This window comes from Rhyacophila brunnea, unplaced genomic scaffold (assembly GCF_057557595.1).
Source record: "Rhyacophila brunnea isolate RB1 unplaced genomic scaffold, BYU_Rbru_1.0 scaffold_1, whole genome shotgun sequence".
Classification (NCBI taxonomy): domain Eukaryota; kingdom Metazoa; phylum Arthropoda; class Insecta; order Trichoptera; family Rhyacophilidae; genus Rhyacophila; species Rhyacophila brunnea.
The window spans coordinates 41,626,882-41,736,379 of record NW_028232751.1 but is presented as its reverse complement, the minus strand read 5'-3'; the positions used below and the strand labels follow the sequence as shown (position 1 = coordinate 41,736,379).

General features: G+C 33.5%; 1 protein-coding gene across 4 annotated transcripts; it reads left to right on the top strand.

Annotated features, from left to right (window-relative positions):
* Positions 1-23,731: 23,731 nt before the first annotated feature.
* magu (SPARC related modular calcium binding-like protein magu) lies at positions 23,732-109,267 on the top strand. 4 transcript variants are annotated; one of them, XM_085944301.1, is made up of 11 exons: positions 23,732-24,462; positions 68,208-68,379; positions 81,406-81,459; positions 83,523-83,713; positions 94,100-94,214; positions 96,553-96,654; positions 99,551-99,678; positions 105,302-105,488; positions 106,422-106,518; positions 108,544-108,809; positions 109,053-109,267. In XM_085944301.1, the coding sequence occupies exons 1-11, from the start codon at positions 24,361-24,363 to the stop codon at positions 109,127-109,129; spliced, it is 1,491 nt and encodes a 496-aa protein (XP_085800427.1). In that variant the 5' UTR covers positions 23,732-24,360; the 3' UTR covers positions 109,130-109,267. The 4 variants fall into 4 exon arrangements, with proteins under 4 accessions (XP_085800427.1, XP_085800412.1, XP_085800421.1 ...); XM_085944286.1 differs by having other exon boundaries at positions 96,553-96,726; XM_085944295.1 differs by having other exon boundaries at positions 96,520-96,654.
* Positions 109,268-109,498: the final 231 nt, after the last annotated feature.

The following is a 109,498-nucleotide window of genomic DNA, read 5'->3' as shown; positions in this document are numbered from 1 at the left end:
GTTTTTTGGAAATAGACACCTCGTATATAACGATGACATATACTATGGAAAATTTACACATAATAATCCATAAAAGACCTTCCTTTTCATATATATTGTATATATATATATACTAAGCAACAAAATTTTATATTTTACCATGTGGTAATGCACATGTAACTCTCATTCTTATGCTATAAAATTAATTTAACATGAAATGTTTTGTTTATTAGTGTAGTGTGGTGTGTACTGGGTGATTATTTTACTGTGAAAATGTATCGAGCATAATATATTATACATAATACTGTTTTTTTTTCTTGCCGCACATTTGGTGCAAGGCAATTAATTCCTGGACATATCTCTTAGATACATACAATAATTAGAGTATTAAAGAAAATAATAGTTTTTATGTCTATTGCCATAATAATATCTATGGTGTCAATGTTAATATTTATAATTTGTTGTCTTTTATGATATCTAATTCTGTACCATAATTGTTGAATCTCAGAAAAAAAAATTGTTTCTGACATTTATTTATTATATTTTGGCAAAAAAAAATTTGTAACAGATGAACTTTTTTACCTATCCTATGTATTACTGAATTTTCTTTGTTCATCATTTTTGTTTTAAATTTACTAGATTTATTTTCCATTTGACTTGTGTTTTTATTTTTAGTTTTTAGCCGTCTTAGAAATACTAGACATAATGACTATCGGATCCCCGTATTTTATATCCTATATTCAATATTAATTAATGTCTATATACTTACCATTATATGTTATGTGTATTAATATCATGAACAGAAATTGCCATTTATATATGCATGTCCGAAATCTGATTTATGGATCGAATTTAATTCTGTTGACATTTTTCAACGTCAGACTAATAAATTAACTAAATAAATTAATAAATCAATGTCTAGGTAGATACCGTTCTATATATAATCATGGTTGTTAATTGCCGTCTATATATTTAGTCCGTATTATACAAGTCCCAAATTTTCATATCATTGTGTGAGGTCTGCGTAATAGAATTGCAATTCTCATAAGTATTGCAGATGAGCAAGGTGTCACCGCAACTCTAACAGATATACAATGATTTGGTTAAGTAGATGAACTCATTCTTCTTTTTTAGACTAGATTGTATTATTTTAAATTTTCTGTGACTGACTTACTGTGTATAATTTTACATTAATATTTACAAGTTTACTATTTCTCATAATGTAAGTATGTAACTGAAATGTTAAGGCCTGCTTGGAAGAAAAAAAAAATTAATGAACGTCAAAGCATTCCTTTTTCATAAATGGGTCTCATGCACGTATTATAAAATGCAGTTTATTTTATTTAAATGTTTATATTAAAGCATAATTTCTCTTTTACCCAAGCATAATACACTGAACTCCACATTTACAGGGTAGATACGTTCCACGCGATACCAAAAATGTGTAAAAAAAAGTATATACTAAAATATTTTGAAAAATCTAAGGTAACAAAAATTAATCACTATGTTTTAACACATTCTGGCCAAATTGGTCTCCAACATGCATTCAGTGTTGATAGCTTTGCACCGTGTTATTTCGAAATTGTGTAAAAAGGGAGTTCAGGGTATATTGTTTATTATCGGTAAATACTCAGTCAATATATCCAACTAAGATCAATAGCTGAGGAGAGGTTTTATAAAAGGGACACTATACACATTTTTATGGGGTACACAAAACTGGAATACAATATATTGTAATGGATAATGGACTTCCTGTAAATGGTATGCATCATCTAATTACGATAGGATAATGAAGACATTAATTGGTACGAGTGTCTACATGCCTCACCGACACTTCTTGATAAGGTGTTGTCTCCTTTTAAACGATTAATAATTATCAAAGTCATTTCCACTTTTAGACCGCTGATTGGAACAGGGTGGTGCACTTATTTCAATCATGTCCTCAGATTGTTCAGCCACAATATTCTCCTTCTGCCCGAGCCTCTTTTACCTTGAGTTCCGCTTGTATGATAAATTGCAGGAGAAGGTAGTTGTTATCAAACATCGTCTCTCTTGATCATTTTCTGAAATACCGCGTTGTTTTTTTTATCTTGTCCTTTCACAGTATTTTATGCATACGTATGTAAACCAAAGTATAAATTAAAAGATTATCCTGAGAAAGCATGATATTGTACTATGCCATGCAGAGATTTAAAATTCTGAAAAATATTTTCAAGCATCTTCATGCAATGTAACATAAATTCGAGTATAAATTAAAACAGAGTACTGGTAAATTTTTAGGATATAAAATCAATAATACAGTATACTGTGTATGAAATAAATTTGCAAAAAAAAATGTGTTCATAACTTATATCCACAATTTTAACCGATGCGGACAACGACAGGTTACCTTCGCCGCTTTTATAGAACTTCTCTTATACTGCTGTTTTTTTTACTAGATTATATTACGATAGGTTCATTCGCATTTTTGCTAATTGCACAGTTGAATATCATTTCTCCAGGTATATGGACCGCCCATCGAGGGTGTGGGATGTTATTTTTTTTAACTTGTGATTGGTTGGAAACCATTTGTTTAACCCTTTGTTGGGTGGAATAGAGAGTATGAAAGGGAGAACATATTGATTAGTAAACTTCACCCAGTCAACGGGATCAAACCTTGGATCCATGTATTGCTAGTGAAGCATGCACGTCTATGCTACAGTGGGTGGGTAATGATAAGATACACAATGTTATTGGTAGACTGGGGGACCAATTAATTAGTTTACTAATTGTTGTGTTGAATAGTGCCGAATAATAGGTATAAATGAGGAAGAACCCTAGCCTAAGAAAAGTTTATTTGTATGTCATTTTTTTTTTTCACTGATTTGATGTAACAAGTAATAATAAAATTTAAATTACCATTTTTGCTCGTAAGCTGAATGGACCTCTACCGAGTGGTTAGATTAAGACTTAATAAGGAATAGTTATTAACAATTTGCCCAACTCTTTAAGTTCTTCATCTAAGTCAAACACGTATTGAAAAAACAATATCATTTTGCCAGACGCAATATAAAACCTGCACCCAATGGTTTGGAAACAGGTACTCTTAAGACAACTCCACCGGCAGACATCATTTAAATGTTTTGTTTCGAGGTGGGAATGTCAATAGCCTGACATAGGCGGCTCTCGTGGTGCAGTGCGTAAGTCGCTGGCCTTCCACCCTAGAGTTCTGGGTTCGATTCCCGGTGAGGACACAATATCTATGTGTTTTTCTCAAAGCTTGGGTGTTTGTGATTGTTTAAATTTACTAGCAACCATATTGTAAAAGCAAGGACGTGATTATTAATAATTCTAAAAAAAAAATCACCTGACACCATAAAAAATATATAAACTTTTATCAATGCGTGTTGGCTAATCTAATATTTAATTTGAAAAAATCATTGAGCAATATTACATGTGTGTTTTATTCAATGTTGGAAATATACAGTCAAAAACGTTGACCTGTGGTTTAATGTCATGTATTATATTAGTTTTAGAAAATATAAAAAACTTTAAAAGAATAAATTAAAAAGTACTGTTTATTTGGTAGTGAGGTGCTGACAATGTACTAACACATGTCCTATCATTAAAAAAGTACTGCTCGTAATAAATTGCAATTTATGGCCAATATGGCAATTAATTCTACATAATTATTTATATATATTAAATTAAATGAGCATAATGAATACATAATGTGATTAGTAATATACTTAATGTATTCACGATTTCTATAAAGTCAATGTGCTATAATGTGACATAATTACTAAGCTTTCCATCAGTTGATTTATTTTCTATTGAGCAGGCCTGCGTATTTATTTATATTTAAAAATGTTGACTGATACAAAATTATCATAAAAGGTTTCATCCTTACTAATGTTGATGAAGTTATATTTTTTTGATTACCTGTCAATTTTTAATCCCCATAGAATTAAGTATAACTTATATTGTATATAAGTATATAATTTATATCATTAGTTATCTGCCTCTACTATAATTAATAGTAATTTGATATTTTGATAATTTTGTAAATGTACCTAAAATAAAATAATTTTAATATAAACCTATTAATATTATTATTAAATAGATCGTCAAACAAGTGTGTTCAGTATTACAGTATTTAATAGCCAGTGATGCTACTTATCCATTAACTAACTTACCACCAATAAAACTATTTGAACAACACATTTTTATCTTTAAATATATTATTATGAGATAATAGGGTACCACTACATTTTTTTATTTTTCACTATGTCGATAAAAAACAATAAAGAAATATACTTATCTGTCAAATGTGTTTTCTTTACATAATTTTATTTATTTTCCATATTAACCTATACATAGATGTCATTTTGAAAGAAAGAGAACCAAAGTCAAAATTTAATGAATAAAATCGCAAAATATTCTGTATTGAAAGAGAAGTATCAATATTTTTTCATCCCTACAGCTACATGACTCCTCCTTAAGCGTAGTCCAGACCAGTGTCTGCCAAACTGTGTGCCGCGAAGGATGAAGCCTCCAAACTGTTGATTAAAATTTTTTAATTTTAAATCGTGCCTATACATTTAAATTTTCTTCAATTTTAAATAAATTCAACATCTACATAATATTCAAATAAATATTTGTCACTTCACTTTATTTGTGTGAAAATATGGATTCTGATTTTAAGCGTTTACTGCTTCATACTGAAGTACATTGGCTCTCAAAAGGAAAAGTACTATCACGATTAAAGTACTATTAAAGAAAAAGGCGAGCAGACAATTTCTTTCTTCGATGCTGAGAATATGGGTTATGATTTTCTTCACGAGGACCATTAGTGGCTGGAAGTAACATTTCTTAATGATCTTTTTGAGAAATTAATCATTTTAATTTTAAGTCTGCAAGGAGCAAATGAAAATATTAGAATTACAGGAAAATCAAAATCTTTCAGTGACAAATTTGACCTGTGGGTCAGAACTCAGCTTGATTGCTTCTCCCACGTGTAGATGCATAGATAAATAAATTAAAAATTTTGAAGTGCAGAGGACATTAGAACTTCTTTCTGCATAATTCTCCAAATATTTTCAATCATTTGATTATCAAATAATGTACCAGTGCGTCATCAGTCCATTCGCAAGATTTGACGGTACACACCTGACACTAATAGAGGAGGAAATTTTAATAGATCTAAAAAATGACCCTGTGCACAAAGCTATATTTTCTGAGCTTAGAGTTGTTGGCATTTTGAATATCGCTTTGTCCTCGATTGGCTAGAACAATTAAATCTCCGTTATCGTTTGGATTGTCGTATCTTTGCGAATTTGGTTTTTCAGCGCTCATGGAAATAAAATAAAAAAAACGAGAGTGGTTACAGATGTAAGATGAGGAGTTACGCGTTTGTTTATCTAATTTAGAACCGCGTTTTGGCAGAATTCTTTCTAAAAATCAATTGCATCCTTCTCACTAATAAAATTGTTACCTACACTATGATTTCCTTTATTCATATTAATAAGGTACATTTTCCTTTTTGAGGCATTTTTATTTGGTGTGCCGTGGAACAAATCCCATTCACCAGTGTGCCGTGAAGTAAAAAAGTTTGGCATTATACTTTTGCACAAAAACAAATTATACAATTATTTGTAAACTTTTGGTGCAATATAATAATATGCATATGCACAAACATTTGTTCGAAACTCAACATAATATATTATGCAATTATTAATGTAGTCATGTGCGAATTTGAGTGCTTTAGTGGAAACAACATTCCTGATAGCAGATGATAGAGCAAAGATCGCCTTGATGGTGGCCAACCTCCATTAGGAGCTGACACGTTAAGAAGAAGAACTCAAAACAACATTCCACGAGACCATGTGTGTAATTAAAATGAAACACTAAAATTTTCCACACAAGTCTTTTTGTCAGTCCACATTCCATTTGTGGCAAAATACAAAAGACATGGGCATTTCTATAAAGACATTTTTTTATAGGTGTTTGAAAAATGTAAATATCAAACACACTTACATTAGCAAAATATTCCCGTTCAGGCAAAAGTCACCAACCCTGAAAATGGCAGTTTTGAGTTGAGTATGTCACACGAAGCGTAAAATTATGTTCTTTAAGATGCAAAAGTCACCACGGTATATTAGTTAGTAAAATGTTGCTTAAATCCGAATTATTTGTTTTCCACTAAATGACTTTCGATAAAATCTTAACAAGCAAAAGTCATTATAGGTGAATAGACATTATTGACTCTAAAAAAATAAATCCTTCGTTATAAATATACAAGCAAAAGTCACTATAATATGGATGGTGAGTTTTACTGATTTGTCATTTGAAAACTTCTAACACTTGTCTGAAATATGCAAAAATAACCAAACAGGAATAGTTTACCTTAGCTTGTTATAATAAGATCGCTTTGGTCAGATTATTAACAAGCAAAAGTCACCAAACCATAATTGAGCTACCTTACCTCCTTCAAAACCTTTTAGATATTTTAATTAGCATCAAAAATTAAAAGTACCTTAAAGAAATTATTAAGAACACATGAGAAAATAATGTAATGTAGATAAAACCTTAAAAACATTTAAATCTGATTTTTCCTGCATTTTCAAACTTTCAAATTGCGATATCTCAAAACTATGTTTTTAGGGTTGGTGACTTTTGCCTGAACGGTGACGAATGTCAAAGCAGTGAAAATACATTGTAGGTTGCATTTATTTTTCAACATTGTGACAACAAAGTTTCATGCGGACATCAGCAGAATAAGTCATTAATCATATTTAGCATTCGTGTTGGAAATGTTGGACTTTATAAATTATATTTTTTATTAGAACGTTCCAACAATCATGTCTTGGCTTTTAATAAGTCAGACTAAGCATATTTTTAAAATAGTGGTTATTATAGTAAATTTTTTTTTGTATTCCTAATTAGTGCATTGACCATGACGTCCCGTGGTGATAGGCAGGTCATGCGTTGCATAGGAGCAGCACATTATAAAAGGCGAGGAATGAAGGAATGGCTGCAACTTTTGCTCTACATGCAAGTAAGCTTCTAGGTTTCATCATGCGACAAGCTAAACCATAAAATACTTAATATTATGTCAGATGGTGTTGGTTGGTTTTTTTAAATTCATTAACTCCTGCCTAACCAAACAATAATCAATAAAAAATATTATTCTTTCTATTAAATTATGTATGGTTTATTGGCATAATTTTGGATAATTTATAGATAAATGGATATTTTTTGACTATTATCTGCTGTGGCTTGGATTAGGGAGGGTTTAATTGAATTTTAAAAACTATCACACTACGCATTGTAGTCTTAGTTTAATTAAAACAATTACGTTTGACTGGAAAACTTTAGTATGCACTATTGTCGGATCCTAACAGCGTACCTCCACCCTTCGCCACCGGTGCGTCGTATTCTTGATTATGGATCTATTATCTGAATTCCTTATGAAGTTTCTTACAAGGTCATTTTAGAGCGCGTCTAGAAGAAATTTCTTCAATCTGTTTATTTTATACATACTACTATTTTTCTTTTGATAATTCGTCAAACAATTATTTACTGATTGCCTGTCACAAGGCATGCTCTCTTTTCACTCTCTTAACTCTTGTAGGTCACTTCTCTGCTCTTGAGACATTTTTACCTGCTATCTCGAAGATTCCAATCATGGCATCGTAAAGAGTCTAAATTTATATGCGCCTGTCAATTACTTACGTGGTCCATTACTTATTCTGGGTCGGACTGTTTCCTCGAGTCAAGCCTACCAGGCAACATTAGCGAGGGGTGCAAGACTAGTTAATGCGCTCCCCAAAGACATAGAGGCCATACATGGACTGAAACCGTATGCGGTAAGATCCGTGTGCCATACTAAACTTACGATTTTTGTTCATGAAAATATATTTTCACTAAATTTGTAAGTGTAAGTGTTTGGTATAAACGGATACGATCAGATGCTTATAATATACCTTGTGTAAATATATTTCCATGACCAGAAAAGATAAGCTTAGTATAACACACGGTTCGAAACCGCATACGGTTTCAGTCCATGGATGGCCTAATAGACATTTTCAGTGATGTGTTGTGTATTTTGTTTTTGAATTTTTTTTTTACATTTAAAATATCTTTATTGTTTCTTCTCTTGTGAGGGTAATATTCCATATGTCCACATTTTTTTTTTTTTAAATAAATAAGATTTTGAGAGCAGTGGCGGTTTTCAATGAAGCAGATGAGCCCCATTAAAAAGTATCAATGTCTTGTTAAAAAATAATTGAAGTATAAAAAATCCCGATAACATAACTATTGTTGTATTGTAATGGCAGTTTATTGGACAGGCAAACTTTTCACAAGGGTGCCTCCAAACCTGTCAGAACCACAAGCCTTTATCTACCTAAAGCCAAAACTGTTTGGGAATAGGTTTTGTCGAAATTTTATAATTCTCTGTAGATGGTGCACATTAAACTTTGTTAGTCATACGTATTTGTTTTTACTGAACTAAGACTAGGTACAATTATTGACAGATTGTGTTGGTTAGTTTTTAAACTTCAATTAAAAATTAAACCCTGCCTAAACCAAACCATAATAGTTTTGGTATACTTTGGGCGATACGATAAAATTGTGCTCACTTTTTTATTCATAGGTACTTATTTGTTTTCGTTGGATATTACACATATTGTTAGTTTTTTTTTTTAAATTTCATTAAGCCCTAAACTATACAGTTAAACATATTATTCTATCTATAAAATATCCAAAGTTATGTATGATTTAATTGCATAATTGTAGATATTTTAAAGATATACGAGTATTTTTTGACTACCTATTATCTATTATGGCTTGGTTTCGTAGGGTTTAATTGAATTTTAAAAACTAATCAACACCATCTGTAAATTGTAGTCTTATTTCAATGAAAACAAATACCTAAGTATGACTGAAAAATTTTAGTCTGCACTATTTATGGCGGATCTTAACAGCCTAGATCCACCCTTCGCCACTGGTAGGTAGGTAGTATATGAATGGATTTTATGATTTAATTTTATTCAAGAGCGCAAATGCGGCCCTGAGTAGGTATGTAGGTATTTGCAAACTGCATCATCTATGTAGGTACTACATTAATAAAATGCGTTAACAAAAAAGGAATCTGCACCGGTCTCCGACAAAACTACCATAAACAACGACTTTGAATCCAGAACTCTGGTACAACAGTTATTTTAATTTCGGTCATCACTCACCTACCCAAAAATAATGCAGGTACGTATTACTTTGTGATTGTTATAACTGGGAATGCTCCGATACCTGGTATTTCTTCCCCCGTCCCCTGTGCACTCTCCCCTGACCAAATTCGCCCAGGTTTACCTGACTATACATGCCACGCTGTCTGGCAGTGAAGTCGCCTACAAATTAGTGATGGGAAGGGCAAAGAGTCACTTAAGAGATGACTCATTGGTCAATGACATAGAAACATTCTAGTGACAGTCAAAGTTTCATGCAACCGGTACTAAAATTTATTAATTAATATGCATACGCGGTGTAAATCGTCAACAACCGAAGTCCACATAACAATATGGTCTAAATAAATATATTATCATAAATATGTGCATATTATTTATGTATGATTTCACATAATGTGTTATGATCTATATTCTTCGAAAAGCCGCCAAGATCATATGAAAAAACTCTATGATAATGACAGAAACCAATTAATAAAATTTATACAGATGAATGCAAAGGTGTCCAATTTTATTTGGCTCATATTATGACGTATGTATTGCAATAAAGGACTGAGCAGTGAGTTTAGAGCAATAAGTTTGATGAGCCACATGTTAAAAGTTGTATTAAAAATCATCCATAATAGGATTTTTCGAAAATGCGAAGAAGACATGGATGACACACAATTTGGCTTCAGAAGTGGTTTGAGCACTCGCGAAGCACTTTTCAGCTTGAATGTTCTAGTCACTAGTGCAAAGATGCCTAGATGAACCTCAAGAAAACAAAACTATTACTAGTATCAAAAATAGCGACACCAGACACCAATACAAATTGTGTCATTAACAGCGAACCAATCGAACGTGTGACCCATTATATTTAGGAACATGGGTCACTCAATGGGACCAGTCTCAAGAAATAAAAACTAGAATTGAGATCGCAAGGAGTGCCTTTCTCAAAATGAGACGCCTCCTTATCAATCGAGACCTTAACCTAGGTCTGAGACTGCGTAATGGTACGTTGTTATGTTCTCTCAATTCTTTTCTATGGTATGGAAGTATGGACGCTAAACCAAGAGATGTCACGGAGACTTGAAGCTGTATAGACGAGGCTATTGAAGTGGCTGTATAGACGTATCCTCAAAATTCCTTGGACTGACCGGGTTGCAAATGTTGAAGTTCTCAATCGAATGGGGAAGGACCGAGAAATTCTACGTAGTATCAAAACCAGGAAAGGAAACTACAGTACCTCGGCCACATTATGAGAGGACAAAGTACAGTATTCCCCAACTTATTATTCAAGGAAGTGTAGCAGAGGACGGCGCCGCATTTCGTGGCTTAAAAAACTCCGTGATTGGTACGAGTGCAGCTCCACTGAACTGTTCCGGGTAGCAGACGACAAATCTAAAATCGCCTTGATGGTGGCCGACCTCCGCTAGGGGATGGCACAATAAGAAGAAGATAATGTTTTAATTCGAAAATACTGTGACAAAAAGAAACTAACTTTAAAATCCGCTTGAAACACAAGAATGTTTTTACCAGAAATATTGAATTGTGTTCTTTCTGAACCTATAAAATGTATATGCATTTATAGCAACTGGTTTTATTTTCAAATCATTGTATGATAAATCATATTATTGATGATCGATAGTAAATGAAGAAATGAGAAAAAATAATATAGTTACTCAATGCATACCTACGTCTATTGATCTAGCATCGGAGCATAACGCAAGCAGAAGCACACTTCCCGAAGTACATCGTCATAACTGGTATACCCCGCCAAGTGAGACTCGCGGCGCGTAGATCGCTTTTGTAGCACGACTGCAGAGCGATGGAGGGACGCCAAAATTGGCCTAACAGTAGAATTTTGATTAAAAAAAATGATTTATCATTCGTGAAAAAATAATCATTATTTTGTTATACCTATGTGTAATCCAAAGACGACGAAGAAACCCCTCCTTCTGCTTCTATAGAGACATTCTTCCATGATCAGATATTAATGAGAAATTGACGTTATATGCCATGAAACATGGGCATATTATGGTATTGGGTTATTGTAATAGAGCTTGGGAATAATTAATTATTGTTACCGTGAATTCATTGTGAAGACTGTAACCATAATTAATTCATACTGACTTGTATACCTTCACTTCTATTACTTTATGTAATATTACTAACATAATAGACATATCATGGAGAATTTGAGAAGATTTAAAGGAACAAGTCGGTTTACAGGAAGCCAGGCGGGAACCACGCTAATTTTCATAGCCGTAAAATAGAGAATTCAAGAATGAAAACCTAACCTAACCTAACAAATAAAATAATCCAGTGTATCGACTATTTTCAAAATTTGTTTGCCGCTGGCTTTCTGTAAACCGACAAGAACCGATTTAAATATGTATATAAATAACGAATGGATTCTTTCAGAAACATAGAAGTGATATTGATTACAATAAAATGAGTGTTGAAGAAGAGAATTCGATTGAAGTTATGAATTCAATATGGATCAATGAATTTGAATCGCGAGAAACGTTTGATTCAGTCGGCCGTGAACGTTATGCTGTACAGCAAAAGCGGTATAAACCACTGTTCCCTTTGCACACGTGTTCTTCGACTCTTGTTTTTTTCTTGTCCTTGCTTTATTTCCTTTTAAGGCAGCCTGTAACATCGCCAACGAACTTGCGATATCTAGTACCTAGATATCCAAACAAAGAACTATTATCCAAATACCAGCTGGCCACAAATATATTGTTTTGTCATGTCTTCCATTGACTTATTTATTAGGTATATCTAATTCTATGGAGATTCGTGATAAACGTTTCGACTCTTATTGATACAATGAACAATGCTATATAACTTTTATATAATGAGGTCCCAAGGGTCATGATGTTCGGAAGACCCACTGTCACTGCCCTACCTCTCTTTTCAGATCTCTCAAAAGATGAAAGCACAGCCGGTAGTCACAGTCGCAATAAAAACAGTATGAATAAACATTTATAATATATATATAATTCGGTGACGTGCATTGAACACCGGAGGAGTTACCAGCAAGTTAAGCTGTGTACGCATCTCTTGAATTGAAGCCAAGAGAAGATCTAGTCGACCAAACCTGAGATGACCACACTGCGCCACGAGGAGTTTAAGAATACTCGGCCAAAGCAGCTGGAAAGCATCAGATGGGAACGTTGTTAGAGGAGGTAACGTTTTACTGTAATATTTTTAATATTAGTTTTAGAATATTGCTGCTGGCTTCTGGGGCATTTTGTAATATTTCCATCCCCTCTTTAATTTTCCTCCCTCACTTGCCTAGTCACTGAGGATTATAATCCCGTGATTTAGAGATAGTATTTCTAATCCCGATAACGGTATCCCCGGATTGGCGAAATATTAAATATTTCCCAATTTTATTTTTAGTGCTTTTTTTAACGTTACCTACCTTACTTATTTCACTTATTGACGTGGTGATTTAATGTGATTTAATTAGCAACTAAAAATCGTGAACTATTCCGCATTCAGGGGAGGATTTAACGGTACCTATTATTAGTGAGCGTTGAAGTAGGATCCCTGCGATGACAAGCCCCCCCCCACCCGAACCGAGTAAAAATAAACGTTCCATAAATATTTTAATATTTTAAATATTTTTTTTTAAACTAAAAAAAAGGCTCACATAATTCCGTATAGTCAGAAATTCCCAGATATACTTTTTATTAGGTACCTAGTTAGAAGTGTGTTGAATTAAAAAATAACTTAGTTGTGACATTATTTTATTTTTACCTTATTTGATTTTTACCTTATTTGATTTCATAAAATTACACACTAGTCAGTAGGTATACAAATAATCGATGTATTTTTATTAAACTTTGTTTGATTAGAATCAGCTTTTTTTCAATTTAAATCTCATGTTGTGAACGTCCTGAATTTTGATTTGTTATGTCCACTTAATAAATAAATAATATGGTGTACCTACCTTAAGGAAATCACGATACCCACTTAAAAGTTGTTTTTTTTTACAATGACGATGACTCCTAAAATCATGCCTCAACTCGTTATCCAAGATTGGATATTATTTTTCCGACTTTATTAAAAAACATATTATGTTTACATAGTCAAAATAATAACTATACGTAGAACATAGCTTAAATTTAAATAAACACTATGTAGTAATGATCCCAAATGGCATTTTAAAATAGTACCTATATACAATAATTAACAAGTATGTGTAAGTCTTTAATTAAACAATAATTATTGTAATGCATTATTTTATGTAAGTATATTGTATTGTATACTACACGTAAACGTCGTAAACATAGATGCATTGGAGATTTGAGGTTAATGCAGTTAAAGGAATTGCGGCTTTTAGCAGTGACGTCTCGAGGCAAAGTGCCGCCCATAGGCCGAATTAGAATCCCACGCCCTTCTATTTTTAGTCTCAAATTACAGGTTACATGTAAATTGTACGTAAAACATTTCCCCGTGGCACAGTTTGCCGTGAGCTTTCTTATCGGAAAGATATGATTATTGGCATTTCATTCCAAAAAAATGCCTAACTCTTGTCAAATTTGGGATCACAGAGATTATAAATATAATTTTTTATCGTTAATATTTCACTATATAATGTTAACATCAAGTTTACTAGTGGTTTTATAAATGCGTTTAAAAATAATAAATCTAAAAAATCTTAACACCACTGCACATGGATGTACTGAAATATGACTATATTCTAAAACAATAAATCGAGAGGTTTAAAAGAATACTATTTTATGTAATAAAATACTTTATGCAGTCATCAAATGTTTAAAATAAATATAAAGGATAACAGGGCATCAAAATATATAAATAAATTATCTACAATGTTTAAGGAATGTCCAGGCTTATGCTTTTAAAATACCATAAAATCTCCATTTTGACCTACGTGGCGCATGTGGGCCGTTAAGGCTATACCTCAGTTGAGGCACGGTCTAAAAAGATCGTGGCTAGGCGATGCGCGGATTGCGGATCGCGGGTGCAAATGACGCATGCCGAACGAAATATAATTTGTCATATAAATCCAATATGCGTCCATTTAATGTTCTGTTTTTTTCCAGACATATTCTGCAGGCACCAAACTGGAAGACTCCAACCTTCGCACTGGATTAGACAGTTCCTCACCGGCCATGGCAACTTCGCCGCCAGACTCCACGAGTTTAGCTTGATAGTAGATGGGCCGGGTTGTACCTGCGGGCATGACCACCAAGATGTTGAACACATCCTCTGGGATTACCCGCTTATGGAACTCGAACGAGCGGAGTTGTTTGCCAGGGTCCGTCCTCACACGGGCCCAATTGGTCATGGAGATCTGATAGCAACCGAGGCCAACTTCGCGGCATTCGAAAAATTTGCAGCGTCGTATGGGGAGCGGGATAGTCCCGACTTTTCTGTAGACTCACCCATTTCAATTCGTGACACTCAGTATGCGGGTACACAAAGCGCTTAACGTCAGCGGACAGCAGAGCCAGTCCAAAAAACAAAAAAAAATCTTTCTTAACTTTCTTCTTTAAGCACTACGGTGCATGGTTGCAGCATCAGTCCGTGCGGCTCCGTCTCGGGACGGAATGAGCACTTAAAATCACTTCTTTCAGACACGTTTAAAGCGTCATAGAAAGCGGCCGTGCATATCCACGGCTGTGCATATATGACGGTTGGTGGTGGGCACTTTAACGTATGTTCTATTAGTACAAATAATAATTTATTCATTGACATGTTTTCTTTTTCAAGTAAATGGGTAACGTTTTTAGTTATCTTTACACGATCTAAGAATTAATACCCCCGTTGCCAACACGAAACAAATTGACGTGTTCCCAGCTCGACGTTCTCTCTCCGAATGCCAGCGAGTCCAAAATTTCGTCGCGCCTATAGTTGAAAATTATTTGCCGTTTCACTGATGTATCGTCTTAATATACGACCATAATATATTTCCGATAGGTACAACGGTACAACATTTCTCGGTGAAGTGTGATACGGCGAACTGTATAGATACAAGTTTCCGGACACGCAAATTACATGCAAATTTGTTAGGTAGATAACTATCTTTTTTTTACTACCCAATTATATTTGGCTACCCTAAAGAGAGAAAACGCAGCCAAAATCTTGAAAAATTGACATACACATTAGATTAGAGAATTTCCACTAAAACAGCGGTGGTATTATAGGTACATAAAGTTCCAAATCACTGACAGGTTATATATTTTTATTTACATATTTTAAAACTATGATGTCGGTACTTTCTAATGAAGTGACCGCATCGTATGCTTTATGGAAAACCGCCATTGATTTAAAAAAAAATGTAATGATCACATTCGGTCTTCCATTCGCCGCCCTTTATAATGTCACAATGTGCAGACGTCACTTGCTTTTAGGGGGGTGGAGAGGATTAAAATTAAGTACTTAAGTAAAAGATATTTCGATGAAAATAGAAAGTGAGGGAAGAAAGGATGTTAAATACAACTCCGAGTATTCTTTAGTAAGTACTTATTTTCCATAATAATATACGACAAGATCCATTTGGAACTTGAACTGATGCATTTTCATGACAAAGCCATGAGACGAAACCTGCAAACAATTTGCCCATCGTAATTTTATCATAGCATACGTTTACCGGTGCCTAAAATAATTCCAATAATTATTGGTAATACAATATTAACGCGTTATAATAAACTTAAATACTTATCACTCTTATCACTATAATACTAACACCGAACAATAATATAGCAAGGTAGGTAATTATTTTAAAAACTACCATCATGATCGTTGAACATTGTTTTATGTTTTTTTATTCTCTCTCCGCTACACTAGTCATACGTCCATGGACCCCACATCCTGAAGTAGGCCCCCAGGCTAGTATGTTTGGCGGGCCCCCTACCTATCGCTAAGGGTAAAGGCAGTGTGACGCACTGCAGTAGTGTTTTCCACATGGCGTACGTGGTAAAATTAAAGTGTATTTGTAGCGATTTTTTGTAGTTTTAATATGTACCTATATCCATTTGAATTATGTAGTTGTCGAGTATCGGCACAGAGTAAAAAATAGCATCGTAAAACCATTTTTTTCAATTATTAATATCTTTGAAGCAAAATAGCGCCGCAGGCGACATTTTTACTATTATAGAAAATTTGTGATCTGTGTTTATCTCACTTATCTGGTCGACTCGTCATGCCGAGGCCCTTCCTGAGCCCGGACCCCCAGGCTAGAGCCCTGTCAGCCCCCCCTTTGTGGGGGCCATGCATACGTCTCTCTGAGACTCTAAGCCCTCTAAGGCAAGACAATACGACCTCCAAGGCGTAGTCTTTTTACAAGTATTGGAAGCTTAAAAATTTTGGCTCCACGCTATAGATTAAAAAATAGACTTTCAGGTGTTAAATTATTTAAGTTTTTGCTGGGGCCATATAATGTTGATTGAGCTGATGCACAAGTTTTCGAGAATTATTTCCATAAGTAAGGCTATACTTCAGCTGGGGGTCGGTCTTAAGATCTTATTAAGAAAACTATATAAATTATGATTATTTCGAACGATAGCTTTTTTTTTTTCATTATTCGAAATGATTCGAAATGTAACCAATCGATCTGAAATGCGACGATATAACTTTAACTGATACTGGACGTTACTGACAGTGAGGTGTCAAGATAATGCAGCCTTAATCACATTGAAAGTGAAGAATTTATTTAGGACCTGCTTCCGCCATGTGGATGTGGTGTATGTACTAGAATGTAGCCTTCGAAGAATAAAGAGTGTATTCAGCGGGTGAATGAATATCGTTATGCCCTGGGAAGAAGCAAGCCAACAGGCGGGCGTCCAAGATTCGTATCCATTCGTATTCGTCTCCATTTAGGCAACACAGTGGCAGTTTTAGGTGCGTGAGGGTTCGAGGATGTTTGGAAAAAAATCCTTACGCGATAAACCGTCATTAATCGTTCAAGAATTATGTTAACAGGATTCAAACTATACAATTTGGTTGACGTAGTGACCGCTTCATCTTCTTCGTGAGCATTGACCACAGATGAGGAAGCATTCGAAATATCAAGTTATAATCCAAACAGGCACGCACAGGGATCCGTTTCGAAAAAATATTCATAATAATTATTCATTACTGATTTTTAAGGTGGTACCTGGGGGCAGGGTTAAAAATTAACCAGTCCCACTTAGGTACTTCTATATTTACCTCACCTACTAGTTATAACTTTTTCTCAATTCAACCGCATAGCCCCGTACTTTTCCTAGTACATTTCTCATACCCAGACACTCGTTGAGTGTGGTTTTATTGCACTTAGCTTGCATGTACTTATAACTAATGGTGCTCACGTACAAGCTATTAATTGCAAACTGTCTACATGCGGTTATAGAATGCGCATTGTTTAACGGTCATAATAATAATTAGGATCGTTTGTGTCCGTTTGTGTCGTCCCCGCAGTTTTTGACACATGCCACATCAGAATATTAAAGCAAACATTGGATGTCCCAGATGATTATACCAATTATTCATTCATGATTGTCACGGGTCTTTAGTAGCCACAAGCAAACACAAATAATGGGGCCAACTCGTTGAGAAGGCATGTCCTTAGTCAGTTGGTCCTGACGAGAGGAATGAGAAGTAGCTAATATTCCAATCACCTAAATTATTTGTGAATTTGTATTTTTCTGTTCCTGAGGGTGTCCGGACCCCAAAACCCTCCCCCTACATATGTGCTCGCTTGATTCCAGTACATCTTTATGAATTAGTTTATAATAATATATCTCGACAACTGCTGGACAAATGCCGTCATACAGTTGTATCCAAGGGGCATTAAGCATCCACACTAAACCGGATGAACGAACTCATTATGTTCGATGGATGTACGGGTTACATGTAAATTGTACGTATAACATTTCACCATGGCACAGTTCGCCGTGAGCTTTCTTATCGGAAAGAGATGACTGTATACTATACGGTCTTCAATTTTATTAGATTCAATATGAAAATTAATTAATTCAATTTTCATAGCTTTATTTTCGCAAAATTCATGAATTCAACAATGAAAACCTAATAATCCAGTATATCGGCTATTTTCAAAATTTGTTTGCTGCTGGCTTCCTGTAAAGTGTAAACCGACAAGAACCGTGTTTTATTTAGACATGAATTTTATGTCAGCACTATACGACCCAAATAGGTTGAACGGTCTTTAATATACGGCCATGTATTTCTGATACAACATTTCACGGTGAAGTGTGATACGGCGAACTGCATACGTACAAGTTTCCGGATACGGGATGTACGTGGCAGCGAAGAACTAAGGACCGAGATGAGTGGAGGGAGCTAGGGGAAAATTTTATTTCATCCAGCAATGGATTGACCCCGGCTGATGATGGTGATGATGATGAATATACATACTAATATTATATTAGAATAGTTTCCAACCTTTGATGTGCTTTCGAAGGGGACCCCCGTTCGTTTTGAGGAAAATACGATTGATTGGACAATGGCAAGCCTATGTTGATTGTTTACATGTGGTGGTTGTTTGTAAGGCAGTGTTAAGCTATTGGGTATACAGACAGGGGTCTCGGATAGACAGAATGTCTGGCAGCCTCAACGTTATTGTCGACCATTTTTTTTTTTACAATCAAGATGTACCTACACAATGCTAGAGTCACGTCGAGTGAATCCTTGGATTTGTGTTGCCGCCTGAATAGGGTCAAACAGGGATTGTCAAAGATCGTGTCCGGAAAATTATGCATATGCACTTGGCCGTATCACAATTCACCGTGAGCTACTGTATCGGAAATATATGACCGAGATCAAATTAATATTTAAATAAAATACGTAATAAACACCACCGAATACTAGTGAGAAATATAAGAAAATATGTAGGTAAGTAAATTAGTATTTTTATTCTGTTAGGTGCTAGTAAGTATAAATTCGTATCTGTCAAATAGCTGATAATGATGACAGCGCTATTTTCAAATATTTGATACCAGTCAATATCAAATTAATGGTCTTATTGAAATTAATAAAATTGGAACATCAATGTCAGCAATGGTCCACGAATAACGCGCCATCTTTGATTTCAGTGTTATGCGACAATCTGTTTTATCTACGACAGCTCACGGTGAATTTTGATACAATTTACATATTCCTAACCGTCAAATATAATTATTCAACATTAAATAATTTTAAATGTTTACAATGGTTTGAGTCAGCACCAAATAAAATAACCGTACCACAGAATAGATTAAAAAGATAGAAATGTGAAAGCCAGTCGCCATGGACCAAGTTGTGGAAGTCTTTTTAAATTTACGACTTCAATATGGTCAGGCCATAAAACCCAAGAAACACAGATCAAGCCAACATGCTCTCAAATATTACCAATATGGAATGCGTGTTTCGTTTATGTGATAAACTTTAATGCAACAACAGACGTAACTATTGAAAATAACATAATATCCTCATAATATCTCCCCATAGTCGAGAATTAAACCTTGTTATAACCTCACCCAGAAAACAACCCATTTCCCAATATTTTTGTGTTCCCTGAATTTACCCTATTATCTATTAAATTAAGCTAAAATATTGGGCAGCCAAGTCCGGAGCATAAAACGATCTATAACGAGGTAACTTTTAGTATGCCATTTGCACTAACTGGCACAGGCAGGGCGAATGAAATTATCCGTTTTGAAAAAAAAAGATTAGTGTGTTGATTCTCGAATTAGCTTAAAGTCGCTAGCAAATTATTTAATATTATAGAAACACTTCAACATAAAATGAGAGGGTCGCAAAAGCTAACGGTACACGAGGGCAGGAAGAGTTGGACGAGGCCTTCTTCAGCAGAGGAACAACACCTACAGGTGCAGGAACAATTCAGAAACATACGCAGGTATTTAATATACATACTTGGTTGGTAGGTACACAGCTGAACTAACTGAAATCCATCCAGCCAATGTGCTTTACCGATTAAGCAATCTGTACCCTACGTAATCACACCAATAATAATTAACTGACAACTCTGTATCTGAAGTGTTACCTTAGTTTTTATATTGAATACGTGTATTAATTAAGGCGCTAAGTACCAACATAATAAAAACTGACATTTTTATAGAAAAATGTTCTACATACCAACGCCAATCACTTCAACTATAGTCTAAGTGCCTCAAGCAAGTCAAAAAAATACAGCAAAATAATTAAACCTGTCGACGTTGTAAGTCCGTTGGCGTGTTTTATTTATAATGGTGTAAGTATCACTGCAGTGGTCAACGGCATTCAATATGAAATAGCTGACTATGGTGTGTTGACACTTGCGAGTTCTTAATACCTAAAATTATAGAAGCTGCGTGATTGCTTCACACTGTAAAACTACATTTTTCAAAAGGTCTGCTTTATGAAATTTTACTGCAATGACTCGGTATTTTGTAACTACAGGCAATACTACTTTTTGGTACTTAGAGCCTTATTTAATACACGTATTCAATTATTATCTCTTTATTTATTTATTAATACAAGTGAATATCATTTGATCTAATTTTATGCGAAGTAAACGGGCAAAGAGGCGTAGCAGTGAAGTAACAAGTGCAAAGTTATAAAGCGTATACTCTGCTTATGTAACCATATTTTGTAAGTTTGAATTTGTGTAAGTATGTATTAACAAAACTATATTCAATAACGAATGCTACATTCATAAATCATGTGAATTATACACATAGTAGAAAAATAATGTAATTAAAATATTGATTTTATACATTTTTTTGTCTTATTGCAATAATTATTAATACAATCGGAATTTCAAATGTAATCGGCCGTGCATTTATAAAATTAATTTATTGTATTTGAAATTTCAAACCAAAAAAATGCTGTTTAGATCGATATTTAAAAATTAAGTCATTTTTGTGAAACGTCAAAAATTATGTATCTTCACGAAAGAGTATTAATATTTTTTGTAGTTTAATGGTAGCTAGTAGAGGTGGGAAAACTGGTCGATTTTGAAGACTAAGTATACTTACTACCAGTATTAAAAAATACTCAGTATCAAAACTTGTTCCAAAATACTTACTAGTATTTGGAATACTATATAGAGCAGTTGGCGTGCGTATGCGACATAAGTCTCATACTAAACTGGAACTAAAACTTAACTACATATTAGTATTTTATGTTTGACGTTTTTTAAAATAGGTATAAAAATATTAAAACTATGAATTAGTCAAAAATCTAAACGGTAAAAAATTTAAAACTTAATGAACTAAATTTTAATAATAAATAAAACCATAAAAATAATGTAATGATAACGTAAGCTGTGTACCAAATATGTGACAAATTCATATATTTTTTTTGTAAGTTTATCTTTGACTTAAAAAAATGTTTTTAATGTTTTCAGATACATATTTATTAAATAATACAGTTGAAATTATAAATTATCAAAAATAATTCTCAAGTTGCAAGCTTCGTATTTTTCCGCTAGGTTCTCTGTTGGCATATAGGACCCCCCTTAAGGTAATACTTTGATTTTAAAACACAAAATCCTACTACCAAAATTAACGCAATATATGAAACATTTCAGAAATGTAAAAATCTTCTAGTTACTTTCATCGCGATTAAGTGAGACACACATGACTCAATTGGTAAAGCACATTGGCGCAATACCATCGGACGCGGTTTCGTGTCTCGCTGGGCGTCATTTTTTTCATCAACAGATTTTTTTCTTATGCACTTTTCTTTAAATTATGCACTTATGTTCAATGAAGAATGTTACATTCTGAAATCTTGTGCATTATTCGTTGAACGAGAAAAATGTTTTATTTTATTATATTTTTATTATTAATTTTATTTAGGTTGATGATACCTGTCTTACTTACTTGAGTTCCCATAATTATAAGAAATGCGCTTTGCCATAAGTAGGTAGGTAGGGAGTGTTGACTTGGGCGCGATTTGTTGCTAAATCGCTTGGTGCAACAGCTCAAAAACTGTTTTTATAACAATATGACACGACTGTCATATTAACAAAATTATAATACTTATTTAATTTAATTTTAATTATGTTATACGATAGTTTGTAGTTGCATTTTAATTTTCAAATAATTTGTTGTCGTATTAGTCTATATCACCATTAAAAAATATAATCTCGTAAAACTGTTTTAGAATCCGCCCAGTAGGTAACTTTTTTTTGCAATAAGGACCCTGGATTTAATTCTACGAAAATAGCACCTGCCAAGGATTCCAAGAATTTTACCAAAGTATAGTATTAACTCTGTCAAGAATAATAAAAATTTTATATTGCCATTACTATATCCAATCCATATAAAACATTATAACGTATATAGACAGCATATTAAAAATCATAACACCCTACTAACTTACAATATAATACTCTTTAATATATATTTTGACAATGCTATTTAGATTTACTCCATCACTGGGTTCAACTAATTACTAAACATTAGTCGAAATTGAGAAGATAAAGCTTAACTTTCTATCTATACCAATGTCAAATCAATACAATTTTATTTTAAATATTCACATGATTTTGTCAACATTGTACCTATGTCTCTATGCCCAGTTTACATTGAATAACTAAATATTATAATACAACGATTTGTTTTTATACATATAATGTTTTTATGTGACCTACAATAGACAATTAAATATAATATCGATAACATTTTTTTTCTTATACGTAAAATAGTAAAACAAATAAAAATTTAATAGAAATTAAAAATTGTTCCTATTATTGTAGAACATCTTTTTTGTTTGGATGAGTATCAGTAACATTTTTGAAGGTTATTTACTTCTTTTACAGGGATATTAGGACCAGTAATTTTATACAATAACATTCACGTAACTATCTAGTTAGTACGGGGTATGTACTTTTAATACTAACCATATAGGTACGTAAAGATAATGATCGTTAGATCTTGGAAGGCAGTTTTTTAAAAATATAATCTTAAATATTTTTTTTATTAAACGAATTGGGCCAAGCTAGGATACATATAGATTGTCTTATTATTTTATTTAATTATCCAATTTCAGTCACAGTCACAAAGACAAGCATCTAGATATTGTATTAATATGAATAAATATGTAATTATATTTTGAATACAAAATTGTCTCTCACCGAACTGTTAGAATATACCTATATCAACTATACTGTTGCACTTTATATTAGCGAATAATGATGGGTGAGTAAAAGTCACACGGTTTCTGTTCAATAAATTCATGTATTCAAGAAGTAGGCACCTAGTCAACAGAGGAAATGTCGAATAATCAATCCTCGTACGATATACGACTAAGAGTTTGAGAAGAAATTTTATAGTGACCTGAATAATATACTTATAATAAAAAAAATAATAGAATAAATAATACAAAATCATTGTCCCTAATTCCGGATTGAAGTATGTATGTAGCATACAAAACTATGCAATGTGTCAATGTGAGATTGTGATAAATTAACTTTTGCGAATCACATTGTTAGTTAGTGAGTTGTGGCAATTGTAGTTGCGTTGTGCTACGACCAGGCAGTCATGTGAAACTGTGGTCAGATCACCGATCAGTGATCACCACACTTCACTCTTCAGTGTAAAGCTCTCGCGTGCGGTGGACAGAGCGTGCCCCCTCTGCCCACAGCTCGGCTTGTGTATCATTTCCATACAGCAACAGCAGATTAAACCAGTCGGCCGCATAACACGTCACACCTTTGAATCGCCACACTTTAACACCCAATTATTCTCAATTATACCATAGAAGAAAAAACTCCTCTCCGTTACATCCATATGATTTAATCTCAATAAAAAATATATATTAATCGTACTCACAAACGGCGGGTAAAAAAACAACCGTTCTACACTAATATTATATACCCATTAAACCAAATAGCTTCAATTGAATAGCCGCTTAACTGTTTTCGTTTAAATAATAGTGATTTACGTGTTATAAATAGTTTAATAACAATAATAACAAACTACGGCGCGTTAACTAAACTTTATCAGAATAACATGTGGTTAACTAAATAACATATTTACTTAATAAAACGGATTCAAATTAACATTGTTTTGATTAATAATAATAATAATATGCAATTTTTGAAAAATAAAATAATGTGATTGAGTGATTACACTGTCTCTAAGACGTCATGACAATTATTGTTAAAACAATAGATTAAAAAAATATATAAGATAAAAATATAACAACAAAAAAAATGATGGGGAAGGAGATGGGGGTTCTGGTGAACATTGTTTTGCTACCAATTTTGTTGATATATTGTTTTCCCGGAGAAGTTATGGCAATTCCAGGCGCACAGGTTTGGATAATTCACATTTAATTTTGTATTATTTTATATTTTTCATATGTACATGGTTTTTTTAATAATATAACAATTAATGATTTCACCCCAGGGATTCCTAGATTATTATTTCTAAATACGCATTCTGGAGTCACGGGATTAGCGAATGCGTGAAATATTTAAATAATATTACCTATTTTGAATAATAATATCATTGTGCTAATGAAAAACGACTTTTGTCTTCGTTATTGAAAAATAATGTATGCCTACGCATATTGGAAATTAATTACTACACCAGTTAATTATGATGATATTATTCCTATTAAAATGACAAAGAGGAAAATATCTGTACGATTATAAACAATCAAAACAATTGTATGTATTACAATTAAAACGTTACACCACTAAAGTACGGAGAAGAGAAGTTTTCCGTTAATAATTTATAATATATTATGTTTTCTACATTAAAGTGCGGCCACACCGAAAACAAGTCGCGCGACAACTCGTTAAATTTTACGATAAGCATGATAATTATCGTAAAATTTCTTAAGCAATTATGATAATTATCGTAAAATTTAACGAGTTGTCGCGCGACTTGTTGCCGGTGTGGACCAGGCATTAGGTGATAATTTTTTGAGTAACCAACATTTTTTTAAATAAGTACGTACCTACTCTTATTCGCACAGGTTATTTGCAATTAAAATAGTGTGAAAGCGAATCCCAAATTTCCAGCATTATCAATTCTGCGATTCGGGATTCCATGATTGCAAATCCTGATTACAATAATATTATATTGAAATATTCTATTCAAATTCTAGCATCACAATCTTACTAGTACCTAGTAATTTCTTCAATTAATCATCTTGGAAACTACTCTGCCGTATTAAAACAACTTAACTCCAAATTAGATGAGAATTATCTCCTAAAGTCTCCTAATACTAACTAAATGATTCGCACATATAGTCAAAATATAGGTAGGTATACAAAATATTTACATAATATATGCGTAATTTTTTATATATAGATAGTTTAATATTTTAAATTAACTACGCCTATATCCAACACACTTTACTTTACTTTACTACAATAATATTATTATTGATTTGGGGATTTGCAGGTATCTACGCCTTATTATTACGTATATTAAGTATGCTCATATTTCGGGAAATACAATAATTGGTGGATTGAGATATTATAACAAAACAATTTTTATCAATTAAAATTAAACATAATAATATAACGTAATTCATAATATAAGGGTTGTATAACGATCATTGATCAGGACCGATGTGTCCGTCTCTAGACACTAGTCACTAGAACAATACCTACCAAATATAATTAATTATAGATTTAATACAAAATAATCTGTGAATAACTTCACTTAGGATCTAACATTGCTCACGGTTTATTTGCTCAGTATTTTCTATGAAGCATTAATTATAACTAGACATGTTAAATTAATTGGCTATCATTGTATTGTAATTTTTGCTAATATTTAACGAGGCTTCTCCTTGCAGTTGTTAGAATAATTAATAATAATATGTACGAGTATGTACTTAACAAGTTTTTACTACTACTTCAACATGTTTTTTTTTTTTTTTAATATGGACCGGTTTTGCCCATAAATAAGCATTGTCAGTTGAACGATGTCTATGTGTAGTAGGTATGTATTGCAATCCCGAACGAATGGTCTAACTATCCTAGAATTGCTATTTGTGCAATCTCGGTAACACGGGGTTAGACAGTACAATCAAATAAAATGTTGTGTCTGTATCCATGTAATATTGTAATGCATGGCCCCGACAAAGGGGGAGGATCGGAGCCAGGAGACGCCCGGCTTGGCTGGTCGACCAGATAAGTGGGATAAACACACATCACAAAATGACCCTTATAGTAAAAAGTCGCCTGCGGCGCTAATTTACATGAAATATTAATGTTGATTATCGTTTTAAAATATATAGTTATGTGATACAATTTTTGATGTGTCGATACTTGACAATTTAATAAATCAAGTGGATGTACCTATTGAAAAATACTAAAAATTGCTAATACACGAAATAATTTACCTTAAATTTTACACTATTTAAAAGAAATTACGTCAGACACACTTTGGAAAACGTTACTGTAGAGCGCACTGCATTTAATCTTAGTGATAGGTAGGGAGGCTTGCCAGGGATTCTGGTTTGGGGGGCTGCTTCAGGATGTAGGGGCCAAGCTGTAATATATATTATGCCCAGAGTCATAACGAAAAACGTACATAGGTACATAACATTATACATAATATACAATAATATTTAGTGGAATTTTATTCTTATTATCAGCCATTTACAATTAGGTACATATTTGACTATCCCTTAATTCCAAGAATATAAAGAGATATGCGTAAGTGTACCTATAGTATATTTTATATATTTTTTTTATTAATTACTACAAAACGATATATACGTTACGAAATTACAGAACTTTCAATATCGATACTTTGTTATCATGGGAGATCCAGGGATTGCAAACACTAATGGGAAATATTTATAATAATAATTATTGATAAAATCCACCAATAGGCCGCGAGCAGAGGTTTGAGAATCGATAATACAAATACACCAAAGGCGTAATAATTATTGTTACTTGCTAGTTATTTTCAAATTCACACGTTTCTTCCATATATTATAATAAATACGTCTTTGTTCTACAGCAGTGTTTCCCACACGTCAAACTCATGCGTAATATATAGTAGTCTCCCTGAAATGTATGACTTTTTGTAGAGGGAGGCTGGTCATGCGTTGCATATTGGGGGCACATTGAAATGGCGACGAGTCAAGGAACGAATACAAATATTTTTTTTAAGTAGAAGTGGCGGTTTTCCATGAAGTAAACAATGCAGATGCTTCATTATAAAGTATCTATCGACATCTTAGTTTAAAAAATAATCGAAGCATAAAAAATCCTGACAACATACATATTAGTGTACCCACTAAAATACCCATACTAATACATATTGTAATGGCTGTACATCGCACAGACAACATTTTCACAAGGGTGCCTCCAAACCTGTCAACGTATCTAAAACCACCCTTGTGTGAGACTAGGTTTCGTTGAAATGATCTTATTCTCAGATGATGATTATGTTAATTTAAAGGTATTTTTCGTAAATAAATAATATAATATTACGAATTTGCTGACAAATGAAAGAGGTCAGCATTCTGTGTCTGTTTAAGGGTGGCACTTTTAATAAGGATATCAGGTCATAGGTATAATGTGATATTCACTGTTCTTCATTAAAGTAGAAAGGTGAACGTCTAACAATCAACAATTATTTATCATTTTTGTATAAAAGTCTAATAACATATGGCTGTCCGGATTAAATCATTTCCTATATTATATCACCGAAAATCGCGTTTTTGCGCCAGCCAAATGTCATAAATTAACGATCTTGAAATACCAAGTTAATGAAAGAAATAGTGGGGTCCAAGACCACTTTTGAAACTAAAGATAGACGAATCAGAAAATAAATTGCATCCCTCATATTATGCATATTCAACCCCACTCAGCATCCGGTTTAGATGTGTGTTTAGTTTATATAATACTGGCTGTAACAGCAGCTCAAAAGATTTTAGTAAACTTAAAAATCGAATAAGTATAATATTTATTTTCGAATTTAGAAGGCTACGTTATCCCAAGGATAAAGCACATCTCCCTAAGAATGAGTCACGGGCGCGCCTGTTCCGTCTCATATCTTCGTTTCATTGTAATTTAAATTCAATGCCATTCTGTACCCACATTGCACAAGTTCGTCCTTAATTGATTCGAGCGAAGTTCAAGCTGATTGAAATAGTCCTAACAAACTATTAATATGTTAATTGGATGAGCTAATTCCAGATGAGCAAACGGCTTGTAATTTTTGTTTTATTTTACGATTTCATACCAATGGTGTCATTCTAATTTAACCATAATCAACACTTAACAGTCTAATTCTTGGAACTCATTCAGTTTATTTAGAATATAGCATTAGAATACGAATACAGCTTCGTGTATGTCTGTCAACATAATGATACCCTAGTTCTATAGGGAAACAATTCAAAATTTCAAGGTTTTGAGTTAATAATGCCATTCTATGTAGAAAGGTGGGTCATAGAATCGAATATCGCTTTCTGGGATTAATCATCAATATGAACGGGAATGTTTGGGTTGATTATTTGTTAAACTGTAAAATTGCATTGTGCATTGCTAAGTTCATTTGAACTAAACACATTTATTTAAAAAAACCAATCATTGACATAAAAATTCGTTAAATATTTTCAAATACCATTATCTTAGAACAGGGTGGTTTGACTTGTTTCACTCTAAAAGTGAGGTATCGAATTAATCCTAAGACAGGTCGGACATACAAGCTTGTCTCGACTGCAACACATCGAATTTGTCGATGTTATTTTGTTGCCATTCAAAAATACATGTAACATAATGTACAATGGCACACAGCGTGTATGCAACACTTTAGGATGAAAAAATATCCCCTATCGCATGTAACAAATTTCGTTCGGCACAGGGCGCATGCCCAATATCGCTTATGTTGCTACCCTAGCGGTCAGCCATTCTAATCCAGCTGTCAAAATCGCCACATCTACATGTAATTACTCGCACGAAAACATGGCAGATGAACATCAAAACATTCCTTTCGATGGACGCATTATGCATCGATATGTGCCTTATTAACAGACGAACCCAATATTCTCGCCTTCTTCTTACTTAGCCTTCCTATGTAACAATACATAATAATCGCTGTTTTGGTGTCAGGTGGCGATTTTGTGCCATGATGTTTTCCTATTAAAATTTTTGTTCTTGACGTTTCGGGTGCCACACGCGTCATTGTCTCATAGCGGCTATGTACACGGGAGAGAGTTGCAACACTTCTATCATTTTTGATTTCGATTGTATGTGCGAACAGCCTAATACCCAGCGCCGCAGAGCAAAACAGTGTTTTGGCATCATGCTTGCCAGTCCCTCTGTTATTATTTTTACTATGTTTCAATTGTGTGCGTCAATTAATATGATAGACATTATTTTTTTCGTTTTGTCTTGAAACTCTTAATCCTTACCGAGATATATGTAACGAGCAATTCGATCAAACCGGGTTAATTCCGTCACTGTATCTAATTCATTAACACGAGTAGGTCTCATCTCGTATATTTTAGCATCACTTTTTAAATTGTCGTTACCGGCTCATATACTAATAGTATTATTATCTGTCGGTTACTGAATATGCACCCCAAAACCGAAGTTACTAGGTTTGTAGTTGATGATTGCCATGCTTGTTTCGGGGAAAAATTATAATTGTGTATTTTTGCTTGAATTGTTACGTTTTGTGTTATGTGACCGCTCATTTAAAAACACCTATTCTCTGATATAACGAGTAACGCTTATAACGAGCAAATTCAGTCGGTCCCATCTTCCTCGTAATATCCAAGTTCGACTGTATATACAAGATGATATATCGAAGAATTAGAGCGAAATACATTTAAAAATACAAATATGTATACTTATTGTATACTTTTTATGAATTTTTCGATCTATAATAAATTCATTGCTGTTATATTATACAAAAAGATATTATTTTAAAGTCTTAATGGGATGGGTCACTGTCATGTTCAGAGTGCAATAAATAAAACGTTTCTGTAAAAATTAAATTCTTCGTACGTCAAAGGGTGCCTCAGCGATAGGTAGGTGGGCCCGCCAAAGATCCTGGCCTGGGGGCACGCTTCAGGATGTGGGACCCATGATAGAATCCATTTGTCAATGAACGATGATGAATTTGGATTGACTACTATTGAAATTGATTGTACTAATAGACAAGCACATTCATCGCATGAAAAAAAATACGTTATTTAAAAATGAATATAATATAAGTAGTAAAACCTTGTTTATTTTTATATACCTATATATTTTTTCAATTTTGTATTAGTACATTGTTGACTATTTAAAAAGGTGTGTGTATTATTTGATGAAATAAAGAGGGGGAGGCACCAGGATTAGATTTTTTAAAAAGGGAAGCGTAGTAACATAAAGTTTGGAAACCACTGCACTAAGGTATCAATTTTTAATAAAACGCAATTTTTCTCACGAATTTGTTTCACCGCCGAACAGATAATCGAAGGAGATTGTCATCCAGTGGCACTCAAGAAGAGATCTTTATTTAGGAACGTATTTTTTCGACTTATACAAGGTATAAAAGAGAACTCTGCCAGGGAGCATCAGTTGTTTATTCTCCCAAATGAACCAACCTGCTACTGGTAATGCCAATTGGGAAGGCGATAACTATGTTGAAAAAAATAATTACTTCAGGTCTTGATATATTCCACTTGCGTGAGGGTGGGTTTAGGTGGACTAGGGAAGATTTTATAAATTCTTAAAATAGGACCTAATTTCGGTGTACTTCTTTGAACTTCAATAGATGTATAAATGTATTTTCACTGTTTTTGTATATTTATATTATTTTCCTTTTTATCGCTCTAAAAAAATACATTACCTTTGGGAATGAAATCAATTTAGATGGGCCTTCATTAGACCCAAACTGATGATGATATTATACCGGATACCCACTGTATGTATTATCTTTGATTCGCAAGCCACTGATTGTTTAAAATAATAATAATACAAGGAGTGCTAAGGTGTTTTCTCTGAGATATCTTTAGCAAGGATCACTTGGGAATGCATGGGTCGTTACTGGCTGCATTCTTTTGCTTGAAATCCTGTTATCGGAAAATGCAATGTTTTATTTAATAAATACCTACCCACACCTGCTCGGGTCACGTCACGGGGGATAATTTATATCCTTTCGGTTTTGATGTGGCTCGCCGGCCCACCGGTTAAAATATTTATTAAGTTTCTTTTGCCAGCTTGCGGCGGGATTTTTTCCCGTCTGTCAGATGTGCATTAAATAAAACACTATAACTCAAACCGCTCTTTAGCCAAATTATATGGTTTTAGCAACCCAAAGCAATAAAGGCGAACATGGAGTTAATATTACTAACAATATAGTCAGGCCAGCCAACGATTAAGTTTAAATATTTCATTAATGGATCGATCTATTATATTCTCCAAAGAGATTGGACTCCTCCCAGTCTTCAATCTCTTTGATATTCTCCCTATCTTTCTCTCTCTCTCTCTTACGTAGTCTATGTCAAAGATTTCCAGAAAAAATATTTAATATATTAAATACATAATATGTCTTATATAACATTCTGAATTATAGCGTGAAGCGATTTGAAATGATTACGCTGATGGAGTACGGAACCATGATTTATAAAAAAGGACATGGAAGAATTGCACCGCAGGCGACTTCTTTTACTATACATATGTGAAACAGACAAATGAGATGAGTTGCCTTTTCTGCACATGTTGGACCATTTTTTAACGCCATTATTTGCGCACAAAGTTTTTTTTGTTACAAAATGTTTTATTTTATTATGCTATGAGACTGTCATGGAAAAATGTTTCGACTTTAATGCATTCTCATAGCTTGGATATTGTAATCTCCTAAATATAGGTGATATTTATATATTTCGATTTGCCGCCATGTTTGGCAGTGGACAGCGTATGTGGGTACTTATTGTATTTGTATTTAATATTAAGTTTTTCGGACTTTTGCCGCCCGAGAGTTTTGCACCTCCAACACCCCCGCTTGTCGCACCCCCGCCAATTCTATCTAAGGGACCGATTCATAGAAAGTCTACGCTCTGTAAAGCTAATCAATGGCGATACCTATACACAGATGACATTTATTACAAAAATAAGCAACATAGCAACGTCGCTTTCCGTGCTCAAAATTATTACCAATTTTCAAAATTAAGTTTCGTAAATTGATAAAATATATTATTTACAATGGAAAAAGTATAAAAAAATACACTGTGAGTTGATTATTGTATATTATGAATAAACGTTAATAATTTAATGGTTGCCATATCAGTGGTTAATTTAATAAATGCACGCTCCAGATGCAAGTGTCCCCAGTATTTGGACAATAATGAAAGTATTGTAACACTATTAGTAACGTTTCGTTTACAAACATTCGCTGGAAAGACTGTACAAATGTCCATGCACACACATACCCACACTCACCAATGCACGATTGATAATTTGATCGCATTTCGCACTAAGGAACCATCCCACACTTTGTGTCCTGTTCCAGTAAATCAGTTATTCCCAACCTTTTTTGTTTGGCGGAGCCCTGAGACATTCTATAAAATCTCACCGAACCTGACACACACTAAAATCCATGTGATAAATTACAAAATAGCCATGTTGAAGCGGTAGGCAGTGAGCTACCTAGGCCACTGCCTACTGCCACTCATTCTTATGTTAATCTCAAATGTTCACCACCTATACCTATACCGTGAGTATTGAATTATGTCTCAAACTGATACATACAATCTTTTTTGTTTCTGGTATCCACATGTATAATAGTATTGCAGTTAGTAATCGCAGACGATTTGCAATCAAAAATTACATAATTCGTATTCCATTCATAATTTGCAGCCATTTACCTTAAGCAACGGACGACCTGCCCGTCGACATAGAATGTCACTGCCATTATATCCCGTTTAAACGTGTATGGATGTACTGTGCACAGTAAGAAAATGTATGGGGAAACATGTATTATCCTGCAGTTGGCAAAATTACGTGCATAAATCAAACAAATTTGGAAGGTTCCGAATTCAACGCGGAAGTTAGATTATTTTCGATCTGCGCCTGCGCAGTAGAGCGATAGGGGCGAACATGCAGGTAAAAAATCGAACTACTCATTTTGAGGTTAACCGATTTTAAATACAACCTGTCAGACAGTAGTACTTACCTATAAAATGACAACCTCGCGTCTCGCTTACTATTGAGATTGGAGAGATAGTCAGCACTTTTATGTGTAAACAGTTATTGTCATGATAGTTCAAAAAAAGCACGATTGCCGACAGTAATTCCATGCACGTGTACAGGTGCTATTAGTGTTAGTAAACAATAATATTTATCAATGTTTAAAAAGTTTTTTATACGACACCTGAAATCCCCCTTTGTTGTCCCTTCTCAACTGTTACCACAAAAATTATATTGCCTAGAAAACTTTACATACTTCAATAATAAAACTTTCACAATAGGCTTGATTGCATAAATATAGGCCACGTTAAACCTTATTTTTAGTCGATTATCTGACAAAAAGATTTTTTTTGAACTCTCACGGAACCATGATTGGAAATCACTGCAATAGGTACAAGGTACATGTCTCATGTTAATAAGAAGAAAAACGACAATATAACAATCAATTAAAAAGGGTCTTTTGGTCTCAACATTTTGCTTTAGTGGGGTAATTACTTTATGCAGAGCACCGTCATATTGATACACGTCATGTAGTCGTAAACATTGCGTTTCCATAGGTACTTCTTATGAAAAATGTATTTTTTATTGAAAGTGAAAATGAAATACATTATACGCGACGAATTTAAAACGTGTAAGCTACTTGCTACATTGACACAGAAAAAAATCGCAATATTTCGAGGCATGTCACAAAATATATGTTTATTTTGAAAAATTGGATAAATAGACTTTGACGAATAAACATAATAGAAAAGAGGTCAAACTGATTTTCAGGCGTCATAACACCGTATTTTTATTTTTAATGCGTTTAAATATACGACAGCCCGATGGGTCCAACGGCTGGTTGAATCGACTTATACCTATATCTCTTCATTTTCCGTCGACATATTAATTATTATTATAATATCATGAAATTCCCGAAGGATGTGGTCAGCATCCTTACTGCCGTGGAGACAATATGTAATCCGACCTCAATATGTAAACGGGCAAACTTCATGAGATTTATAATGATTTTATGATTATTTGTTAGTATTTTATAAAACAAAAGCAATCAATTAATTTGGCTCAATGCACCATTTATTATTTTGGTAATCAAACTTCAAGAAAGTTGTGAGTGAATGCGTAAATTAAATTTGGTTGTTACTTTAAGCAATTTTATCAGGGAAAAACGCTAGCTAGAAAAGTAATATTTTTAGAAAATTTACCCATTTAAATTTGTCAGAAGAAAAATCTATAGTGAAATATAAAACATTCTTTTATAGATAAAATATTATGTAGATATACTATTTTAGCTATTTCAGTCAAAAATTAAATCGGGATGTCTTGATTAATAAAAGTTTCTATTAAGGACCAATTTATTATAAGTTTTTTTAAGTAGGTAGCATTTTTTAACCGTTTAAAAAAAACGTTTTTTTTTCAGTTAGGTACATGTACAAACACGCACATTATCATGATCTTACTCCCTAGTTCATTTATCGTTTGTCAATTTATGGCTACGGTCGAATGTTGTAGCTAAACCACTGGGAAATGCCAAGAGAAATGGCGTATTTCAAAAAAAAAAATACTACCTTATTCTTAGGTCAATAATTATTATAAAACAATCATTATTCGTAGAATGTTTTAATACATTTGAATGTTCAATGACATGGCTTATAATCGATATCTTTAGAATTATCTTCAAATGTGTTAATCGTGCCATCTTTTTTGAAAAATATAATGCCAAATTCTTGACAAATTTGGGATCACAGAGATTATAAATATAATTTTTTATCGTTAATATTTCACTATATAATGTTAACATCAAGTTTACTAGTGGTTTTATAAATGCGTTTAAAAATAATAAATCTAAAAAATCTTAACACCACTGCACATGGATGTACTGAAATATGACTATATTCTAAAACATTATAGCGAGAGGTTTAAAAGAATACTATTTTATGTAATAAAAATACTTTATGCAGTCATCAAATGTTCAAAATAAATATAAAGGATAATAAGGCTTCAAAATTATATAAATAGATTATCTACGACGTTGAAGGAATGTTCAGGCTAATGCTTTGAAAATACCATAAAATCTCCATTTCGACCTACGTCGGGCATGTGGGCCGGTGACGTGGAAAAACGACAAATTTAACGCCATATGCCAGAAACGATTTTTGCATGTTAGAAGACTACTGAAAAATGCTAGACAAGAAAAACGCAAAGCTGGCAACGCTGAGTAGGTATATTTTATGTTATAAATAATTATAGTAATCAGATAAAATTCATTTATTAATTTAATTATTTTTTATTCACATATTACTATATTATTGCTCCTCTTACCAGGTGGAAAAGAGTATTTGAATTATCATGTAAGCGAAGATAATAATAATATTATATAGGTAGTTTTATGTTTTGTTTCGAATTCCTTTATATTCGTAAATTATTTTGCAACAAAATTAATCGAGCTATTTTTTACCTGTAATATTTTGGTGATGAATATACTAGTCTACCAAAAAGGATTTTGATCTTGAGAATATTCCAATTTATTTAGTCATGTTATGACATCATTTACCTAATAAAAAATAAATAAAAATGAAAAATCAATTCGATCGACATTTTATGATAATGTATTGTTTTAGGGAAAAAATATAACATGTAGCTAATTTTCTTGGAAGGTTTTTAATTTGATACATAAGCAATACAAATATATCACGAATCGTTGATAGTGTAGATACACATATACCTACTAAAATAGCAATAATGTATGTATCTATAGTACCTAAATATAAGACATTACCAATTGAGTCATGTGTGTCTCACTTAATCGCGATGAAAGTGACTAGTAGATTTTTACATTTTTGAAATGTTTCATATATTGAGTTAATTTTGGTAGTAGGATTTTGTGTTTTAAAATCAAAGTATCACCTTAAGGGGGATCCTATATGCCAACAGAGAACCTAGCGGAAAAATACGAAGCTTGCAATTTTAGATTTTTTTTGATAATTTACAATTTCAACTGTGTTAATTAATAAATATGTACTTATCTGAAAACATTAAAAAGATTTTTATTTTTTTTAAAGTCAAAGATAAAGAGGCCATCCATGGACTGAAACCGTATTCGGTTTCGATTCGTGTGCCATACTAAACTTATGATTTTTGTCATGAAAATATATTTTCACTAAATTTGTAAGTGTACGTGTATGGTATAAACGGGTACGATCAGATGCTTATAATATACTTTGTGAAAATATATTCCCATGAACAGAAAAGCTAAGCTTAGTATGGCACACGGTTCGAAACCGCATACGGTTTCAGTCCATGGGTGGCCTAAAACTTACAATTGTAAAAAATGTAATAAAATGTGAATTCGTTGCAGGGTCACATCTTAATATTACATTATATTTTATGGTCATATTTATTTTTAAAATATAGTTTATTAAGTTTCCAATTTTTCGTCGTTTAGATTTTTGACTAATTCATCGTTTTGAGGGTGGAAGTAGTCCGCAGACAGTGCAATGTGTAGATAGCAGTTAAAACCTAAAAATTACAACATTTTAATAATTCAATATTTTTAATAATCAGCAAAACACTGCCGTGAGAACGGACATATGATCACCTCCCGCCGGCTGAAGAAATGCTTAAGTGCCGGGTGTCAGTTGTCCATCACAGGAATGAACGAGTAAACAGTGCATTCCTGTCATTGTGTCGTGTGAAATCCATTGTTGGACTGATAACGTTTGTACCTTAATCAAATTTCGCAGACAAAATCCCAGGAATCTATCCGCAATGTGGGAACAAAACAATAAATTTACCCACGCTGTGGATAGCATTTCCTTTGTCTACTTTCAATATAAAAACAGACGTGGCAATCCAACAAGAACTCAGTACCTTAAATTCGCTCGTCTTAATAACACGCCGCTCGCTTCAACGTTAAAATAACTTTTATCACAAACACTATCGTCGTAATCTAATTTATAAACTTTGTATTATTCAAGCTGTAAATTGAATCTGTAATTTGTGTTAAGGGATAATAAATTTGGGGAATTACTTTTATACGCATCAAAACCTTCTGATTTTATTCATCACCTACCCCTCATCACACCATCCCTTGCAACAGTGGTGACCCGTAAAGTAAAATTCAATTCATTCATTTTCATTTTACAGACTTCGTTTAATTTTTTTTATTAACTACTATTTTACTGTGTTTGTGAGAGAATTATTTTTTCGTTGGAGCTCGTTTTCCCGCGCAGTTTTCAACATCCGTTTTCCCGCGTTAATTTTCTTAAATTCACTTGCCTTGTCAAGATGCCCAATGGACAGTTCTCCAGCGGGTATGGCAGCAATGCCGGAGGAGAAACGACAACACCAGCACCAGCCCAGCAGACCACACCTCAGATCAGCCGCGTGGCAGTGAGGATCCCACCATTCTGTCCAGAAGACCCGGAAATGTGGTTCTGCATGGTGGAGCGAAGCTTCGAAGCAGCTGGCGTCACGACTGACGCGACCAAATTTGGATACATCCTGGGAGCTTTGGAATCTCGTTACGCTTCAGAGGTTCGAGACATCATCCTTAACCCACCTCGTGAAGGAGCCTACGAGCACCTCAGGACGGAGCTGACGAGAAGGCTGAGCTCTACCCAGGAGCAGAAGACCAGACGACTACTGGAGCACGAGGAAGTTGGTGATCGCAAACCATCACAGTTCTTGCGCCACCTACGTTCTCTCGCAGGAGCAGCCGTTACTGATGACATCCTACGCACGCTTTGGATGGGTCGCTTACCACATACCATGCAATTGGTACTGGCGACACAGAAGGACGCGGATCTCAACAAGGTTGCAGACCTAGCTGACGCCATGGCAGATTCCACATCAAAGGCATCCATTGCTGAAACCACGATGGAAGACCTGTGCGGCATCAGCAAGCTGGTGATCACCTTGCGGGAGGAAATCTCAACTCTTCGCGAGGAGCTCTCCAAAGAGCTCGCAAGAGGAAACCGACCATCAAGGCCACGTCACCAGTCACGATCAGCCAGCCAAAGGAGGAACCATTCCCGACCGCGAGACCAAAGCCACAGCAAACCTGGCATGTGTTGGTATCATCGTAGATTCGGCCAAGATGCGGAGAAGTGCGTCACACCATGCACCTTCAACAAGGGAAACGCCACGGGCAGTCGCTAAGCGCGGCCAGCGATTACAGCCCTACCTCCAGCCGCCTCTTCATCACCGACCACGCCACGAAAATACAATTCCTTATCGACACCGGAGCGGACCTTTGCGTTTTCCCACGCACGAAAGTACAGGGGCGCCGACCAAAATCACAGTACGAACTTTCAGCAGCAAACGGATCTGTCATTGCTACGTATGGCAGTATCTCACTGACGCTGAATTTGGGGTTACGAAGAGAATTCACCTGGAAATTCGTGATTGCAGATGTCACCAAGCCCATTATTGGTGTTGACTTTCTAATCCATTTCGGATTGTTAGTCGATGTCAAGAATCGCAGACTGTTGGATCAGACGACTCAACTTACAACCTCTGGACGCCACAGCAGCACTGAGATAGCAACTGTCAAGACTGTCGCAGGTAAATCCCTTTATCATGGATTACTGCAGCAGTTTCCGGATCTCACGCGCCCAGATGGAGCTGGTAGAGAAGTCATCCACAACACGAGACATCACATACGAACCACCGAAGGACCTTCTGTAGCTCAACGTCCTAGACGCCTAGCTCCCGACAAACTTCACATCGCCAAAAAGGAATTCGAAACCATGACCAGACTTGGAATAGCACGACCATCTGAAAGTTCTTGGGCGTCACCCCTTCACCTGGTGCCCAAATCTGAAGATCAATGGAGGCCATGTGGTGATTACCGCGGATTAAACGCTCGAACCGTACCTGACAGGTACCCCGTGCGTCATATCCAAGACTTCACACAAACATTGCGTGATAGGAAAGTTTTCTCCACGATCGACCTGGTGAGAGCATACAACCAAATCCCAGTGGCTGAAGAGGACATTCCGAAGACTGCCATCACAACACCCTTTGGATTATTCGAGTTTCCATTTATGTCTTTCGGCTTGAGGAATGCGGCCCAGACTTTTCAGCGCTTCATTGACGAGGTTCTGCAGGGTCTGGACTTCTGCTACGCCTACATAGACGACATCCTGGTAGCCTCCACAACAGAACAAGAGCATCTTCAACACCTGGAAATTTTGTTCAAACGCCTACAGGAGTACGGCCTGGTTGTCAACTCCACGAAGTGCCACTTCGGAGTAGAGGAAGTAAAATTCCTTGGCTACCTGGTTTCCAGCACCGGAACTCGACCACTTCCAGATCGTGTCAGCGCTATTCGCGAATACACCCGCCCAGACACTCAAAAAGGACTACGACGGTTCTTGGGAATTTTGAATTTCTATAGGAGATTCGTCCCCAAGGCCGCAGAAACGCAAGCTCCACTGAACTCACTCCTGCAAGGAAAAACTTCCAAGAAAGAACCTATCATCTGGACACCAGAAGCAATCAAGGCCTTCGAGGAATGCAAGAAGAGTTTGGCGGAAGCAACGCTATTGAAACATCCGAAAAGTGAGGGGACTCACTTAGCGATAATTAGTGACGCATCCGATACTTCCGTTGGCGCAGCACTTCAACAACGAGTTGACGATCAATGGGAACCGCTGGCATTCTTTTCAAAGAAGCTAAGTCCAGCGGAGAGAAAATATGGCGCTTACGACCGCGAGCTTTTAGCTATCTATCTAGCTGTCAAACATTTTCGACACATGATAGAAGCTCACACGTTCACCATATTTACCGACCACAAGCCCATTACGTTCGCATTCCAACAAAAATCGGACAAGTGCTCACCAAGACAATTCAGACACCTCGATTTCATCGGACAATTCACGACCGACATACGTCACGTCGCTGGAAAAGACAACATCGTCGCTGATGCCTTGTCTAGGATAGAAGTCGTTGAAGACACACTGAATTATGCCAACCTCGCAGCCGACCAGGAAACTGACAACGAAATGAGTACATTTTTACGTGACGGATCGGTACTTCAGTTGAAACAAGTACTTATTCCCGACACAGACATAAAAGTATTCTGTGACTTGTCAACACCTATCGCAAGACCTTTCATAACCAAACCGCACCGACAAGCAGCTTTTAATCATATCCACAGACTTTCACATCCCGGAATTAATGCGACCGTCAAACTTGTCACACAACGATTTTTTTGGCCGTCGATTAAAACGGATTGTCGAAATTGGGCCCGCAACTGTCTTCAATGCCAGAAGAACAAGATCACACGTCACATATCAGCACCACTCGGAAACTTTGCACCTTCAGGACGATTTGAGCATGTCCACATCGACATCGTCATCCTTCCTATGTCTGAAGGCTGCAGATATTGCCTCACCTGCGTTGACAGATTCACGCGGTGGCCGGAAGCATTTCCGATTAAAGACCAAGAAGCGGAAACGATCGCCCGTACATTCTACAATGGTTGGATCGCCCGTTTTGGAACGCCCTTGAGAGTGACAACGGATCAAGGCAAACAATTTGAGTCGAACCTTTTCAGACAATTAAATCGTCTGACTGGTACGGCGAGGATTCACACGACAGCATATCACCCAGCCGCAAACGGTATGGTCGAAAGACTGCATCGTCAATTAAAAGCCGCTATAAAATGCCACGAGAATGAGAGATGGACTGAAACATTGCCGACAGTGTTAATGGGAATCAGAGCAGCTTGGAGAGAAGATTTAAAGACGACAGCAGCTGAACTTGTGTACGGCGAACCCTTACGCCTACCAGGGGAATTTTTGTGCCATCAAACCAGCACAAACCAAGACCCGAGCAACTACGTCACGATCCTAAAAAAACATTTCCAACAACTGCAACCTGTAAAAAGCCAGCAACACGGCGAGAAACGCGTTTTCATTTTCAAAGACCTTGACAAATCGACACATGTGTTCTTACGCGATGATACAGTTAAAACTCCGCTAAGATCTCCATTTACCGGACCATATGAGGTCATCACGCGCAATTCGCGAACATATGTCATTTGCAAGAGAGGAAAAAACGTCACCGTTTCTATCGACCGTTTAAAACCAGCGTACATTCTCAAGGAAAATAAAACAATGGAACAGCCTGAGAAAAATCCTGACACCGTGGGAGCTCGTGTTACCCGATACGGCAGAAGTGTCCATTTTCCAGACCGTCTCTAGGCCAGTGGAGCAAATATCGGTCAACAACATCAGGCACGAGCCGAACAATGCAATCGGGGTCGTGTTTCAAAACAGCACGCGGAGTTTCCGATTTCAAAACAGCAACGTTAGCGAAAGCAAGAACACACATCGACCTAGAATGTAGGTCAGTGGTGTACGCAATATTTAAAATGCAGGCATAAACAATTTATTCACAATAAATGCGGATAACTCAACTGGATTATTCAGTATTTTACCATCATCATCACCAAGAGACACCAGCATACGAAAATGGGTGCACAACAGACAAAGGAAGAGATCATCGTCGCACAGACTGCGTCGGGCAGAGCAATTGTCAACGACACGTCGACAGGCCAACTGTCGTGGGCAACGCTTGCCTTGATTATCGTCATCATTGCCGCAGTTTCCAGCTACCTGCTATGGACAAATTGCAAAAAGCACATCACCAAGAGAGTCATCAAGGACATGAGAGCAGACGTCCCGGGATGCAGACCACCGCAGCATCCACCGAGACAGATCTGATTGGACCTTCAAGCGACCACCTCTACCTACTTTCATCGCGATTTGCGTGCCGCATTTCGCTGGAAGGGGGGTATGAGGGTGGAAGTAGTCCGCAGACAGTGCAATGTGTAGATAGCAGTTAAAACCTAAAAATTACAACATTTTAATAATTCAATATTTTTAATAATCAGCAAAACACTGCCGTGAGAACGGACATATGATCACCTCCCGCCGGCTGAAGAAATGCTTAAGTGCCGGGTGTCAGTTGTCCATCACAGGAATGAACGAGTAAACAGTGCATTCCTGTCATTGTGTCGTGTGAAATCCATTGTTGGACTGATAACGTTTGTACCTTAATCAAATTTCGCAGACAAAATCCCAGGAATCTATCCGCAATGTGGGAACAAAACAATAAATTTACCCACGCTGTGGATAGCATTTCCTTTGTCTACTTTCAATATAAAAACAGACGTGGCAATCCAACAAGAACTCAGTACCTTAAATTCGCTCGTCTTAATAACACGCCGCTCGCTTCAACGTTAAAATAACTTTTATCACAAACACTATCGTCGTAATCTAATTTATAAACTTTGTATTATTCAAGCTGTAAATTGAATCTGTAATTTGTGTTAAGGGATAATAAATTTGGGGAATTACTTTTATACGCATCAAAACCTTCTGATTTTATTCATCACCTACCCCTCATCACACCATCCCTTGCAACAGTTTTAATATTTTTATATTTATTTTAAAAAACATCGATTTTTATAAAAATGTAAATGTGTATAACTTGAATTTTTTTATTTATAAATGTTGAAGAAGGTTGATTGTAAATTATCAAAAAAATCTCAAATTGCAAGCTTCGAATTTTTCCGCTACGTTCTCTGCTAGCGTGCCTCTCCCCCTTAAGATTTGACGATATGTTTATGTAAGTATTTATGAGTAAAATTATATATCAATAAATAAATAAAATTTGTGAATGTTGAGTTGGTAAATAATTCAAACAATGGTATGTTGTAAATTTACAATTTTTCGATACATCATACACAAAAATACATATCTTTATTACCGTTTAGGATAATTATTTTACTTTTGATTTGTAATACTTAAATTATTATTGTTAACGAAAATAGTTTATAAAATAGTAAATAAGCAAAGATGTTCGAAATAGCGGTTTGCTAAATTTTCTCATACAATCTCATAAATCTAATAAACTAATCTCATAAAACACAGATTATGAGATTTTTTCTTCCAGGGTAGGTACTTTCTGCAATAATATTATTTATTCGCATACATAATATTATTGCTGACGGTACCTATATCGATAAAATACCCTTGAGACCGAAATGAATATAATCATAATAACACGCCAATAAAATTTGATTTTTTATTAATTCATCATGGGCCCTTCTAAATCGATTAAAGTAATTCGAGTAAAATGTTGGTCATTGTTTAGCATATTTAGATAAATCAAAAATCTAATGTCGCATACTACTTTCTACAAAATTTCTGTGTGCAAACTTTTGTCCTAATAAAATCTTAAAAACACTGCCACATATCTTTTTTCGAGGAATGATTGCTGGCAATTCGCTCAAAGCTGGGGTCTTTTCCCTGGTACTGAAAAATATATAAGAGTATGTGAATTTGACAGACGTGAGATCGAACCCGTGTTTCAGTGCTTTAAATGTAGATGCCCTGCCGCTACTCCACAGATATCTCCAAATAAGAAGTCATATACATAATCCCTATTCACTATTCTTGCTAAACTCAGTATAATATGCATAAATGTCAGTTTTTTTGTTAAAATATCCCAACGGATTTATGAACTTCCCATACATAATACCTACGGTATTTTAACAATGTTTGAAAAACGTGGATTCCGGAAGCCGGTGGCAAACAAATTTTGAAAATAATAGCCGATATATTGGATTATTATTTGTTAGGTTAGGTTAGGTTATCATTCTTGAATTCATGAATTTTGCCGAAGTCGGCGATGAAAATTGGCGCTGTTTCCGCCCGGCTTCCAGTAAACAGACTTACCAAAAAGTGTTTTTAAGGTTATCCCAAGATGTTTTTTCTATTTTCATTATTGATTCTTCTCATCTTTTCGTTTGATATGATTTTGAAGTAGGCACCGATGTGTTGATTATTAGTCTCTGAGGTTGATTGCATGCGTTTGAAATAAAAATCGTAGAGCCGATTAGTTATCTCGGTTTGATAATAATAATTGTAGCTGTGGGTACCTATCGCTATCCAATAATCTAAAAAACAAACGTTAAATAGCTAATTCTCTCTGCACCCGAGGTGTTTACGCCAACCGAAATTTAATAATGACATCGAACAAAAATAAGAATTCAGTTTTTTAAATACAAGACAATCACTTATAATTAAGTGGTGTTAATACCCTAGTCAAATGCATTTGTATTAATAAATATAAAACACAGCAAATACTACAATATCTATTCTACATTATTAAACAAAATAATGTATATTATCAACTAGATTTTGAAGGAAATTCATCAGGTTGATGATGTCCTTTTAACCGGGTCTGAGAAAACTTTTTAGGTGATGACCACATTAGTAATATAAAATGAACGATGGGCTGCAAGTAAAATACTATTTTTAGACATAAGTACATTATTTATTATCACGGAATTTCAACTTGAAAAAATAAAAAAATGATTCTTTAATAGCCAACAATTTAATGAGAAGAATGAAACTGTTTTTAATTTCAGGTGTTAATTTTGTAGTTGAGATTGTTAAAACTGCTTGTAAATAATGTTCATCGGTGATGCTTTATCGCAAAGAGTTTTTATTGATATTCATAATTGAAAATGTTTTTTCACACATTATTATGTAGGTTGTTCCAAAAATAGCTAACATTTTTCGATCCGGATTCTGCATCCTTCCACATCCCTCTCGCCCTCACATTGGCTCGGTCCAGTTCGCGCGCAATTTCAAATTCTATCCTAGTTTGAACAAAACTAGAAATGATAAAACAATAATTAAGTAACAAGTTGATAAATTCTTCAATATGTATATTTAAATTTTATTTTTAAAAAGGCGCTAAAATGTAGAAGAAAGTAAACTTTTTTTAGAAATACGATTAAAACTCGAGGGCCCCACATAAATACTAAGCGGGCCGTAATTTTCCCAGGCCTGTTTTAAACGGACAAAACAGGGTTATGTTATATATTATTGAATAATTAGGAATACGTGCCCGGAATCCATATGGAATAATAAAATTGGTATAGTGAAAATTTCAACCTTGGTTTAATATTACATAAAAGTGGAATAATATCTTAGGTATCTATTAAAAATTAATTTGCAAATAAGTTAAAAACGTTTAGCTTGCCTACTTCACATGCATTTTTGTAAGATGGCATTTCTTAGACTGGCCAAAAGACTGAATAAAAATTCTCGGGGAGCCCATGTTGTTGCGATAGATTTTTAAATTTATAGCAATCAAGAAGCAAAATAAGTTTTAAAAATTACACTTTCTGACATTAGAGAATCAATTGTCATGTAAATTTAGTTTATGTGACATAATATGGAGATAGGTAGAATATTTGTTAGTTTTTTTTAATCTTATAAAATGGGTGTATAATTTATGCAAGTGACAGTATTTGAGACATTCTTTTAAATTTTGAAAAATCACGTATGAAATAGGTGGATATTAAAATAATGCTTTTAACTTTGGAATTGTTGCGTATAAAGTTATAAACACAATCGGAAAAATCCTTAAGAGCATACATAAGTGAAACGGTAAATTTAAATAATAATATATAAAAAATAATAAAAAAAAAATTTCAACAGTAGGTGGAACGAAATTTCGGAGTAGAGGTGTGAGCACGTCAATTTTTTTTGTGATGGCGTCGGAGGAATATATTCTCAAATCGTGTAAAAATGACTAAAAAACGTTCCGCATGTACTTGAACAAAAAAAAACATGTCAATGAATATACTATTATTATTACGAATATAATAATAAACATAACATTAAAAGGACGCATGTTGAATTTTTATGACAAATTATATTTTATTCGGCTCGCGTCATTTGCATAATCTGCGCATCGCCTAGTCACGATGTTTTTAGACCATGCCTCAGCTGACGTATAGCCTTAATGATTTTAATATAAATGTGTGAAATGGTAATTAAATATCGCAGAAAACATGAAAATGAAGCATAAAAAAGATACCAAGTTAGCTGCAAGTACCTATTGCAGATTCATTTCTTGCAAAATGTGATGGTATGCAGATCATGCACTGTTTATGACTCTTATGAGTGGCAGATCAACAAAGAAATCAGAATAATATATTTTTTGACAGTATATTTAATAGAAATAAGATTTTTTTATCTTAAAGCGGTGTGCATGTGAGAAGTTTGAAGACTGTTATTGTATTCAGTCATATGTAGGTATGTGATAGAAATCTTACACACATTAATATTTTCCGGAAATTGTCACGGTTCTCTGTTTCGGGTAGCTCGCAGTAACGCGTCAGAGTGCACCCTTATTACACCTGTAAGACAGGTGATATGAAGAATAAAACCGGACAAGTGCGGGGATCCGTGGTTGAAGTAGCAAAACTATATGTAATATGTAATAATAGGCGGGATAAATGTAGAAGTCAGTGAAACCTGCTAGATTTTGTTACCCGCCCCCTTCTGTCGCATTAAAAATCACTAAAAAATGATAAATTATTAATATTGATTTTTTTTTCCGAAATGGACCCCCAAACCATTTTTCTGCGTGTGCGACTGATTAGTTCACATTTTTTAGTTATTACTTAACAATGTACATAGTAAAAACCAGTGGCGAGGGGTGGAGGTAGGCTGTTAAGATCCGACATAAAAAGTGCATCCTACATCTTGTCAGTCAAACGTATTTGTTTTAATTAACTATTTCTTTTATTCAACGAATAATTCACAAGATTTAAGAATGTACCTACCATTCTAATTATATATGTTCAATAATTAGAATGGTACATTCTTAAATCTTGTGAATTATTCGTTGAATAAAAAATATAGTTAATTAAAATTATTAGAATGTTCAAGAAAGTTACAGCAGAAAACATTGGAGAGATCACGTCGGTTAGTAATTAAAGTAGTAGGTACCTACTTTGATTTAGAATACAAAAGCCGATTGCCTAAGTAGCTCAATTTGGAAGAGCGCTGATGAGCAAAGCATTAAGTACCTACCAGTAGTTAAAATTTGTCGCAATTAGTATGTCACCTCGTAGAATAGTGATCTAAGTGCAGGGCGCGAAACCCAAGAGATGCAGGTTCGATTCCTGCCGGGTGTCTTACTTTTTTCAAAAGATTTTTTCTATTGGTTAAAATATATTTTGTCAGAAGTGTTTTTCAAAATTATGTATGTATTTGTTTTAATTTAACTACGTCTACAATGTGTGGATAGTGTTTGTTAGTTTTCAAAACCCTGCGTAATCCAAGTATTAATCGATAATAGTAAAAAAAAAAAAATCATTTATCTATAAAATATCTAAAAGTATGCTATTAAACCATAGATACATCATTTTAGATAATGTTTAAATAGAAGAGTATTTTTTATCGATTATGGTTTGGATAGGCAGGCCTTGATAAATTAAAAAAAAAACTAACCAAGACCATTCTGTATTCAGACGTATTTTTAATTCAACTAAAACAAATATTAGTATGACTGATAAAGTGTCCACTATTTTGTGGGATCGCTCTTACCATACCTAAACTATTATAATTTGTTTGGGCAGGGTTTAATTGAATTTTAAAAACTAACTAGAACCATCTACAATTTGTATTCTTAGTTCAATAAAAACAAATGAGAATGTGTGATAAAGTTTAATGTGAATTATTTATGTCGAAATTTAACAGCCTACCACCATCCCTCGCCACTGCTAAAAACAAACGGCATTTTTATAAAACAGCAAATATGCATTAATTAGGTAGTTAATAATATGTACTTGTGAAGCTATAAATCATCACACATCGTAATGTAATAGAACATTTGTTATACAATTAGTTTATAAGCTATCAAAGCTTGCCGAAAACCGTTTTATAATTTTAATCATTTGAACTTATCAACCTGTTTCACTGACAAACTAGTTTTGGTCTTTATCATTACAATAATAAATTTAAAAAAATAAACTCGTTAGTATGTAAGAAAAATATATTATTTAATCATCAAAGTAAATAAAATGCCTTCTCTCGAGTAGTATTATAAATCTCTATGGCGATCTGCGCATCTATCCTATATAGAAGACTGCCATAGGCAGCTATCGAGGGTAGGTTTTCATATATTTGTATTATTGTAATTGTTACAATAAGTTAGCCGTCTAAATAGTCAAAACTGCCTATATCTAAAATTTAGCACACCCAAGAATGGTGCTGTTAAAACATACCACTTATGGTAACAATTACAACTAACTTATTGTAATTGTTACAATAAGTGCTAATACTTCGATACAAAAGTACCATCGATAGCTGCCGTAGCGGCCGATAGCAGTCTTGTGTATAGTATAGATACACATGGGGCAATTTTCTTTGACGCAAATAACACAACGGTTCCGTCGGAAAATTTAGACACAGGCCTCCAAACAGTAAAGTTCAAACCATTCATAAAGTTATTAAGGATACAACTATAATGTCACCAGTTGAGTGTACATATTTCCCATAGTTGGTATTTAACACAATCATCACATTTTTATTTTATTATTAAATGTTTTATTTTAATAAACTATTTTTTTTTCAACGAATAATTCCCAAGAATTAAGAATGTAACATTCTTTTATTGAACATATATAATTTGAGCAGGATAAGAACCTGCGCCTCTCGGGAGTATATCCATGTGTACTGACCACTAAACTATAGGTATCTTATCTAATTCCGATAAATTCTAACTATAAGCTTTTACAATACTCTTTGAAGCGTCTTCTAAATTGCGTCGTGAAGGTACCACCTGGGTGTCGTATTTTTTTAAAAAAGATTTTTCTCAGAAATGTTTTTAAATTACGTAGGTATGTTATTTTTTTATTTTTGGTGTTCACTCATGGTGGATAAAGCCTCAAAATTACTCAGTATATCTGGCTTCTACGTCAGGAAACGCGCTATTGCTGGCAAGGCATTGGTGTCTGGTCTCCACGCGAAGTGATTAATTCCAGTCCATCCTCAACCATTAAAATACTTAATGCATTCCACATAAGTACCCGATGAGTCTATTTGCAAACAACTTACTCTCAAGTCCACATTTTTAATATTTGTAGTGAGCGACCAGGCGTGTATTTATTACATACGCAATAAATTAAATTTCAATAGTTTTATTAATTATTACAATTTATTAGATATTGTGATACTAGTGGCAATGTTGCCATATGAGCGTTTTTTTGTCAGATCTGTCATTTTTTAATATGCGTCTAGCTTGCAAAATTCGCATCTAGCATCATAATATGGGGTTAATTCTCGTATAAAGAACAGAATATTACGCCAGATTTATTTGAAAGTTAACACGCTAGAATCTTATACCTATTTTATCTTACTAATTTAACTTACATTTTAGTGTAACATATTTATTATACCTAATATTTGAGTCGTTAAGTCGCAAACTCCACTCAGGAAATATTTGCAAATCGCTCTGGACATTTAAAAAACGCGATTTTTATGAATTACATGACATTTCCTTGTGAATTGGAGTATTTATCATCGTGAATTGTCAGTAATTTTGATGAGAAAAAATATATATATTGACGTAGTGTATAAAGTGAAATTGGTTTTCTGTGATTAAGTAGAAAATTTCTCTAGATCAGATTTTGTGACTCGACGATTGATTTAAGCGACGACCTAATTTAGTAGGTACCTACCTGATTATATTTATTAGTAGCGAAACAATTAATTTTCTTTCAATATAATTTGTTAACAAAAAATATTGACTACTAGGTTACTCGATATTTTTTGTTAATTATAAGAAAATCTAGCGTTTTTTTCTGCCAACTAGCTTATTTTATTACCTACCCTATCTAGCATATTTTTAAGTTATTTCCGATGTCGAAAAATGCTAGATTTAACGCCATAAGCCAGATACGTAAATGATATATCTTTCATGAAAAACGCGAAGTTGGCGACGCAGTTAACTAATATATTGGTAGAAAAAGTATATAAGTATCGATACTTTTTTCACGGCCCTGCTTGTGACAGGTGATTAGTATCGCGTGCTGGAGACTCTCCAGTTTATACACGTTTAAATTTAATTAACACAGAACCGTCGTATAGAACAATTATTATTACCTGAATATGCAAATATTGTAAATTACGGAGGACGACATATTATAATTAAAATCCCTGCACGTTTATAATATGTAGTAGGTACTTTCCGTTTTTCGATCAGTTTTTATAGCTCCACCGATAAGTAAAGACCATTGATTTGGTTATGACAGGCATAAAGTGGACGGAGCCAGTTGGCATTGACACCATCTCTTCTTAGAGTTGAATTTCAAATTCAACATTACAATTTATGGGGTGTTCACCATGGGCCCCACATCCTGATGCGGGCCCCCAGGCTAGGATCTTTGGCGGGCCCCCTTACCTATCGCTAAGAATAAAGGCAGTGGGACGCTCTAAAGTACCGTTTTCCAAATGGTGTACGCGGTAAAATTAATGTGTATATTTAGTACTTTTTTTGTACATTCATTTGAATAATGGAGTTGTGTATTGATACACAATTAAAAATTGTGTCACAACCAAAAAATAATAATAGTATTGAATGAAAATAGCGCTGCAGGCGACTTTTTTTACCAGTGAAGCAAATTTGTGATGTGTGTTTATCTCACTTATCTGGTCGACTTGCCTCGCCGGGCCCTGTTAGCCCCCCCTTGTGGGGGCCATGATGTTCATTATATAACATGGGAATGTAACGAAAATTCTATACAGAAAAGATTATATTATAGGCTTAACTTAAAATTGAAAACTTGCATTGCAAATCGCATACTAAATTTGTATGCATAAAAATTGCATAAGTACTAAATTTGTCAGTCAAGCTTATTTTTTTAATTGAACTAAGACTACAATGTGTAGATAGTGTTTATTAGTTTTTAAAGTTAAACCCTTCTTAATCCAAGCCATATTCATAATAGCCAAAAAATATTCGTTTATCTATAAAATATCTAAAAGTATGCCATTAAATCATACGTAATTATAAATATTTCAAAGATGGAAGAATATTTTTTTTCGATCATGATTTGGTTTTGACAGGGCTTAATGGATTTAAAAAAAACTAACCAACACCATCTGTAATATAATGCATATTCTTAATTCAACGACAACAAATAAGTATTACTGAAAAAGCGTGCACTATTTTGTCGGATCGCCCATAGCTTACCTAAACTATTATGGTTTGATTTAGGCAGGGTTAATTAAATTTTAAAAACTATATAAAAAATTGTATCTGAAAACAAATAAGTATGACTGACAAAGTTTAGTGTGCACTATTTATATCGAATCTTAACAGCTTCTCCACCCTCGCAACTGCAATATATACATAATCATAAAATGTGTACCTATATAAAGAAATACCTAAACCTTGTGACCTATATATTATGACGAAGTATAAAGAAAACCATTCATAAAGTTTAAATGGATTTCGATTCTAAATTCATTCATACAAGTGGAATAATATATCATTATTCATTACCCAAAGCGATTTATTTGAACACAGATGTTATTGCCATATGATTGGAATTAATTAATAATATTATTATTAAGGGGGACATGCTCAGCGTAGGTCAAAATGGAGCTTTTATTCTATTTTCAAAGCATGATCCTGGACATTCCTTAAACGTTGTAGATAATCTATTTATATAATTTTGAAGCCTTATTATCCTTTATATTTATTTTAAACATTTTATGACTGCATAAAGTATTTCTATTACATAAAATAGTATTCTTTTAAACCTCTCGCTCTAATGTTTTAGAATATAGTCATATTTCAGTACATAAATGTGCAGTGGTGTTAAGATTTTTTAGATTTATTAATTTTTAAACGCATTTATAAAACCATCAGTATAATTTATGTCGACATTATTATAGTGAAATATTTACGATAACAATTATATTGATAATCTCTGTGATCCCAAATTTGACAAGAATTTGGCATTTTATTATTCAAAAAATGGGCAAGATTAACACATTTGAAGATAATTCTAAAGATATTGATTATAAGCTTAGACCATTCAAGTGTGATAAACATCCTACGAATAATGATTGCTTTATAATAATTATTGACCTAAGAATAAGGTAGTGTTTTTTTGAAATACGCCATTTCTTTTGGTATTCCCCAGTGGTTAAGCTACAACATACGGCCGTAGCCATAAATTGACAAACTAAAACTGAAGTAGGGAGTAAGAACATGTTAACGCGCGTGTTTGAACATGTACTTAACCGAAAAAAAATCTTTTTTTTTAAACGGTACATGTTTAAACACGCGCGTTATCATTTTCACCCATGCTGAGCACGTCCGCCCTTAATGAAAAGTTAGTTTTGCACCTTTGGTGAACAAACAAGTGACACTTAGGCCCGTTTCAGACGGGACTCCGGTGTCGCGCTCTTATATAATATAGGAGGGCTTTGTATTCGAATGAAGGGGCATTTGTATTATGTTTATGAACACCCCAGAGCTAATGAGTCAACGCATAATTTCGCGTTATAAATTAGAACATAAAACTGACTGCGATAATAAAAACAAGTGCATCGGCGGCTTGAGAATGTAGCGGCTGACGGAAAAGTGTACCAGACACCCGTTGACTCATTAGCTCTGATGCGTTCATAAACATAATACAAAGGCCTCCTATATTAATATGAGCGCGTCACCCGTGTCCCGTCTGAAACGGGCCTAACAATGACAAGAGTTTTCATTTACACAGCGTAGTCGAAATTTGTATACATTTTCGATAATTTTCCACAATAATGTAATTCTTTGTACAATAGAGAGCGCCAGAAAGTAGTTTCGTGAGTTTGTTTATATCATTAAATATACTTTTTTATAATTTGTGCTTCCGTGCCCATCCACCCCTATCGATTACTTCAAATCGCTGCTATCATGGCACCCGGGCGGCAGCCACCCTTGTAGTGGCTCTACTTTCCATGTTGTTTGTCCAGACTAACAACTGGGTAGCAGTGTTCTAAAGACCTTTACCCATTATTTGAGACCCTCTGAGACTAAATTCACTACAAATTGGTAACATGTACACTGGTTTTACACGATACGTATTATAATAGCTGATGGAAAAGGGGTAAAACAATATTGGTTCAGTAAGTATCAGCCAATGTTTAGTGGCACCAAGTATATTCATATTATCAGTAAATAAGGTACCTATATACTTGTATACATTCTATCTTCAATTTGTTCTATACCTTCTTAATATTTTTTTTTATTTATACCTCCTTACCATTTTGAGAAAATGTTTATTACTCCAAGGTTTTTAAATTTTCTGTATTAATTCATTTTTGTTATATTATAATACTTTATCGCAATTCTTTGTAGTGTCGATCAGTGTGTACCTATTTGATATTGAATACAAAAAACCCGATCACCAGCTGTTTGTTTTCCTAACGTGCAAAAATAACCTATCATTGGTGAAGCCAATTAAGAATTCTTGAAATTAATTAGCATTTTTTTGGGTATGTACTCGATTTTCATGAATTATTGAGAATCTTGTCTCTGAAGAAATTATTAATGAGATTCTTTAGAATTCGAGAGAAGTAATAGGCATTGCTAAATATTATAAAGTAAATAATTTGATTAAGTAAGTATGTATATAGAAAAAATAAATATAATTTAAAAAAAAATCTTTTATCTGATTTTTAGGGAAATATTTGTAATTGACCGCTCATAATAGCTTTTAATGGTGAAAAAACAATCATGAATTTTGAAGAAACAAATATTATTTTCTTAATTATTTTCGTATCTCGAAGAATGAAAAAATCAAGTAAGTAATCAAAACCATTTATTTGGTGAAAAAATAGATTTTGTGTTCAACAAATTTATACAAATATAAATTCCTGAGAAGTGATCAGGTCTGCTTTGTTTGATACCTCGATATAATCATATTATTATTTTGTATCACACTATAAATATATAATCTAATATTATTATTAGAAAATCAGAATTACTTTTTTTTCTTTGTATTTCTTCCTCGACATGTTGTTAACGTATTCATCCAATAATTTGTAATGTACCTATTATATTAGTAGGGCAGTGTGCCTCAGAGAGGATTAATTTAATGCCCGCCTGAGATATGGTCAATATTAATAGGCGTGCCGTTTAGCTATTTGCATATTTAATCGGCGGCCAGCAATCGTAGACCACAGACCTATAAATCATCAGACGCACAGTCATTCTCGCCAGATAAGCAAGAAAGCAACAAGCCACATTCCTCGCTACCCATTTAAAATGAACTTGGCCAGCTAATCCGCAAAATATACTCAAGAGTCAAGAGCTTGACCAGACCCGCTCGTATTGGTCCGATCACTTCTTGAGTTAGTTAGAGCCGATATATATTATATGCTATAGCAGTGATAGCCAAACGGTAGCTCGCGGCGGCATTTTCGGTAGCTCGCGTAGGATATTTTATCATATTTATAAAATTGACATGACATTGAGAAACTATCTAGCTGTATCATCGAAAATTTTCAAAAAGATGGAATTCCATCAGAAATGGAATCGATAGAATTTCAATGTGATTTGTCTGTCTGTGTGTGTGACCTCAACTTTATAATCTGTAGGGCCTTTCGTCCCAACAGAAAAGTATCCAATCTACCTACTTTGTGAATCAACATTTTCCACTATAAAGGTGGTTAAAAGTATATATCGTCACCGTTCAGGCAAAAGTCACCAACCCTAAAAATATAGTTTTGAGATATCGCAATTTGAAAGTTTGAAAATGCAGGAAAAATCAGATTTTAATGTTTTTAAGGTTTTATCTACATTAAATTATTTTCTCATGTCTTCTTAATAATTTCTTTAAGGTAATTTTACTTTTTGATGCTAATTAAAACATCTGGAAGATTTTGAAGGAGGCAAGGTAGCTCAATTATGGTTTGGTGACTTTTGCTTGTTAATAATCTGAACAATGTTAGCCAAAAGAAGGATCAGTAAAACTCACCATCCATAGTATAGTGACTTTTGCTTGTATATTTATAACGAAGGATTTATTTTTTTTGTATAGTAAATAATGTCTATTCACCTATAATGACTTTTGCTTGTTAAGATTTTATCGAAAGTCATTTAGTGAAAAACAAATAATTGGGATTTTAGCAAAATTTTACTAACTAATGTACCGTGGTGAGTTTTGCATCTTAAAGAACATAATTTTACGCTTCGGGTGACATACTCAACTCAAAACTGCCATTTTCAGGGTTGGTGACTTTTGCCTGAACGGTGACGATATAGAAACGGACCCACAGATGTACATCTTGATAATTGCATTCGGATGGGAATAACATGGTACTCACTGAGAATTGAAAAGATTGTGGAGGAAAGTGAATACCATTTTTTTCACTAATTATTTTTACTTTTACTCAAACTTATTTCAATATATTTTTCAAATATTATTTTGTTTATCAATGAATTAAAGTACCTACGCATTTTATGTTTTATTGGAAGTTCAATGTCCTAATTTATTGTAAGTAATATAATATTATTATATAAAAGACGACGATAAAAAAAGTGTAAAGAAGGAATAATATGTATAAGTAGCTCACCAAACAATTTCAATTTCTGAAAGTAGCTCACATCCTTATTGAGTTTGGAGACCGCTGTGCTATATGTATCAATTATTATTTGATATCCAATATAATATTATTATATATCACTGTTTATTACTCAGTGTTGCCAACTGATGTTCAAATTAAAATATAAATTTAATCTACTTGAGTATTGCAAATTATAAATTCAAGGCGCTCAGAGCATGACATGAAAACAAAGAATATAATGTACATGACAGTGTTACAATATTTAAATAAAACACTTCGCTATAAAAAAAATCATAATAAATAATTTAATAAAACGACTTCATGACAACTAGAATTACTTACTTACATGATAAACAATAATAAAATATGACACAATCTAGAAGACGATATTGTGTCTTAAGTCATAATTGTATATGTAGGTACATTGTTTTTATGAAAATAAATATTTAAAAAGAATCTCGATTTTCGTAATTCAAATAATGTATGAAATTTGATCATGGTTTTAATTTTGGAAATTACAATTTTATTTTATTATTGAAATATGAGGTAAAACTAGGCAAGTTTGTAATATTATGACTAACTCATACATTCTTCAAAAAATATTTTATTTTGTCTCATGTGTCAAAAAACGCTCAATTTCACATCGTACGTTATTTGCTAAGTAACAAGACTCGATATGAGAAAAAGCGAAGTTGGTAATGCTTTTATGACAATGTTTAACTAAGGGAAACCTGTATCATTAACTCTAGTAGTACACATAGGAAAAACAATATTACAAACATAACTCGCAAATACCTCAGAAACTTACTTTAAAAAAAATCTTGAATAAATAATATGTGTTGGGTGATGAAAGCCCGACACACTGACTGATAAAAACCATAAATTACAAATATTTTTTATTTGTATAAAATTTAGTCTTATTTGCACTACTTTTTCGTAAATAGGCTACCTTTTTAACAACATAAAATTATTAAAATACCAACAAAATTATTGCCATACTACTACATAAATACATAGGTACCGAATCTTTTTATAAAAAATACTTAAAAAAATTTCTTCCTTCAGATTCAGACATAGAATAAATAAATAAAACAACTTTTCACTGTTTACATATTCAATGTATAATAATTGTTACAGAAAATCTTCTATCCTATCTAGTAGATAACCTATCTAGTTGAAATATTTTTATTTGACTAAATAGGATAGATAAATATAAGATTTTCATTTATAATAAAAATTTATTCTATGTTAAAGACCCATTTTAAATCTTATGACGAATAAATTTATTGCGTCATTAAATTTGCGTAATATAAAACCCGCCACTGCACTATGTATGTTTTATTCTAAAAGAAAGGTATGTAAGTATATATGTTTAAGAATATTTTAATCCTGTATCTTGCAAATCATTGTCAGTCGAATAAAAAACAAAAATTAATTTACATTTTTCATGAATGATTAGCCTACGGTAAATACGTCATCTGTATATATGAGTGCTGTTTCTATTTTTATTGTTTAATATTTTTCTTTCGATAGTAGGTACACCGGTATCGAAGTTTTCTCTGTCACGACACGGAAACCAAAAAAACATCAATATTTATCTCTATGGAAGCCCTATGCAAATGAAAGCTTTAGATTAACTATCTAGCAATCTGCACGGAACAACGGGCTCGAGCGAACCGGTGGATGTATTCATTACTGGATCCGTACATACGATATTTTATATTCCTCGCACAGAGCAGCGGGTGGGCCGTCCTTGTCGGACCGGTTCTAATCTGCAAGTGCTGATTCAGACGCCTCGCTATACCACCTTAAGCCTAGTCCAGACCATGAACATCTGTGTATGTTCAATGTTTCCAATTTTCATCGGGAAACAAAGATCCAAGGTCATTTGTATCAGAACATATCATTAAATGTCTGTAAAGGTACCTTAATATCCTGATAGAGAAATGTCATGAAACAATTTAAATACAGGGTTGGAAACAGATTGTATACAATATTCAACGACCTGTTATATCTCGGCCTGGAGTCTGGACTAGGCATTCGAACTCTTCGCTACAATGAATGTTTACTTACTGTTTGTTTCTAATTTCACAATTCAGTGTTTTTCAAACCTTTATTATAAAATTTCGGGGAACCCCTAACTCAATGACACACTATAATCCAGAGGGATAAATTATAAAAGATACGTGTAGGTACATCAGAAAGCAATAATGTACATAAGAAAAGTGGCGCCAAGAAACAGACTCGAATTGCCACATCTTAATATCTGAAGATTGCTTCAAATTGTACATAATTCCATTTTCTTCTAAATTTTATTATTTCTGAAAGACTACCTTAAACATACACATGCAAAGAAAGTCTTTAATATTTTGATATAAGTACACATGTTCAAACACTTAAAGAATCGTAGGGTCGCTGGCGACAATTTGGCCTTGTCATGGAATTTATTCGCAAATTTATTATCTCTTAATTTTGCTTCTAGATACTTTAGCGATACGTTTTGCTCGATATTTATAATCAAATAAATTGGCCATAATACTTACTTTATTGCTTAAAAAAGCTCGTGGTAAATCTTTTTTTTTTATTAAGTATATTAAAAAAAGTTTATGCGAATTGTCGCGAAGCCTCAGGGTTCCGCAGAACCTGGTTGGGGACCACTGCATACTGCACTACACCATATAAAGAGAAAATAAAAAACCTACATATTTCGGATTCCTTTGCTGTGAGTACTGTCATCTTATGTAGGTGCTAGTAGTTTATATTATGAAGTGCATATTATTTCTCTTACCAGTCGGGTAAATGCTTAGTCGGAAAATTTTACATGATATTCTAAAAAACTATTATCCACTAACTGTGATAAAGAAAAATAATAATCATCATGACATTGTAAAACAAGCATTGTGTAGGTGCAGCGCCATCTTTAGATTTATAAAGCCTGAGCATATCTTTTTGCACAAGCAACGAGTGGTCCACTGTTCAGCTCTCAAAATCAGATGCCAGATTGCTTGAAATATTGATTCGCCCTTTCTCGTTTCAAAATGTATTATAAAAAATTCTGAAATCAAATATATTAATAATATACATTCCTGTTATTCATCAGCTGTTAAAGTCAGACTAGTCCTTCACACAAAAACCGCTGGTAATATAGATTTCCAAAAAATATGTAGCATTGATCTATGCATTAAATTTGTAGAAGGTGTGTTAATGCTAGTGTATTATTTTATCATTGGTCGGCAATGGTAGGTGTCAACACATTTTTCACTACGAATTATAACGTTTACTCCGTATTTACCTACGGATTCAGTTTTTTTTCTTTTCTATTCGTCAATGATGCAGTTGCCACCTAAATAAAAAAAAAATATTGATGTTAGGTTAGGTTAGGTTAAGTTAAGTTCTTTTAGATCTAACTACTCTACTTGATGCTAATTCAAATGAAATTTGTGCCGGTTGAAAAAAGGCCTTATTGAAAAAAATATTCGTCTACCAGCAACGGGTACCTATAGCTGATTTGGTTTCGGCCAGGGTCTATGAAACCGCCAAATACTATGGAAAATTATTGTAGCGTATTAGGTTAGACTAGATTTGATTAGGTTAGGTTAGGTTAGGGTAGGTGCCAGTTACGAATCACTTAATTGCAACATTAAAAAATGCTCTTTTATATTTACCAGCTATACTAAGTAAAAAAGACTTGCAGTTGGTCACCACATTTCACCGTGCGATGTTGTCTCGGCAATAAATGGCCGTATATTATTGAGATTCATCTCCATATAAAACACTTAACAATTCGTAATGAAATTCACTCGAATAAAAGGGAAAATAAGTATATAAGTAAATAAGACATAAAATCGTACCCACGGAAAAGAAAAATAAGTACCGTATAATAAGTCAAATACAACTGTGAAGTTCGTTAGTTTTGACAGAAAATATGACGTAGTTAGAGCGATGCCGAACGAAAGATCGATACACTAGACTGCATATTAGAACAGTCGGAAATAATAACGGCAGCAATAATTAAATTTACCCTGTGCAATTCGTGCGCATTAGAAGAAATCGCAATCTGCGCAATTTCAAGGTTAAGTAAGTTGTTCCACTATTAGGTGCTCGTAACGTAAGTATTAAGTATGCATCAAAGACATGGATTCGAATTTGCATTATGCACTCTTAATGGATTGTAGGTAAATTCACTTTTCATACAATGAATTAATACAAATGCAATATTTAAGCGCTGACGTCATCAGAATAGGTCAGGTCAACAAAGTTGTAAACATGTGGTCGTAAATTTCCAATATGCGTACCTATAGTTAGTTATTCTATCACACCCTTCTGAATTAATCTGAAATAAAATAAATAATCCTAAATTTGTATTATCTGTCACAGACAGGGGCGGGTCTAGCGGTAAGCGGACTAAGCGGCCGCGTGGGGCCCCGAGATCTTGGAATGTCTTTAAAGAATTGTCTTACAGACGGATTTTGATAATTTCTAATATTGTTTTGATAATTTCTGTGATTGGGTGCAGTTCATCGTTTACTTTATTATGGTCTCGCTACTTAAGTCTTAGTTTCCGAACAATAAAAAAATGCACCGACTTTTCCTGACGTTGTGTGAATGTTGGTTCAGCAATAACCGAGAAGAAGTGACTCGCTAGTCGATTTCAATGTAAATTCATTTTATGTCATATGTGATAAGACCAAGGCAGAACTATCGCAAAGAACACGAACATATCAAATAGTTACCCTATTAAAACCACATCAGACATCTCTCGAGCCGCCAAAGAAATGTCTTGCACATTCCCAAATGTAGAAATATTATTGATTTTTTTAACCATCCCCTTATCTAATGCGTCAGGTGAAAGATCGTTTTCTGTTTTAAAGCGTGAAAAAAAACATTTGAGAAGTACTCTGGGAGAAGAAAGATTAAATAGTATGGCCATTTTGTATATAGAGCAAGAAATTTGAAACCGAATTGACACTGCCTAAATAATTGACGAATTTGCAAGAATAAAAAATAAATTGTTTAAAAAAATGTTTCTTTTATTTTATTTCTATTACATAGCTTTGTTATAAATTAATGAGAGTTTCTATGTATAAAACTTTTTTTTTCTAACTTGAATTTGGGGACCCTAAAATTTTTAGGCTCAGGGCCTCCACTTGACTTGATCCGCCCCTGGCCACAGATGTTTATGAGCAGGGTCGTTTATGAGGTGCGCAATGACCAACAATAGCTAATAATATGCCTTAATGATAATTAAATGGATAAGTATTTTTTGTGGATATTTTAAATCATTTAAAATTAAATGAAGATTTGGACAGCCTTCGTTTAAATAAATTTCCCCCATAAAAGCCAATCATCTAAATCATCCTGATAAAATCAATAAATATACCCTCTATGGTCTACGTATACCTACCTATATATTATATTTCACCAGTCCACTTCCATTTATATTTTTAGGTAAAGCCGCAGAATAAATTAATATTTTGATGTTGGCAAACAAAGCAGTCGCACTGACTCACCGTCCTAAAACATGACTCATTTTTAAGTTAACGTTTAATTTATTAAAATTAATATCTATTAAGGACGATTTTATTTTCACGATAATTTATGACAGACAATGTTTGTAATTTAAATGTAATTTAAAAAAAAATCTAGTAGCTAAGTAGATGCCTATATCTATTTGCAGTGGCGAAGGGTGGAGGTGAGCGGTTAATATCCGAAATAAATAGTGCACACCAAACTTTGTAAGTTAAAAGTATTTGTTTTCATTGAATTAAGACTACAATGTACAGATAGTGTTTATTAGTAATTTCAAACTCAGATTCAATCCAAGTCATAATAGAAAAAAAAATCGTTTATCTATAAAATATCTAAAATATGCCATTAAACCATACATAATTTTAGATATTTCATAGATAGAAGGACGGAAGAAAGAAGAGGATGGCGCCAAGAATCTCCTTGATTGGTATGAGTGCAGCTCCACTGAACTGTTTCGGGTAGCAGACACCAAAGCTTAGATCGCCTTGATGGTGGCCGACTTCCGCTGGGGATGGCACAATAAGAAGAAGATAGATAGAAGAATATTTTTTATCAATTATAGTTTGGCTAAGGGATGGCTTAATGAAGTTTAAAAAACTAACCATCGCCATCTGTAATGTGATGTATTCTTAATTCAATGAAAACAAAATAAAACAAGTGTGCACTATTTTTGTTGGATCGCCCATAGTATATCTACACTATTATAAGTATATATATATATAAGTTAAAGTGTATAGAAATAAACCAACGGCGTTCCAATAAGCGATCCTTTTTCTTGAGTGTGTAATTTAACAAGATAATTAAGAGCTAGTCAAAGAATCTAGTTTATCACAAGTTTTCTTTTTGTTTTGTTACGCCAAAGAAGTATAACTTGTAACGCGCGTACATAAGTACACACACCGATTTTTTTAACCTAAAATTGTATGAAAATTCGTTAGGTATTTACCTACTTATTTTGTTATTTATTTTAGGCTTTCGCACGAAACCTATTTTCAAATAGAGGTAGTTTTAGGCGTGTGGAAGTTTAAGGTACTGACACCCCTGTTAAAAAAAAACTGCATAATATGCAATAAATCGCCTTTAGGTATTATAATACAACAATAGTTATGCTCCCAGTGGGTCTATTCTATACAAAAGGCGGATATCGACGCTAGTTTAACATATTTATATATTGAGGTTTCATAATAATTGTTACAATAAATTAGCCACCTATAGTGTCAAAATTGTCTATCTCGCTCTAAAAGTTAACACAGCTAAGAGGGAGGCTGTTAAAACATAGCACTTTTTGACAGTTTTGTTTAAAGTGTCTAGAGTGTTTAGACGGTTAACTTATTGTAACAATTAACCGCCTCAATACATGAATATGATAAACTACCGCCGATGGTCGCCGATAGCCGCATTGTGTATGGAATAGACCCACAGGAGTTGTTATGTTTTTATTATTAACTCGAATGTCGATACTTTCTAACAAAACGTCCGCATAGTCTGTTTCATGGGAAACCACTATCGCCAGCTCTCAATGGTTGTAATATTCGTATTCGTGTCTTCGTTTGCCGCCCTTTTGGAATGTACCACTTCTAAGCAACGCATGACATGCCTGCCCCCACGGGACGTCACTGAATTCGAAGCATGAAATATATTACAATTTACTGACTATTTACATTTTAAAGATCTAAAATGTAATGATCTAAAGGTAAAATATTAAAATAATTGATTTTGAAGATAAAATTATAAAAAAAACATAGTATAAAAATGTGCTGTTGAAGGAATCCTAGTATTGTATAGTAATTTATGTTATTAACATTTTATATTTTAATATTGTTCTTTCGAATATAATATGAGAGATTTTTTAATAATATAAAGATATGCTATCTACTAAATATCTTTTTAGTTTACACTTTATACCATATTTAACTTCGAATATATTTAGATTCGCCCACATAAAACCCACGATGGCCGCACGGCTTAAGCGTCGGCTTATAACATCGTGGGTCCCATGCTCGTATCCTGGGTTTGGCAAAAATAAATATTGTTTATCAATTTGTGTTCTAGTCAGAGTATGGACCTAATAGGTTGAGCAAGTGGCTGACATCCATTTCTCGTGAAAATAAAATTATGTTAATACAAACCTCCACTCTGTGGAGATATGATCTTATTAGGATCGGATATGGTTAAAAAAAAGAAAACTTTAAACTCGATTAAATCAACGCTGAAACCTAATCACGCTGAGAGTGAAGAGGCTACGTTGGACCTGGCTCGGCCACGTGGTGCGGATGCCAGAAGAAAACCTCAACCTGGCTTGCGTGTTCTTTAATCCGACCGGATTCCGGCGTCCTGGAAGGTCGCTAAATACTATCTATAGAGTGTATACGGTGGAGCTACGGGATGCTGGTTTGACCTGGAACTAAGCAAGAAGACTGGCAAGCGACAGGGATTCTTGGAGGCGCCGCGTGTTGTCCATATGCCCCAATTAAGGTGTGGATATGGCCGGAGAAGAAGAAGTAAATTGACGATGTGTTAGTAGACCTGACCCAATGTTGTAATTAATTAGTAAATGGAAAGTGCCGTAAGGTTACTTATATGAGTTATGTTTTATGTCATAGTGATTGGTTTTTTGGTAGTTTAGACTTCAATGTTTTGTTTGAAATACCAAATATACCACCTAAGCTTCAAATCAATAAACTGTTCTAAGAGATTAAAGTTGTATACCATTCCATTTTAATCGTTTTTTGCGAACCACCTTTCGCCTTTCGGCATCTTCAGTCATTCAGCGCACTCTCCAATGGTAACCGCACACTGATCATTTCAGCAGTGGTCCTCTTACTACTATTAAAGATCGTAACATCTGAATGGATTTAAACATAATAATATAGCTAATAAACTCAGGCATTTTTCATTTTATTCCTATGTACATTACGAACCCAGGAAAATAAAATAATCCAAAATGTACAAGACCATCCTCTGTGTGTCTTAATTTTATCTCGAAAGGTCAATTTTTGTAGTCAATATACCAGGTAAAAGGGTGAATGTCGATAAAGTAGAGTAACTGTGTGAGGTATTACAACATTTATTTGCAGATCCGTTACACTATAAGATTTGCAGAGGATTTGTAAATCTAATCTAAAACTCGGCAATGTAGTGATCGTGATAAACAGTCATAAACTAGGGGCGGCAGGTTATATGAAAGTATGGTGAAGCTGGCTAGTATGGTGAAAAAGTATGGTGAGGCGGGCTGGTAATCAAGTTGCGACGAAATTTCCACGTTAACATTATATTATATGGATACGTTATAATGACCAAAGTAGATCCTCCGTGATGCCCTGTTTTTGTTTTATCACGTCGCTATTTCTCGTAAGTTGTCGGCTATTGTTGGTCTGCTTCATTCACTTGTATGAGAAAGCCGATCCCTTGCCCCTCTTTTTATTTAATATCTCTATGGTCATAAAGGTGACAGACAAGCGAGATGAGTAATCTTGTCGTGTTGGCTTGTCTTAAAATCGTGGTGACATGATCAGCTTAATAAATCCTTATCATACGCCGATACAGCCACATCCTTCAGTCTTCTGATGGTCTGTTCCTTTATCGTTCTAGTAAATCAATACGGATATAATTTAGCATTTGATTGCTCCTCATCAGGTACCCATGCTTATCCACGTATGACGTTTGCAGAGATGTTTCATTTTATCAACAAAAAAAAGGATCTTGCATCATTCATTATGACCTTGTTACTCTAGGCCCAAGTTCCGTTTAAACGGCAAATCGGTTAATATTGTTGATTAAAATCTGTACCTACATAATTTGTACAGGATATAGGTACATTTCAAAATAAATCGCATGCATTATAATGAGATATTTTTTTGGAGCGAATAAACAAGATGCGATTTTTACCTCTCGTCTCCAGTCCTCTCTGGTTATTTTTATAGCGTTTATTTTAATGAATCGTGTAATATCTTATAAGTAATTTATAATGATTAATGATATCTGTGAGAAGCTACTGACATAATATAATTTAATTTGACATCATTATCTCGTATGCAATACATAAATTATATTATATGAGTTAACAACCGACCTTTGTTTGGCATACTTAGTTTCTCCGAATCTGTACCAATTGAATTTACTACTTATTTAATATTATGTATTAAATATCGGTTTTTCCATGAAAAAATAAAATTGAAAAAATGCGTCTTACAGCCAAAAATAGTAATACCGTAAACCTTTCATGTTTAACAAGATAATTATATAATCTGCATTTACATGATGCATGTAATTATACGAACATTGTAACTGGGTGCATTGTAGAATTATTCATAAATGGATGAATGCATTTTTTTTTATTATGGATAAGTGGTTCAAAAAGTCAAGTTTCCTCAGTGTCATTCCAAAGTGATTTATATAATTTTGATAATGCTCAGACTATAATGTAACATCTGTCCCAAAAAACCCTGAAAAAATTGGTCACAACGAGTGCAGATTGTAGCATCAATGCATTCGATTGTGCTTTTGAAATATAATGTAGTCCATGATTGTGGTATAAATGCATTCAATTAAATAAATTAAAACAGTAAAACAGTGTAATTACATATTATTATAATGCTGAGTATTAGATAAAAAGACTTTTTGTCGTATGGATAAAAGTAATTAATTATTACTTGGTAACTTATCCGTCTGAACAAGTAACAATTACCTAATTTCTTTTAAATTATGCATCATTACATAATATTATTTTATTTAACACATGGATGAAAACGTAATCTAGTAGATATTATCAGGTACCTATATAACAGTGGCGAGAGGTGGATGTAGGCTGTTTAGATCTGACATAAACAATATTTGTTAACATTGAACTAAGACTGCAATTAAACCCTGCTTGATCCAAGCCATAGTATATAATGGTCAAAAAATATTTGTTAGTAGTGACCAGTGACGTTCCGTGGGCTGGGCAGGCCATGCGTTGCTTAATAACGGCAAATTAATAAGAGATGATTACGAGTAATGCAACTTTTGAGGCGGTTTTCCACAAAGCGAACTTTGCAGTCGCAGGTATTGACATCTTGATTTAAAAAATAACGGGTCCTCCAAACCTGTCAGCGCCTCAGAGCTTCACTTGCCTGAGTCACCGCTGTTTAAGAGTAGGTTTCATATAAATGCGCTAATCGTCAGTGGATGTTAAAAAATATAAATGTCATTTTTCAAGATTTGTGCTGAATTTGTATATTTAAGATACTTAATAACATTGGCAAGTATGCACCTAACAATTTTGGACAAAACGTGAAAGGGAATAGCATTCTAAGTCTGCCTACGGGCTGCACTTTGTATGAGTATGTCACTGGTAGTGACTAGTCAGAAAAATAATTATTACATTCAATTGATTGTTTTAATTAAATGGCAACATCGCAAGGCAAGTCAAGTAATAATTAATCAGCGAGTAACTTCATGATCAAAGGAGAGTTAATGGTCAATTAATCGCCCTCGTCTAATGAGTACTTACAATTGAAATAGCGCGCGCCTATTTCAGTTTATACATACGTCTGCGGCCTCTTGATTTTCCGATAATTATTTTCCATAGAAACAAAATGACAGAACCGATAGAAGTGTATTATTTGTTTGGTGTGGTTTATTATTACTGGTAACATATTCGACAGTACCGAGTGTGGTTATTATGACTATCTAACTCAGTTATTCCCAACCATTTCATGTGACAGCATACTTCTCAAATTATAAAATTTTCGTGGCACACTGAAAAGTATTTGGTTCCATGAATAAACAGAATATGAATTAACAGAACGGTGACAAAACAGAACAGTAATAAACAGAATATGACAATTATTCAGAAGAGGGGAAAATGTATTTCTATATTATGTTGTATAGATTTGTAATAACATAATATGTTGTCAATACGGCGTAAAAATCAATTTATATAGTTTGTACATTGCTAATCGCTGGAAAGCCTCCATTTACATAATCAATCAAATTTATAATACGTTCAAAATTCTTGGGTGACTACAACGAAATGACTTTAATACTTCTGTGAAGATTGTAATGTAGGTAAAAAACGAAAAATTAGCTATTTGAATATGTATTGTATGTGTAATCTTTCTAGTACCTAGCGTCATAATAATATTTATCTATTTCAATAGTTGTGCAGGAATATCTAAACCATAAAGATAACTAGAGATTTTTATGCCAATGGTCAACATGCAGTGATTTTAGGTAATCGATCAATAAATTTATGTTTTATTTTCCCCCTGTTCTGAATTTTCATAGTTGAATTGTCACAATTATGTTTATCGCTGTTCTGTTTCTTCATGTTCTGTTACTAATCGTTTGATGTCATTTATGGATGAACTCTTATGACTACAGTCAGTATTATCAATCGATAGTGTCAACCAAATCTTTAATTGAAGGGGAACGCAAGGCAATGATATGCCACATAATTATGAATTTTTTGATGTTGGATAAAATCAATTCCCAGGGCATACACTGACGTTTTATTTAAGACATTTTAAAAAAATACACAGATGTCGCAATAATTATGATCAATGTGTAGTTCTTACAAATTCAAATTTTGCTATAAAAATGGTTATAACAATAAGATGATATGCCATGCCAGTCAAAATTGATATCGGTCAGTCATCCACGCTTTCTGCTCCAAACAGAATAATTAGATGTGAGATATATCGAACATTTTAATGAGGATAGTAATTTTTCCTGTAACAATAGTGAATGAACAAGAACGTTAAATTGCTCATATCTCCAAACCATGTTTCTGTGGCATATCATTGTTTTGCAATAACCTCTTCAATTATAAAATTGTTTTAATAATAATGTTCTGAATACTACGTACACACTGAATATTTAATACATGTTTCATGACCCGGTATTCATTAATAATATAAATATATTAACATGTCTGTTGTATTTTATTTTCAGCCCGATTGCCAAACGAGGATGATGACATGCATGGCCAACGAAGGCACCAAGAGACCAGTGTGCGGGGACGATAATCAGACATATCCTTCCAAGTGCCATATTCTTCAGATGCAGTGCGATGGCCAGACAATCGCACTCAAGCACAAGGGTGTATGTTCTGGCAAAATGAATGGTACGCAAATATGTTTGCATTATTATATTATAACTTTTTAATTTTTACATTATACATCAGTGCATCTGTAGTGCTTCACTCTTAGTCCGGTCGCACATACAAATTCACCTCGACTGCAACGTCTTTAATTTGTCGTTGTGACTTTGTTGCCATTCACAAAACACATGTAACTTGATGTACTGCCACACAGTGCATCGTTGTGATTTTTTTTGGCATATACATCTGCTTATCGCATATAAGCCTAGTCGCGCATGAAAAATCATTGGACATATAAGCCGCTGGTAATGTTGCAAATCTCTTCAACGGACACATGCGGGACGTTACCGGTGACAGCACGCAGCTAGCTGAAAAAAATCAATAAGTAACATCTGCACATGCGCGAATGTAACATTTTTCTATTTTATCTCTGGGCTATGTTGAGTGAAATTTGTTACATGAGACAAGCAGTGATTTCTCTACCATAAAATGTCACATCGACGCTATATGCTTCAGTAAATTAAGTTACGTATTATTGTGTTTTGTGAGTGACAACAAAACCGCATCGACAAATTCGACGTGTTGCGAATTATATAATACGTATTCCGAGACGAGTTATACATATATGCTACCGGGTGAACAAATTTCACTCGACATGGGTCGCATGGAGGTAGAACGGAAAACTATTGTATCGGCGCATGTGCAGATGTTGTTTTTCCATTCGTTTCGGCTAGCCGCGTGACAACACTGTCCCGGGATAGTTCCGCCGAAATGCGACCGAGCTAAGGGTGCGTTTACATTTCAGCGAAGTCTAGTAGCACCACACGAAGTCAAAAGTTACAATATAATGAATTTATTATGTGAGTTTTCTTTCAATTTATTATTTTCGCTCCATTTGCTGCAGTGTTGCGTCCCGAGGTATAAACCGGCGAATTAGGTACGTATTTGAAATTTGAACACCAGAAACGACAAAAATTCAACGTAAAAAGGTGCGTAAATTATTAATTCCAAAAAAGAAACAAATAAACATGCAGCAGTTAAAATTAAAGTTATTTTTCTAAACCTTCAAGAGATATTTTTTTCCAAAAAAAAATTGCCAAGTCTAATCCAAGAAATATCTTTGTGAGTGAAAAAAATATACACATATCCTTGTAATCATGAATGTTAAACATCTGTCCCAACGAAAAAGTCCGCCCACAGTCCACTATTTAAAACGTCTACACTACCAAAGATTGCTATCAAATTAAATATACATAGTTTAGACTGTTTTAATCGTAAAAAATAGGCGAATGTTTTGTGTTTTAATCAAAACAATATTCCACGAGACCACACGTTGATACTACCAGTATTTATTTATTTTTAAATCTCCAAATATGGTCACATTTGCTTGTCATTATTTTTCAAATGTTTTTCATTCGCGGTTGAATACAAAAACATGTTGTATTAAAAAATATCTTATATAAATGTCCGTAAATAGTTTGTCTATAAAATTCATTTGTTCACTCATATAATTTATATTGGTTTGGACTTGGCATACGTTATCTATTCTCTACGCCCTTCTATGATCACACCTGGTAAAGTTGCATAGTTATCAATATTGGGGCCCAAAGCAAAAGTCACCCAACCCGCCACGTGTTTCTAAAATAATATGCTAGTATTTGCAGTTGAAAAACACCCCATAATACAATTAAGTATTCTTCTATTTGATTTTTAGAGAAAATAATTTTTAATTAGGCAAGTTTTAAATTACCTCTTCCTAGGGATGTTATTTTGAAAGGAAAGTTTTCAATACCGGATATTGATATCGTTGAAGGAAGAAAAATATCGATGATATTAATTATCGGTATTAAATAATGGTCCTCGTCTATGAGAGATTAATTAAAAAAAAAAAAACTGAAAGACGTACCGATATTGATATATCTTATCTGTATGGACTCTTCCTCTCTTTCATAATACTTGAAAAATGAGTATTTACGATCTATACATGTTATTTTTCTACATATGATCATATTGTGAGAACGAAATAATATTATTATGAAAACAGGCTGACGTATATGTTATACCGTAGTTTAAACACATTTTTGTATTATTGTGTGAATAATTGTGTAGCAAAGTAATGTGAAATTCATCATGGTCGTAATTTTCATTCAAAAATTCATCCGCTGTGAAAATCATCATGTTGAATGATGACATCCGCTTTTATCGTGGTTATGTCAATAGGCAAAACAGCCGATAGTGGGGGACTGAAAATCCCAGAAGAATTCATAAGACAAAGATACAACTCACCGATGTCACGGTAATATGGTCGTATGGATAAAACGCCATGGAAGCTGTCAATGGTGAATGCAACAGACACGTGACTAAAAACTTTTGGGTGCAAGAACTAGTAATAGGCAATATGACTGCGGTTTCAACCGGATAGCGTCACATCAGACAGTTCTGAAAGAGGCCATCAAAATCACCCAATTTATCAGCACCAAATTATTTTCTATATAGGTATAACTTGAAGAGGAAAGTTTATGTAAATAATAGCGCCTGTACACGTGCATGGATTTACTGCCGACAGTAAGTATTATCGCGGTCATCATAACAAGAAAATTTACGTGTAAACATGTATTATCCTGCAGTTGCAAGATTGCATGAATGGATCAAAAAAGTTCGGAAACTTCAGAGCTACTTACTGTCAGCAGTAAATCCATGCACGTGTAAACGAGGTATAAGCCACAGATATTGACGCTGTTTAGACATTTTCTAATAATCATTGGCTTATTATGGCATTATAAGAACCGAAATGTTAAAGTCTTAAGTCTAAAAATTACATAAAAAGGCCCAAAAGTATAAGGGTTAATTGAATTTATTAAAAAAAAACTATACGTTTACCAACCCAAATGTTTACACACCATAATATAATTATGATTTAAAAACAAATATCGAATTGTGATTTAGGGTCCCCTATGCGGCTTGACTCCATAGCTTGTATACCTACTCTTTTTTCTTCGGGACGTTCAATGTGACCCACAGACATATCATCTGTTTTGTGAGTGAGGGTCCATTCTTCAAGCTTTCCCTCCAATTCTCATAAAGCGCTTTGCAATTCTGCCAGGGTAGGTATTTCATTCCCCCGGATCCAGCGCACTTTTCATCCCCTCAGCGTTTTGCAAAGTATTGACCTTATAAGTTATTTATTATAATAGGCAGATGTTCTGTGTCGGGTACACAATATCAATCTTACAAAACCGATATTATGGATAAATACTCAGCGACGTTCCTAGGCAAACTGCCACCATTATGCAGAATCAGAATGCCGTCCCCTATCCATTATAGTCTCAAATTTTATGCAACATTGTTAGTTGTATACCTGCTTATCTTATCATCTTAGACTTTACTAAACAACACAAATAAAGGCCCCTCAAAACTAATCGCTCCGCACCACACTCGGTCTTAATCGGTGTTAATATGTATAAATAAATTCATTTTATTTTATGTTAGTTCTCCGTGCCTTTCTCTCCCATGGCACTTTTATTAACTTAAGTCAAATCAGTAAACTTAGTCGAAGCTCACTTGAGGGCGTGAGTATCTTCCCCTGAGACATTGTCAGGCGTAAAAATACTGCTGACGATTCACATCCAAACGTAGGACCTGGTGACCAGTGACGTCCCGTGGGAGTAGGCTGGCCATGCGTTGCAAGGGGGCGGCACATAAAACGTATTCAAATATTACAACATTTAAGAGTAATGGCAGTTTTCCATGAATTGAGTGAGTCTAAGTGCAGTGATATCCAAACTTTATGTTACTACGACCTTCCTTTAAAAAATATATTCTTGCCGACTTCCTCCACCCTTTATTTCATAAAATAATACAGACCTATTCATGGTAAAAAAAAAATACTTTTTACAAAAAATAAAAAAGTATTGTTAACAGAATAATAACAAGGTTTATTATATACTTAGGTATATATTTATTAATTTTTAAATAAATTGGTTTTTAATACGACGGGTTTGTTTGTTTATTAGCCCAAAGTTTATCAAATCGAAGTGTCATTGAGGATTTGAGGATAGTACCAACTACTCAGCAATGTTCCATGTAAGGTATGCGCGTGTGCGCGCGCACATCTACCAAAATGTGTCCGCACACATATTTTCATCCCCCGCACAGTCCTAACAAAAGTTTCTTTTGCCAGATTTTAGTAATAACTACAGGTATGTTCAGTATTTTACGTTACAAACAATTCAAGTGAACAATACGATTGCTTGCACAGTTACATAATATATAGTACAATTATTATACTTATTAATTATAGAAAACTTATTCCCTAAAAATTTCAAAAAGGAGTGGATGTGATATTTCAAATGCGATCATTAAGAAAAAATCCTGCGATAAATTTAAATTGTAATGGCTCTCTGAAATCGTCGAAACAGAAATGCATTCAAATCAAGGAATTAAAAATCCTGACACCGTAACCATAGCATAGGCAAAAATTTCACAGGGTTGCCACCAAACCCGTACCTACCACTGTTTAAGAGTAGATTTTGTGCAGATCTTCAAATTCTCAGTAGATGGTATGTCAATTTAAGATTTTTTGTGTACGTATTTGTCTCATCTTTAATAGCCGTCCCTACATAAATAAGAAAATAGGTAATAAGGTAGGTACCTACCTAACGAATTTTCAGAGAATATGAAAAAATAAAATAAAATCATTCTCGGTCTCTTCAAGGCTGCCACTTTGCTTAGGGATGTCACTGCCAACGCCATATTATAATAGTTGAAATCATAGATTGAATTGTGTTAAAAACAATTCTTAGATCGGCAAGCATGCACAGCGAGTCGGCGATATGCGCTGGCCATGGGTCTCCCTACAGGGAGGGCCACTGGTTTCGTGCCAAGATGCAGAGCTGACGGCCACTATGCTGCCGTGCAGTGCAAACCGGAGGCTGGGTGTTGGTGCGTGTCTCCACAAGGAAGACCGGTACCCAACACCACCGTTCGAAACGGTCGGCCTAGGTGCTATTCTGAATTAGGTAACACATTTCCAATAAGTAGTTATTTGAGACAATATTATGTACGGCTGTAGTACAATGTTGGGAAATGGAATTATCTTAATTGGTGAGTGGATAGAAGTGAAAATGTATCACATGATCCTTTTGTATTATCCGCTTATTAAAAGCTCAAAATAAACAAACTAACAACTCATTATAATATGAAATCGTTCTATCTTATAAATCTCATAAATCCAAAACAACTTTTTATTCAGGAGACAGTAAAACTATGTCTAATTTTCGTTAAAAATAATAGATGGAAATTTATAAGGTCCATAGAAAACTACAATGGTTTATTGAGGCATAACAATGAGGTTTTGTGGATTAAATAAATATTCACATATTCTAATGCAGAGATAGATAGATATTCGATAATAATATTGTAATCAATAAAGACGTAATTTTTAAACAAAATAGGATGTATGGGGTTTAAAAGATAGATCGACGATGCCCATTACAAGTTCAAGCGTCAATATCAAAAAATGTTTAGGCAAAACTAATATGACCAGTATAATTAAACACAATTTAGTAGGTATGGGGAAAAGGTTACAGGAAAAGGAAACAGGTTTTATTATAGTTTTGGATTGTGTTCATTTTAGTTCCATTTTCAGCCGGTGGACAACTTCTTTTAGTTCACCCATAATTTTCCCGTGAGATCAATGCTAGGGGTCTATCTAGGACGATTCGGCGCCGGGACAACTGGGCGCCATGCAATCGAATGAAGTTCGAAAATAAATAGACATTCGTGAATTATATTATGTACCTACTTTAAAATATATATATCTAACATTATTATTTATGTAAGTATATTAAAATTATTATTTAATATTTGGAGAGAATTTAAATATGTACACGTAAATAATGATTTAATTGTGCATATGTTTAAGTTCCAACGAGAAGAGAGTTTTTTTATTTTTATATAAAGCCTCATCCATGATAATTATTCTTAATACGCAATAAAAAACATTACTTTAAGACACAAAATGAATCAAAACTACTAAGTAGTAGATAGACACTGATTAAAATATCTTGTCTACATTCTGTATAAAATCGTAACGAACGTATATTTATTTCATTCAACTTTGCTGCGCCCAAATGTCCTATCTCCCAGTTGTCCCATTCTCAATGTGAGATATTAACAGCACAGAAAATACACGAATCTCGTCCTACTACTAACTATACCAGGCATGTCCAACTCGTCAAACGCACCATAGAAACAGTGTTAATTCAGTTGTACTATAATAAATTGACTTAATATTTTGAAGGCGAACAATTAAAGATTCCTATTTTTACCTCCTTACTTAACTCATTCACTGCTGACTAGGTAATGACTTTTTAATTACCACTTTTAAAATGCACGTTAATTATATCGATCGGCCGCCTGGTCATTACGCGCCAGATGCGTCTTCAGCGTCCAAAGTATTAACTAACGTGAAAATCGTTTTCAAACTAGCCATGAGAAAACCTATGTGACCTAGTCACATCACTTGATTTGTATTGCATCAATACCAGAGAAAGAGAATACGTGAATATCTGCACTCTAAGCTGAGCTTCTTTGTGATAGTGAAAAACAAGTGTTGTTTTTCAATTTTACCAAATGTAATTAGCTGTGTTTAAGTTGGCGAATGACAATGTGAGAGTGTGGCGGATCACTGTTGGATCTAATATTGGATAGTAGATCGCAGCCTAATTGAAGTTGGACATTCCTGTTGTACCATACCATTAATATACACATATATGCATTCAATTATGCATGGCACATACACACCGGTATACTTCCATGATAAATATGTTGGTTGCTAATTTTGACCTTTCGATATCGGCAGTGAAATGTCACAAATTTTTAATTAATACTGTATTAGACCCACGAAGACCATACATTTTAAATTATTCAGATATTCATTGAAACTGTATGAAAATATTAAAGATTAATAATTCGTAGTCAGTAGTAATTTAAATTAAATTCGATCCGTACAACAGTCCGTAACAAAGACACATCTATGAATCAAATGGTATGGTTCTTTGGTCTGGAATAATTTGTTCGGCGATGGATGTAATCGCATTGGCTTAATCAACATAAATCATCCTACGCTATTTGAAAACATCATTGAATATTATACTACAATGATGTGATTCATAAGAAATCATTTGCTTACGTAGATGTCAGCGTAGCACCTCCGTAGAAACTAAACACTCGTAATTAAGATGGAGTGTAATAGTTACCAGTGACATCTAGTGAAAGAATTACTACGAGACATGTAACAAATATACTTAACTAACTATTACATTTGACAAAACAAATTCGAAGATAATATTACTTATATAAATCTATATTTAAAACTAATATTTTAATCTAATTTTGTATCGGAATAGCGTTAGTAGAAGGGGGCATTAACAATTGATTGTTTGAATAAGACCATAATTATAAACTTAAATATTAAGTATATACGACAAATATTACTAAAAAAATACTGTTGTTAAAGTGTACATGTTTCATTCTCTATAAATGTTTACAAATCAAGGCAATTATTTGTACATTAAACTATATTTCTTAAATTAAAAAATACATTAAAAAAATTCGTATAATTAATTTACATTAAATAATTTATTATTTGCAAGCTTTATACAATAAACACAAATTTCATAACAGTAAATAATAATTATATTATTCTGTTATTATTTTTAGATGCCTTATTTCAGTAAGTTATAGTCAATTGAACGTTTCGTAATACCGCCACAAGATGTCCCCAGGATGATTACACTCCCCCTTAAACAGTATACTGCTTTATTATAAATTTCCTTACATTATTATTATTATCTGCCTTCAATACTATGTAGTTTATATTGTACTAAAAGCTTGGATATTTAGTGATGTGGTACAGATTAGTAGAATAATTGCTTATATAACTTAATATTTTATCACCCCCATATCTTATTTTAAATAATACACCTTTTCAATTTTGCTATATTTAATTTGTTTCTATTTTCTAATATTCCATATTCAAACGGGATCGATATAATATGTTAACTCAATGTAGTAGGCCTTCCATTCAAGTACGTAGAATGAATGCTACGCCACGTAGAATGCTACGCCACGTAGGCGCGTAGGCGCGTAGGCAACTTAATGAAAGTATGAACACCTATAACGCGTGCTACAATCCATCATTTGTCATCCACTATATTAAGCATAATAGTGGTGAGTATAATAATATATTATGGACCTAACCGATCTACACAGTGTTAAGGTATATTTTACCTTTGTTGACAATTCCATCGATTGACTGAAAACAATGTATTGTGAAGTTTATCCTGCTTTAGGATTCGAAGCCACTAGTGTTTTCCAATGGCGGATAATGGTCCCGGTTGCTACGGACTGGGTTTTATAATTCTGAAAAAAATACATATAAAATATAAATTTCCCTATAACATTTATTTACACTGAAAATTAAAATTTATAAAAGTATGTAAGTATTATAACGTTTATAACAGAGAGTATTGATATATAGAGAGCGCCTATTTTTCGACAAAATAAAGCCGTGTTTCTTGCGTATAAAGCACAGTAAAACTTATATTTTATTATTATCAACTTAACTATGAAACGTTATACCATCGTGTTGCTTCTCAGTACAGCTACCAAATTTAAGCACAACATACTTAACCAAATGTTCTACTAAAATAACCAAATATATTTACCACTAACTTTATATTTAACACAAAAACAATACATTTCAGCAGCACGTGCTCGCAGTTTATAAATTAATGTAAATTATTCAAATCCATATTTACCGGCTACGTTTATAAAAAATATTTAATTCAGCCGTAGAAATTCTATCCTACTCTAACCCATAGGGTGGAAATATAAGAGTGCCGAATGCTTACTCACTCGCATTTATGGTTCGTTTTACTTTAGGTCTTGGTTTAAAACATACAATAATAAGTAGGTATAACATTTTAATGGGAAAATTGTATTTGTTTGTTGTTACAAACCAAAACACTCGAGCATAAATTATTTTTAAGTGAATTTATATTCACTTAGTAACACGTAGTAAAAAAAATAATTCGCATACATAGTAAGTTGCATATTATGGGATCTACGCAATTGATTTATGCAAATTTGTGTGTGGAGTAAAATCATTATATCTGCATAATATACTTTGGTTTGGTATGACATAATATTTACCCTAACATTCCGCTAGGGTCTAGGATGATCAGGCACCGGGACAACTGGACGCCACGCTATCGAATGAAAGTAAATAGACGTTCGTGAATTATACGTACTTTTAAAATATATATTCAATATTATTATTTATATTTAAATTGTCATATTATTATTTAATACTTGGTGAGAATTTAAATATGCTCACGTAAATAATGATTTAATTGTGCATATGTTTAAGTTCCTACAAGAAGAGAGTTATTTTATTTTTTATATTAACCTCAGGCATGATAATTCTCAATCCGTCATAAAAAACATTATGTATATAGCAAAATGAATTAAAACTACTAAGTAGCAGATAAAAACTGATTAAAATTCCTCGTTTACTTTATGTATAAAATCGTATTATTTCATTCGATAGTGCGGCGCCCAATTGTCCTGGCGCCCAGTTGTACCATTTCCTCAGGCTACCACTGTTATAGTGAAGTGGTCGTGTACCTACTATAAATCATTACTTATATTTTATCATTTACATAATATTATATTATTATTTATTATCTGTACCTCCCAATTCGAATAGGGCCCCACCCCCTATCGCACACTACATAATTTTCCACCAGCTAAATGATGAGATATATTGTATAACCTATGTAAGTACTCATTTCTATAATATAATTTCTTATTTACCGGGAAGCTATGTAATTTTAATTGTAGTGTGTAGAGTAATTTTAGTTATTTATAATAGGTATCCACAATAGAACATGAAACTGAAATATTTTATAATGTATATGGAACGACAAAAAATGTCAAGGTGATTCAAAATGAGGTTTGACTTGAATCTGTCGCGATTTTAAATTTAGAATATTTTTGTATAAACAGTGCTTCTCAACATTTTTCATATTACGCTCCCCAGCCTAGCTTGAAAATATTTTATTTACCATTAGTCATTACTTGTTATAGGTAAATTTTATTATTTTTTTATAAAAGTACTTATTGACATGTTTTATCTGCCCCTGTATCCACAATTTGCTTGCATACATTGTTAATTATTAGCCCCAAATTTTTACCTTAGGTTTTTTCAAAAACCATAATCATAACTTAATTTAATGCTTCTTTGAGTTCACAATAAATATGTGTGCGAAAGTCAAAGGGATATAATTAAAAAAAAAATGAAAAATCAGTTGAATATGACAAATAATGCAAAGAGCTATGAGTAAATGAGAAAAAGGTGTAGTCAAATCAACTCCTATAAATTATTTATTATACACAGAAACAGTAATGTGTTTTAATATACTTAAAGTTGTTTCCCATGACTCAATTTTCTTTTGACTGTCTTTAAAAGTAGTGATTCTAGACTTATCTCTTCAATCCTTTCACACACAGAAATGTTTCGTATCTATTACGCAATAAATATTATATTATTTTGCTTTGCATATTACCTACATTTTTCAACTTCTGCATTGAATCTTGCAATGTATAGAAGTTTTCAGTAACTTTGTAACGTACGAAATGCACAACACTAAATATAGGACTAGTTATTAAATTGTTTGAATGTTTTCAATAACAAAAAAATATTTATAAGTAATCATTTATAGCGGTTTATAGAGTTTTTTTCAACAAGGTTCTGAAATCAACCCCGTTAGAGAAGCACTGATCCATAGCTATAGGATATAAATCATAGAGCGATGGACAATTCAACAAGACATAAATAGTATGCAAATAGTGTGTTGGAAAATTTCGCCAACATGGTATCACACCGAAGGAATAGAGATGGGCATTTGTCGGATATTGTATGCATAATTTCCAATACACTTTATTTTTATGCGAATATACGTCATTTTCTAAAAATTATATATATAGATATAATATTTCTTTTCAAAAAATCTATACCTCAATTTGGATTACTTTTGTATAATATCGTCGTATCAGAGATAAAACTTAGGAAGTGTAAAGTAAACAATTATAGTTCACGAGATTTACCTTTGATATGGTGGCATTGGAATATTGCTTAAGCTATTCGTGGTGGGCACAATAACAGCAGGGTTTTTACTTATATTATATAGGTTTTTTAAAAATACAGGTAAGTGTCATATTAATTATTCAGTACATTGTTATTCTTTTCACCTTACCTTTTGTCTTTTTTCATAGCCTAAGTGGAGTCGTCCAAACCCTACTTATTGGAAATAGGATATACCTACCAGCAAAATAAAATTATATTTTATATTTTTTCTTAAAGTGATATTTAAGTAAGTATATGATTAAATAGAGTATAACATTTGACATTTTTATGTCGTATGATCAGTTGTATAACCTCTGATTTCCGATAAATACGGTTTGGAGCTGTAGTCTGTATGGGCGAAGTTGAACTATGGTCGCAAAAAGATACACCTAGGCTCGAAAATTGCCTCTGTCTTGCTTTCTGACAAGCGTTTGGCAAGACACTGGCAGTGCTTCCAATATCCGCTGTCGCTCCAGAGTCCAGATGCTGTGAAGGTCCCAATGTTTATAGGATTTTGAGGCCCTGTGGTGAATTTGGTAATATTTTAGCAGTGAAAAATAGCCCTTACATTTTCTATTACTTTGAACACTGGAATATAAAGTAAATTATTGATCATTTTTTACTAATATTATGGTGACCTTATTATGATTGTTATGTATTATGACTGTTACATATTGTTTATTATAGGTATATAATGCACTAACTAACTTCTAAGGATTATAAACGAGTCACGTAAGTTTATTTATAAGTACAACGGATATGACGGACGGATTTAAATTTAATTAATATTGAAATTATTATAAACAAAGTTTGTATAATGGAAAATAATATTATCGATAGTGTAGGTATTTATACACCATGGTGTCATTGTAATTTTATCAGAAACTTTCGCAGTCTTGGTTTTGGGTACCTAACTCTATGCACGCACTGGTACGGCCACGACAATGACCAGAATCGTTGTGGCCACCGATGTTCATCGTTTAATATAAAGTCGTCCTATTCTGCCGCGTTTCATGCAGAGGAGAACATGATTCTCACCCATCATTTTTTTTTTGTCTCAAAAAGGAAACATATTATTAATGAGGAGGGTGGGAGAGTAAAAAGTAATATTAATTACGTCACTAGCCACTTATATGTTTGGGTTCATGTATGTTTTGAGCCAGGCCTCGCAGTTGAATCTGCCCCTGCCATAGTGAAGCATGTGTTGAGACAATCTTCTAATAATTGAAAATTTACATCTAGCTTTAGCGTAGGTACAACAGTGTGATGAGATTTTCCGTGTCTGGAAACTTGTACGTATGCAGTTCGCCGTATCACACTTCACCGAAAAATGTTGTATCGGAAATCTGACATAAAATCCATGTCTAAATAAAACACGGTTCTTGTCGGTTTACAGGAAGCAAGCAGCAAATTTTTTTGAAAATAGCCTATACCTATACTGGATTATTTGTTAGGTTAGGTTAGGTTTTCATTATTGAATTCATGAATTTTGCCAAAATCAGCTATGAAAATTGAATTAATGTTTATATTGAATCTAATAAAATTGGAGACCGTATAGTATACGGTCATCTCTTTCCGATAAGAAAGCTCTCGCCGAACTGTGCTACGGTGAAATGTTTTACGTACAATTTACATGAAACCGAAATCTTTTGATATTGAATTGAAAAAATCTTATTGCAGTGTTATTTCGTAATATTATTTTCCCAACTACTTTTACGACAAACGGCGATGAAAATGACACATAATTATTTTGTCGTACAGTTTTGACGGCTGTCAAACAAGTGTCTATTTTAACAACCGGTAAGCGAACAATCACCTCCATTTTGTTAATTGTTATACTAAATTTTATTTATTTACAGAAAAGGCAAATACGCGACGCAGATCGTCGGCGCGCGGTCGAAGGAATAAAAAAGGTAAACATATTGAAATTTACAATAAACAAATTAATATTATCAACAATGTCGCAAAGGTATTGATAAGATGTTGAGCAGGTGTGCGATTTTACGTTATATAAAAATAATGTTTAGTAAAAAAAAAACTAATAATACCTAATTTCAAATACATATACGCATCAACAAAATAATAATAATAGATTTTAAGGCACCCTTACGAAATTTAAATTAACCTATTTTAAATACAGTACCTAATATAGTTATTCTGAAACGGTTTAAAAAAAAATTTAAATAGGTACCTACCCCAGATTGTGAAAAATCGGCATCGGTTTTTAAGATTTTGAAACTATCTGAAATGGAACGGCTCCTACGCTTCAATAAAATCCGCCGTTGACCCCCACCACCAGTATTGACAATAAGTATTACATAAACTCAAATGGAAATTTTGGTATCTACTCATACTTGGTAGAGCTCACCACGTGGCATAAAGCAATCTGTATATAGGGTGAATATCGATAAAGATATCGAAATAAAACAAATTACCGCATATTACTTGACTTGACTTGGGGGGTTTCCAGGTCCAGACCCCGCCCAGTGGGTCTATTCTATACTTATCGAACACTTAAGTGATAAATAGTATCAAACTTAGGGTAGGTTTGTATCAAAATATTCGCACTTATTGTAACAATTACACGAAGTTGATTTTTATTGTTGCAATAAGTGCGATATTTTAACAGCAGCAAGATAGGTGCTGTTAAAATATAGCACTTATTGCAACAATAAAAACCAACTTCGTGTAATTGTTACAATAAGTGCTAATATTTTGATACAAACCTACCCTAAGTTTGATAATATTTATCAATTTATCACTTTAGCGGTCGATAAGTATAGAATAGACCCACTGAAACGGAAAACGGATTGGTTCTACTCCTCTTAGTATTATACCATAACCAAGTCCGGTGGCACATATAAAATTGGTGTAACTATCAGGGAGCATCCAATATTTCCTTTAATCACGGCATGTTTAAAAGACAAGACAGCGCGGACGACACAAACGGACACTAACAATCCTAATAATTATGACCGTTAAGCCACGCACATTTAGGTATTGTCCATATGGCGCGTGTGTCGCCGCAAGTGTATGTGTACACCTCAATGAGGTCACCTGTACCTCGACCGCGCGCGACAGTCGTCACGGCACAAGCGCGTGTGGATGGCTCAATGAGGTCACATGTACCTGTAATGCGTGCGAGTCAAAACGCTCCTTGTGGACAAGGCCTAAATAATCACTTGTGAACGCGACAGCTCGCAATAACTCGTAGGCAACTCTTAACTCTTAGTTATACTTGCAGGCCAGGTATCCATCGCTATATGATTTTTACGTTAATACTTTTAGATACCATTTCGGAGCCATTTGCTAATGCAGGATTCTACTCAAAGTATAGAGTGTCTGGGTATGGGGAATATATCTTTAAAGTGTGGTATTCCGCGATTGAAGCTAAATGTGGCAGTCAGTGGCACCTGAATCTGATACATTTTCCAAAACCCGCCTCCTCCCGCCGCCTTAAATAATTTATGTGAATATTTTTTTCAAAATGGACTTCCCCAAACCGTTTTTCTGTATGCCCGCCTGTGGTATAGCGCGCTATGCAGCGGAGCCTCACGTTAAACTTGTCGGTCTCTAGTATCTATAAATGTGGTATTGTGTATAAAAGTGTGGTATTCCGCGATTGAAGCTAAATGTGGCAGTCAATTGCACCTGAATCTGATACATTTTCCAAAACCCGCCTCCTCCCGCCGCCTTAAATATTATGTGCATATTTTTTTCAAAATGGACTTCCCCAAACCATTTTTCTGTATGCCCGCCTGTGGTATAGCGCGCTATGCAGCGGAGCCTCACGTTAAACTTGTCAGTCTCTAGTATGTCTAAATGTGTTATTTTCGTTTGCTATACTTAATCATTCTTCTCCTTTTAAATTTTTGACAGACAGTCTTCGCTACTGATTTTTAGAATTACTTAGTAAAATTTGTAATTTTATGGTAAATCTAATAATCATTTCGTAATCATTGTGTTTCTGGGATAGGCTGTAGCAGAGCTGATCGATCCCTCTTCAGCTCAAACCTGCTGAACATCTTTCGAACAGAGTACGAGAGATCTCGAGGTACGGGCAACGATTCTGCTGTCCTCGATTGGAAGTTTTCCACCGTGGACTCGGATCAAAGCGATTTTCTGGACCGAATTGAATATCATCAGCTTCGGCGGCTTTTGAAAAAGGTAAATGACATATAATTACTATTACATTTTTTACAGGCTCTTCGCGTGGAGTTAGCCACAGTGTATATTATAGACTATAGAGTACCCAATATGGAATTGGTGAAAACATCCAATGTGTCGAATATTTTTTTTTTCAGTACGTGTACCAAATTAGTATATCTACCTCTTTATACATAATTATTTTTAATCTGTATGTGTCATTAAAACACTTTTTTACGCAAGTATTAAAATAATCTTGAAGTTACACTCTTATTTATTAACATTCAACTTTGCTAGCTACATTTTGGTAACTTGCTAAAAAGTTAAACATCATTAATCACAAAACAGATTAATGAATAGAATTCATGTAGACTATATCCAAATACGCAACATTTTGAAGCAGGGTTTTTAATGTGTGAGTGTCCTACGAAAATGAAACACACATTATAGACGTGCAATAGTTTGTGTTGCAACCTTCAAATACACCAATATTGAATGAGCGTCAGTACATAAACCGAGAACAGTTATCAGAACGAAGGATAAGCTTAGAATGACGTATTATTGACATGTGTTTAAGTTTATCCCATATTCTTCCACACTCAGGATCGGTTGCCTGTTACTCCACACCGGATAGGTATTTCAATTCCCATTTATTCTTACTTCTGTGTTCCCTGTTGTCAATCTTAAATAAACGCTAGGTATATAGATTAATTCGTGCAAATTTTGGCAACGTAGTGATCGACTAAAATTACATTCGGCTGGATCGCTTTTTTTTCTAAATTAGCTTTATGGTTTCTGGTTTCGGTCAATTTTCTTTCGTACAAAATTGGACACGACCATTTTATTGTATAGAATTAAAGTCGAATAAAATTAATTATGTAACAAAATGATTGACAACAAAAATTTTTTAACTAATATCTCCGGTTTACAAGTACCTAAGTATAAATTACTCTTGAATTGTCCCAGGATGAAAGAGAGAGAGAGAAATATCTTTTCTTCATATTCTATGACTTTTATACTTAAGCTTAGACAATCGTTTATTCGTGTAATCTTGATAATGGTGTTAAAGCCGAAATAACTATCGACTTAAAATGTATATTAATAAATAATTTATATTATCATCGGCGTGGATGACACAAATGGACACTAATGACCTTAATAATTATGATCTTTAGGCCACGTGTAATCCGATAGCCACTTGTAGATGCAATAGGTCGCAATAACTCGTAGTTAAAACTGCATCCCAGATATTCATCGCTAGAATCAAAGTGCGGAATGTCTGTATTGGGAATGTAGCCGAAAAATTCAGGGGTCCGCGATCGATGCGATGAGAAGCTATACGCTGTAGGCGGAGTAAATTCCATAAAAGTATGTGACCCCTGCTAGATTTTATTAACACAGCCCTCTCATTCCACCTTAAAAATATTAATAAATGATTATGAATACTTTTTGAAGTTATAGGTACTTCTTTTGGCGCGTTTGGGAAAACAGATCAGAGTATATTTTCAGCGTGTGACGAAGTTGCGCGCGCCGATGTAACACATACTTTATTATTATGATTATATTGATTTCGGTCTCAATGGTACATGCGCATGCACATAGTCTCATTTAGTTAGTCGTTCAATACAACCAAGTAAACAGCACGTGTTGTAAACATAACCAATATTGTGTCATAATAAATATATACCTACCTATGTTTATTTATAAACAAATTTCTGGAGAAACTAACATTCTACACTGTTAATTTATATTCATAAAATTATATTTATATTGGTGTAAGTATATTTATTTTTCATTGTAAAGATTTGAGGCTATATTTATGTAAGTATTATTTATGAGTAAAATTATATATAAATAAATAAATAAATTTTGCGAATGTTGAGTTGGTAAATAATTAAAAAAATATATTAAGATTTGATTTTTTATTAATTCATCATTGACACTTCTGAATCGGTTATAACCGCTGTATGGCAGAGATGAGTTTTGGTCCAATATAATAATTAAATTATAATTATCATGTGCCATATGCAATGACCCATATGAGACACAGATGAATTGCGTACGTTTTCATCAACCTAATCCACTGTAATATTAATAGACTCAGGTAACGGCTTATTTTGTTACGCCAAAGAAGTATAACTTCTAACGCGCGTACATAAGTACACACACCGATTTTTTTTCTCGAAACGGATCCCTCCCAAACCATTTTTCTGTGTGAGCGCATGAAAATCGACAACATCAAAACGTATTTAATTATCTTTTTTATGTGCCCACCTAAATTTTGTTTAATTTCACATTGATAATAAAAATTTGCTCATCAATATTATACTTTCACGTTGCGTATTACAGTTGTGACAGCGTACTAGTTCGCAACTTAGTCGAATCACACACCTAAACTTGTCTCAACTGCAACACGTCGAATACGCGAATGTGATTTTGTATGTATGCCTACACAAACACCGTCTCCGGAAACTTGTACGTATACAGTTCGCCGTATCACACTTCACCGTGTAATGTTGTATCGGAAATATATGGCCGTATATGAAAGACCGCCCAACCTCTTTGGGTTGTATAGTACTCACATAAAATTCATGTTTAAATAAAACACGATTCTTGTCGGTTTACAGTTTACACTTACAGGAAGCCAGCAGCAAACAAATTTTGAAAATAGCCGATATACTGGATTATTTCTTAGATTAGGTTAAGTTTTCATTGTTGAATTCACGAATTTTGTTCATATTATAATTGAATTAACGGGGACATGCTCAGCGTAGGTCAAAATGGAACTTTTATTGCATTTTCAAACCATGATCCTGGACATTCTTTAAACGTTGTAGATAATCTATTTATATAATTTTGAAGCCTTGTTATCCTTTATATTTATTTTAAACATTTGATGACTGCAAAAAGTATTTTTATTACATAAAATAGTGTTATTTTAAACCTCTCGCTCTCATGTTTTAGAATATAGTCATATTTCAGTACATGAATGTGCAGCGGTGTTAAGATTTTTTACATTTATTAATTTTTAAACGCATTTATAAAACCATTAATATAATTTATGACGAGATTATTTTTGTAAAATATTTACGATAAACAATTATATTGATAATCTCTGTGATCCCAAATTTGACAAGAATTAGGCATTTTATTATTCCAAAAATAGGCAAGATTAACACATTTAAAGATAATTCTAAAGATACTAATTATAAGCTATGTCTTTGACCATTTGAGTGTAATAAACATTCTATGAATAATGATTGCTTCATAATAATTATTGACCTAAGTATAAGGTAGTGTTTTTTTGAAATATGCCATTTATTTTGTTATTCCCCAGTGGTTAAGCTACACCATACGGCCGTAGCCATAAATTGACAAACTAAAATTGAAGTAGGGAGTAAGATCATGTTAACGCGCGTGTTTGAACATGTACCGTTAATTTAAAAAAAAAATCGGTTAGGCTTTTGTTTTCGTTTAATTAAGAACACATATTACAGATGGTGTTGGTTAGTTTTTTTTCAAATTCATTGAGCCCTTCCTAATCAAACCACAATCGATAAAAAATATTCTTCTATTTATATAAAATCTAAAATTATGGCATAATTTTCGATATTTTGTCGATAAATAAATATATTTTACTATTATATACTACTTATGGCTTGGATTAGGCATGGTTTAATAATTAAATTTTAAAAACTAACAAACACTACTACACATTGTTGTATTACTTCAATGAAAACAAATACCTACGTTTGACTGACAAAGTTTAGTGTGCACTATTTATGTCGTATCTTAACGGCCTATTTCCACACTTCGTCACTGCTACATATATCCCAGTTGCTCGGCTCATAATGTCGTGAGTCCTAGGTTCGAATCCTGGGTCTGGCAAATACACATATTGTTTTTCAATTTGTGTTTAGAGTCAGAGTATGAGACTAATAGGTTGAGCAGGCGGCTAACATCCATTTCTACTATTAATACAAACCTCCACTCTGTGCAGGCCCATACCATCCTATTAGGATCGGACATGGTCAAAAAAATATCCCAGTCGAGACGATTTTCAATATGCGACTAGACTAACCGTTGCCGTATCGTGGGGTGACTAAAATGTCAAAATAGTATTTATTATTGTATCACACCTGGCCCATCATCAGTGGCGGAGTACTTTACGCAATGTGCCATGTCGACGAAGAGGGGCTGGATCCATATCGGGCTATTTCACATTTGCGACTATACATGGACAATACATTATCTAATTACAGTATTTTTCTTAATTTCTAGGAAATTTCACTATTCTATCATAGTTTATCATACCTACCATTATTGAAAGTGCATGCACTCAAATACATACAAATGTATTATTATTTGAGGTTGTGATGAGCAACAAAAATAAATTAAATAATAAACACGTTTTGAGGGGCACGTTTATATAGGTAGGTACATATAATTTTAGCAAATTTATTCAAACTGATTACTTTATAAGACAAAAAATCTTATTCATCCCTCGACAAATTATTATTTAAAAAAAATCTTGCGTGGGTCATGGGTTTTATTAAGACAATACAGATACCCTCCCACTAATTGTCAGTGTTATAAAATGAACATCTGAGTACAAGAGTGAATATAATATTTTCAAGAAGATGTTATAGACACCTGTAAAAAATTTCCTCATCACAATATAGGTAAAGTTTATTATTTTGAAGTATATACTGATCGTACAATAGTATGTACTTTTGCAATAGACATCTGGGGATGGGGAGAAAAAAAAATAAGCCACGTATACAAATTATCGAAGTTTGTAAATATGTATACGTAGAATAAGAGAGAATACAAAATGTAAGGCGCATGATGCCATTTTATTTTTCACACGCTACGTCAATTTAATTATTTAAAATCAATGTACCGAACGGTCAATAAAAATATATTTATAGTAAGTGTAGGTACCTATATTAGGTAATTATTTTTAAACACCCGATATGTAATATATATTAAGTACTTATTATAAAATAAAATTACCCGAAATATTAGTTAATATATTTAATATTTTTTTTTGCGTTGGGGCGGGAGTCAGAATTTAAAGTTACGTCACTGGTCCCCATTATTGTTATACTTTATACTAGATACCTATTCATACAACATTTTATAGCATCGTCACCATCCATTCTAAATCCCAGTGGGGGTAGGCAGTTAAATCTTTACATGAAGGGAGGCACAATCTAATGCTTAACAAACTTAAGAAATATTTATTTGTATCAAATACAACACTTATATGCAATCGAAATAAATGTAAATAAATTTTAAGTTGATAAGATAAAACTTCTCCGGAAACTTAAGATAATAATATTACCTAGATAAAACGCTGACATTTTTTTTGCTACAGCATAGATAGACATAATTACACTGTTTGATCACATGTTAATAATATGCAAGTGTTCACGTTTCTGAAGCATATGATATTAGTTGTTATTTTTATACAGGTAGTTGACACCTGTTGTCCAATAGGTATTATTTATCAGCAGTGAATTAGTATTATAATAAAAAAATAGCTACCTAACTCCATCTTTGGCGGGCCCCCCTACCGATCGCTAGGGTTACAGGTAATGAGACGTTCTACATATGAATTTTCTAACAGGTGTTTTAGGTAAAATTAAGGGTATACGGTGTATTTTAGCGTTTTTTGTTGTATTGTTGAATAAATCCACTTGAATTATGGATTAATTGCATCACACAACTAGATATTTTTAAATGTTAATACTCTTGGAAATAAAATAGCGCCGTATGCGACTTTTTCCCATTATAGCAAATTTGTGATATGTTTTTATCTCACTTATCAGGTCGACCTGCCATACCAGGCCCCCAGGCTAGTGCCCTGTCAGCCTAATGCCTAACTCCATATTAGACAGCACTATTTTCCATGTTTTAAAATGTCGGTATGTGGAATCCTCAATTTTCGCTCCTCCAATCGTCACACAACCCCCAATCTAAGTTACGTCACATTTTGACCACCTCCCCCCTTCGTCAACAAACAATTGATCAGTTTCAGTACAATGTTCTCGCGCCAGAATTTTTTCTCAGATTTGTTTTATAATTAATTTTGTCACAACTCCTAAGTGATCATACATGGACGACCCCTAATAGTAAAATTAATATGATTATATGGGCCTCTACGGAGTGGTGAAATTGATGTTAACCACTTGTCCAACCTATTACGTCCATACTCGGACTCAAACACAAATTGAAAAACAATATATTGTGTACTTGCCAGATTCAGTATTCGAACCTGGGACCCACGACGTTATAGGCCCACGCCTAAGCGGCCCGGCCATCGTGATAGTAATACCCCAAAACCTATTTCAAACCCTATAATATCTATATTATTATTTTAAATAGCTACCTATAGCATCTATATGCTATATTATGACCCTTCATTTACTTCATTTAAGAAGGGTACGTTCAACCTACATTAAATTAATTATTTCATTGTTATGTTTTAATAATATAAGTACTATTATTCACAACAAATTTGATAACACAGTAATATCTCAAAGTCACGTTGTAGGTGGATTCCACATTCGGGAAACGACTCGAAATATAAGAGTTTAAACAATCTATACTGAAGTGACATGCCTAATTGATTCGCCAAAAATTAAAATCGAAAGAAATCAGAGAGTTTAAATTAATTGTTATACGAATAGAAATTATAATAATATAATGCTCATTGAATCGATGGGTTATTAAATTATCTCAGAATAAATTTAATCAGGATGCTACATGTACCTAATACAATAATAAATACACCGTAAATGCGTCACTAGATGAGTTGGGGGGTGTTGGCATAATGTATTGTCAAGACATTATCATTGATGTGTACAGTGGGTGTAAATGCCGCTGACGTTAGTGGCGAGGGGTGGAGGTAGGCTGTTAAGATTCGGCATAAATAGTGCACACTAAACTTTGTCAGTCATACGTATTTGTTTTCATTGAACTATGAATACTAAGTAGTGGGCCCACCAAACATCCTGGCCTAGGGGCTCACTTCAGAACGTGGAGCCGTGGAGGCCATGCATCACTGTAATAGTATGTGTAATATTTGATTTAGCGATGAAAAATGTTAGAATTAATCATTAATGAGTACACATTCCGAGGATATTTAATGCGTCGTTTCTATTTTACGTCCATGAAAATGTCGAACAATTCGTGGAGGGAAGCGACAATAATTATATTCGTATTTGCGAGGTGACAAGCTATGTTATGTGTACAATACCTGCTCATTAAATTCGGGTTTTCGGGCCATTTTTAGACAGTTAATATTTTTTTGAATATCATTACCTACGCGAGCAGGTCCCCGAATGTTTAATAATTATTGGCAAGTAAAATATAAAACAGCAAGTTTTAGTTAAATGAGAATGATTTTAAGACATTGGGCGATGACAATAATTGTTTCCCTCTTCGCAACAGGCTGTTGTCTTCTAATGCGTCCCATGTCTTGGAGTTACTGATCTTTTAGTTAACATTTTAATAGATTCGCCAGAAAATTTAAAAGGGGGCCTCAAAACAGTTTAAACTAGTCATAAACAATCAAAACAGTCATATCAATTTAGATTTCACAGAACGAACTCTCAGTTATCATTCAACAATATTAAAATCAGTGACGTACCGTGGTAGTAGGCAGGTCATGGGTTTTTCATAGACAGAAATTGGGACTATTTATATACAAAATAATAATATACACTTTTTGGAAAATTTAAATTCTCTTGTTAATTTTTTGTCATTGTAGGCCTCAAAATAAGTCAGTTTGTTGGGCCTCTACGTAACTAAATGCGCTACTGCATTTTTTATTTTAATTACAGACGACGTGTGTACGAATCGACGAAGTTGGGATATTACTGTATGTAAATCTAATTAACAAAGTAGGTATGAACAATAATATCTAATATATTTATAATATTGATAAACAATGTTGTGATAACAATATTATTAACAGCGTTAGAGTTAGTATGTAACCTCTATTTCACATTTTTAAAACCACAATGTTATCATTTTTACTTACTTCGATAGTATTTGTTAAATTAATGTGTGGGTGCCACTTCCTAATAAAAGACTATGCGAAGCATTATTTTTGTTTCATTTAAGGAGCCACTGGATATGGCCAGTATTCTAGATACGATCAAATACATTCAAATCAGCGCTCGAAATGGACAATTTTGCGAACCGGAGCGCTCGATAATTTTACGAAAATATTTATTAACTGAATTTTATGAACTGGAACGGCGCTCCGGTACGCTCCGGTCCATTTCGAGCTCTGATTCAAATAATATGTATATACCTAAATATTATTAAAATCATACAGGATAGTTTGATATATTATATGATTAAAAAATATACCTATATGCTTATAACACTTTTTGTCACATAGGATATTCGACAATTTTAAAATACATAATTTCTTAATTATTAATTGAATGTACAATTATTTGCTGACAATGCTGAGTGGGCAAGATAACACTCTTTATTTATTTTAGTTATTTAATATAGATTTGGGAACTGAAATACCTAACGGGTGTGGAGTAACAGGTGACCAGCAATATGGGATAGACTTAAACACATGTCAATAATAAATAATATTAAGCTTGTTCTTCATTCTGACAACTAGGTACTCTCAGTTTATGCACTGACGCTCATTCAATATTGGTATATTTGAAGGTTGCAACACACACTATTGCACGTATATAATGTGTGATTCACATCTGTAGGACACTCACACATTCAAAACCTTGCACTTCTGATATTATATATATATATATATATAATATGTATGTAGTATTTGCAATATCTTTGGATTTTAATGAAATAATAAGAGTCTTGAACGGTTTAGGATCATCAGGGTAGTGGTAACGGAGGTGATACGATCAGTGGAGGTAGAGATCATCTACAGTGAGGATAACGACTACAACGAGGAAGAAAAAATATGAAATTATTATTTCAGAAACAAAGTAATCGAGTGATCTTCATTTTGTTTGTGATTGATATTATGATGTCTTCCTTATCTTGTCGTCACTTAAACCATGCGTGCGCCTCCTAGAGACTAAATTGAATGATTATGCACGTATCGTACTAAAATTTTCACTTGCTTATATACCTATTACCTACCATTATATTATTATTAAATTATTATACTGTCACAGTCACTGGTTGGTACTTTGGTACGCATAAGTTTAGTTTAGTACATACTGATTTTTATTAATGTCTCAGATGTTTCACAATAATAAATAGGTAATAATAAATATGTAAGCATTAATCAGTGCATCCCAACTTGAACCGTGCAACGAGAGACGACATTTTTTATTAGAGAATAATAGATACTCACTTATGTACATACATATCGCTTTTTTTGAACTCTTAAAATAGTATGTTGTGTATATTTTCTAACATTGAACAAATAAAAAAAGATAAAAGAAATGTGAGATATCTTTGAAAGAATTAATAAATATTGATTGAGAATGGTCTTCGGAGCCATATGCAACGAAGGTGGTATATTATGGCGAGGAAGGGATAAGCACGAACTAACTATACATGGTGTGCAATGATCCCCCCCGTCGTCACACACGTGTAAGTGGGGCGACGCAGCTAGACACGACATGTCTCAAGGATGGATAATACCCAAGAAGCAGCTGTGATTTTCTTTGACACAGGTCATGCAATCGATTGATCACAGGATTTAAAAGGGGTCTCGAAACAGTTAAAACCAGTCATACAATTATTAACCGTTAATATATATTTTTTCATTCTACCAACACCCTAATTATTTTTAAAGAATAGGCATCCACTAGCAGAGCCAGCTGTAATTATGAAATAAATCTAATAAAAATTATGTTATTTATTTGGAGGAATATAGTGTCGCGTTTAGTCACATAGTGGCCCGACGCATTGACTGACTTGGAAGCACCCACAACAAAAAATAATGATAGAATTTTAATTATCATAAAGATTCATGCATGTGTTTAAACTATTCCGAGGCCCCCTGTTAAATTTTCTGACGAATCGATTGCTTCATTTACATTAAAGAAAATCGCTGCTACCCCTACATGGCTGACAGTGACACTTATTAGGTTCGGTAGGAGTAAAAAGGGTGTATAAGTCATTTATTAACTCATTTTAGATACGTTAGCATTATTACTCCTAGGTGAGGATTAGGATGATGTTTAATGGTTAATTATGAATTTATATTGTCGAACCTACATCGAGTGAAGAAGTTTACTGGCCACTGGGAGCAATTTTCTATCTAGAGAGAAATTGAGGACTTTGATGTGGCGGTGGTTCTTTGTCAACTAATCAACCATGACTCCATCGACTTCGACGATATGGAATTGGCAATTTGTGAAATCATTATATTATTATATATTTCAGGTTGTCACACCTCGGCGCTGCGCTCGAACCTTTGGTAGAATGTGTGATACTGACCGGGACAAAGCCATCACTCGCCGCGAATGGTCAGCATGCCTCACTCGTGGTGACTTGGCCTGTGAGTACACATTTCAAAATATTATTTTTTTTATAAGCGCAGATTCAGTTCATATTAAATTTAGTGATATCAGTGGTGAGGTGAGCCCATTTTACTGTTTTCCTCTCCGTTCAAATCTACTTTTCCATCCGAAATCAACACTGTTGCCTTCTTTAACCCAGTGGTGAAGACTCCATACTAGGCGATTATTTAAAGCCTACCTTCTTAAAAAAAATATTTTTTAATTGCATATTTACATATTATTTACAATATAATCACTTGATTATTTTATATTCAATAAAAATAATTTAATTTACCAATGGCAGATGTCGTATAATATGTTGGAATGTATTATACATATTACAAAACAATCTACAAAGGTTTAAAAAAATATATCGCATCTGTCTTGACGTAAATAAATGTCAGATTATTTCTCAAGGAATTGTGATATTTTTTTTTATGGACTTTACATCACGTAACCTTAGTCAGTCTATCGAATTGTATGAAATATGGTAGACTCCTATTGCAGAGCCTAAAATCCTCGTACATAATATTGTTGTAATGACTGCATTTTGTCCAAAATAATTAATAATGAGATAATTATAAAAAATTCTATGCCGTTTAATCGCATATTAATAAATATAAGTACCTAGATTTTTGTATCGTCGGTGAGTTTTGGAAGTTTCATTGAATTAGTATGTCGTTGTCATTAGTGTGTAACTTTTTATTAGTAGTAATATTGTAGTATCTTCTTATTTCCCATAAACATACCTGACAAGTGTGCTCTTTTTCACAGATCTCCAGATCCTCTCTCAGATCTTTTCCAAAAGTCACCCATCACTACTGCTTTATATCCTTATTTTTTTTATTTCGATGCAATGGGCTTTTACACCCAAATTATTTTTGTTACAATTTGAAGGCATCTAAATTATTGACCTTCGTTGTCTCTGGGTTTGAATCTCGTGTAGTTATTGTTGTGTTTGAATCCAAACCATGACATAATGACAAATAACCGTTTCTCATAAATCTATTAAAAACGTCGGGATGCGGCTAAGAAGCTCACCGGATTGTGGAGCCAATGTTGATTTAATAAATATTACGAAGAATTTTTTCTGATTAAATTTGTGCATAAAAATTGTACTCTAAATAAAAGGGATCTTATATGTTTCTTCTTTTATAATGTTTGAAATTATTTTGCAAGTGAGTGAAGCATCGTTAAGTTGGGAAACTCCACAAATATTAGATTTGCTCAGTTACTATTCCAATTTTCTTACGTAGGCTATGGTGTCCATTTTTTATGTTCATTGTGATTACTTATTCAAATGCATAAACGGTTTTACATAAATTTTAGATCATTTTTCAACTAAATAAAGTGTAGTATTATTGGCTGTTTATCTACTCGTCATGGTGGATATATAAGCCCTGCAAATTTGCAAACAAAATGTCATAGCAGTAATGTAAAGTTTTCTGCAAATGAACCTGTAATGCGAAATCACTTGTAGCAATTTGACCAGTGGTCTTTTTTTTGGTTCAATTTCATTCATTAATTTATACTCCATCTTTATAGAAGAAAGTTTTTTCAACATCTTTGGTAGAATGAGATTTTTACACTGTGGGATAATCCTATCCAAATGAAGTATAAGCACATGAAAATAAGGTAAAAAAGGACATTTGGGTTCATACACTGCTACTGGCACTCTTCTTTGGCTTCTGTGATTTTTAACGTATACCACAGAAGGCTCCATCACATCTTTGATCCTACCAGTGGCGGTTTTCCACGAAGCATGAGGTGGTCGAACCAAGAGAAAGTAGGTACCTACTTAATAAGATGCATATTCTTGACAATCCAACTGTAAAAATATCCTGGAAACATAGCTACTGCTGTAGTTGTAGCACTCAGTGGTGTATCGCATAGGCGAAATTGTCAAAGAGGGGTCTCCAAACCTGTCAGAACCTTGGACATTCACGTACCTAAAGCTACCAAATTTTGATAGGTAGGTACCTAGGTTTTTAAATTGTACCTACTTCCTAGTCCCCAAGCTCATGTTGTAGAAATTTTTTTTTTTTTTTAAATAATACAGTTTTCTCATTTTACAAACAATGCAGTAAATAAGGGATTATAATATTTTAATTGTTTAAAAATAAAACATGTAAAAAAATTATATTCACCCATAGTTCTAGTATTAAATTTAATAATCTGGTACCTACCACTTGTCTCAACTAATTATCTTACTACTTGCATCAAAACTTTATTTCTTTGGTTGTCTAATACTCTAATGAGCCCTCAGCATTGAGTTGAGAGCAGACTCACGGCATTATTATTTAGTCTCTTTTCATTTGTTCTTGTCGCTGAACTCAGACGGGGGAGCGGCGCAGGGGCCGGGGGTGACTCCTGTGGACATTGAAGAAGCTGAAGATGATGAGAAAGACAGCGATGGAGCTGACAGCGGGCGGATCGGAGGTAAGCGCCCCGACCGACCAACGCAGCGCCAAACACCAACCTATAAGATTCAGAAAACCATGCCGGAACTGTGTATGTAATTGTATAAATTAGGAGTGATTTGATCAGTATGTGTATAATTTTGAATGACAGAATGAATGGTGGATTTTTAAATCATAAATATAAATTATAAAATATAAAAACATAATTTTAAATGTATTTAATGTTAGTTTTAATTAAGTGTCTGCAGTAGGGCCGTGACAAGGGACCCCAAATTTTTAAAAATAGGTACCTACCAAAGAGATTGGACAATAAATAAAACATAATAATTGTAGCCATTGGGTAAATATTCCATTTTCTCTATACCATTTCAAAAAAGCTAAAATAATTTGACGTTGTAATGATAATAGATAATATTTACGAATGTAGAAAAATGTAATTTACCATGATTTAAATAACAGAAAAGTCATAAAAAAATCTTGTACTATGTAGTATTCAAAGACACTTATTTTAGCTTGCTAGATGAGTGCTTCATCACCCACGATGGCCGCGCGGCTTAAGTGTTCTCCTTTTGCGTCGTGGGTCCCAGGTTCGAATCCTGGGTCTGGCAAGTACACATATTGTTTTTCAATTTGTGTATGAGTCAGAGTATGGATCTAATGGGTTGAGCAAGTGGCTGACATCCATTTCTCGTAACAAAAAAATCTGTCAATACAAACTTCCACTCTGTGGAGCCCATATTATCCTATTAGGACCGGATATGGTCGGAAGAAGATGAGTGCTTCAATCAATAATACCCCGTTTACATGTGCATGGATTTATTGCTGACAGTAAATATTATCCCGGCCATAACAAGAAAATGTACGTGTAAACATGTATTATCCTGCAGTTGCAAGATTGCATGCATGAATCAAAAAAGTTCGGAAGCTTCTGAATCTGACAGTCGAGAATTTTTCGACCTGCGCCTGCGCAGTAGAACGAGAGTGGCGTATCTGCTGGCAAAAAAACGAACTACAAATGCATTTTGAGGTTAACCAATTTTCACTACCTGTCAAACAGTACCATAAAATGACAACATCACGTCTCACTCACTCTTGAAGAATGAGATTGGAGAAACAGTCAGGACTTTTATGTGTAAACAGTTGTTGTCACGATACCTAGTTTAAAATACATACTATTGCTGCCAGTAAATCCATGCACATGTACAGGCTCTATTAAGGTTGTACCTCAGTTGAGGCACGGTCTAAAAAGATCGTGGCTAGGCAATGCGCAGATTGCGGGTCGCGGGCCAAACACATTGCATGTCAAACGAAATATAATTTGTCATATAAATCCAATATACGTCCATTTTATGTTCTGTTTATTGTTCTATTAGTAACAATAATAATTTATATTCATTGACATGTTTTCTTTTTAAAGTAAATGGGTAACGTTTTTAGTCATCTTTACACGATTTAAGAATTAACACGCCCGTCACCATCACGAAACAAAGTGACGTGTTTCCAGCTCGACGTTCTCTCTCAGAATGCGAGCGAGTCCAAAATTTCGTCACGCCTATAGTTGAAAATTATTTGCCGTTTCACCTTAAGCTACCAAGTCATGTCAGCATGCCACTTGGATCAAGATTATTTCTATAATTGTTACACCTGGACATTCCTAGTAAGATTTTTTTTCAATGTACAGTAAAATGTCGAATTAGGTACAAATGAATGCACCAATTTTTACTTAATTAAGAAACATTAAGTACATCATAAAAAATAGTACCTATGCAAGAAATTTACTTTTATGAAATGTGTTTTTTCATTTCATTTGTCATAGTGCAGGCAGGTAGTTAGTTACTGGTTAGTCAACTTTCAATGGGGCCCCAATTGGTGCTGTGTTGACTGGTTGAATCTATCTTTCAAATTGTTCCCTTTGCAGATCATACACTGGTTAGAGACAATTTGACACTTTTATGCATGCAGGCATGAATCAAATGTACCTACTTAATTTTGAACTACTTTGAAAAAAATTATGGCTAACTAATGCTTCATACTAAAAATGTCATCAATCTGATCCTGTCTATATTCATAAATATTACACTGGATTTGGAGTAATCTGAAAGCAATTTAAGCAACCCTTCCATCGTTGCCAATTGTTTGGTCACCAGAAACAGGATCAAATCGTCGTGAACACAAGCACCAATAAAATAGATAAGCATTTACTCAAACGTGAAACTATTCACAAGGTTGCTATGCCAATAGGTTAATCAATTTTTTTTACGATAATCTAACTAATTGCCTACTTTCAAACAATGTTTTTCATTATCTTAGAACTTTACATTGTTGCAAAATTGTTGCTGTATCAAATTAAGTATTTCAGATTCTACATTTAATAACAGTAAGGCATTGCAAAAAGCTTTGTATTTTTATGAATTTACATCAAAACTAATAAATAAAGATAAAAACTATCTTTCATAATATGTATAGTTTCTTTTATAATTTGATAAATAAACTAAATAGGTAAGTATACTTATTTGGGTTATTGTAAATTAAACATAATAACATGTAGGTAGAGTTTGTACAATAGTTAGTTGTGGTGTCCAGGCGATTTCTAAATCAGAGGGGTGTTCGGCTATGAACCAATTGATTGTATTAGATTTATTAGAACCATTATTGTGTTAACATATATTATAGTGCGGGTTGATGAGACAAAGTGATTTAAGTTATCTCTTCATGTTCCACTCACCCTGAATGAATGCTGAGTATTATACCGAACAGTTGCCTATTGCCGAGAATTCCTAGACTCTAAAACTAATTGTAGTCTACCCGTACATAGTTTATTCTCTACACCTAAACATTATGTTGACAAAAATATGTAATTCCTAATTTATTGAAGAGAAATAAGTTAATTTACGAATGATTATGAAAAATATTAGTGTTACAGGGAAGTGTGACTAGAGTTTCTGGAAATTTGCATGGGCTGGATGATCCTACAGATCGGAGTAAGGACGAAAACGACTCCAACGATTGTCTGTCTGATAGAAAATCAGTTCTAGATGAACAGGTAAACATTCTGACTTATTAAAAAAAAATATTTACGGATTGGTAGCACTACTAAAAGCCCTCTACATATTCATACAAAATAATAAATTTCAGCAAAGCTTTAAGTATATACCTATCTTTACTTACTAAAAGTAGTAGAAAAGCTTAGATATTTCTCTTACTAGGTATATGTGATACGCCTTACTAAATGATTGTTAATATCAGAGTGGGGTAGAGGGTATGATATAATGTAATGAAGGGGATAGTGGGTTGTAGACTATGTAATGTGACATCACTAACAATATATAAATTCATTTTTATCTCAGAATAATCTAGGTAGGTATTTAGTAAGAACATTATACTGGAATCAACTACTATTTTCAACGTTGTTGTTTTTTAACAAATAAAGAGGATTTCAAAAATGTGCCAGAATTTATACAGGGGGGGAAAACGATCTTATCATGACGTGCAACAATGGGAGGAGGAGAGGTAAAAGATACAGAAAATCTTGTAATGTCATTTACGGACCCGCAATAAGTTGACGCCCACTAATTTTACTAACCTATTTATTGTGTCAAGTTTTGCTTTACAGTGCACGATTTTTATACTGTGGTTGACACATCATAGTACTGCTGTATGTAGTCTGAAACAATGGGAGTGGGGACTAGGGTATAGAGATGTACCTTTGTGACAGAACGAAAGAATTTTTAGTGTCCTAGATGTCTGGTATGATGCGTCAACCACAATATAGAAGTCACACAGTAGTTGCAAGTGTGTCTGCTAGAATAGGATTGAGGATGAACAAACAAAAGGGTAAATTAAGTTAAATAATAACTACATTTTTATAATAAATTTAGACTTAGCTATTTTTCAGCGATGGGCATAAAACTACATACTTCTTTTTCTTTAAAATTATTTATGACATTGTCTGTTGTAGACAAGTATATATTAATTTGTGTTCCTGTGTATATTATTTATTACATGGAACATCATAGAGTTTAATAGACATTTTGATATTTATTGTTTTGATATTTGAAATGTGATTATAAGCGGTGGCGGGCTGGAATTTGTAATCCAAATTATATCCCCAGTAAAATATAGTCGTAGGTATGAAATGGTCATTTTAGAATTATGAATATGTTTGGATTTGTATGTTTTTTTTTATTGCTTTTTTAATAATTCAATAATAATTTTTTAAAATTTTAATAATGAATGCTTTTGTATTTTGAACTCGAATATGTCAAGGTAAAAAGATACATCATATATTATTATGAAAAATGACAATTTATCATGTTTTTCCATAAAATGAAGTAGGTATTGATTTATACATGCAGACATTTTTCTTGTATTTATAAAAAGTTTACGACAGTATTTTACTGGTGGTGCGATATACAAAATAAAAAGTTGGATTTGTATTTATTTATTATGATTATTTAATTATTACTGTGACAAACATTTTTGAACAGCTTAAAACTGGGAATAGCGCGACACAGAAGCTTAATGCATAACTAGACATATCTGCATGTATTTTTCCTTACTATAATGTATATTGCAGATTTTCAAAATTAATGTTTAGCATTGCGTTCATTTGTATTGTACATAATAATATATTGGCAATGCGATTTTTCTGGTTCCATGACAAAACAGAACAACGATAAATATAACTTGATGACCTTTCAGGAAAAATATAAATTTAATATTGAAATAATTGTCCTATCTCTATTATGTTGATAGATTTTTAATAGTACAGATTTTCAATACGCCATAATAAATCAAATTATATACCTAATTTCTGCATTTCTAATCGCTAGAAAGCCTCAAATAAACGGGACTTAACTCGGTGTTGCCGGCAAGCTTAGGATATCTCATCTTAATCAATATAATATGTTTAAAATGATTGAGTGACTAGGTACAATGAAATAATGACCTAACCTAACCTAAATAGATTCTACAAAAATTAATGTTTCATTTTTCCTGAATTCCTTTTCTGTTCTGTTTTGTCATTGTTCTGTTTTGTCATTTTCTCTTTTGTCATGTTCGGTTTTGTCACTGTTGTTTTGTCATGTTCCGTTTTGTCCGGTTAGCAATTTTTCTACACATATATATTTTATAGAAACATAAACTAATAAATAAATTTACTGAAGAATTTCTTTTCGCTATAAATGGCTTAGAAGTATATATTTTTGTTTTCTAATTTATAAAATATTTATAATAAAAAGGTTACCTGTAATAATCAGATATTCTATCTATATAATACCATATTCATAAAGTCATTTAAGTATGTCCTAGAAATGACAAATGATAATTTTGATAAATTTAATACCTACTTATATTATAATAATATTAGTTATTTGCAATGATGTTGATTGGTTATTTGTCAATTTTCTAAATGAAATTTTGAATAATCACATTTTTCTGTGGTTTTTGTGTTAAGCAATAAAATAATTATTGTTGTTTACATTTTTCAATAATGTTGGCGCAAGCGAAATGCAAAATATGTAATGAGTATTTTATTCATCACTTATCTGTTTTTTTACTTGATTACAATTAGAACTTGTTTACATATTATTAGATTGGATTGGATATTCATTCAGGCAAATAATATTTTTATAGAATATACTTACCTATTCATATCTATAGATACTGATTGATTTGATGTTTAAACTAGAGGTGAGTTGGAAATACCGTCACCAGTTTGAGTACTCAAGTATCGGATGAAACTACTCATACTCAGTACGTGTGGCTCAATAAACTTTTTCCAAAAAACTTGTTATGATATCATCGCGAATCTCGGTCGCTAGTTGGTAGACTTTCAATACTACTGACATGAAATGCGCGCAAGCAAGATAGCACTTGAATAGAATTATATTTTAATTTATTAGTCTATGCATGCAAATGACATCATCTTATGTATGAACGATAGATCATAAATTTTCTGTGGCAGCATATAAAATCCCCTCGGAAATGTGGTGAGTTAACTTAGGTGACGCAGCTTACAATAAAAAAACTCATAAATTTTAAATGTGTTTAAAATTTTATAATAAATAGGACATTTCAAAAAGCCCAGCTCAGTGTATTTTGAGCGATTCCATTGAAGCCGATATTTCAAATACTTATATGGAGTTAAGTTTTAGTTCCAGTTTAGTATGAGACTTATGTCGCATACGCACGCCAAACGCTCTACATAGTATTCCAAATACTAGTAAGTATTTTGGAACAAGTTTTGATACAAAGTATTTTTTTATACTGGTAGTAAGTATGCTTAGTCTTCCAAATCGACCAGTTTTCCCACCACTAGTTTAAGCCATTTAAAAACTGTCATGTTGAGTAAACCTAAATTAATTGGGTTTATCATTATATAACCGTTAAATGTCATATGTCTAGTTTGGCTTGACTTTATATAGGACAGCTTAAAAATGATTTACAATATAAATTAATTATCGGATGTATTTTCCTTTGATTAACTAATATAATTACATATACCTATTTATTCTGTAAATTAATGAAAGGTTGGTAGATTGTAAAAAAATATTGAGAGCAATTAAATGACTAGAACCAATTCATCAAATTAAATAAGAAAAATTGAAACAGCAAAAAAATTACACCCACATTCTTTTGATATACAGACGATTCCGCTTAATTGGGCTATCGGTTAATTGGTGCAGCCGCATATTTAGGCCAAATCTCAAGGAACAGAAACCAAACCAAGGAGTAATTTACATCGCATAATTAGGACAATTTGGGTCAGTAAATTTAAGATCACAATAGATATTAGCCCAATCACTTGACTGGGATATAATCATGAATCAAAACTGGGCGCAACTGTGCAAATTTCTCCATGTGCATGCCGGGATAATGAGGCCACGTGGTCAGCCAAAATGAATGACAAAGTGCGACATTTTGGGTTTATACCTGCGCCATATGTCAAGTGAAATTTGTTGCGTGTGACAGTTTCAATCTAAAATGTCGTATTCCAGTAGAACTATTCTTAACAGTTATCACTTTAGCACGTTTCCGTTATTATCATTGGTCAAAATTAGCATGTTAGAAATTTTTTACGCTAAACTTGATTAAACGGTTAGACCCGGCAGAGAGACCCGGCTTGAATATGTTACACACAATCTTAAGAAAAAAATATTTGCAAACAATTAAATATGCTGTGATCACATATAATATAATAGCATGTCAATTACATGTTACATTATTTTTAATCAGTATATATTGTGTAAATTTGCATATTGTTAATTTTCTTTTAAAAATTGCGACCCTTCCCAAGATGTCAAGAAATTTTAGAATTTATTATTCTCCTGACCATTAAAAGAAAAATATTCCTTGTCACCTCCGAAAGGGGGGGGGGGGGTAGGTAAATGCGCTGGACCCCCCTGATGATGTAATGTCATGTCAAGTCACGGTGGTATCGTCTGCTTCTTTCGGGGACATGTTTGTGTTGATTGACAACGCGGAAGTACAGGCGAAAACAGGGCGTTTATTGTTCGGAATATAAATACAATAAAGTACAGCGTACAAAATATTTAACAAAAATATTAAAAAAAAAATAATTAAATTTAAAATGGCAGTGACGCCGGGAGCGCGGCGCCACAGCCGACGTCCGCAGAGACCAAAACCCGAATGACCCTAATAGGGGCTGGTAGGGCAGAGTAGGTAGTAATAATACCCAACAAACAATTCACAATTATTCTATCTCTGAAAAATGACAAAAACAGCCTCTGGCATATGTACCTGGCTTGTAAGTAGGTACCTCAGGTCTCATATTTCAGACCTTTTCTAGGTACATGCTTTGGAAAGGGGCTGTGAATTTCTTGGAATTATTACTACCTTCTGCATTTCTTTGCTTGTTAGCTACATATTTTGAAATATTTGAACTAGGTACAAATACATATTTTTTCAAAGTAATCTCAAATCAGATATTCTAGGTGCTAGGTACATTGTATGGTTGGGAACTTTGCTTCCAATATTGGTCAAAATTGGATGAAATAATGTAGGTAATAATATTAAAAAAATGATATTAATAATTATTACTATTTGCTTACGGGCTAGAAATTTGCCTCGCAGTCGATCTGTTCATGTTTGCATGAATCAGCCCAATGATGATTCAGGCCTCATGGCCTTGGATCCTCTGAGGATGCCATGGTTTAGGCGGTATCATCCTTGTTTAATTTTATGTGGAATGAGCTTAATTGAGCAAAAATGCCCTAGTCCTGATGTATCTCAATTAAGCGGAGTCGACTGTAGTTTTGAATTAAGCACTGTTGTGAATATTTTATACAGAGTAATTAAGAAACAATGAAAAAACAAAGTTAATTAGTTAATATCTAGATTCATAATGCTGTTCAATTGTGCCACATAGTGATGTTTGAAAATATAATATAACTGAATTTATCATATGCCCAATGGTGAAGGACAGGGTAAAGGCATCGTAAATAATTTTGTTTTATTGCGAATTGTTTTAACATAAAATAATGCCAATTCTTTTATCCGATGAGATAGGTATTGTTTGGATGAAATTTTACATACTATCATAAATAATTAATATATTTACACAAACCATATTAAACTAACTGTAGGTTGTTAATAAAATAGTGACATTGCTTACTAATCATTCTAAAATACATTGTTTGCAATAGAAAAGTGATGATGCCGTGCTGTATGTACCTGAATGCACAGCAGATGGACGGTTTCAGAGAGTGCAATGTTATCGCTCCACAGGATATTGCTGGTGTGTGAACCAAGACTCTGGAAAACCAATACCCGGAACATCTATCAAGGACCAACATCCTCGATGTGAGGCACTACCCAACAGACCCATGAAAGGTTACATTGTCATTTTATTTTGTATCAGCTATCAATATCTTTTCATTTTGTCCTTGTATAACGTGACTAGGGATTGCAATACCAGTATTTCAAAGCCGGTATCTCAGTATTTTTCGATACCAAAATACTTGAAAGTGGAAACAAAATGCATTAATTAACATAAAAGGTTTAACAGTATTGTATTTTTTGTCGGGTTATGCATTGTCTGGTTTACTTCCATAGACTTTCAACATCCTTGAAGATCAGCAATGACACATGTTATAAAATATTAATATTTTATATAGATTTATACATAATATTATATTTATTGGTAGATACTTCTGTTTTTCATAATATTTCACAAATACCGGTATTCAATAGGAAATACCGGTAATAGTATTTTCATTTAGTAGGTATTGCAATTCCTAGACGTGACGCCCTATGGAAGAGATCTGATAAAATAATATGACGATTTGTGACGAAGAGGATTGTAGAAAATGAGAGGTCGCTAAACCAATAATGTAAATTCATGTTTTTCTGAGAATAAAATATTCTATGGGAACATTACTGAAATTGATCGTTTTCAACATATTTTTTTTAACAAATGAATTGGGGGTTATAAATATTACGTAATTTGGGCAGGAGAGTGATGGAGTAACGGAGTTTTACGATGAAGTGTGATGATGGGGATGAATATACCAAAAATCATGTAACGTCATTTATGAATAATAATAAAATATAATATAAATAAATCACTTAAAGTTTGGTCACGATTATTGGTATTCAACAAGTAGTAAGGTCAGGTCGTAAGCTAAGGTTGTTTCTTCTAGTCTTCAAATGGTTTGTCTATAAAAGTAAATTATCGTAGCGAAGCCTCTTCCCTATTACAAATGCCAAATAAACCTACTTGATTGTGTATTCTTTTATTTTTTAATTACACATATTTAATTACAGGTTGTCCTGATCAAAGAAAAGCAGCGTTCATAACCAATTTAATGGAATTTCTAAAACAAGAAATGGTTACAGGTACAAATGGGACAGGAATTCCGGGGTATGTTTGTTTCAAACTTAGAATTTCCAATATTATAATATTAGTTGTGTTTCCCATACCATGCCCTGTACGATGTCACCATAAATTTCATTAAAAGTTAGTAAACATATATAATTTTGAAAAGCACTTTCTGAGAGATTATATTATAACCATTAGAAAAAATCTTTTTTGAAAAAAAAGTTAGCCAACCCGACGGGGAATCGAACCCCGTATCTCCCAGGTTTACGCCCTATCCGTGCATTACCACTATGCTATGAGGTGACATACTAATTGCGACAAATTTTAACTATTGGTCAATTTTAATACCTACTCATCAGTGCTCTTCCAAATCAAGGTACTTTTTCAAAAAAGATTTTTTCTATTGGTTATAATATATTCTCTCAGAAAATGTTTTTCAAAATTATATATGTTCAATAATCAGAATGATAATGTGAATTATTCGTTGAATAAAAGTAATAGTTAATTATAAAAATTAGTAATTAGCATAAATCCTATTTTACCTTCGATTTTCTAGGAAAATCTTTTTCCAATGTTTTTTCACATTTTTAAAAAAATATATTTTCATATAGGCATAACATACATAAACCGCAGGTAACTTTTCTAATGTCCTACCATAAAATTGCATGGTTGTTCATATCTACTAATTGTCGGAGATTTAATGTTGGTAAAAATATTGGTGTTAAAAAAATGTTTTCACTTATCTTATGATAATAAATTTTATTTACTGTTGCAATGTCTCATTCTGTTATAATTGAAGACATTAAAAAATTGATTAATCACTATATCTTCATTAAACTGAATAGCATTAGTATATTACTTAATTATAATGGTAATATAAGTCAGCAATGGACAACCTGCAGTCTCCCATGTCCTTTATTGCAGCTCACTACCAAAATGAAGTACAGTAGAACCGCGATATAACAGACAAAATATCCCGTCAAATGTGAAAATTGTTAAAAACATTCTGTTAATGTTCTACATGTTTAAATCTAAGTGTCACCTCTTATAAACAATGTTCTGCACATGACAATCTAATAACATTTATTGACTATTCGTCAGATAATGAAATTCTACTATATGGCACGCATTTTCGTAATTTTAGAGTTGATCATAAAAAAAACACCAGACTTCATAAGTGCAAACAAAACTTGATTCTTTTTTCAAAGCAGGATTACCGAAACCAAGCGGATCGATATCGAACATTAACATCACTCCACACCGAGTGTGTCTGGATATATCATCCGAAGACGGATAAATAGGATTTTGTTGTGTTATTATATAACGGACTTTCGGCTTTAACAGATACGCGCATTAGTTTGTTATATCGAGGTTCTACTGTATGTGAAAAAAATTCCAGACACATTCTAATAACTATCTGAACTAGGTTTTCACTGAAACATGGTAAAATGCTTTCATGTATCCATTATAACTTTTAAAGTACAATGTGGAACAACAGATACTATTAACATTTATGCTGTAGTGTAGAGTTATATAATACCTATAAGCTAATAATTATTAGCGTCGCAGAGCTTGGTACAGGGGTGCTTATAATGATAAAGGTGCGCTAATTTGTGAGTTTAATAAATAAACAGTATTTTTCGATTCAAGAGAGAATAATAATTATTTATAATTGCCGTGTGCGAACAATAAAATTACAAAATTGATAAATTGCCCCTAATAATAAATAAGTTGTGCATCACTGTTATCAAGCATCAGGGTTATGTTAATCAAATAAATAGTTGCATAATATGTCAGCTGTGGAGTCTCAAAACTTGAAGTTTTATTTTATTGAAAAAAAGCTACAGGTTTTATTGAATGAAGCCTTGGGTCGCCGACCAAAAAAATTTGTTATTTTTTTCAATGTGTATTTATTTATGTCAGTGCAAGAACACAATAAATTGGGCGAATAAAAACATTTATACCCCATAAAAAACTGCCCGTTAATAACATCCACTCTGTGGAGACCCATATATTTTTCTGGTATTATATTGTTTTTACAATAAGCTATTTTTATGTGTCCTACAGGTCTCCTGATAATCTCAAATGGCATGCTTCTAAAGAAGAACAAATCGCCACATGGAGCTTTGTTGTATTAGATAAAAACAAAAATAAAGTATTGGAGAGGAAGGAATGGAAATCTTTCCGAGTACTGGTGATGAGCAAAAACCAATTGAGGAGATGCGGCAAAAAGCTTCCCCGCTATTGTGATATTAACCATGACAGAAAAATTAGTATAACTGAATGGCTGAATTGTCTCGAAGCACAGCAGGGATCTCCCAGCTCTGTTACAGGTAATTTGCTCACAATATCAAAATAGTGGTGTCTTACTGCAAACGTGTTGACTGCAGATCATCACTATTATATTTCGCTTTTAATTTATAGAAGCAAAAGTAACAATGAGGCAGCTTAGAATACTACTTCATTATTGGGTTTGTTTTCTCAAGGATGAACACTTAGAACCTTGTGGTATTAATTTTTTGATGATGTATATTTTCTCTTATGAGTAGTTCTCTTTAAGTATTAATTTCTTTCAGATACCAGTTCCAAAGCTCCGACAATCTCGAAAAGAAAAGGACCAAATCCTCTAGAATCCTATCTCAAAGGAGACTGAGAATAATATGATGCACTGTCATGTCTAGCATTTTGTTGGGTGAACAATTAATTTACTGATATTTATGAAATTATTACATAATATGCTGTTGATGTATGAAAGTATACTTGATAATAAATTAGCTTTAACTTAAAAATAGGAATTCTTTTATTTATGAATATTACTTCAACAGTCCACCTACACACGCAAAATATAGCTATAGTATTATTGGATGAACATAAGTCCTAATTATACCGGCAGACTCGTAGTCCCAACCAGATTCAACGATTGTTGTAAGTAAATCATTGACTTAAAATAGAAACTACACAGAGCGATCTACCTAACACCTCGACCGTGTTAACGCTTGATTTGATTGGTTCATGATAGACA

Coding starts and splice junctions, on each gene's coding strand:
- magu (XM_085944275.1), top strand. CDS start 24,361: ATGATGGGGAAGGAGATGGGGGTTCTGGTGAACATTGTTTTGCTACCA. Junction 24,463..68,207: donor TGGCAATTCCAGGCGCACAG/GTTTGGATAATT, acceptor TTTTATTTTCAG/CCCGATTGCCAAACGAGGAT. Junction 68,380..81,405: donor ATGTTCTGGCAAAATGAATG/GTACGCAAATAT, acceptor ATTTATTTACAG/AAAAGGCAAATACGCGACGC.